Here is a 143,418-nt window from a genome sequence, read left to right as displayed (position 1 = left end):
GAAAGAGAGAGGCACAAAACGCACGGGAATGCTGCAGCGCTCGCTGGTTCGAAAGCAGCGATTGCAAAAGAAATATGGTTATTTAAGACTGGCCAGTGTTCTCGGCTCCTCTGAACCCGCGGGAAGGCCAAGGAGAAAGACAAGGGTCTAGTCAGCTGTGCCAAAGTGCCTTGTCTACAGCTCACTTTATTACCTTTCTGGCCATCGCATTTGTCCTGCAGAATAGAGCTGGCACAGAGGGGAAGTTGCTGTCACACCGGAGCCCAGGCTGGAAAGGAAAAGAATACTAGGCGTATGCTTTGTTCCTATAGTTGTTTTTATGTTTTCATGTGGGCTCCTAACTCAGCCGCTTTGCTCCTGGCTTGCAGGTGTATTTGTTTTTCCACGGAGAGGAAGGATTAGAGAATGGGATCGTATATTTTAAAAGCCTCAACTGTCGTTTTCTACATATACTTCAGAGGAAAAGAGGCAAGCTCGAGAAAGCGAATGAAGAAAATGGGGAAGGTGGAATCCTGAAATGATTGGGATAAATTGAGAGCAGAGGCGAGATGGCAAGTAGGTTTACCTCTGGCAGACGCTTAAATCTGAGCTATAGCTTAAGTCAGGTCTATTGTTACAGCAATCGCAGAGGAGTACATGAACGGGTATGTGTGTGCATGGGTGTGCGTGTGAATATTTATTTCTGCGATCGCTTTTTGTACAGGACTTTATACCTGTAATAATCAAGCCACAAAGCGACAACCGTCTCCCAGAGATTGGAAGGTTAGAGGACAGTTTTATCTCTCCTGTGTATAAGTGTATACACAGAATATTCTCATTATGTAGCAGACAAAATAAAATAGTATCATTATTGAAGTGACCGTGTCACTCTTAAATGCTGATGATGTTAACATGGTTAAATGGTAATTGGGAATAAAAAGATTTTCACTAAATCATTCCAAGATTATTTGATAAAATATAACAACCATGGAACAATATCGCATTGCTGGAAGCAAGAAGTTAAACAGTTTTGAATAGAAGCAGCCTCTATGTACTATGAAATACAACAATAGTGTAAGAGTGTTACATTGTTTGAGCCAGTGGGTAAAAACTGTAGTCCAGGGAATCAGACCTAGGAGAATCAGAGAAGCCAAGGAAAATGGATGGTTTCTTTGCAAACTGATAACAGATGAACTTTCTTTGCTATCATTTTACTCCGTGTCAGACTCATGGAGACTTAAAAAAAAAAAAGTCTGTTGCTTTCTGGCTGGCAAACTAGATTTAAACGCCTAAACATATAGTTTGCTTGTGTGATCCTATTTTAAAGTGTTCTGCCAAATTCTGAGATCCTTTGCTCAGTCCCTAGGCAAACTCCCGCTGACCTCACTGGAAATCAGGTCTTTAGGGTTTGACTTGTAATTCATAAAAAGGCAACTCTTCACAAAGTTGTTGGCAAAGTCATACGTTTGTTAGCTTCCCACCCGCTGCTTTTTAATTACTTGCGGGGTGAATGTGTCGGCGTGAGAAAGTCTGGGCAATAATAACTTGATTTGGAACAAACAGGGTTCGTTTTTTGCATAAAAGGGTGTGTGATTCTTCCCTAAAAACCTCGCTGCGCCCTGTAACTCAGAGAGATTTGCAGGCTGTGGAGGGCTGTGAGTCCATGGGGCCCATCCCTGAGACAAGCGCGCCACAGGGAAGCAACGGTGGGTTTGCTTTTGAGAGGCGAGTCTCTCCGAGGGAAAGGTAAGCTGGCCCGGGAGACCGCCAGAAAGTGTCTCAGCAAATCTGCTTCTTTTCCTGATGCTGGCTTCTGCCAGTCAGGATACACAAGGACACACAGCCCAGCCTGGAGACCTAGAGGCCTTCTCCTGCCTACCCCTATTCCTGCCAACGCTCCTTGCTCGCCTTAGGGACACAAGTGCACTGCCATTGTCCCCCATGACTCAAGATTCGGGGTCTGGGGAGGCTTTGAAGGAGGAAGGCCGGGTTTGACAGGGTCTGTCTCAAACCTGCGTGAGAATCCCCAGGGCAGGGCAGGGAGAGCGTGCGGAGTGCGCAAAGCCGGGGGCAGTCAAATGGGGCTCTGCAAGCCCAGGAGCCTTTCTTGGGTTTATTCCTCCCCTAGTTGGGAACGGAGCAGGGCCCTGAAGGCTCCCCTTCTATTGGCTAGAAGTGCGAACCAGCGCTCGGCCGGTTGTTTCCTGTTCAAGGGAATCAGGGCCATCTGGCTGATGAGGGATCCCTTCCCACCCCGGATCAGAGAGGGGAAGGGACCTCTCTGGGCGCCCCGCAGCCTCCTGCCATCACTACCCGGACTGGAACTAAGCAGAGAACGCAACAATCTCCTTTGAGCGGAATTTCAGAAGCACGAGAGAAAAACTCCCCGGCCCAGACGGCGGGTAACTAGCTTTAGGAAGAGGAGAGCTATTAAGGCAAAGTGGAAAACAATGCAAACTGTAAGTCTCCAAAGGGAGCTGACCCGCTTGCATCCCTCATTTGCCCCCTCTGTGCATGGCCCGCCTTGCAAAGTCAACTCTCCCACGTCAGCGCACTCAAAGCCGGCAGCTGCACGCTTTAAATGTGAATCGTTTCCCATAAAGTGCTGGGCTTGGGCTCTCACGCACACTGGCTCTCACATGACCTGCTGCACCCGGACAGCCATCCCTTGTTACCGAAATAGGATCCAGGTTGGACTAGAGAACTATTGCCCCGCTTTTCCAGGGTCTAAAGTCTAACGTTGCAGGGCATTTCAATGTGCGTTCAGCCAAAATAATAAATACAAGGGCGTTTTGTATGGGGGATCGAGGGGTGGGCACAGCTCTTGTGAACCAAACATTGAGTCTGGAAAGGCCTGTGCATTACCCAGCCCCACACTTGATGTATATTATGTTGTAAACATCACACTTTAGGTCTGACCCTAAAGCATAGCAGACTTCACTGCGACTATTCAAATAGGGAAGGGTTGCAGGATATAGCCATTACAATAATTTTTGTATAGCTACTATAAATGCAAGGCATGCTTGCAAAAGTCGTCGAATGGGTATTATGCTTTTATGTATTCCTAGTTATGTAAAACTCTTCCATTTAACCAAGTTAAGTTATTGAACAAATATAATTGAAGTTTGTGAGAGAAATCAGACTCCAGCATTTACAAAATTGCCACGATTAATTTCGATCGACCACCCATGCAAAGAATAATAATAAAATAAAATAATAATAATAAATAATAATAAATAATTAACGCATTACTACATTTTATTAATATATAACTGTTGTCCTCTTTGTACAGAGTTGGTGGATTTATTAGTTGTCAGGAATATTCACTGCACATTTAATCCTATTTCCTTTTTCTAAGGCACCTCTCCCGACTTCTAGGAATAGATTTGTTTATTTATAAAAACCGGCTATTGATTTTTCTCCCTATTTGGACGACTCAAACCTTTTAAAGAAGAAAACACTGATTGATGGGTCACACCTTCTGATACAAAAAGAAGGAGGAGTACTTGTGGCACCTTAGAAACTAACAAATTTATCTGGGCATACGCTTTCGTGGGCTAAAACTCACCTCATCAGATTCCTGGTGCTAGCCGGGACGTAGGGTTAAGCATTCTTAAAACTACAATACCCACCTGCTGAAGTGAAGAAACAGATTGACATAGCCAGAAGAATACCCAGAAGTCTACAGGACAGGCCCACCAAAGAAAATAACAGAAAACCACTAGCCTCACCTTCACCCCCCAACTAAAACCTCTCCAGCGCATCATCAAGGATCTACAACCTATCCTGAAGGAGGATCCCTCACTCTCACAGATCTTGGGAGACAGGCAGTCCTCACTTACAGACTGCCCCCCAACCTGAAGCAAATACTCACCAGCAACCACACACCACACAACAAAAACACTAATGCAGGCACCTATCTTTGCAACAAAGCCCATTGCCAACTCTGTCCACATATCTATCTATTCAAGGGACACCATCATAGGACCTAATCACATCAGCCACACCATCAGGGGTTCGTTCACCTGCACATCTACCAATGTGATATATGTCATCATGTGCCAGCAATGCCCCTCTGCCATGTACATTGGCCAAACCAGCCAGTCTCTGCGCAAAAGAATAAATGAACACAAATCAGACGTCAAGAATTATAACATTCAAAAACCAGTGGGAGAACACTTCAACCTCCCTGGACACTCAATTACAGACCTAAAAGTCTCAATTCTTCAACAAAAAAACTTCAAAAACAGACTCCAATGAGAAACTGCAGAACTGGAATTAATTTGCAAACTGGACACCATTAAATTAGGCCTGAATAAACACTGGGAGTGGATGGGTCATTACACAAACTAAAAACTATTTCCCCATGTTAATTTCCCCCTACTGTTATCACATCTTCCTATCAACTTTGAAATGGGCCATCCTGATTATCACTATAAAAGTTTTTTTCTCCTGCTAATAGCCCACCTTAATTGATTAGTCTTATTAGAGGTGGTATGGCAACCCCCATTTTTTCATGTTCTCTGTATATATATGTGTGTGTTCCTACTGTATTTTCCACTGCACACATCTGATGAAGTGGGTTTTAGCCCAGGAAAGCTTATGCCCAAATAAATTTGTTTGTCTCTAAGGTGCCACAAGTACTCCTTCTTTTTGCCAATACAGACTAACACTGATGCCACTCTGAAACCTTCTAATACAGAATTTCAGGCCAGTCACCTATACTAAAATTTCTAAAACTTTCTGCATTTCCGAACATTTTCAGGAATGTGAAAATTCACAGCCCCACTCAGCAGAGTAACCGGTTCTGGTTACTTTTCTTCCTGACTCGCTTCTTGTGTTATTTCACCTGTTCTGCTCCAGAAGGAGACTTTGATCTCAAAGATTTATCCTTAGGACTGAAGGAAGACAACTTCCCCATCCGGTCCTCAGCCTTAGTAGTGAAGAAGCAGACCCAAGACCCCGGAAGCTATGCGGACCATGTAGAAGGGAATTGATATGGCGCCCAGCAGTTTGGTATCTGAGGGCCGCCCTGCTCTGTATGGATTTAGCCTTGCCCCCACGCTGTGAGACAGGGACGTGTGGGAGATCAGAGCTTAGCCCAGTGTCAGGCAGAAAGCTCGTGTTAGAGCTCAGAGCTGAGGCGATCTCGGCAGTGGCAGTCTAATACCCGAACCGCAGACCCGGCAGGGGAAGACTGCAGCGCAGAAAGCCTGGCACTGGCCCGGAAACAAGTGAAATGGCTTGGCCGCTGGGCAGGGAGACAGTGATTAATTGCCCATCATTGTGAAGGGCTAGCAATCCCCAGGCTTGTAAATTGGTCCAGTGTCTGAGCGCCTAGAGCTCACACAGCTACAGAGGCAGGGACTTGACCAGAATTGGGAGATGCCACAGGCCCAGCCTGCGAGTCCGCGGCCACCTGGCCAGCTATTGACAGATGACATCCCTGAAGAGGAGCGAGCAAGCTCCCGGCCTGCTGGGTCCCGGGGACTGGGTCCATCAACGCGCTGCGTGGCTGACAGCTCTGCCCCCGCCTGGACGTGTTTCCACATGTGATGGGAAGGGCAGCAGAGTTCTGTTCTCCTCCCAGGCGCCTGTGTGCAGCTCAGTTGCCAGGGACCAGCCTTGGCAATGGGAAGGCTGGCAAGGACCCGGCTCTGGATTGGCCCGGCAGGCCAAAGGGGTCAATTGCCATAGGCAGGGAGATCAGACCATGAGGGGAGCTCGTGCAGGCAGCACTGGGGAGAAAAAGAAAATTGCTAGCGGCAAAAAGACACAGCAGAGTCTGCACCACTGTAGCTCGGGTTTAGTAAAGTGCCTGATAACCCAGCCAGAGACCGGGGGGCATCCCCTACAGGCAGCAAGCTAAGCAGCCCTTAGATAGGGAGCTCGGGTCTGTGCTCGGGGCAGAGGGTCGATGTTTCTCCATGTAGAACTAGCTGCTCTTTTGTGTGGTGGGCGGCGCCCAGCTAAAGAGGGGTTTGTTTCAGGCGATTCGTCCCTTTCCGATAACTAGACACAAGCTGTGTGCCGGGCGGCACTGGCTGATTGCAGAATTACTGCCTTTGGAAAAGACAAAGCCGGACACAATGGCAATCAAACGGCGTTTAGCTGGGCTCCCCATCAGAGCATAGACTTGCCCTTGCCTCTCGTCTAATCAGTGTGCCGGGCACCCTGGGGCTGTGCTTGCAAATGGCCCCCTATGAAAACCGATTCCACACTGGCAACTCTGCGCAGAAAACCTCGCCGTCGACTGAGACCTAAACCTCAGCCTGCGGTGCACCAGCCCGGGGGCGGGAGCGCGAGGGGCGGGGGTCTTTAGTTTAGTGGCAGGGAATGAATAATTTCTTACAGTAAAAATCGAAGCTTTCTTCTGGACAGAGGTGTTGCAACAGATCAGTCCATTTCTTACCAGCCTGATGTGCCAGAGCAACTCTGCTCTGCTGCATCTAGTCCTTATCGGCTGGTGTTGTTGCTCCTCCTGCTCTTCAGGATAAAATCTCTCTTTTCCTCCCTGACTATGAGGTTCAGGGGAATGTTGGCAAAAACTCCTCCTCTGCTGCTTTCATTCCCCTCTGATGGCAAATTCAGCGTCACGTGTGCACTTGCCCAACGCAAACAGTACATTAAAATGTATCCCGAGACATTTTGTTGTTGCTTTGCAATTCTTTGATGTGGTTTATAGGCACCAAATGTTGATGTCTCCCCATAACTCTTCCGTGTCCGCGTCTAACAATTTCTGTCGCTTTTTTCCCCCCTTCATTTTTTCTTTCGTCTTTTGAGGAGCCTGGTAAAATTTTTCTTCTCTACAACTTAATGTTGCCATTAGTCTATTTGTCTCTTCCTCATACCAACACGCAGGCAGACTCACACGTCTCTAGCTGAATTCTGATGCTATTTTATTTGTTAGTGAACGGAAATGTCACGCGGGCTCGTCCATGAGGATTTTGTGAATGATGAGTGCTCTAGTCTGTATGCCAGTGTGCGTGTGAAATGGGTCTCTGGTGTGGGAGACATTCACATTTTGGTTCCATATAGGTCTGCTCTGTACGTGCACACACAATCTTATTACAGTGTCTATTCCTGCCCTGAATCTGTTTTTATGGGGTTTACATTTGGTTAATATATTATACGTGGGTCCTATTCTGCAAAAGCTTTAGGAAGGAGAGATAAGAAGTCCCTTTGAAATCCTCACTCCTAATAAGGAGTAAGGACTACTCATATGAACAGGGGGCTTGCAGGATTGGGTCTGCAATTTGTATTAACCTGGCAATATGATATATAAAACCAAGACATCCTGCGCCAAGCAGCAACCTTCACTTTTTGTTGTTCAATTAATATATCCTTTTTGTGGCTGTTTTTGCCCTGTAATTTTTATTTAACCTCATTAATTAATGTGTATGCTTTGCTTTGCTTTGCGGACTGTAAGCAAGTGTACTGATTTCGTTTCTTTTATTTATTAGGGACAGTAGAAATAAACGCGAATAGAATATGTTCCATGCATTACGTAGGCGCTGGAGCCTTTCGAAAACACCCCAAAACACTCCATTACTGAAAAGGCTCTTAGCTACTCCGGATTAACTTCGTGTGTGGACACTCCTATTACGGAATAAGAGTGCCACGTTCCATTTACGTTTAATCCACTTCCACAGGGATAATCTTCAATTCGTAGGAAAACAGAATCTGTTGCTCCTGTGACGTCTAGTTCAGAGGACTAGATGGCTCTTGTGTAGCATCCTGCTTCCAATAAAGCCAATGGCAAAGAGGGCGGGCTAGGGTATAGCGAAAGAAAGAGAATATGAAGAAAGTGTATTTAATAATTCAGATAGATTTTTAAAATAATTATTGAATTACATCTTTGAAAGGCAAAGGGTTTTAATAATGAAATAAGTAAAATACGAATAGATTAATAACGTAAAAGAAATAAAACAGTAATTCTAATAAATAACGATCATAATAAATAACACCGCAATTACGTCCCCGCTAGCACCAGGAATCTGAACATTGTTAGTGGTGACGTGGAATTCACCGCATGTTTTTCCTTTTATATTAAAAGAACTCTGGGCACCGGATACTGCCTCTCGGATTCTCTTGTGTTTTACTTCTGGATTCGCTTTCCTCTCCCAAAGAGCAGCGAGCGGATTTTCATCACGTCTTGTTTCCTGCTCCAGTATGCCAGGGCCAGACACAAGTCCGGAGCGGGTTGGCTGATGAAGCCCCTGAAATGATCAGGGGCTCTGGACAGGTGGGAGGGGCCATCCACCGGCTCAGGGCTTTAGGGGAGTGTTAATGGGGACTCTGAACACCGCGCTTCAGGGGAAGCTGGGCCAGATCCCCTGATTACTCAGCTACAGGCCTCTGAAGGTGCCCAGGGTCTCTGCCTTGCAGCACGCCCCCTATACGGCCCAGAGACATTCATTCACTGTAGCCTGGGGGCTGTGGAAAGAGCGTGTGACTTTGTTGGAGCCAGATCCGGAGCCTCAGAAATGCAGGGCAACCAGAGCCCTTGCCCTCCTGGTGAGGGGTAGGAGGAATGCAGGTGGCCCCGGCTCTGGCTGACATGATCCTGCTCTTTCCCTAATCCCCAGCCGATCTGGGATTATGACACTAAACCTCTAGACACAAAACAAACCGCAGGAGCCGTCTCGTTTCACTCAGCCCCTTGCTAGGGGAGCGATTCAGGACTGCTGTGCCCTTTCCCAAAGCAAACCCGAAATCGCTTCTCCTGTCCTCTCTGGAAGGACGTGGGCCCCTTGCAAGTGGCTTTCCCGTATGTGTGGCTCCTGGCCCTCCAGCCCACTCAAATTCCCGCGTTATTTTTGTACGAACTTCCCCGGTTTTAAAAGATCCCAGGCTGTTTATAATCCCCAGGTGTGAACCACCTCCCACGCACCCTGCCCTAGTTCTCGCAGCCCGCGAATAGACCCGTGTACACATAAAGGGAAGCGCATCGCATACGGCAGCTACTCCCATATGCACTGGAGGAAAGTTTCCCCCTGTGTACAAGAATGACTGTAAAACAAGCCCGGTGCAGATGTTCCTGTAGAGCCCGTGGATAGAAAACCCTTCCCTGCATCTTCCTTCCTCAGCTCCATGAACTATCTGCCTCCGCCCCGCCCCATGACCTCACTCCCGGCATGGTTGCCATCATGCTCTCAGTCACCCAGCCATTTTTTGAAAAATTAAAAAATATAAAACGCGGCTTTGTGAGATCAAAGTCAGGAGTTGTGGTGCATCTGGAGACTGGCGGGGGGGAAACTGGAGCTGCAACAGTTGGACGACTTCAAAGTGTTTTCAACCATGATTTTTCTCCCTCTTCCTCCCCTCCCCATCCCAATCTTTCAAGCATCAGATAAAGACAATGGATTCGGTGGCTGGGCTCCAAAGACTTAACCTGCCTAAGAGCTGCACAAAACCTCAAGTCAGTAAACGCCTTACGCAGCTTTCTTCTGTCCATAAAACAGGAGAGACACAAGACTGGTCTTTCTCTCTGCCTTGCGCCATTTCTACAGCTGTTTGGCGGAATATGAAGGCTGCAGTTTAATAATACGCAGGAAAACGAGTTTCAGACCCAGACTGCGCCTTATGCTTTATTCTTTTATAGGAGGTTCTAAAAAGCAATCACATCCCTGCATGGTACAATAGCCTAACGTAACCCAAAAGCACACGGTGCAATGATACGGGGGGGACGACAGGATTAGTTTGTTTTAATAAGCCAGCTCCCAGCAGGGTATTCTCAGGTGTGCAGGACCAACGCAGTCAGGTCCTTAGGGGCTCCAGATAAATGTTTATTTCGTTGTATACCAAGAAATTAAACATACCCATCGTATAAAACTATCCATAACAGACAGGCATTTAGAGTTAGTCAGGAGGGAGGCAGGTGTACCTGCGTTTAGCCACTCTCCTTGCTTGGCTTCCACTCCCACGGATGTCATGGATTTTGTTCTAGCAATTCTCGCAGGATCGTGCCCAGGAACAATTTGTACAATGGGGGAACCAAATTGTAAATCCTGTATAGGATGGGAACCACTTCAAGCTGGGGGTGCGGTAGCGCCCCCAGCACCTCTAGTTCCAGCACCTATGTCCTGATCTCTGTGTCGAAAATATACAGTTATATAATCAACGTCATTATCGCCCCGTCTCGCCCCCTCTCGCAGTGCTAGTCTGTCAGAGGGTTTCCTGCAAAAGGGAAAGGGCCGGCTGGGGGGTCTGTACCTCTAGTTGGTAGCCGAGACCGGCCCTTTGCAAAGAATGATTGTGAAGTTTATAGAGCAGCACACACACTAGAAAGGGAGAAGGAATCGCCTGGCTGGGCTGCAGAGGAGAAATGACAGCGCCCAACTGACTGTGGAATAACGAGCCGCTTACAGTCCTTCCTCCAAACCATCAAAAGGCTGAGAGGGGACAGCAGAGAAGGCGGTGAGATTTCGGGGGAGAGGTCTGGGCTCCCTTCCGCAGGTCCCTGTTGTGAACGTTCCTTATCTAAATAATTGTCTCTACAGATTATTCCTCGTTAATATCTGAACGCCACAAATATCAGACTCTGGCTGCGATCTGGGTCTTTGTTCTTCCCCTTTGGGGGTAGCCCCCAGGCAGGAAGAGGAGATGGGAGCAGAGGGAGAAGGGTCACTAGAGCCCGCTGGTTGGACTACTAGTTTCATTCTGAGCTCTTGGCCCAGGCACGGATCTAAAAAGGGTTTTCGTTGCAAAATAAAGGCCCCACCCAGGCCTGTAGCCCCTCACTCGTGTGATCACGAGCCTACTTGATTGAGCAGATTTTGCAGGATTAATGCTGTGACCGGTACCTTGCGGGCTGGCGCAACAAATATCTGGCTGCGAAACAGAGACGACAAACCTGCCACGAATAATACGGATTAAATCCCTCTAAAGATAGTGTTGCGACTACACTTTGCAGTAGCAAGGATTCCCCCCTCGCCCCAAAGAAACAAACAGACACCCTTGGCACAGTTGTATGCCCTGGTCGCCCTTTTTTGCTGCCGTGTATGTATCCCGGGTGGCCGGTGTGGGTTCTCATGGTGATGCTCCCGCAGACATTCCCAGGTACAGAGCGCTAGAACAGATGGCGATCAAACCCATTGTCCTACCCATCACCTCGCCTTTACTTCCGCCCTAGCTGGGATGCTCTACTGACCCGCTTCGTTTACACTAAAGAGAAGAGCAGAAGGGACTCAACTGTTCTTCCACACAGCAGTGCAGAAAACAATGTCTGTCAAACCTGGCACCCGTCCTTTTCTTTCCCTTTCAAGCTCATATTCTTCTGCATAAACATACGACTAGACATGCAGGCTGGCACGCGCAAACCAGATTTTGCATATCCCTCCCTATGCCAGAGTTTGCGTTTCTCTTAGCAGCTTCCTTACTGTAGCTACCATATTTATCGCTCTTATTATTCTTTAAACACAAGGCTTAGCACAGTACTGACCACTTTATGCTACACGAGTCCTCCTTCTCTTCTACTTCAAGATTTTCAGGGTTACCTGTACCAGCTTCAGATTTCATAATTGGTCCCCTGAGGACTGTTAATTTTCAGGACTGCACAGCACTTAAAAAAACAAAACGAAACAAAACAAAAAAACCTTGGTTAAAAAGTTTCTTTACATTTTTGGGAGACCATTTGGCAAATTACTCCCCACAAGAGATTAAGAGAGAAATCGGCCACAGGTGGTAGAAGTACCTGAGGGAGGACACGTGAGCGATACAATATGGATCATAGGTAGTTGCTGCAAGATGCAAAATACTCCCCAAATGCAGCCATTTCGAATCCAAGACATTAAATCCGCTGGGTGTTTTTGTTTAAAGCCTTCCAAGGTCCCTAACCATAAATCTTGCAGTAACCGCCGGTTCCGCAGTTCCTCGGTGAGCTCTAGATCCTGCATCCTCACCACTCGGTGTATCTATTGGCTCGAGTAGGGAATAATTTTGACTTTTTAGATAGCAAAAGTTGCAGAATCGGGCCCTGTTTAGTTTCTAGAGCCAACGTTCCCTGTGATTCACAACGGTGTTCTGCTCATGTGTTCACGCTGGGGCTCACTTTTAATTATTTGCATAATTTCATTGCCATTTTCCAACAAATGTCCCCCTCTAGTAACAAAATTGGGTTATAGGCATTATTTCTTCACTTTTTCATCAGAAGGCAAGACTCCACCGTTGCTGATTCCCTTGTTTTCTAAAGAAGAGCAGTTAAAAAAATAGAAGGGCTGAAAATCTGAAAGGAAAATTATTAAGAAAATCAGAACTCGTTGGGTTTTTACATTTTAAAAATAATGTTTATTCTTGAAAAGTAGCAATAGACTGTGAGAGGCCTTTGATGAGAGCTGAATTGTATCTTTTTTTCTTGTTTTATGCATTGGCATAGTTTTGATGGCCTGCGAGTTTGTACGATTTTGCTATAGTCAAGTCAGATAAATACATTTCCTTCACAGAACTCTCAATCAAAGTCCCTTGCTTTTCTGGCTGGTGATGGTGGGGTTTTCTTTTAAACATCTTGAATTGTTTTGTTTGTTTTTGTTTTTGTTTTTTTAAATTCATTGCATAAGAACCAGACCAGCCAAGAAAAACTAGATACTAAAGTGAGGGGCACATTATCATTTATATCGAACCTAACCGATTGTATCGATTTGTCTAATTTATAATGTGCCCACCACGTAGCACGATTAGCAAATGATAGCTAGCTAGGTCGATCTGCAAGTTAGAAAAGGGGCAAGAGCTCACCTCCGAAAGGAAAGGCGACTTTAAGAGAATAGGTGTGATTTTTATGTATTTATTTGGGCGGGAGGCTCAACTGTATGGATCTCTTGAAATCATCACCTCCCACAAAACACAACGTTTCACCAACATCGTTCTGTTGCCTCACTACAAGTTCAGGACAGGGAGGAGAGCTGAGAATAAAGTGTTGCTGAAAAGTTGAAGATAAAAAAATACCCAGAGAGTGGATGGGTTAGGAGCGCAGATATTCCCAGATTCCAAGGCTAGCAGGACCACTGTGATCATCTAGTCTGACCCCCTATAGAACACAGGCCATAGAACTTCCCCAAAATAATTCCTAAAGCAGACCTGTTAGAAAAACACCTGAACTTGATGTAAAAATGGTCAGTGATGCAGAATCCACTGGGACCCTTGGAAAATTGTTCCAGAGGTTAATTACATTCACCCTTAAAAATGTACCCCTTATTCCCAGTCTGAATTTGTCTAGCTTCAACATCCAGCCATTGGATGGGGAATTGAAGCGGAGCTCTCTTATATTGAGAAGAGAAGGTCAGAGCCATGGGGCTGTGCCATTAATACTCAGGGACTCCAGCCTGCCCACAGGAGGGTGGGAAAGCCAGAGAGAAATCAGGGATACCCTTCAAATTTACAGAGCATAAAGTTCACTGAAACACTGGTAACACGCAGGCTAACACACACTCATGCACCAAACCACGCACAGAGCAAGTTGCTCCCCAGAGAGAGCATGAAGACAGGGTGACTGATTGCCACTGGATAGCATGTCCCAAGATATTAGACATCAAGAAACGTGCGACCGTCCAGGGTTTCAGAATATCTGCAGCGCCTGCACTCAAATCTGCAGCGCCTCCATATCTGCGGTGGCTAAGGGGGTCTTTGAAAAGCACCTTCCTTTCCGAGAGGGGTTTGGAGGAAGTCTCCAAAATATTTTGCAGCTAGTGAAAAGATCAATTTCGCGGGGCTTTCAACATTGCATTTCAAAACATTAAAGTTCTTACTTCATCGTGTGCACCCTGTTCCACAGCAAGATAAGAGGAAGCACCATGGGAGCAGAAGACCTGCACGAGACCTACAGAACCTTGGCTCCAGAGCCTGAAATAGTATTTATTTCAGAGAGTAATCTCAATGAATCCAGAGAGTTACCGTGTCGAGAAATTACTGCTTTGGTGAGGTAGAGGTACCTAAGGGCAGGCAGTATTTACAGCGAGAAAGAGAGAGAGAGAGAGAGAGAGTCACTTTCTGACAACCAGATTGCATGTATAGCTGTTACCCACTATATTATTCGTTTATGCTTTACACACCAAATCTCGCGTATGCAATTTGTCTCTGTGTACACCCATACAAAATGCATATTCCCACGGACTATGCACTCACATGCTATGCAGATTTCTATGCCTTAAATACAGATTCTCCTCCCTGAAATCCTCTTTCATGTGTGTTTGAATAGGACTGTATCCAAATGGATCTCCAAAGGCGCAATATACATTGTATTGTGCTAGAATGTGGAAACAGTCAGACACGTATAAATACTCATTTCATAATTCAAAGCTGACCAGCTCTCAAGAATTAAAGCGGGGGGGGGGGGGGGGAGGAACCTAACGCACACGTGTACAAGACCAAACACTGTATTGCACTATAAGATACAGAAATACACAGCGAGTAAATAAAAAAGAATCTGTCCATATTTTGAAGATAAATGTTTGTTCAGAAAAAAACGATAATTAAGGAAACTTGCAATATTCTTTGAAAGTATTTGGGACCCAGGATTTTTTTTTATTGAATCACTGATTTATTCCCTCCGGACCTCCTCCCCCCTCCAATATAAAAAGGATATCTTATGAAATTAAATGCTGAAATCCCAGAAATGTGTGGGGTCAGAGAGCTCCTTGCCCAGACTTCATAACAACGGGAAGACAGGCGAGGGAGCTAACTAGAACTGTATCCGCATTGAATGTTCGCTCTTGTACAATGTTCTAAACGCTGAATTCTAGTGTTCAAGTGAGAGTCTTTGGTGAAGTCCTCTTTAGCATGCATGGCTCTGTAAATCTTTACGGGGGGAGGGAGGAGGCATTAACAGAGAACTAAGGGACTCCGTGTACGGAATTTTGTCCGGAGCTTGGGATTTAATTTCTTTAAGGGAATCAGGTCTGTAATTGTTTTGTGCTTTTATGTTTCTTTTAAACCTTTTTTCCCTTCCTTGTGAAATCACTTTCATTCCCCACTCTGAGATGCATGAAAAACAAGGACTCTTGCACTTCAGACAAAAGTGTTTCTGCCTGCCAGCTCCAACGCTTGGTGCGTGTTTCCCCGATGCATTTTCATGTAAAGTTAAAGTTGACGTCGTGCTCTGCCAAAATGGTTCGAATGTGCCAGGGCTGGAAATGTTACATTTTGGGGGTATTTCGCAGCTTACAGGCTATTCTTTGTCTTCCGAAAACATATACACTTCGGTCGAACTAGGATCAGCCTGACGCAGGCTCACTTAAGCGAATTCTCCCCTAAAAGCCACTGGAATAGGGATGCAATTGGGATGGGTGCAACAATTCTGCATTTCCCACCTACACAGTCCTGATCTAGATCTGCAGCCCCAGCAGGACTTTATAGATGAAGGGTTACAGAAAATGCTCCCCCCTGAGGCTGCTCCCAGCCTCCGCCACCCTCATTCGCTCAATGGCAATTGTTTGGAGATGTGATTACTACTAGTGGCAGTGACTAAACGCGTCTCACCCTGCGGGTTGCAGAGCCCTTAGCAGCATGGAACAAGCAAGTGCAGAGCGGAAGAGCCCGCAGGTTAGGCGACTGCCTTTGCTATTCACTGAGGATCAGCGGTCTCTTTAGGAGGTGGAATATTTTTAGCCATCCTCTCATAACCACTGGTATATATCACGGCGAAGAACTGAATCCAAGACAAACCAAGAGCCGGGTAACGTACTTAAGTGACACATCCAAGTAACGGTCCTTTAGATATGGATGTATTGACTGGGTTTCCAACAGTGGTTAGCAAGATGCCTGGGGGAAATTCCTTAGCGGAATATTAAAAGTTTCCAGTGAAATAGACCGTGCGTCTCCCCCTACGTGCGATAGACATTCAGAGAGGCCCTACGGCCCAACCTGATCCTTGGCCCCTCTCGCGTTTTGTGTGTGTTTAGGAAAAGCAGAGGGGTTTGGTGCACAGATTTAATCTCATCTGTGCCTTAACGTCTCGTGCGCTAAAGAGCAACACGAGTCTCACCCTGTATTAAACTCACTTTTGCTTTAGGGCACAGGATCGCTTGACCGCCTTAGGTTGCCTGATCCAAGTGTCAAACCTCCTCCCTCCAAGGGAGCGGGATTGTCCCCTATACATCTCTGCTGTGAAATCTACAAGGTAAGGGGGCAGACCAAAGCGTGTAATATTTCAGTGCTGAAGGAAGGGACCCCCCCACCCCCAACACCCGGATCCTAACGTGTCCCTCGGGCACCAAGGAGCTGAAACTGGGCCCGATTCTGCACTCCTCGCTCCGGCGCTGGTCCCTCCGCGGCCATGGGGAGTTTCATGCAATTTGATCTCAAGCGACACCTGCCTTTATTGATCCGTGACCTTCCCAGCGGCGGTGGGACCCCGCCCGCCCGGGGGCCTCATAGAAAGCGGCGGAGGAGCCGGGTGGGACTGGGGACCCGTTCTCTGGCTGGCCAGGGTCAGACAGCTTTAGCGCGGGCTTCGCCCCAGCACAGACCAGGGGTGGTGCTGCTGAGACCCCCCCATTCCCGCTTCTGCCCCTGCTCCCCCCTTCCGCTAGGGCCACTTCGTGATTTGGCTCCAACGCGCTTTGGAAAGTTTCCCCCCAGCGCCGCGGGCCCCCAGGGAAAATCACCCACCACCGGCAAAGCCAGGCGGGGCTCCTCTGGGGAGCCGGAGCTGCGGTCTCTAGCCCGGTTGTCTTTCCGCCTCGGGCAGAGCAGCGGCATCGGGCATGAAGCAGCGCCGGGCTGGGGGGTGGGAGCGATCTGTGTCCCGAGACAGCGGACTCAGGGGAGCCCGGGCAGCGCTTTCCCCGCCCAATCCCGCCCCCCGGAGCTGCTGACCAGACTCACCGCGCGGCAGCTGCTTTCCGCCGGAGCCCCGAGACAAGTCACCACGCTGCCCCCTGCTGACCGTCCCGAGCTACTACTTGTCCCCCGGCCCTTTCTCTCCCTTTGAACTCCTGGCGTGTGCGGCTGCGGAGTGCTCCACTGGAGCGGTGTAATTCCCTGCAGAGAAGGGGAAGCCGCACTGGAGAAACTCCCATTCAATTTCTCCTGTCGGGTCCACCGCTATTAACGTTTATACTTTTTAAATCCAACTTTTTTTGTGTGCGGGCGTGTGTGTGAAAGCTGCAACAAGAGCCCAAACTGCAGCAGGCACCGATGAATGATAAAAGTGTGCAGGCATCCACTAGGGCCCAGCTAGCAAAGCGTTCAGGGGTTTTAAAGCTGTTTACTATTCAGGAAATTTGGTAATTATTTCCCCCCTCCATGTAATGGCATTACCCTTTCCCTTTTGATATTAGATCCTCAGTGGAGGCCCTCCCTTTCAAGCTGCCAGGAGAAAGGAAAGATGAAGGGGCTACAATAGTGCAGGGCCATGCGAGTTTCTTTCAAGCCAGCTGAGCCCTTGGAGCAGAGCAAGAAAACCAAGATAGGAAGGCCTCGCCTGTAGATTTCTGTAAGACACAAAGACTTAATGCTTTCATTGGCTTCCTTATTTATTATGCAGGATTGAAATGTCGGCCCCCTGGCATGTTTCATTGTTTGTCTATGCCATGCACTCCACTGGCAGTGTCTCAGGTTGAAATGCTATAACTCTAGGTTGACAAATAGTAGTTTACCTCTGTGAGGCAAGGAAGGCTTCTTAGCCTCATTTTACAACTGAGGAAACTGAGGCACAGAGGGCTAAAGTAACTTGCCCAAGGTCACACAGGAAACATATGCAAAGCCATGTCTCCAGACTCCTATTCCTGTGCTTTAACAAGATCAAGCTTCCTCCCTCCAGAATACAATCCAATTCAAAAAGAAGAACAGGAGGACTTGTGGCACCTTAGAGACTAACAAATTTATTAAGGAGCAGGGAACCATGGCAGGTAATAAAGAGCCATTATACACAATGGACAAAACTCTGCCCTTACACTAATGCAGTTGTTTTCTGTACAGTTGCAGGAGTGTATCCTGAAGGAAGAATTTGCTCTTTATTTACTACAATTTATCAGACTTATCTTTTGTTCCAGGCCCTATGGAGATTTTATTAAAAAACACATCAAATGTCCCAGTATCCATACAATCTCCCCAGCCCACTCAGAGTCCTATTGTGGCCAGGGCCGCCCAGAGGGTGGGAAGGGGGAAGGTGGGGCAATTTGCCCCAGGCCCCGCAGGGGCTCCGCGAGCCCTGGCCTGGCGGTGGTCCAGGTCTTCGGCGGCATTTTGGCGGCAGGTCCTTCAGCGTTGCCGAAGGCCCGGAGCGACTGAAGGGCCCCCCACCGCCGAAGACCCGGACCACCACCGCGTGAGTACAAGCGCCGCAGCTCCCCCGCCTTGCCCCAGGTCCCCTGAATCCTCTGGGCGGCCCTGATTGTGGTAGCCCACTCATCAGCCACTAAAACTTTCCCCTAAATCACAAAGACATTGCCACTTCAGTTAACCCCTTCCCTCAAAAGCAGCTTGAGAATAGTTAGGGTTAGGAGCCAAAGCTCAGCTAGGTTAAAAAAAATAAAATAAAAAGGTGGTTCTTTAACCATCAAACTTGACAGTGTGTGATACCAGCAAGATGTGTTACAAATGAGCACAATGTTGACTGCTATTGTATCTTGTGTGTTACACCATAATTGACAGATTATGATTTTTTTAACTATAAAGCCTATTTAAAGGATATTATTTCACTGTGTGAATTAAATAAATCATTAACAAACATACAAGCAAACAAACCAACCCACCCCAGAAAAACAAGCCCATCTTTTGTGAAACCACACCCCTCGCCCAAGAACAGAATCCGAATCCTGGACCTCTAAATCCCCATTACAGATTGGTGAGCTAGTTGAGCTACTGGGGAAATTGCTAGCCTTATGTAGACCAAATATTACAGGGAGATTTGACACACACTTTCCAGTGGGTTACACAACTGTTTGATGACAGCAGAAGCATACTGGAGATCAAGAATTCCAGGTTCTATCCTTAGTTGTGGGCAGGGAGTGTGAAGGAGTGGTTACAGATAGGATAACCACAGCATGTAGATTTGGTTCATGCAGTATGAAAGGAAGCATGGCTAACCTGATGAAATTTAGCTCTGCTGTATTAGACAGCAGGGGTTCAATTTTCAGTCAGCTTGAAATGAGATCATACAATTTTATTGCAAACCTATATGTAAAATAGAGAATGGACTAATATTTGACTGCCTTCTAGGGTTGGGGTATAAAGCTTTGCTCAGTGATAGGGGCTAGGAAGTATGCTGAAGTATAAATAGCAGTCACTAGAACTGAAACCACAACTCATGGCTCCCAGCTCAGTAAATCTTCCTTTATACATTACAGTTGTTAGATGAAAAGTCTCTCTTACAACAAGCAGCCTGATAGCTCCACTGTGGAACATTCTGCATAATCACAGAATCATAGAATATCAGGGTTGGAAGGGACCTCAGGTCATCTAGTCCAACCCCCTTCTCAAAGCAGGACCTAATCCCCAATTAAATCTGGTACAACCTGGTGTGTGTGTACTTTGATCAGCAGTGAAATAGTAAATAATGTTGAAAGTTAACCATTACGTTTCAGAGTAAACAACCTATTGAGATGAATGGGACAGTTCACACTTCTTTCCTGGTTATTTTTTTAATCCATGGGTGGACTCAGACAATAAAAAACTACTTTGATTATATCTGCTGCACATCTGGCCTATGCTAGGGTGAAAATCATACTTAATGATTTCTCTTTTGAACTTGGCTTGTGTGAAAGATAAAATACCTCCCTCCAGCCCCCTAAACAACCCCCCCTCCCCGATTTTTATCATACTTTTAGGTTGTATGTTCAGTAGAAGTAAATCTTTCCCAAAGAAAATAAAATGATCAACATGTTCTATAAAAATGTGGTAAAAGTGTAAAGTATGTTTAAGGGAAGAAAATTAAATAAAGAAATAAAAAGGAAAAATCAGTACTCTTAAATGCAAACAAAAGAAAAGAAAGCAGCAAATTTTCTGGAAACAGTGGTAAACCCTTAAACTTAATAAAGCCAAATTACATTAGAGAGAGATCTTCATAAGAACCACTCTCCCTGCCCCAAGCACATTTTTTGGCTTCTCAGAAAAATCTCAATGACACCTCTTGGAGAATGTTAGAAACATTCTGTTCACAATCCATTCTTCCAACATGCCAGGAGTTTCTCTCTCTTGTCCCCATCCTTCTTATTTTACTGGTATGAAATATTTCTACTTTAAGAGCATACTTGCTCCTGTTTCTTTGCTTAAAAGGGAGAAATGCTGAACCCCAAGCCCATATGGAGCTAAAACAAAATAATTCAAGAACATTCATAACACAATGCAGTGTGGCTACAGTCTGTACATGAAGTGCTGCAACACTAGTGCAGAATTTGTGTGCTCTGGTATCTCAGAGTTCTGAAATCTCTCTTAAAAAACAAACAACCTAAAGATTAAAACACAAAACCAAACCCTAGGAATATCAGGATTTGTCTTTTGCTGGAGGTCCCCTTTTAAAAGAGGAAGAAATGGATTAGGAGCCTCTAATCTTATCTGATGTGGTACAGTATAGAATTTTTAACAAATATATTTTACCAAAGTGTTTGTTAGGCATTTGAATTAAACAGGTGTCAACAGAAATCAAGAGAGTGTTTTAAACAGGCTGAATAAAAATTCCTTCCCCTACCAATTAATCAGGTTTATCTTCCTGGTATCTCTGATGTCATTTGTAACCATATGAGTTCTCCAGCCATCTATGTTGTCCCCTAGGAAAAATACAGCAGATGAGAGCTGAATTTCTAATGCAAAAAACAAGCAGGGAAAAACATTAAAAAAATACCTGTGGGCGTTCTGCATACATCGTTAAGAAACAAAAAGGATACAACATTTTTGTTTTCTTTTATAGGTCATTTTTAAGACTGGCCAGCTCATTTTGAACAATTCAGAGCCCATAAGTTATTTTGTACCAGTGAGAAACATCTCCATATGTGACTGCATGGCTATATCTGTGATAACTGAAGAACTGTAATGAGCCTAATCACAGTGTATAGTGATGGGCAGCTTGGTTAATCTAAACTGGTTCATTTAGTGGCAGGTCCAAGACCCTCCCATTGTTTTCCTGATTATTTTTCTGATAAAATTGGGTGGATTTGAACTGAATTGTTTCTGTGTAGAAACAGAAATAGATTTAAACTATGAGCCAATTGCTTCAGATAGTCCCAAACCAGAATTTTGTTGCACAGAATTCCCTCAGAAATACAGAAATTGCCATTCTGGATGAGACCAGTTGTCCATCTAAGTTAGGTATCCTGTCTCTAGCAGTAGTCAGCAGCAAATGCTTCAAGATGAAGGTACAAAAATCCTCACAATGAACAGTTATGGAATAATCAGCCCACAGTAGAAGTTTCTTCTTAAGCCTAATCTGTCAGTTGCTTATAGTCCATGTTTTATGCTTTGAAGCATATAGATTTATATTCTTTATTCATATATGTGCAAGTTTTTCTGAATCCTGCTAAATACTTGCACTTTAATATTTTGTGTGAATGAGTTCCAGAGGTTAGCCATACATTCTGTAAAACAATTAAAAAAAAATCAGTTTTAAATTTCATTGGACACTTCTTGTTCTGATATTCTAAGACAATATAAGCATGTAATCCACCTTCTCTTTATAATGTTTATTATATATACCTCTATCATGGCCCCCCTCGTTTTCCTTGTAAAGAAGACAGTCAATCTTTTCAATCTCTTTGCCTCTAATTTTTATTCCTTACCTTTTGACCATCTTCTATTTCTGCTATAACGTTTTTAACATGGTGTCAAGTATCAGAGGGGTAGCTGTGTTAGTCTGAATCTGTAAAAAGCAACAGAGGGTCCTGTGGCACCTTTGAGACTAACAGAAGTATTGGGAGCATAAGCTTTCGTGGGTAAGAACCTCAGATGCAAGGCATCTGAAGAAGTGAGGTTCTTACCCACGAAAGCTTATGCTCCCAATACTTCTGTTAGTCTCAAAGGTGCCACAGGACCCTCTGTTGTTTTTAACATGGAGCATCCAGAAATGAACAGTATGTCTTTATCTTGAGTATTAGAGTGGTGTTATGATATTTTCAGTAGTACTTTCTACCCTATTCTTCATGAAACCTAACAATTGCCTTCTGGTCCGCTGCTGGCCACTGAGCAGAGATTTTACAATGAGCTGTCCATGACACCCACGTCTTTCCCTGTGTGTTAATTTAGAAACCAGCTACGTGTATGAATAGATGCATTTAATCCTTCCAATGTTCATTACCTTGCACTTGTTTTCTAACTGACATCACTGTGTCCATTCATATACCTCCTCTAGTCTTGACTAGCTTTAGTAATTGTCTTACCTGAAAATTCTCATCTCATTCTTCTCTTTCTACAGATCCGTTATATATAAACCCAGGTCTTAGCTTGGATGGTAGGGACATCCAATTGTGAATTTCTTGCTTTGCAATACACAGGAGCTAAAGATTCTGAGTCAGTGAACACTCATCACTTCACTCCAACCAGTAAACAAATTCATCAGCTTTTTATTTGTCTGTATTACACAGAAAAAAGATCAGTTCATGTTGATTCAGGAGCATAAAGTTGCCCTAGTTTCTTGATATAACTTCCACCTTTTCCAACTCAGGAGAAAGAAACAGTGAAGACATGTTTCAGACACTTGCATTTTCCTCTTTGCAGTACCTGCCATGATTGTGGTACTATAAACTTAGTTTAAGTTTTAATACAGTGGTTTCAAATGTGAGGCATCAACGCACTGATGCAGTGAAATTCTCCACAACAGTACAATAATTGCTTTTGCACTGCTTTAAGCACTTCTCTACCCTCTCCATTCCATTCCCTTTAGAAGAGTTTATTCCTTTTTGCCAATTTCTCCCTTTCCTTCTGCTCCTCAGCAGCAGCTCACTCATTCCGGGCTCTCTCACTGGGGCTTGGGAGGAATAAGATCTGTGGTGGCTGAGTGCAGCTCTCATTACTAGGCCTATTCATTTTAAGAAAAATACTTTGATCATAACCATGGCTTTGTAGTCAGGTAGTCACTTACACAAGCAGTTTTTGTCAATTTTACAGCCAGTTCTCTGGTTTCCCAGCCTAAAGTCATTTCCCTGCAGGACAGAGATTCTAAAATGAATCCTGTAGTTGGTGCTGGACTGACAGTGCTCGAGCCTTTACTTCTCTACAGAATAGCTGCAGAATGGACAGCTGCAGAGCAAGTTTCCCAACACAGACAGTCCCCTGCCAATGGATCTGAATCCTGACCTACTAAGATGACCTAGAAGTGAGAGGGGAGTTCAGGGTAGAGAGTACAGGTTCCATTCACTCCATGAATTCTTTACTGAGACTGCCAAAAAGAAGCAGAGTTTCAACGGTCATGGTGGTTTCTGTAATATGGACATTTGTATATCAGGAAACGGACTAAGAGCCCAACTTATTTCATACAGACTAGCTGTCATTACCAAACTAGGCTGCATTTGAACTGGGGATTTAGAGGTGAAAGACTCTCTTTCCCATTACCAATGTCCTGGGCATTCCAGTCTCTAGTATGTATTTTTATTCTGGTTATCCAGAAGCACATTCTGCCATCACATTCAGCACAGTGTAACTGTCATTGGAGTTTATGAAACAGTTGTCTTTCTCTGTGGGGTTGTGTATGTAATAGGGGAGGATTTTATGAAGCTTGTGACTTCCTCTCCTGCTGGAGCAATCAGGAATGCAGCAACTCTGACATCCCAACGACCATGTCTTCTATTTCAACTTTTTATGTTGCTCTATGAAAACAGGCAGTTAATTTGGTCAGCTTCACTGTTCTGGTTTTGTGAGTTTCTTTGGAAATTGTGTGTCTGTGCCTTCCTTTGGCCATCCAGAATGGCTTGATGCTGGTCCCATTGGATGGTGTCATAATCACATGGAAAAATCATCTCTGATTGTTTTTGTCTGATTTTCCAGGACAAAGAAAATTCTCTCTCAGACTCTGAGATGGGAGATGATGAACAAGAGCTATCTCAGGAAATAAGATAATTTTAAACTATTCAGTAGGTTCTATTGAAACCCCACTAATCTCCTTATTTCTTGATACACAGGGGAAGCTAGTTCTTTGGCTTTCTCTGCTCCAGCCTGTAAAACCTTCTCCAAGTGGGATTTGTCCTCCTGGAGCCTCTTAATTTCATTCCTGATTGGTGCAAATTTCTGAATAACTGCCTCTGCCACTATCCCTTTGTAGTGAGCAGTGTCAAGACCAACACACTGGTGCACCACTTCCTTTATGCTGAGTCCTGTTACTGCAGCATGAATGGTCACTAGATTGGAGACACCAGGACGAGAGTCTGGGTCATAGGTCACCTCAGAGGTGAAGTCAGTCACAGCCTTGCGGAATTTCAGAACAATCTCCTCTGGACTGTCTGTGATGTTGAGTGTGCCTAACTTCTGAGGGTCTGACTTGGACATCTTGGCTGTTGGATCCCTGAGAGACTTTATCTTCTTTGTTGTACCTAAAAACACAAACAGATAATGGTTTTCTATTAATGCTTATTTGGCACTTTTCTTAGGTGAATACTACAACCTATAGCAGGTTGCCCTGGCTGTTTGCCCTGCTTTAACAATTACTTTCCCAAGCATTACAAAATACACTCATCCTTGATCTTCATTCTCTCCCACCAAAAGCACCCCAGCCATTCCCCTTTCCCCCCATAATCACCCAAAGAACCTGAACCTAGTTCCCCTTCTCCCCAGTTACCTACTGCTGCTGGGATGATTCCCTGCTATGGCTCTATGCTGATTTCCCTACCAATCCACCTCCTCCTTTAGGTATCTGGTATTGGCGAGGCGAGTAACCCAGGGAGCACAAACTAGAAGTGTGTGAGGGATCCCGTAACAATGGGGAGCTGGGTCAGATCAGACTCCAGAGGAGAGTCTCAAAATGACCAGCCTCCTCACCATGAGAAGCTGTCCCACACAAGAAGCCCCTGAAACTCTCCTAGAGCTCCTTAGAAATAGCTCCCTCCCAGGTGTTATCTACTCAAAAACTAGGCAGGGGGAAAACATTGCTTAACTTTTGGCAGGGTGATAGGTGCCTTAGAAATAACTGAGACACATGCATGCATGCACGACAGGATACCAGTATTATAAAGCACTTGGCAACATTCATCTATTTACACCACTCCATTAATTCACAGTCTCTTCCCATTATTATTATTATACACAAAATGCAGTATGAGCCATTGATCTAATTACTAGAATCGCATAGCACAGAATCACAGTTGCACAGACATCACAGTATTTGTTCTCAAACTGCTCACAAGACACCGCACCAAGGTTTGTAACACCCAATATTCTCATGGGTGACCTCTCATTTTTAACTGGGGCTTTAAAGTGAAAAGAGGGCTACTAACGATATCCTGGCAAAGTAATCTTTTCTAAGGGGAGAACTCCCTGCTCCTGGGGGCTGCACATTCCTCTAGATTATGAACTAATGCAAAGATACCACACTTTTTCTGTACTCAGCTGCTCACGTTTCCTGCCACATGTGCCATTTGCTCTACAGAAAGATTCAGAAATTTTTCATGGCCTCATAATGCAAAAAATGGCTGAACACATTTTCCTCAAAATCTCCTAAGCTTTAGGCTGTGACCAAGAATGGAAAGTTTAGCTCCAATGAAGAGCCTTCTTGAAATTTACAAGCATATGTCAAAGCACCTAATGAACTTTTGTGTGCTATGGTAATGAAGGTAATAAAATAGAAACTGCTTTGCAACTTCAATTACAGCATTTACTACAAGCAAACACTATAGCGTTATGCTGGTTGGTGGTCTCTTATTCAACACCTTAATGGGCATCACAAATTGCTCCTTAATTGGCACCATCGAACATATTCTCTCCTCATGAGAGGCCCATGCCTGCAAGAGCAGGGGCTGTAACCAAGCAGGATTGAAAGGCAGTAGCAGAGCATTGGGGGATGAGGGGCGGGGCAGGACTGGAATAGCAGATACTGTACACATTCCTTTCTGGGGGTTTTCAAAGCCCCATATTCATTATATTCTATTAATCAACTTTGCCATCAGTTTGCCCCCTTTTCCACAATTGCTCCCACATAGATTTACCTTACCTGTAAGTTAAACCTCAACCCTTAATAACACACTACAATCTAGTATTTAACCACACATCTCCCTACTCACTTAAAATGGCTTTGGGCACAGGAAAGAAGTTTCCATATTTCTTGTTAAAGTGTTGTGCTATATCTCGAGCCAGTTCCAGGTGCAGGACTTGATCTTCTCCAACAGGAACATGTGTTGACCTTTTAATAAAAGACAGATACAGGAAACTCAGCAACATTCTCTGGTTCTATTGAAACGTTACCTGAGACTGTCACAGCTCCTGCCATAGTTGAGGGCCAGACAGAGCCAAATGTTCAATCACAGCTAACTCACTCTCTTCTGGGTGAACAAGATTCCATACGGCTCCTGTCTAATACGGTTCTGCTGTGTCTGATGGGATGAAATGCAGATTCAGCAGCAAAAGAACAGCCTTTTACCAAAGTTTGAACGTAAATGGGAAATATACCAGAAAGAGTAACAATACTAGCATGTACACTTGCATTCTGCAAGCATCTCCCACTTTCCATAAGATTTCTACTACCCACTGTCTTCTATTCATTCGTGGATTTTAAGGACAGAAGGGACCGTTTGATCATCTAGTTTGATCTCTTGTATAACATAGGTCATACAAATTTATTCAATTACTGCTGTGTTGAAGCCCAATAACTTGTATTTGGCTAAAGCATATCTTCCATAATGATATTCAGTCTTGATTTGCAGACTTTAAGAGATGGAGAATCCATCACTTTCCCTGGTGTTATTTTCCAATGATTAATCGCCCTCACTGTTAATCTGTGATTTTTTAGATGAGATATAGACTTGAAATCATGTCCTCTTTTGTTTATTAAAGCTTCCACTGCACTTTCTAAAGAGTTGGTGTATGTTAAACCAAGTCCTGGCCAAATTCTAATTTACATTCTGCGTCTCTAAATACCCAGACAATTTCAATTCAATATGGTATTCTTTATTTATGATCCTAAACTACAGGGGGTCAATCTCTTCACCCCTCTACCCACCAAAGAGTAATCAGGACAAGCTAAAAACTGTTACAGTAGCCCATAGGAAATCACAGTGTCTTACAACACAGAAAAAACAGTTACCTTAATCAATACACTTAAGCAGCCCAAGAGGAACATTTCCATATGCCAAAATGGTTCCAGAATCACAAAGTTATCCCACTGACCTGAAAACATATTGTGTTTCTATAAATGCCTCTGCATGACTTTCTTTCTTTCTGATTTTCTTTTGTTAGTTTTCTTGCTGTCTTTGCTCCTGCTTCTCACATGCTATTTATTTACCTTCTATTAATTTACTTTTTTTTCCTTCTCCCTAATCCTCTTTTTCCTCCTAGGTCACGTCAGTTGGTTTTTGTTTCTCCCTCGCTTCCTCCCCCTACTTCATTTATTTTGTTTGTGGTATTTTATTTGCTGAATCTTTTCTGCCATTTTTATGTGTCCTTATTTCTGCAGTTAGTTTTGCTTTGTACCATTTCAGTGTCTGCTTTTCCTGCTCTTCCTTCTATGACTGCTGCTCCTTTCCTAATTATCCATTTTCTCTTGCCTCTTGTCCCATTTCCTATAATTTTGAATATAAAAGATCTCTCTTGATAAATATACATCTTTTAATATATGTGCTCTCTCTCTCACACCTCCTTATTTTGTCATCTATTTTCAGTCAGCCAGGACTTAACATGCAAAAATTGAGCTAAAATGAGCACTGATAATCAAAAGTACAGAATCTTACTACACAGAGATGGGAAAGATCTAGGTAGTTCAGTCCATCCCAGGGCCCAGTGCAGAATGGTTTCTGATAGTGAAGTTGCCAGTGTTTTGTCCAGTGTTTTGTTTATTAAAATTACTTTAGTTGATGGGGCTTCTATTATTCCTCTTGGGGAACTATTCAACTATCAAACAGATCTCAGTTAAGAAGTTTTTTCTAATATTCAAATTACATTTTCCCTTTACTTTTACCCCAATATTCCTAATTATGATACATATAAACTAGCAATATCATCCCTAAGTCTTTTGACATGACTGTTTTCCCTCCCATTGACTCTATGCTTTGGATTATTTTACCCGAGATGTATTTTTCAGGCAGAAGCCTTGTTATTCCTGCCTACTCTATATTCCCAAACCCTCCATGCCCTTTTGTATCATTTCTTTGTCCTCACAGGAGTTGACGAACCCACACAACTCAATATAATCTGCAAACATGATGCACTACTTACTCTCCCTTGGAGATTCATTAATTAAGATTTTACATATTACCCGACTTAACTATGCTTCATTCACAGATGCAACCTTCCTCCACATTACTAGCTCTTGATTTCAGTCTCATGAGTCAGCCTAGGAACTAAAATCTCAGCCGTGTATGGGGAGAATAGAGTGTAGAGTGGAACCATCAAGAAGCTGGAGTGAAGTGGTATAGGAGTCAGACTGCTAGCACTGGGTAGGTGGGCAGGGAGAGGAAGAGGGATTAGGTTTACAAGAGATGTGCGGGAAGAACCAGGAAAAAAAGAATGAGTAACTGAAAGAAGGATATTGTCTACATTTCCTCAGTACAGTAAACTTCTCCTCAGGGATGTAAAAAAGAGTTACAATGTGAAAAAAAAATGCTACTTCATAGTTTCCCAATTTGCAGAAGACTTCTTCAAATATTGTGCCATATGGCTACATGACATCCTGATGTAATGCCAGGCATTACACCTCATGTCAAAGCTGGGATCTCTGCTAATCTTACATCGAAGATAATTGACTAGTATAGAACTATGCTTCTGTAATGGGTCTCAACTTTCTCATGAAGGCAACACATGAGGTTTAGCTTCCCCTTTGTGCAGAGAACTCCTCCCCCACTGACACAGCATAATCTATGCCAGAACTTGAAAAAAATGTAAATGAATTTAATAGTGGTGTAAAGTGCCCAACTGAAAGGTCTGGACACTAAATCTCTCTAGCTTCATAACAGGTCCATCATGGGAAGTAACAACATGAATCAGCCCTGATCTTGAGGATCCACAACTAGTTTAGTCTCTGTGGCCCATTCAGTCAATCAATCCAACGCAACAGCTAAATGGGCCAATTGGTGTTAGTTTTATTGGTGATTTCAGGGACATGCACTAAATTGTTCTGAGGTGACCAACTCTTCTTAGACAATACCATCCAATGGCTTTCTAGTGGCCTGATATTTAACCACTATCAACATGAGCAAGATTTTAATCAGTGACTGAAAGACGAAAAGGTTTCATCCATTCCCAGTCCTCTCAGCTATTCACGCCCTTTGGTATTTAACATGTTGACCCAAAGAACTTTCATCTTACAGCAGTTGAACAGACGTTGCCTGTGGGCTCACATTCTGTCTCTTACTTGTACAGCAGAATATCTGCAGCTTGAAGCACAGGGTATGTAAACAGACCAACGGTTCCTTCATAATTCTGGCTGGCATTCTTTACCTGTTTGCAAAAGAAAGACATAGGGAAATCATCCATTTGGCTAATGATGTCAATGTCTGATTTTGATTTTTTTGGTTTTAAGTTTCAGTTAGTGAGTCTGCTTCGTTCACTGACTGTGTCATTCTAGCAAAGAAGCATTCCTAACAGAATTTGTGCTTTTTCAATGCTCAGTGCTACTTACTGCTCATGGATCCGTTATTTTCTAGAGATATTTATAGATCTCGTCTCATAATATTTGTTCTGTTATTTTACTAGGGAGATATATTAGATGTGTGGGATGGTAACAGCCAAACTCACTCCTTTTTTGTTTTTGTTTGTTGGAAGACTGGTATGCAGCACTTGTTTTTATACAAAGTCCTGGTACCCTCCAGATTAACCCACCTTTTTGTAAATAGTTATCAAAGGTTCAAAAGTTCAATACCTAATTCCTTTATCACCCTAGATGCATATCATCTGGACCAGCTGGTCTGTAGATGTTCAAGTATCTAGTTTCCTGCTTTTTGTTTTAACTGTAGCTACATTTAAAAAAAATCCTTAAAATCTGTCCAGACTTCCTCATATTTTCCTATATCTTTTCCCTCTCCCCGTCATCCAGATCATACTCTCCTGTCTCCATCTCCAGGCTCTTAAATACGGGGGACCTGATGCCAAGCACCTGCAGCTCCTATTTGTGGGTTTTAAAAGTCCAACCACTTATACTTAGATGCCTAAATACGGCTTTACAAGTCTAACTTGAGAAACTCAGGTTTGAAAAGCTTGGCTTTAATCTAAGTTTTGCATTAACACTATTTGTTGCATTTAAATTTGAATGAGTTTATTTAATTAAGAAGAAAAAACAGGAAGGGGGAAAAAACCACCCACAAACATCTGGAGGTATTTAGCCTGCTCCAGTTGTGAACTCTGTGAACTAAACTGCTCTGGATTCTTTTTTTCTTCTCATTGTTTGTCTCTCTCCTGATTCCTTGTAAAACAGACTTTCAGGTTCGGGGCCCCTTGCCACACCCCAATACAGGTAGCACCATAGGGTTGGCCCAATCTAGGCCCCAGCCTCTTAGCCTCACCTCACCCTTGCAGGCCTTCTTACTTGGTTTATGGGTGGGGAAAAGCAAAAGTTCAAACTCAACAGAGAAGCCCCTCCTGGCGTCAGGTCAGTGACACCACCTTACTTCAGGGGTGCCTAGAGAGCAGCTTTACTGGAGTTCTTCCAGCCAGGTAGCCCAATCACTCTCTTCCTGCCAGGCTTGCCTCTGGGGCTCATTGGACTCTTCCCAGAGAGGTAGTGATATCTAAACAGTCAAGTTAAGGCCTCTCTGACCCTCCTATAGTCCTGGGCTGCTGCCAAATCAAGTTCATGGCATTCAGTTTGAGCCGGTCCTGACAGATGGCACCAATAGCATGGCTCTGAGGACCATGCCACGGCAGATGCCACCTGCTCAAAAGTAGTGAAAAATCTCTTGAGGTCCCCTGGTGGTGCCCACCTTAGACAGCTTCACAGGGACGGGTGTTGAGTTGGGGGGCCCAGGATTAGTGGCCACCACAGCCCTGGGTGACCCTAGAGGTTGGAGAACTGACAGCATCTGTTGCTCCAGGTTCTGTTGTTGAGGTTAGCGTGTGGCTAATTCCCTTATCAGCTATTGCTGCTGCTGCCCCAGCTGTTGCTGGATTGCAAGCTGTTGAAGCAGCTGCTGCTGTTTTTGTTGTAGGTTGGCCTGACGCTGCTGGTTTTCTGTGACGCATTTTAACAGCCATTCCAGATCCATTACAAGGTTATTTCTGTCAGGATTTTCTCAACCTCAAACCTCTCCTCTCCTTTTCCCCACTCCCTGCCCCCTTTTCCCCTCCCTTTCAGCAGAGCTGACCAAGTGCCCGCATTCTCCACCACTTGTAAGAGATTCTTTCTGGGGTACTTCTCTAGCTGGGTCGGGGCCCCTTGCCATGCCTAGTTACCGCCACAGGGTCGGCCCAGTCAAGACCACAGCCTCTTAGCCCTTGCAGTGGGCCCCACCCTTGCAGACGTCTTACTTTGTTTATGGGTGAAGAAAAGCAAAAGTTCAAAGTCAACAAAGAAGCCCCTCCAGGGGTCAACAACAAAAAAAGGTCAGTGGCACCACCTTACTTCAGGGATGCCTGGGTAGCAGCTTTACTGGAGTCCTTTGGGCTTAGCCCAATCACGCTCTCCTTGCCAGGTTTGCTTCTGGGGCTCACTGGACTCTTCCCAGAGCTGGGGGTCTCGGGCATGGTGGAGGTTCCTCCTGCTGCTTCAGGAGACTCTCCAGCCGCTCCATTCTCAAGGCTTCCCCCTTGCTGACTGCAGCTTCCTCCTCTGAACACTTTCCGCCCTACCATGCATGGTTGGAAGGGCCAGAGAGGTGGGGCTACCTTGGCACTGAACCTCCCTAGCACCTTCCCTGTCAGTGTGGGGTTTATACACCCCAGCACACTTCTGATTTCTCTTCTTGTTAAATAAAGAAAACACAAAGAAATTAAATGCAAAAAATAGTGTTGATGCAATACTAAGAAATTAAGCACATATGTCATGAATGGCAAAAGGGAAGATTTTTCAGAACATCAACTCAGCCACAGTCATCTTTAGTAATGTTTATTTCGGTATCCCTTTTAAAATGTAAACCTTAATATATTCCATACCATACAACACACAGAATAGCTAACTAATGTTACAGAAGACTTACTTATGGAATTTCCTTACTTGTGACTGCTTGATTTTTTAGCCTTAATGTTCTGTTGTAGTTCTTGCATTTTATTATTTTACTAGGCTTGAAATAAGAACTTTAAGGATTTTGATAAATGATTAAAAATACCAGTCTATAACTGAAAACCTTCTTTAACTGCCTCTGTATTCTCTGCTTATACAGGTATGCTACTTTGTAACCTCCCACAGCAGCAGCCTCACAATATACAGTTATGTCTCCTATAGTAATAGCATTGTACGGGGTTGTTTTCTTTCCTCTTCCTGAAGTGACTCCATCACCTTTTAGTAAGGATGACTGGCCCAGTGTTTATGGTCCACAGGCAACAGAAATTTTTACAAGAAGGACAATACTGTTGTTATTAAATTTCCTTAAATATCCTTTTAGTTTAATATGCTGATCATACAAACCTTACCTTCCACTGTGGAAAGCTTTGTATACGTGGCATACTAGTTAAGCACCCAAGAATCCAACCGAGTTCTGTATGTTCAGGCACCTAAAAAAAAAAAAGCCGTAAGAAATCAGACTAGGTTGAATGTATTTTCACCTGCACACATCATTTCCAGAGAAAGTACAGACAGTAAAGGCTATCAAACCACAGAGTAGTAAGATTACTTTATTTTTGGCTATCATTTTTTCAGTGAGTTTAGTGCTGGTGAGAAGTAACAGAGAGCCCTGGTGGCTGAAGAACCTATATTGATTCATAGTACAAGTACAACTCCTGCAGCAGCAGTACAAGCTTCCCCACCCTACCTGGTCAGCCTGCCCTAACTGACCAAGAAAGAAAACCGTGGAGGTGAGACAGGTTTTTAATTTTCATGTTCATTCAGATCTTGGCCTTTATGCTGAGAATTCCAAGGGCTAGGGGCTAGGGATTACAGCACAGGACTGTTAGTCAGATCCCCTTGCTTCTAGTCCTAGCTCCAATATTAATTTGCTGTGGGAGTCAAACACATCTCTGTGCTTCAGTTGTCCTGTCTGTAAAATGGGGACAACCTAGACCTCTTAAGTATTCTGGATTTTGTGGCATGCTCTACATTTTGGGTTAATCAGCCTGCCTGTTCTGCAGCACCAAAGGCAGGAGATGTTTTGCAAATGAAAGAGGAAGACTGACTCAAAATATCGATTGACTAAGGGAAGGATGCATGGGGCAGAGAGCCAGGATGGCATATCTAATGTGGGACTACAACCACCAAAACGCCTTCAGGAAATGAAATGATGAACACATTTTAGCATCTGTAAGACTAGATTAGATGATTTTTAAATATATTTTAGATTTTTTTCTTTCCTAATGGTGTCACTCACTACAGGGCAGAGTTAAGGTTGTTTGGTGCCCTCACATTTCTATGTCTTAACGTGTTAAACTTTAACAGGAATCCTAACCTTAATTCTGAATTTCCTGGGTTTATAATGCATGTTTTGGAAATAATTACAACATTGCTGTATTAAACCCCCCCACCATGAATCATTGATGTGTATTTTTAATCTTAACTCCATTTTAACAGTTTTTGTCTGGACGTAATTTATGAGGTACAATGTGAGGTGCAACAAAACACAGGTGTTCCACTTCTGATCATTTGCCACACATTTCAGTTGCCTCTATCACATGCTGGCAGGTCTGAAGGTTGAGAGGTATGATAATAACTAGGACAGAGGGGTTGAGAAACATGCTTGTGTTTCGATCTAAGAGCTCAGATAAAAAGCATTAAAAAGTGCTTATTAACAAGTGGGACAATTACTAATATCATCTGCAGAAATCATTTTGGTGTTGTATGGAGACTTGGAAAAGGACCGATTCCATCACTGACTAAATTTAATATCCATCAAATAGCCCTAAGATTGTAATTACTTTTGGTCACTAATGTTATGGTCCAAGCTGAACTGATGAACTGAGGTGAATAGCTCAGGAACTGATTACAATGACATGAAGCCTCCCAGACCTTCTTTTTTTTTATTCCTTCATGTTCATTTGCCTGCCTGGCTTTAGTACACAAGGCAAAGGGTGACAAAATGGCAGCAAATGTGTCCTCTATGCAATATGCAATGTAAACTGAGCTGGATGGAACTGACTTAACCCATGCCTATTTCATTTAGGAGGAATCACCATCTGGTACAAAACAATTTATCGTTTCTTTCTTCTAGTCACAAAGAGGGGATGTTTTTCTGCTGCATTGGTGTTGACAAGGACTCTCTTCCAAAGCAACGGATTTCACTATATGCCTCTGTCATGCCTCCCTCCCACAACCAAGGCTGCATGTGCCTACTGTGCCAGTGGCTTTGACATCCCATGTGTTACCGGAACACTGAGCGATCAGCCATTCTGCAGCCCTGGCTCTAAGCAGTGAGTTACATTCACTTCTAGCCCCCAAAGCCACATGAAGCATGGTCCATTATTAATACAAAGTGGTAAGAATACATGCTAGTGTAAAGAAGAAAGGCTGGGGGGGAGGAGGGAGGAAGCGCAAAGAAGCATGGAAGAAACAAAGAAAAACAATCACACAGGGTAAAATAAATAAAAGGCTTGTTAACTCATTGTCCCAATACTGCTTAGTACGCTCAGCAGTGATGGATTACAAAGCGCCAGAGCTGCAATCAGTGAAGTCAAGTAGTATCCTTGGAGGAACTTGATTTGTATAAATGGAATTAAATTCATTTAAAATATTGCAGGAAGACTTCTCTATGCTACTAAACAAGGGACCATGGAGTTAATTCATATACAGGAACTCCTCACTTAAAGTCATCCCTGTTAACGTTGTTTCGATGTTAAGTTGCTGATCAATTAGGGAACATGCTCGTTTAAAGTTGTGAAATGCTCCCTTCTAACGTCATTTGGCAGCCGCCTGTTTTGTCCACTGCTTGCAGGAAGAGCAGCCCCTTGCAGCTAGCTGGTGGGGGGTTGGAACCAGGGTGGACCAGCCTTTTGTTTGGTGAAAAAAATTTCCCTGGAACCTAACCCCCTCATTTACATTAATTCTTATGGGGAAACTGGATTCGCTTAGCATCGTTTCGCTTAGACACATTTTCAGGAACATAAATACAACGTTAAGTGAGGAGTTCCTGTTATAGAAAGAAACAGTCAAAAGTAAAAAAGACATGCCCCATTGCTTTATCACTGTCAATTAATTTTCAGTAGCTTTGTATCAAATTTCATAACATTTATCATGCTAATATTAATGAAGAGCAAGACCTTCGATACACAAACAGCTCATTCCACAAAAGGCAATAGCTTCAAAAAACTCTTTGATGAAGGTCCTGTTCTTTCTGAAAGAAGTAACTGAAATGCTGAGGATCCTATCTAAAAACCTGGGAAACTAATACACAAAAACACAGTATTGTGTATCAGTTAAGGCTGTTCTATACATAAAATACTTCACATAAAATCTAGGGCTGTCAAGTGATTAAAAAAATTAATCACGATTAATCGCGCTGTTAATAATAGAATACCATTTATTTAAATATTTTTGGATGTTATCTACATTTTCAAATATATTGATTTCAATTACAACACAGATTGTACAGTGCTCACTTTATATTTATTTTTTATTATAAATATTTGCACTGTAAAAAACGAAATAGTATTTTTCAATTCACTTAATACAAGTACTGTAGTGCAATCTCTTTATCATGAAAGTTGAACTTACAAATGTAGAATTATGTACAAAAAATAATTGCATTCAAAATAAAACAATGTAAAACTTTAGAGCCTACAAGTCCATTCAGTCCTACTTCTTGTTCACCCAATTGCTCAGACAAACAAGTTTGTTTACATTTGCAGGAGATAATGCTGCCCACTTCTTGTTTACATCACCTGAAAATGAGAACAAGCGTTCGCATGGCACTGTTGTAGCTGGCATCGCAAGATATTTACTTGCCAGATGCGCTAAAGATTCATATGTCCCTTCATGCTTCAACCACCATTCCAGAGGACATGCGTCCATGCTGAAATGGGTTCTGCTCGATAACGATCCAAAGCAGTGCGGACCGACACATGTTCATTTTAATAATCTGAGTCAGATGCCACCATCAGAAGGTTGATTTTCTTTTTTGGTGGTTCAGGATCTGTAGTTTCCGCATTGGAGTGTTACTCTTTTAAGACTTCTGAAAGCATGCTCAACACCTCGTCCCTCTCAGATTTTGGACGGCACTTCAGATACTTAAACCTTAGGTCAAGTGCTGTAGCTATCTTTAGAAATCTCACATTGGTACCTTCTTTGCATTTTGTCAAATCTGCAGTGAAAGTGTTCTTAAAACAAACAACACATGCTGGGTCATCATCTGAGACTGCTAGAACATGAAATATATGGCAGAATGCAGGTAAAACAGAGCAGGAGACCTATACATTCTCCAAGGAGTTCAGTCACAAATTTAATTAACAATTTTTTTTTAACGAGCGTCATCACCATGAAAGCATGTCCTCTGGAATGGTGGCCGAAGCATGAAGGGGTATACGAATGTTTAGCATATCAGGCACGTAAATACCTTGCAATGCTGGCTACAGAAGTGCCATGTGAACGACTGTTCTCACTTTCAGATGACATTGTAAATAAGAAGCGGGCAGCGTTATTTCCCATAAATGTAAAGAAACCTGTTTGTCTTAGCGATTGGCTGAACAAGAAGTAGGACTGAGTGGATCTGTAGGTGCTAAAGTTTTACATTGTTTTGTTTTTGAATGCAGTTATGTAACAAAAAATAATCTACATCTGTAAATTGCACTTTCACGATAAAGAGATTGCACTACAGTACTTGTATGAGGTAAATTGAAAAATACGATTTCTTTTGTTTATCATTTTTACAGTGCAAATATTTGTAATAAAAATAATATAAAGTGAGCATTTTCTACTTTGTATTCTGTCTTGTAATTGAAATCAATATTCCTGAAAATGTAGTAAAACATCCAAAAATATTTAATACATTTCAATTGGTATTTTATTGTTTAACAGTGTGATTAAAACTATATTTAATCACAATTAATTTTTAAAATCGTGATTAATTTTTTCAGTTAATCGCATGAGTTAACTGTGATTAATCAACAACACTAATAAAATCTAAAAATAAAGTGACATGAAAAGTTAAGTCTATCATAACATACATAAGAACGGCCGTACTGGGTCAGACCAAAGGTCCATCTAGCCCAGTATCTTGTCTACCGACAGTGGCCAATGCCAGATGCCCCAGAGGGAGTGAACCTAACAGGTAATGATCAAGTGATATCTCTTCTGCCATCCATCTCCACCCTCTGACAAACAGAGGCAAGGGACACCATTCCTTACCCATCCTAGCTAATAGCCATTAATGGACTTAACCTCCATGAATTTATCCAGTTCTCTTTTAAACGCTGTTATAGTCCTAGGGTACGTCTACACTACCCGCCGGATCGGCGGGTAGTGATCGATCTATCGGGGATTGATTTATCGCGTGTAATGTAGACGCAATAAATCGATCCCCAATGCTCTCCCGTCGACTGCTGAACTCCAGCTTAGCAAGAGGCGGAAGCAAAGTCAACGGGGGAGCGGCGGCTGTCGATCCCGCGCCGTGAGGACGCAAAGTAAGTGATTCTAAGTCAATCTAAGATACGTCGACTTCAGCAACGCTATTCTCGTAGCTGAAGTTGCGTATCTTAGATAGATCCCCGCCCAGTGTAGACCAGGCCCTAGCCTTCACAACCTCCTCAGGCAAGAAGTTCCACAAGTTGACTGTGCGCTGTGTGAAGAAGAACTTCCTTTTATTTGTTTTAAACCTGCTGCCCATTAATTTCATTTGGTGGCCCCTAATTCTTGTATTATGGGAAGAAGTAAATAACTTTTCCTTATCCACTTTCTCCACATCACTCATGATTTTATATACCTCTATCATATCCCCCCTTAGTCTCCTCTTTTCCAAGCTGAAAAGTCCTAGCCTCTTTAATCTCTCCTCATATGGGACCCGTTCCAAACCCCTAAACATTTTAGATGCCCTTCTCTGAACCTTTTCTAATGCCAGTACATCTTTTTTGAGATGAGGAGACCACATCTGCATGCAGTATTCAAGATGTGGGCGTACCATCGATTTATATAAGGGCAATAAGATGCTCTCCGTCTTATTCTCTATCCCCTTTTTAATGATTTCTAACATCCTGTCTGCTTTTTTGACTGCCGCCGCACACTGCGTGGACATCTTCAGAGAACTATCCACGACGACTCCAAGATCTTTTTCCTGATTCGTTGTAGCTAAATTAGCCCCATCATATTGTATGTATAGTTGGGGTTATTTTTTCCACATTAAATTTCAGTTGCCATTTTGTTGCCCAATCACTTAGTTTTGTGAGATCTTTTTGAAGTTCTTCACAGTCTGCTTTGGTCTTAACTATCTTGAGCAGTTTAGTATCATCTGCAAACTTCGCCACCTCAGTTTTTCCCCTTTTCTCCAGATCATTTATGAATAAATTGAATAGGACTGGTCCTAGGACTGACCCTTGGGGAACATCACTAGTTACCCCTCTCCATTCTGAGAATTTACCATTTATTCCTACCCTTTGTTCACTGTCTTTTAACCAGTTCTCAATCCATGAAAAAACCTTCCCTTTTATCCCATGACAACTTAATTTACCTAAGAGCCTTTGGTGAGGGACCTTGTCAAAGGCTTTCTGGAAATTTAAGTACACTATGTCCACTGGATCCCCCTTGTCCTCATATTTGTTGACCCCTTCAAAGAACTCTAATAGATTAGTAAGACATGATTTCCCTTTACAGAAACCATGTTGATTTTTGCCCAACAATTTATGTTCTTCTATGTGTCTGACAAATTTATTCTTTACTATTGTTTCAACTAATTTGCCCGGTACTGACGTTAGACTTATTGGTCTGTAATTGCTGGGATAACTTCTAGAGCCCTTTTTAAATATTGGCGTTACATTAGCTATCTTCCAGTCATTGGGTACAGAAGCCGATTTAAAGGACAGGTTACAAACCATAGTTAATCATACAGCTTAAGAGAACGTACCACAACCTTAACTCTGCCCCAGCTCGGATGTCAGATTTCCAGCACTGCCTTCTCCAGACTCTTGAATGAATGCAACTTTACAGAACTGCAGAAAAGTGATGGTGTAGGGACTGAGGGAGTATGGCCTGTTTGTGGTGGAGATAAGATGGTGGAATTCGGGGAGGAGATGATGGAAGGTTGGCATCCCATTCTCTGTCACATCATCACCTGACCTGAGATACTGACAAGGCCCTGTCTATAACTGTAACAGTTAGACAATTTTAATTACAACCTAATTCTTCAAGTGTAAACTATGCATGAGTTAGTTTAACTTTTTCTAAATTTTAAGGAGACCTGGGTTCACATCCCAGCTCTGCCACTTTTATTCCTAGGTAATCTCAGGCAAGTCACTTCCTTCCCTGTGCCTCAGTTTTGCCATCTGCAAAATGGGGATAGTAATACTGACCTCCTTTGTAAAAGAGCTATGGACGAAGTACATTATATAAGAGCTAGGTACTATTATTATTTAAACTTTTTGGAACTCCTAAACCATTTGAAGTATTTCCCCACAATTCTAATTTTACTCTACAAATATGAATGATTATCTGTTTTGCTTTTTTAAAAAAACAGGCCCAGGGTTGTTTTTTATTTTTGAATAGCAGGCAGCTTGATATGCCCCTTCAACAGAGGAATGGGTCTCTACCTTAACTATGGCTCCATTATTTTGGTAGGATCTGAGAGCAGAGGTCTAGAATCCAGGCCTGCAGGAGCCCTGGAACTCTGACATTGCCTCATCATCACCAAGTGAGACAGCAAAGCACCATCTCCCTAAACTTGAAGATTTGGCCCCACAGAATATTTTATTGGAGCACCCAAGGCCTGCGGCCGCCTGAATGGCTCACATCTGCTACTTAAGCCAGGAAGTGATGCGGGTGGGCTGTCCAAGCAACTGTGTAGACTTTCTGCTGCTGCTACACTGGACCCTGCTCTCACCTACCTCCTGCAGTCATGATCCCACCAAGTTCCTGATTCATGCTCTGCTCCTGACCTAAGCCTCTCGCTCCTAACTCCTGCCTTGCTCTTGCTCCTTGCCTCTCTCTGGTTCCTGTCCTTTCACTTTGCTCCTGACCATCGGCTGTCAGTCCTGGCTCTGCCTTGCAGTTCTGACTTCTGACTCAAACTCTGGCTCAATCCTTTGCTCTGGCATTTGGTATCTAACCCCAGCTCCAATCCTCAGCTTTGACTCCTGGTCCTGACTTTGGCTCAGCCCCCAGGCTTTGGTACTTAGCAGTTGACCCCAACTCTCCCCCGCACTTCTGTTCCCTGACCTGGATACCTGCTCTGCCCACTAGACATGACTCCTGCTCTGACTGCTAGGCCAGACTGCCCACATTCTGGTTCCTGACATTTTACATACATGAAACCGACTGGAAAAGCATATGTCTCATCTGCCTCTAGGAGCCAGTCCACATAGAGGACAGCAGCCTAATACTGCTACCAGTTACTCCATCAGTTCAAAGTGATTCACATCTGTGCTGGTGATAGAGAGGTTCCTTACCAGTAACTGGCGTTCTTCAAATGTATTGCACCTGCATATTTGCTATGGAATCTTTCTAAAGAGTAGTGTGTATTGGGGTCAACTGCCTCTCTCTGCCCTTCCCTTGTGGAGGATCCAGAAGTTATTAAAGGGGCAACCAAAGACCCTAACCACAGAATCATAGAATATCAGAGTTGGAAGGGACCTCAGCAGGTCATCTAGTCCAACCCCCTGCTCAAAGCAAGACTAATCCCCAAACAGATTTTTACCCTAGCTCCCTAAATGGCCCCCTCAAGGATTGAACTCACAACCCTGGGTTTAACAGGTCAATGCTCAAACCACTGAGCTATCCCTTCCCCCCTTTCAGCTCTTTCCCCTAATTTTGGAATTATTTACCTTAGACTCTGAAGAAGTGAGGGTGGGGGGGAGGAGAGTGAATATAGAGAGGCAGTGCATTCAAAGACCAACAATTAATTGTAGGTAGCCTCTTTCCTTACAGTGGCTTCCACATATTTCCACCTGTTGGAGATTAATGAGCACTACCCTTCCCCCCATGACTCTGGAACACAGGCTGAGGAGTTCTAAGTGAACAAAGACTCAGAATTGCCAAAGTGAGCATCAGTTCTGGATGGCAAGTCAAGATATATCAGAAGGGACCACAGCTCTGTTCTCTCAGATCAGAATGCAAGGGACAATATTTTATTTAGTTTATTTTTTTGGTGCTTTAAGTACATATAGCGCTTCAAGTACAGTAACTCCTCACTTAACGTTGTAGTTATGTTCCTGAAAAATGCGACTTTAAGCGAAACGATGTTAAGCGAATCCAATTTCCCCATAAGAATTAATGTAAATGGGGGGGGGTTAAGTTCCAGGGAAATTTTTTTTTGCCAGACAAAAGGCATTATATACATTTTAAACAATTTTAAACAAGCAGTTTAATACAGGTATAAGTTTTAAACAATTTTAAAGAAACAATTTAATACTACAATCATCACTGCTGAGTATGAAGCTTGGTTGAGGTGTTGGAGTCAGAGAGTGGAAGAGGATGGATTGTCCGGCTGCTTCTCTTGCTGTTCTTGCAAGCACAGGCACTGACTTTGCTGGGGGCAGGGGGCTTAACCCTCGGCTCATCCACTCCACCTCTTCCCCCAAGCCCCCACCCTTGACCCGCCTCTTCTCCCCCCGCACCTCCTCCCCCTTTACTTCGCACGCTGCGTCCTCACTCCTCCCCCCTCCCTCCTGCCTGGGCAATTAGCTGGCTTGCAGCGTTTAGGAGGCAGGAGGGAGGGGGGAAGAGCGAGGACTTGGCATGCAGGCTCTCCCTCCCTCTTCTCCCTGCCTCCTGCCCGGGGCAATCAACTGGTTTGCGGTGTTCAGGAGACAGAGGAGGGAGGGGGAGCCTGCGTGCCGAGTCCTCGCTCCTCCCCCCGGGCAGGAGGCGGGGGGAGGAGGGGGAAGGCGCCGATCCACGGGGTCTGCCGGCGGGCGGAAGGTGCTGTGAGGACGGCAGGGGTGGGGGGGGCGCGGATAGGCGTAGGGAGGCTGCCAGCTGTGGAGAAAGCAGGCAGCCAAACAACATAAGAGTGGAGCATTGCACAACTTTAAATGAGCATGTTCCCTAATTGATCAGCAACATAACAACGAAATAACGTTAACCGGGACGACTTTAAGTGAGGAGTTACTGTAACAGCTTTTCAAATTCTATGACAACAGGGATCCTACGTGGATATTTCTTTGGATTAGTTGAATACTTTTTGATATATCCAGGTGAATAAACAGCTGACAAGTCTTAAGCATGGGTGTAAAAAAGATTGCAGAAACAGGCTGGTTAACAGAAACGGAGATGACTTGAGACTGGAAATGAGGAAGAGAACACCGATCATATCACACTTATCATATGGACTATTGTTTATAGAGGACTGGCCATTAGGCTGGTATCTCAAAGTCTAGCATGTAGCTACAACTATGAGGACTGTCTTCTTCCCTCCAACAAACTCAAACAAAGCAGACAAGAGCTTGGTGAAACAAGACTCCAAACCCAAATCAAAAGAAATATATGCACTAGAGAGAACACTCCTGGGGCAGCTAAGTGAATATGTCCCCCTTGTGGTATTCACAGCACAACCAAATGTGCTGCTGTAAAAGAAATCCTATAAAAAGATTCCTTGGACACAGGTGTGAAGGGCAAAGCAATTATCTCTAGAAATCTTAGTGGTACACAGGGCAGCCTTTCCACAAAGTACGGTGTTGCAAGGTGTGTGAGGACTACTGCCCTAAGCACGTGTGGGTGGAAGCTGGAATCATAACCCAGAAAACTTGATAGAACTCAAAACACAGTTCTGAATGTTCAAAGTGTAATAGACAGCAATGTTAAAAGCAAGAGACTTGTTTGGTCAAAGATTGCTGCTTTTTTATAAGAACCATTAAAATTCCAACAAACTCTCTCAAGCCTGTTGGCAATCCAGACGTCCAGATGTCAGCCTGAGAAGATGCAGGGGTAGAAGATCCAGTACATTGTTAAGTAATGCTAACAACAGATGGCAGATTTGTCTTCAAACATCCTACAAGACCTGGTTATGGCTACTGACAACATCTTGGCTCTATCCCAAATGATCTGCAGACAAATTTCCTGAACCTATGGAAATCAGAGGAAACGCACAGAATTCCCGATTCCAGTCCAAAAAAGGGGACTCTGCTAATGACAATGGGTCTCGCTCGACTCTGAAGCAGAACTGGAGATAACAGATGTTCACCCTGGTAATAAGGAGACCTGGTTGGGTCTCCACTTACATAACACATAATATCAGCCAGAGGTAAGACATTTATGCTGTTGTACGAAAATTGTGTTAAAAGAATTTTCCTGGGTATAGGTAAGTTCTGATCAAAAGAGAAAAAGATTCACTAGCTAAACAAACAGATTTCAACTCCAAACCCTTATGTGGAGCTTTTATCTCTTGCAGAATCCACAAACATCACAAGGGCTGGGAAACAAGGTGAACATCCTATCTAGAAATATTACTGTAGATTGTAAGAAAGGAGGAAGGGAATTCCTTAACAAGCACGTTATCTTCACCTTCAGTATTTTGAATGACTTGATACATAAATAGCTCTGGTATAATCAGTCTTATGGAGCTACAGGCATAGCCTGAGTAAATGTAGCACCCATTTACACGCTTATGGAACCTGTCTGTGGACCCAAATCTAGATGAATGCCCTGTTGACTGAGACAGATCAAGTCATGATAGCAGGGTTCTCTCTCTCTCGCTTTCATTTATGTGCTTAAAGGGAAAGCATTTAATAGATACTTTCAACGAGGTGGTCTGGTATAGCAGGCTCTGGTGTTTGTCCCATGAAGAGGTGATACAATGTCAATGTCACCTTATAAGTAGCAATTTTCATGTACTGTGTGGCCAAGGAATAGCACTAACAATTCTAAGCAAATTATGTTCTTAAACTCAGCTGAGAATCCCAGATTTATAAATTAAATTCTTTCCCACTGGGCATTGTTACTTACCTAAGCAGTCAGGTTCAGGTAAATTTTAAACAATGTAAGAACATTTCTGAGGCATATGCACCTGAAACAGATTGTTTGCTAAGCCCAAATGGAGAATGAAAGTCCAAGCTCTTCCTGGCACTGCAGTTAGAATAGGTTCCAGAACAAAAGCACTAGAGATCTGGCATTGGAGGGCCCAATCTGATGATAAAGACCTTCTGTGCCAAAGCAGGAGGGGATGCCAAGATTTCCTTTAAAAAATTCTTTAAAATAGTTATTCACTCAAAGACTTGGAAATGTCAATGTACACTTGCTTGTCAAGTTGGTCCAAACAAAGATATTACCTCAGCCACTTTGTCTCTCTAGTATCTGGGGACTGACAGGGCTATAACAACACTGCATACATAAAAAGACAAGCATACAGATCCAGTAATCCAACATTGGTAGATAAGGAGTGGACTCCAGGACTTAGAAACAAAGCACTGATACAGGTGTTGGGAACTGGATGTCTCCAAGTAATCACAGCCCTGGATGTTTTCAAAGTCATTTTCAGAGCCCATATGTGGCACTGAATGGAGACTCAGGTACTGAAGCTACCTCAACCCAGGCCTGGGAACAGGTTTCCAAGGTTTCAGTGCTGAGGGTGTCTTAGCACTCAAGGGAGCCTCAGATAGGGAATCCAGCTGAAGGGTTTAGGAGCCAATGAAGGCCATTTCAGGTTGTATGCAGAACCCCAGCATGTTATGTGAACAGTTAGACTGGTTTCCCCTGGAAGGACTCCCACAAAGGAATTCCTACAGTTTCAGCTTGCAAGCTCTGGGTGTAATGCCTACTTGAGACTAAGGATCTGGCTATGGAAAGACTATGATAATAGATCCAAATTTATGGGTGTCGACGCAGTAGGGCTCAAAGGATCAGGAGACTATGCTGCCACCTAGATCAACAGAGTCAATTTCACTCAGCACCAGACTCAGTCTACTGAGATAAGTTTGGGGGCTTGTGAGCCACTTATGCTAAATATAGAACATCACAGTATGTGATTCACCCTGAACCTGTGGTTCTGGATCCTCACCACTGATCTGCTAAACAGTATTGATGGAATCAAAAAAGTCAAAGGTGCGGGACCTTTGGCATCACACGCAGCTGTACTTGACAAATCAGGAACCTTGGTGACACTGACATACAATCTAATACTCTCCTAATAAATGTCACTTCAGAGACTTTTAGCATTGGACCCAGTTGACCTGAGCAAACCCATGGTCCTGAGTATTGCAGATATGGGACAAACAACAACTTTGACTGGTGCCTTATCCAAGCTAATGGTGCTGAATCTTTGCCAACTATGTTGGTTCAGATGGATCCATGGATCCTATTGTCACCTGAGCTGGGTACAGAACCACTTCAACTAAGGTCGACCTTAGTGCCACTTACTGTGACCCATCAATTGGAACCAGGCCACTTCATTAAGTAGGTCACCAGGTCATGATTTTAAATCCTAAGCACTGAACTCAGTCAGCTTGGATGGATCCAGGGAAGTCTACAGTGTGGGAACCTCAGGAACACACCAGGTCAACCCATAAGGATCCAAGGACCTTTGTGCTGGGAAGTCAGTGCCCAATTAGGTCAAAACAGAGGGATCCAGGGACCTTGACATTGCATTGATGGTGCCAGGCTCACCCAGATAAGACCAGGGAGGCAAACACTGCTTAAGCTGGGCACGGTCACTTAGGCTAGCAATGTCCAGACGAAGTTGATACTGGATTTAGATACTGCCAGATTTAGTTGACTGGGCCTGAGACACACATGCCATGGGTAGGGGTGAGGAAGCCCTCTTGGTCCTGAAGGTGATTCAGATGATACCTGTGCCCAAGAGGTACCATTTTGAATGTGTTCTTCTAATATAAGAAAAACTGCACTAAGAGAAACAAAGAAACTGATGAGCAAAGTGTCATAGGCACTGCTCGATATCTGAGCTTGCTGTACCTTTGGTGGTTAAAAAAGGAAGTGAAGTATAGTTAGGGCACTCCCCCTTTACAGCCTCTGAATCCTCTTCGAACCAAGCGGAAGGAGGGGTAAAGTGGCCCCAATGGACAATGCTCTCTAGAAAGATTTCACAGCTCAACGCCAGGAGGTGATAATCCCAGAAGTCAGAACACACAGGAGCCACTCAGAGAACTAAAAGTTCCAACCTTGCTGATGACCCATGTGGGGGTCAGTAAAATTCCACATGGTGAATTTTTGTCAGTTTTCTCTTCTAAAATGTAAAGTTACATTTACACACACACACGCACACACACACACACACACTCGCTTGCAGTTATGTAAGAGATAAGTTAAGGTTGTAAAATCAAACACTCAAAGCTTAGGAAATGCTAGAATTAAGATTGCATACACGGAATGGGCCCAAATGAAGGCTACAGGGGCAACCTTAATTCTGGCATTTCCTATCCAGAAAATGAAGGAACATGCAATAAGTGGCCACTTGTGAAAAGTCTGGTCTAAGTGACTTGCCCAGCATCACACAGGAACTCTGTGGCAGAGGTGGGGACAGAATCCAATTCTCCAAGGTGGCATTCAACTGCCTTAATCATGAAACCATCCTTTCTCTCCCTGGAATTCCCTGCCCCATCCAATACACACCTACCAACTTCTTCAACAGATAAGAACATAAGAACGGCCGTACCAAAGGTCCATCTAGCCCAGTATCCTGTCTACCGACAGTGGCCAATGCCAGGTGCCCCAGAGGGAGTGGACCAACAGGCAATGATCAAGTGATCTCTCTCCTGCCATCCATCTCCATCCTCTGACAAACAGAGGCTAGGGACACCATTCCTTACCCATCCTGGCTAATAGCCATTAATGGACTTAACCACCATGAATTTATCCAGTTCTCTTTTAAACGCTGTTATAGTCCTAGCCTTCACAACCTCCACAAGTTGACTGTGCGCTGCGTGAAGAAGAACTTCCTTGTATTTGTTTTAAACCTGCTGCCTATTAATTTCACTTGGTGACCCCTAGTTCTTGTATTATGGGAATAAGTAAATAACTTTTCCTTATCCACTTTCTCCACATCACTGATGATTTTATATACCTCTATCAGATCCCCCCTTAGTCTCCTCTTTTCCAAGCTGAAGAGGCTTAGCCTCTTTAATCTCTCCTCATATGGGACCCGTTCCAAACCCCTAATCATTTTAGTTGCCCTTTTCTGAACCTTTTCTAGTGCCAGTATATCTATGAAGTAGGGGGTCCCATAGATGCTAGCTTTACTAACTACACAGTTCTGATTCATTCCCCAAGCACCATCCATCCTGTGCACAGAATCATGCAGGTGTGCTGCAGGCAAAATAGTAATTTAAAGACTATCATAATGCATATGCACAAAGGGGCTGAATTAATGTTGCACAGGCAACCTTAAAATTGGTATTTCCTAACTTCTGAGTGCTTAACTTTGCAATGTTAACTTTTTAAAATGTAGTTTTGTATGAAGTTTCTCAATTAAAAAAAAAAGCAAATTTAAAAACAGAAATTCCATCATGTAGAACTATACTGACTCCCATGTCTATTGACTGGCAGTGTTGCAATCTTTAGGTAAAGTCTACACTTTGAGCTGGGAGTGTGAAGCCCGGCTCAAGGAGACATATTTGGGCTAGCTCAATCAGATCAAGCCTGCTAAAAACAGAGTAGTCATGACCATGTGACTGGCGGGAGGGGCTAGCTGCCCTGAGTACATGTCTAAGGTCTTGAACAGGTACATAGCTGGAGTGGTTAGTCCCTCCTGCCGGTCATGCCGCTGCAGCTACACTCTATTTTTAGCATTCTAGCTGGATGTGCAGGTATGTTTCCTTGAGCTGGGCATCATACCACCAGATTGAAGTTTAGACATACCCTCAGATTCACATCACAGACCTCTACCACTCAAGCTAATTCATAGAGTTTAAGGCCATAAGGGACAATTACACCATCTAGTCTGACCCTCCTGTATATCATAGGCCAACAAACTTCACCTACTTAGCCCAATAACTTTTATTTGATGAAAATATAACTTGTATTTGACTAAAGCATATCTTTCAGAAAGGCATCCTGTCTTGATGTGAAGATATCAGGATATGAGAATCTACCACTTCCCTTGGTAGTTTGTTCCAGTGGCTAATCACTAGCACAGTTAAAAAATTATACTTCATTTCTAATTTGAATTTGTCTGGCTTCAGTTTCCAGCTATTGGTTTTTCTTATCTTGCCTTTTTCTGCTAGATGAAGAACCATTTTCTATAACAGAGTAACTGATAGCAGTTGTAGGCTGTTAACTACTATGGGGACCAGCTGGTTTCACAGCTATTTGCTGGACAAGAGAGGAAACATTGGGGCTCTGGAATCCTAAATTCTATTCCAGGTTGTGGAGAGGAGTGTGCTCTAGTGATTCTATCCCCACAGATAGAACTGCATGAAGGAGCAGTCAGCAGATGTGTCTGTTGGATGGAGATGAAGAAAAACCAGAAAAAGTCCATACATGGAGCAAAGCAAATGAACATCTTCCAACTCCCAAAGCAGCGCTCAAGGATTTCTTCTGCAATGAGCAAAACCGCAATTTAGGAGATGTCACTGACTGCATGTCAAGTCAACCTACTAGAACATCACTATTAGAAACCCTGACTAGCAGCTATCTAATCTAATCCATTAAATCCTGCATGTCAGCTCCAGCTGCTTTTGTGTCCTGAAGGATATAAATATCAAAAAATATTTCCTGCAGCTTGGCTCAAGAATTTTGAAGACTATCAGTCTTACAAATCCCCTATTTATTGTTTCCCTTAGGAAACTAGCTATCTCTCATTTAGTTGTTTTCACTAAAAAACTAACCACATCCACATGATGAATCCCTCTATTTGGCCACCAAGACCACGCCTTTGCTAAATACATCAAGTTTGTGCTGTCGATCTGTTCTGTACGTCTCTGTGCTCAAGTTCAAGTCTTCCCGTTTCTCTTCTCCCACTCCCACATCTTTCCAAATCTTTCACAAGCCAAAAAAACTTCTTAACACCTCTCAGCAGGTTGAGACTGTCGCCTCCCCACTCCTAACAGTGATGTAGAGGTTTCATGTCCCCTCACCTTCAATCTTCATTGCATCAAATCAGCACAGCAACACAAGAGTATTTCCTGCTGATTGCTGATAAAAATTATTTCCAGTGCAAACTATTGGACCCTTTCCCTGTGGGGCTCACATTTGGTCTATGTTTAACCTGTTTTCAGACTTTTAAAAACTTCAGTGACATTTACAGCAAACATGGTTACATGTGGATGATCCACGCACTTCCCTGGAAGTTCAGCATATGTTTCCCTTCTTTCATTCAAAGGAAACCTGTTCTGGTTTGCTGCCCAGTTTGTCCCTCCGTAAAGACAAATGGCTTTTCAGTTGTTTACTCTTCTTTCTACACCTTAGGATTCTGTGATCATTTGCAATTCCCATGCTGCTCTAATAAAGTCACAATACTATATAGGGCCAATTTCACCCTCTTCTTGACATTTGACTTTATTAATAAACTAACAACACTAACAAATTGAGACCCAAAGCTTGACTGTTTCTAGAGCTTCTCCTGTGCGACAACTTCTCTCCTAGACTCTAGCTCTCTTCTACCAGCTGACTGCTGCACTCCTCTGATCACTACCCTTGTGGTTTCAGTGGAATGTATGATTTTGTCAGTTAAACCTGGCCAGTTGGAAAATATCTGCCACCTGTGGTGTTGCAGAAGGGCCAACGTCTCCTGCTTTTGGATGGGTTTCAAACCCTCCCATATATCAAGGCTCTCCAGAGGGATTTCTTTCTTACTCTCCCAAATCAATTAAAGGGGCACTTAACGTTCCCTCATCAGCACAACAAATCATATTCACTCCCTTCTCCCTTTTATGGTAAGCCTTCATTCTAGCAACATGTACTGTTTGCACAGCTCCCCTGCCACGGGGGTTCCTTACATCGTAAGTGACCTCATTCACTCTATCAACTCAAAAGGTTCTTCCCAACAATCCTGCATTTTGTTCCTCCTCACTAGAATCAACACCAATACCAAATCACCTATGTCAAAAGATCTCTCTTCAGCATGCCTGCCATACCGAGCTTTTTGATTCACCTGATTTCTTTCAAGGTTTTGCTGCACTAAATCCATCATAGCCTTTAAATTCTCTTTAAAATGATTGACATACTCCCCTACAGGCTGTCTTGTCTCCTTTGTTCTACCCTCCCAAGAGCCTCAAATCATCCCCTCACATGTCTTCCATAAAGGAGATCAAAGGGGGCAAAGCCAGTAGATTCTTGAGGTACACTTCCGTGTGCAAATAACACATAAGAAAGTAACAAATCCCAGTCTCTCGCTTGCCTGATAACATACATCTTCAGCATAGCTTTCAAAGTCCCATTAACTCTTTCCATCAGACCATTCATTTCTGGATGATGAGAGCAGCCTTTATGAGTCTTACTTCACACAATTTCCATAACTTAAAATTTGCACTGTGGTCTGATAAAATATCTCTGGGAAAACTTACTCTGCTAAAATGCTGAATAGGACAGTGACCATGGTCTCAGCTTCTATATTAGATAGAGCTGTGGCTTCAGGGTACCTGGTGGCAGAATCCACCACAACAAGAATATATTTCTTTCCAATCCTGGATGCTTTGGACATAGGCCACACAATATCCAGAGACACTCTGGCAAACACCACGTTAATGATGGGCAATGGCTGCAAAGGTGCCTTGCAAAGTCCTTTTAACGTCTCATGCTGTTGACATAAGTCACAGCTCTTACAGTAATTTTTTACTGTCTCACACATGTGAGGCCAATAGAAATTCTGTTTAAGTCTCTCACGGGTTCCTTTTACTCCTAAATGTCCAGCTTAAAAAAAATCATGGCTTAACTGCAGAAATTCTGTCCTGTATTTATCAGGTACAAGCACCTGCTTGCAAACAGCACACCTCTTTTTTCCTATGGAATCCTCTTGGTACAACAAAACTCCTTAAAGAAAAAAATCTATCCTTTCCTTCCTCACCTGGCGTATTATTCTGAGTCGCAACCCTCTCCTGGTCCAGGGAAGGATCAGTCTGTTATGCCTCAATAAAGTCCTTTGGAGTCTCCCTTAAACTCACAGCAGACTCTGGCAAAGCAGTGGAATTTTCAAATTTCTCCTCTGAAGACAAACTGCTACTCTCAGCTGACGAAGGACTGAGGGCATTTCCCTCCTGCTCCCAGCCCCTCCTGCTGTCCACAGACAAACCAGTGTGGTAGAGCTATACTGTTTCTAGCTGCGAGTTATAACATCAACCTGCTTAGACATGGCTAAAATGTTATTACCTATTAAAATATCAGCAGGGAGCAGATTTCTAATACCCACAATATCATCACCCTTAAAATCCTCCCACTCAAGGTGGACCTTAGCCAGAGGCACAGCTACAGAGCATTCAGCCAAAGCTAATATATTTGAACTCTTACCAGAGTGTTTGTCTTTCTCCCTTACCAAACTTTCCTCGACCAAAGTGACTTGTGATGCTGTGTCCCTCCAGCCCTTATAATCTATGCTATTTACCTTAGCATCCCTAATAAATCTTCACTGCCTTCCCAAGACTCAGTCCTTACATAGTTCACTGGGTCCTGCACCTTCTCTACTGCTGTCTCTGGTACCATTGTAGAGGCATCACAATTGGAGTTGTGAATCATAGGGTTACCTTGAGTTTTGGGCACGTTGATTTTATATGGTCAGGAGCCCCACAGTGATGGCAGACTACCTGCCTTCCCTTAGGGTAGGGGGTTTTAAAACCTGGGCTCCTCTGGGGTTTCTTATCAACATTGGGTTTAGGTTTACTTCCAATCCCCTCCTCCCTCTTAACTGGGGTGACAGGGAATTTGCCTTCCCCTGGGATTTGCATCCCCCATGGACCCTTGATTCAATATATGCATCAGGAATTTCTATAGTCTATGGAAGGTTTTTTGTCACAGATGGCTGCCTTTACCTCATCTGTAACTACCCATAACAGCTGTTCTTGGGCCATCAGATCGAACAGTTTTTCATAATCACCTTCAGCCCTTACTCCCATTATCCATTTTCTCATAAAATTACACATTTTGTGTATATATTCAACATGAGTGATACTGTCAAACATTTTTAAGATTTCTATACTTCAGTCAATAGATCTCAGGGGTGATCTTTAATTTTTTCAATACATTTTCTTTAAAATTCTTACACATCATAGCATCCTCTTCCTCCATATAATTAAAAACTTGTCTCACTAGCCCAGTTAATCTGGTGAAGAGGATAGGCATCCACTTATCCTCTGGGATCTTGTGGATTCCACACAGTCTCTCAGAGGTAAACAGGAACTCTTCTAGAGCGACAACGTAGGTCAGGTAGTATCTTTTATTGGTCCAACTTCTGTTGGTGAGAGAGAAAAGCTTTCAAGCTACACAGAGCTGTTCTTCAGGTGTGGGAAAGGTACTCAGAGTGTCACAGCTAAATACAAGATCAAACAGATAGTTCAGCATAAGTAGTTAACAATGGCCCCTTAGAATATGTGCTAACACCCCAGTAGTCATAGGACAAAAAGGGGGGACGGTGAGTTACAGATTGTTGTAATAAGCCATAAATCCAGTGTTTTAATTAGGTGCATGATTTTTAGTGTCTAGCAGTTACAAATTTAAGTTCCCAAGCTTGTCTTTTGAAAGTGTTGTGCAGGCTTACTTTGCAGATGAGGACTGATTGTTCAGATATAGAGTGATCACTTTGTGAAAAGCGTTCTCCCACAGGTGAAATGTTGTTTTTGTCTCATCATTTTCCTGTGAGTTCATTCAAGAGCATAGCGATTGTTTGGTTTCATGCATATAGCTGTTATTTGGGCACTTAGGCCTTGTCTACACTACGAGAGTAGTTCGATTTTACTTGCATCGAATTTTTGTAATCGATATTGCAAAGTCGAACGTGTGTGTCCACACTAAGGACAGTAATTCGACTTTGTGCGTCCACACTAACGGTGATAGCGTCGACATTCGAAGCGGTGCACTGTGGTCAGCTATCCCACAGTTCCCGCAGTCCCCTCTGCCCATTGGAATTCTGGGTGTAGCCGGCAATGCCTTCTGGGTAACAAAATGAGTCGAGGGTGCTTTTGGGAAACTGTCGTCATCCGTCCATCACTCCCGCCCTCCCTCCCTGAAAGCGCCGGCGGGAAAACAGTTCGCGCGCTTTTCCAGTCATTGACAGCGTGGACGCCACTGTACTCCGAGCATGGAGCCCGCTGCGACCATCGCTGCAGTTGTGGCCGCTCTCAACGTCTCGCAGCTTATCATAAAGGTTTCCCTGAGGCAGATGCAGAAAAGTCAGGCGAGGAGGCTACGGCACCGCGGTGATGTCCTGAAGTCTGAGAGTAGCACAGACCTGTCAGAAAGCAGGCGACCCAGCGCCGAGGACATCACAGTGGCAATGGGTCATGTTGATGCCGTGGAACGGCGATTCTGGGCACGGGAAACAAGCACTGAGTGGTGGGACCGCATAGTGCTGCAGGTCTGGGATGAATCCCAGTGGCTGCGAAACTTTCGCATGCGGAAGGGAACTTTCCTGGAACTTTGTGAGTTGCTGTCCCCTGCCCTGAAGCGCAGTGACACCCGGTTGCGAGCTGCACTGAGTGTACAGAAGCGAGTGGCCATAGCCCTGTGGAAGCTTGCAACGCCAGACAGCTACCGGTCAGTCGCGAACCAGTTTGGGGTGGGCAAATCTACCGTGGGGGTTGTTGTGATGCAAGTAGCGAAGGCAATCGTTGATGTACTGCTGCCAAAGGTAGTGACCGTGGGAAACGTGGAGGCGATCATAGATGGCTTCGCAGCGATGGGATTCCCAAACTGCGGTGGGGCCATAGATGGAACTCACATCCCTATCCTGGCACCGGACCACCAGGCCACCCAGTACATTAACCGAAAGGGATACTTTTCCATGGTGCTGCAAGCACTGGTGGACCACAGGGGACGTTTTACCAACATCTACGTGGGATGGCCGGGCAAGGTTCATGACGCTCGTGTTTTCAGGAACTCTGGTCTGTTTAGACGGCTGCAACAAGGTATTTACTTCCCGGACCACAAAATAACTGTTGGGGATGTGGAGATGCCTATAGTCATCCTCGGGGACCCAGCCTACCCGCTAATGCCCTGGCTCATGAAGCCCTATACTGGCGCCCTGGACACTGAAAAAGAACTCTTCAACTACCGGCTGAGCAAGTGCAGAATGGTGGTGGAGTGTGCTTTTGGCCGTCTCAAGGGGAGATGGAGAAGCTTACTGACTCGCTGTGATCTCAGCGAAACCAATATCCCCATTGTTATAGCAGCTTGCTGTGTGCTCCACAATCTCTGTGAGAGCAAGGGGGAGACCTTTATGGCGGGGTGGGAGGTTGAGGAAAATAGCCTGGCTGGTGATTACTCACAGCCAGACAGCCGGGCGATTAGAAGAGACCAGCGGGAAGCGCTGTGCATCCGGGAGGCTTTGAAAGCAAAGTTCCTGAGTGAGCAGGGTAACCTGTGACTTTATAGTTTGTGTACTGAGAAGCTAAACCTGCCCCCGTTTCTTTACCCAGGTAATGTTGACTATCCTATCCAGTTACATACCCCCTTCACCCCCCCTCCAACACACGTGTCGAAATAAAAATAGTTCTACTTTGTTAAAGCACACCGTTTTCTTTAATACTGTTTTCGCGGGAATTTTTTAAAACTGGGACGCAGACTGTGGTGCGGGGCGGGTGTAGTGTTGTGACGCGAATGCAGCTTCTAAACTCAAGGATTGACAGGCTCCGCTGTGGTGGGATGCTTGTTTCAACGGAGCCTGTCAACCCTCCTGATCGGGACTGTGTGTATGGGGGGTCTATTTGACTTTGTGGCAGGGGGAGGACGGTTACAGATCCCATGCTGTGTGGCTCTGTGATCCTGCCTAAGGACCGGCGCTTAAGATCTGTAACTGCCCTCCCCCGCCACAAAGTCACAGAGCAACCCACCCCCCCCCCAACATTACATCAAAACAACTTCCCAGACTAACCGGGACAACTAGTCACTGCATCACTGCACTGTGTATGTGCCCTGCTGCTGTGCCTGCCCCCGACTATGTACCCTGCCAAAGGAGACTGTCCTGTCCAATTACCAACCCCCTTTCCCCTCCTCCTCCAAAAGAACATGATTGAAACAGTAGTTAACAGAAACGAATTTTTTATTATCAACTACACATGGCATTGGGAGGTGAAACTTGGACGGGGGCTTGTGTCAGGCGGGAAGGAAAGAACTTTTCAAATTTTGGGAAATGAGAGCCTTCTGCTACTAGAGCTCTCTGCAGGGGTGGAGTGAGACTTAGCAGGGACTCTGCCGCCTCTCCTTCTTTGCACTTTGGGTGAGGTGGGTATGGGACTTGGTGGCGGGGGAGGGCGGTTAGAGATGGACTGCAGCGGGGCTCTGTCCTCCTGCCTCCGTTCCTGCAGAACATCCACAAGGCGCCGGAGCGTGTCCGTTTGCTCCCTCAGTAGTCCAAGCAGCGTTTGAGTCGCCTGCTGGTCTTCCTGCCGCCACCTCTCCTCCCGATCCATGTTGGCTTGGTGCATTCGGGTCAAGTTCTCCCGCCACTGGGTCTGCTGTGCTGCCTGGGCTTGGGAAGAGGCCATAAGCTCAGAGAACATGTCCTCCCGTGTCCTCTTCTTCCTACGCCTAATCCGCGCTAGCCTCTGGGAGTGTGATTCCAGGCTAGGTTGTGAGACAGTCGCAGACGGGGCTGTGGAAATGGGAAAAAGGGAGTGAATTCCTCAGAAAGATAAATGTAGTTGTGAACAAAGAACATAGTCTTTCTCTGTGAACAAGACCATGCACAGCACCTTTCACATGCGCACTCAGCACAAGGTCGAATTCTCGGCCTTCGCATTCAGTGCCTGGGGTCTTGAACAGCACATTTGAGAAGCGAGGCAGCACAACGGAATTTCTGTTGCAGGCAGACATGGTAAGCCGTACACTTGTGGCAGTTTAAAACTTTTATATTACCACTGGCCTCATTTCACATTTAAATCAATGTCAGTCCCTGCTGCCAGCAATCCGGCAAGCGGGAACTCTGCCCCTGTCCCACCCCCTCGCGGCTGTCCCCGGGAACGATCCCTTTCGGCTGCCCCTCTCCCGCCTCCACCGCGTGGCTGCAAACCAGCGGTTACAGTTCTGTAAAGGAACGGGAAAGCAGTCCCAACACTAACATTCCCCTACCTAATTTAAAGCAGGTCACCATGGCCGACATCACCCTGATGAGGATCTCCGAGAGCGACAAAGAGAGAATGCTCCGGGAAAGCCTCCAAAGACCAGGGCCGTATGCCACCCTGCTGTGCAGAGCAATGATCCCCGAGTACTTGATAATCTCGTGGCGCGGCAACGTGTCGTACTTCGGAGGACCCAATAAGGCCGCTCTCCCCAAGAACCTCATGCAACGGCTTTCAAGTTACCTCCAGGAGAGCTTCATCGAGATGTCCCAGGAGGATTACTGCTCTATCCCCGGACACATAGACCGCATTTTACTGTAGCTGCAGTAGCAGGGAATAAACAGTAGAGCGGCTTGTGCAGGACAATCACTGAAAACCGGACATTGCTAGATTTCTTTTCAAAACTTGCACTGCCCCTTACTAAACCGTTAAGCGCCTAGGGCACACTAATCATGAACAACCCATTCTTTTAATTGTTAATATTCCTGTTTTGTTAAAAATAAATGTTTAGATGTTTACAACACTTACTGGCTGATCCTTCACCAGCTTCTGTGTCCGGGGTAACGGCTGGGGACGCTTCGTAGGGGATCTCTGTAAGGGTGATGAAGAGATCCTGGCTGTCGGGGAAATCAGCGTTGTGAGAGCTGCCGACTGCCTCGCCCTCCTCATCTCCTTCCTCATCTTCCCCGTCCCCTAACATGTCCGAGGAACCGGCCGTGGACAGTATCCCATCCTCAGAGTCCACGGTCACTGGTGGGGTAGTGGTGGCGGCAGCACCGAGGATGGAATGCAGTGCCTCGTAGAAACGGGATGTCTGGGGATGGGATCCGGAGCGTCCGTTTGCCTCTTTGGTCTTCTGGTAGCCTTGTCTCAGCTCCTTGATTTTCACGCGGCACTGCGTTGCATCCCGGCTGTATCCTCTCTCTGCCATGTCTTTAGAGATCTTCTCGTAGATCTTTGCATTCCTTCTTTTGGATCGCAGCTCGGAAAGCACGGACTCATCGCCCCACACAGCGATGAGATCCAAGACTTCACGATCAGTCCATGCTGGGGCTCTCTTTCTATTCCCAGACTGCACGGCCATCACTGCTGGAGAGCTCTGCATCGTTGCCAGTGCTGCTGTGCTCGCCACGATGTCCAGACAGGAAATGAGATTCAAACTGGCCAGATAGGAAAAGGAATTCAAATTCAAATTTTCCCGGGGCTTTTCCTGTGTGGCTGGTCAGAGCATCCGAGCTCGCACTGCTGTCCAGAGCGTCAACAGAGTGGTGCACTGTGGGATAGCTCCCGGAGCTATTAGCGTCGATTTCCATCCACACCTAGCCTAATTCGACATGGCCATGTCGAATTTAGCGCTACTCCCCTCGTCGGGGAGGAGTACAGAAGTCGAATTAAAGAGACCTCTATGTCGAACTAAATAGCGTCGCAGTGTGGACGGGTGCAGGGTTAATTCGATTTAACGGCGCTAACTTCGACATAAACGCCTAGTGTAGACCAGGCCTTCGTGTAGTGGATTGAGGTATACCAAATATTGCGATAGGCACATGTTGGACCTATAGCTCTTGAAAGGTGTGTTGTGGGGGGGTGTTGATCATTGCAGGTCAGGGGTTGTTTGAAGGCCAGAAGTGCAGGTTCAGGGAAGATGTCTTTCAGGATGGGGTCCCCAATGAGTATGAGTTGTAGTTAACATAAGAACGACCATACTGGGTCAGACCAAAGGTCCATCTAGCCTAGTATCCTGTCTTCCAACAGTGGCCAATGCCAGGTGCTTCAGGGGGAATGAACAGAACAGGTAATCATCAAGTGATCCATCCCATTCCCGACTTCTGGCAAACAGAGGCTAGGGACACCATCGCTGCCCATCCTGGCTAATAGCCATTGATGGATCTATCCTCCATGAATTTATTTGATGATACCCCATATGGATTCTAGTGTGGATGTCAGGGTGATAACTAGGGGTGTGTGGTCAGAGACTGTTTTATTTCTGTATTGAAGCAGATTCTCTCTGGGCATTTGGGTGTCTAGTTCCAGGATGCAATCTACTTTTCTGGTGGAGTGTCATAGGAACTCTTCTATGCAGTTAGTCTCTTTGCTACTGTGGAGGAGGGAGAGGGTGTAATCACTGGCTGAGGGAATTCTTTTTGCTGCTCCAGTACTTTGATCTGCAATGTATGAGCTTCCATCTGTTTCTGGTATGCCCTCTCCTCGGCTTCTAGCTGTTCCACATGTCTTCAGTGGGCTTTCTACTTGATCTGTTTGTTAGCTATGTATCATTGGTGGGCTCTCTCCTCAACCTTCTCACTGGCTTTGACTGATGCTTGGATTGCCTCAGTCTCCCTGATCCGCAACTCTGCCATCATTCTCTCGTGTTTACATTCTTCCTGGGCTGCCAAATACTACAATCAGACCAGTTCCCCAATAGTGTCTGGAGCAGCAGGGTCCTTGGATGCCTGGTCAAAACTTATGAGCAAAGCTCTCAGTTCCAGATTTGGGGTTTTCCTTTTAAAAGATATTCCCCTCTCCATGCATGTTCAAGGTCTTTTGTGACAAGACTATCATATAACAGAGGCCCACTTACTGTGTCTATTCTTTAATCCTTAAAACTCTCAATACCAAGCTTAAACTTTTAACAGCACTGGGTTATGATCTATAAATCCAACTGACCAGTGGCATGTGAATTGGGCCAAGATTACACCAATGTCACACTGTCTGGAGTGGCTCATGAGCGAGAATACCAATCTCAGGGCAGACTGTTAAGAAGCAAGCACAAACCCCAAACTTGTTGTGGGTTCTATACATAGATTTCACCAACCAAGTAACAAGTGTAAACTCGTCAGGCACTACACAGCTGTAGCATGGTGTCAGAGTCCTCCCTTGGGTATTCCAATCTATCTTGCCACTCAGAGAAACTTGACTCTGATAGATGGTCACTTAACATCAAAGATCACAAAATAAAATGTGTCTGTGTGGGCAGTCTGGGGTATTTAGAGGTTGGGGTTGTGTAACTGAAGAGATACAAATAAAGTTTCAAAAAAGGGAAAGATTCGAGGATTTATACATATTTCAGGAGCACCTGCCAGTGCTCCCAATACCCTCAAAAAATTCAAGAGACCTGTAAGAGTGTTTTCCATTTTTAGGCTGAACTACAAAGAGGTGTAAGGTTCTGTCAAAGCCTAAAGCCTGAGGCAACATTGACAAGGTTGCTGATAATGCACCTCCATATAATAAACAAATAGAAGAGAAAAATCACTAGTGTATAAAGAAGAACAGAACCATGAACAATAAGCAGCAAGTCAGATTGCTTCTTTTTATTAATTCACAAAAGTTACTGGGTGAGAGGGAACCAATAGTAGTACTATCTGGATTTCAGGAAATTTGATATGGTATCTCAAATTCTTGCTCTTGAAATTAATACAAGTTGGCTTGAATAAGATCATTGTTAGATGGACAGTAGACTAGCTGAAGGACCAAAAATAAAGAGCAATGAACTAAGTTGGGGAAGATGGCTTGTGGATTGCTACAGGGATTACTTGTTATTACTTAGAAGAGGAAAGAGAAAAATATTTGCCTAACTTTATAATTTATGTTCACCTAATATTTAGGAGAAACTTGTAGCATTTAAACAAGTGAAAGATCAGAATAATCAGGTGCAGGTGGTGTTTTTTTCTCTCTCCTCTTTTATAAAAATGCAATAGAATATTTAAAGGAGAACAGAAAGTTACTCACCCTGTGCAGTAACTGAGGTTCTTTGAGATGGGTGTTCCTGTGGGTGCTTCACTTCAGGTGATGGCGCATCCTGTGTCTTTGATTGGAGAATTTCAGCAGCAGTGCCCATTTGGTCGTGCATGCGCTGTCCCCCTCTCGGGGATACACCATCACCTGAAGTGGAGCACCCACAAGGACATTCCTCGAAGAAAAACTATGAAATTACTCCAAACTGGAATGGCATTTGAATTAATATTGCAATGTGCCCAGGAAATTTGGGGGAGGGGGGAAGGGAGCTGGACTGACAGACATGGATAATAAGAGAAAAAAATCCCTCTCCAATTTAACCACGACTTTCAGTTCCACCGTGTGGTATAAACTTCTGTGAATATCCTAGGGACAGACAATTATCCGAATTAAAATAACTATTCGCATATTTCTTCTTATTAAATATAGTCTTTCTTGGTCCATGCCAGTTGAGTATATTTTAATGGATTTAGAAGTTACAAGTTATGTTTCTGAAAATGATCAGTAGTGAAGTAGTTGGTGCTAACATTTAAACTGTCATCTTCTGGCTTCAGAACTGAGACCCCACTGAGATGAATGGGTAAATTCTCACCTTCAGAGTTCTGCATAAATCTACCTGTGGATTGCAGTTGCTGGGAGCTGGTCTATCACAACCAGAAGGGCTAGAAAATTAATTCTCTTTAGAAACTGAAGATTTAATTCTGCAGAAACTGATGGAGCTCTCAGAGAAGTGGTGCTACGTCACCACTACCTGCTGAATCCAACCTTTGGATAAAAGTTTTGATTGCTCTTTAGACATCAACCATGCATCCACTTTGACAGCTGAGTAGACAGATCTTTCAGTAGGATATCCTGAGATCTCCGAACAATATTTGGCTTGGGAACAAAGGCAAAAAAATCATATTGTTTTTACTGTAAGTGCAACAATGGGACTACGTCTAGAGTCACTAGTTTTGAAATTCTTCTAACAAGTGATCACTGTGCAAAAAGGCTGCTTTAATGGAAAAAGAAAATAAGGAAATTGAGGTCAGGTGTCCAAATGATGAAAGGGTTAGGGCTGCAAGGGCAGAGTTAAGGCTCCAGACTTTGAACAAGTTATGAACTGCAGAGATGCTGCCTTTGACAATTTTCTTACAGGGGGAATAGAAAGATATGCCCTGATCTGTCTCATCCAATTATACTGGCAATTACTGAGACAAAGCCCTTCAAGAAACTAGGTTTTATCCCTAATAATCAATTTTGAATACATTATAATAAGTTATTATATTATAATCTGCTAATTTGAACCCCAATGTATTAATTTTAGTAAAAAGAAGAACAGGAGGACTTGTGGCACCTTAGAGACTAACAAATTTATTAGAGCATAAGCTTTCGTGGACTACAGCCCACTTCTTCGGATGCATATAGAATGGAACATATATTGAGGAGATATATATACACACATACAGAGAGCATAAACAGGTGGGAGTTGTCTTACCACCTCTGAGAGGCCAATTAATTAAGAGAAAAAAAACTTTTGAAGTGATAATCAAGCTAGCCCAGTACAGACAGACAGTTAGATAACAAGTGTGAGAATACTTACAAGGGGAGACAGATTCAATGTCTGTAATGGCTCAGCCATTCCCAGTCCTTATTCAAACCGGAGTTGATTGTGTCTAGTTTGCATATCAATTCTAGCTCAGCAGTTTCTCGTTGGAGTCTGTTTTTGAAGTTTTTCTGTTGTAATATAGCCACCCGCAGGTCTGTCACTGAATGACCAGACAGGTTAAAGTGTTCTCCCACTGGTTTTTGAGTATTTTGATTCCTGATGTCAGATTTGTGTCCATTAATTCTTTTGCGTAGAGACTGTCCGGTTTGGCCAATGTACATGGCAGAGGGGCATTGCTGGCACATGATGGCATATATCACATTGGTAGATGTGCAGGTGAACGAGCCCCTGATGGTATATACCACATGTACATTGGCCAAACCAGACAGTCTCTACGCAAAAGAATTAATGGACACAAATCTGACATCAGGAATCAAAATACTCAAAAACCAGTGGGAGAACACTTTAACCTGTCTGGTCATTCAGTGACAGACCTGCGGGTGGCTATATTACAACAGAAAAACTTCAAAAACAGACTCCAACGAGAAACTGCTGAGCTAGAATTGATATGCAAACTAGACACAATCAACTCCGGTTTGAATAAGGACTGGGAATGGCTGAGCCATTACAGACATTGAATCTGTCTCCCCTTGTAAGTATTCTCACACTTGTTATCTAACTGTCTGTCTGTACTGGGCTAGCTTGATTATCACTTCAAAAGTTTTTTTTCTCTTAATTAATTGGCCTCTCAGAGGTGGTAAGACAACTCCCACCTGTTTATGCTCTCTGTATGTGTGTATATATATCTCCTCAATATATGTTCCATTCTATATGCATCCGAAGAAGTGGGCTGTAGTCCACGAAAGCTTATGCTCTAATAAATTTGTTAGTCTCTAAGGTGCCACAAGTCCTCCTGTTCTTCTTTTTGCGGATACAGACTAACACGGCTGCTACTCTGAAACCTTTAATTTTAGTAGTAATTTTAGTAGCCTGGTGTCACGGAGTATTGGGGGACTCAGGGCCCTGCACCCCCGGCCTCCTGCGATTCACCATGACTCTCAGCCAGCCAGTAAAGCAGAAGGTTTATTTGGATGACAGGAATACAGTCCAGGACAGGTCTTGCAGGCACAAACAACAGGGACCCCCTCAGTTAGGTCCATCTTGGGGTCCCAGGGCATCCCAGCCCCCCTTGGGAGGTCAGAGCAATCTCTGCCTCCCCACCATCTCACCACCCAGCTTCCCAGACTCTGCCTTCAGCGACCCCTCCCACAGCCTTTGTTCAGTTTCCCGGGCCAAGGTGTCACCTGGCCTCTAACCCCTCCCTGGGTTCTCATGTTACACGCCCAGGTATTCGCCCTCGGGCAGACTATCCTCGCCACACTCCCCTGTCAGCATTCACAGACCACAGTAAGAACAGTCCCAGTTCGTCACATCTCCCCCCTTCGAGACCGAACTGAGCAGGGTCACTTTAGCCAGTGACCTGGGGAAGTTCGAACCTACCCCCGTTCCCATGGATGCCCCCGCATCCCTCCCATTCCTTGGTGAGAATTACACCAGGCCCCTCCAGTTTCACGCCCCCCCTTAGGTCGGGGGTGCTTGATGGCACTCGCAGTTCGCATGTGGGAAGGTTTATGCGGCCTGTGCCCTTTTCCCACCCCCATACCTCTGGGGTTCCAACTGGGCTGTGGTCTTCTCCCAGCGCTCCAGTCTGGAGGTCTGTGCTTTGGGCTCTCTTGGTTTAGAGCCGCCCTTTTAACCTTGGCCACCCTCCGGAAAGGATCCTTTATGCTGGGCAAGGGTCCTAAAGCTGTTTTCCCCTTGTCCCAGGCCTTCCTCCCCCTCTGACAGGGGTCACAGGATCCGCAGTACTGTCGGACAGTAACAAAGACCCCAGGCCAGTAAAAGCTCCGTAGCAGCCTCTGCTGGGTACGCCAGGTTCCCTGGTGCCCTGAGAGAGGAATGTCATGGGCCCGGCACAGCAGCTGGCGGCGATACTTCTGGGGTACCACCAGCTGCCTCCTGATCCCCCCTGACTCCATTTTCCCTGGGGGAGCCCATTCTCGGTACAGGAACCCCTTCTCCCACAGGAACCTTTTCCGGCCACCTCGTCCCATGGTCTGTACCGCATTGAGGTCGGCCAGGTCCCTTATCTTCCGCAAGGAGGGATCTCTCTGCAACTCGGCCTGGAACTCAGCAGCTGGGACAGGGATGGCCACCTGCTCTTTCTCGCCCGCTGGGTCTGAAGCTGCAGCCTCCCTGAGCCGTGTCCCTGGGCGTTCCCTCCCCACCAGGTTAGGGTCCTGCGCCTCAGGCAAGGCACCCCCCCCAAGGCCAGGGCGCAGTGCCCCTCGCCGGCTCTGACTGCGGGTCACAACCAGTGTCCTTTGGGGGTTGCTTGGCCAGTTCTCCAGGTCCCCCCCCATCAATACCTCAGTGGGCAAATACGGGTGTACCCCCACATCCTTGGGGCCCTCCTTGGCCCCCCACTTCAGGTGTACCCTTGCCACGGGCACTTTGACTGGTGTTCCGCCCACCCCCGTCAGGGTCAGGTAGGTGTTGGGCACCACCTGATCTGGGGCCACCACCTCGGGCCGGGCCAGCGTCACCTCTGCGCCCGTATCCCAGTATCCATTGACCTTCCTCCCATCCACCTCCAGGGGAACAAGGTACTCTCTCCGGAGGGACAGCCCCGCGCCTACCGTATAAACCAAAAACCCTGAGTCTGGAGCATCCAGCCCCCTAGAGGAGCTGGCCTGGAGCTCTCCTCCCTCCTTAGCAGGTGGTACTCTGCCAGCCCCCCTTCCCTGGGAATGCTGCCTCTCGCCGGGCTGGGTCTCTACCCAGTCAACCCTCTGTGGGTTCGGTCTGCTCAGCCTGTCCCTGAGCCTGGGGCACTGGGCCCGTATGTGGCCTTTTTGGCCACAGTGGTAGCAGCCCATGTCCCATGGGTCCCCTTGAGTGGGTTGGATGGTCCTGACGCCGGATGTTCCCCTCTGATGAGGTTTTTCTGTATTTTCCCACGGGGAGGTCCCATGGTGACTCTCTCTCTGCGTGGTGGTGGGACTGTTCCTTTGGGACTCCTCCCTTTTTCTCCTGACCGGCTCTTTACAAACTCATCAGCCAGCCGGCCTGCATGTCGCGGGTTCTCTGGCTTTCTGTCCACCAACCACAGCCTCAGGTCGGATGGGCACCGCTCATACAGTTGCTCCAGTACCAGCAGTTTGACCAGGTCCTCCTTCGTCTGGGCCCCATCAGCCCACTTGCTGGCGTATCCTTCCATGCGGACGGCTAGTTGCAGATATGAGATCTCAGGGGTTTTATCCTGACTCCGGAACCTTTCCCGGTACATCTCAGGAGTCAGCCCAAACTCTCGTAGCAGGGCCTTTTTGAATAGTTCGTAGTCCCCTTTCTCTGCCTCTTCCAGTTGGCGGTACAATGCCACGGCTTTGGGGTCCAGTAAGGGGGTAAGGACCCGGAGTCTGTCCGCGGGATCAACCCGGTGCAGCTCGCAGGCCGTCTCAAAGGCCTCCAGGAAGTCATCCATGTCCTCCCCCTCCTTACGTGGGGCCAGGATGCACTTATCAAAGCTCCGTGCAGTCCTGGGTCCCCCCTCACTCACCGCAGCCGGGGGTTCGCTGCCCCTCAGTCTCGCCAGTTCCAGTTCATGCTGTCTCTGTCTCTCATTCTCCTCCCGTTCATGCTGACGCTGTCTCTCTTCATGCTGTCTCCGTTTCTCTTTCTCCTCCCGTTCATGCTGACGCTGTCTCTCTTCATGCTGATGCTGTCTCTCTTCATGCTGTCTCTGTTGTTCATGATCCTCCAGCTCTCTCAGTTTTAGCTCTTTCTCCCATTCCAGCCAATTCCGCTCCACGGATGCCGAACGTCGCCGGGAGGATCCCCTGCTGGCCGGGGGGGTCACGGCGCCCTCGGTATTTGCTGGGCTCCTCCCCACCCTTCCCCTAGGCATAGGAAGGAGGGGTCTCGGGCAGCCCTCAGCAGCCGGCTGACCACTCCCAGCTGGGACAGACACTGGTGCCTGCGCTGCATTTGCCAGGCTGCTTCCCTGAGACACAGGGATCAGTTCATTCGCGCAATCTTCCGCCTCCAGCCGGGCAATGAGCTGTTCTTTGGTGAGCCTCCCAATGCGCAGCCCCCTCTGCTTGCACAGCTCCACCAGGTCGCTCTTAAGCCGCTTGGCATACATCTTCCTGCTGGCCACTCACCGGCCTGTGTGCTCACAGCTCCCCACAGTTCCCAGGGGGTCCCCTAGTGTGCCAGCCCTTCTCGAGGTCACCACCTCTCTGCCAGGGTCGAGCTGCAGACTCCTCCGCCCCTGGGACCACTCGCTGCGATCCCCCTGGGGGACCCTGTTACCGCAAAAGTCCTTCTCGCTGGTCACACACTCCCAGGGGTAATAACCGTCTCTCTCTCACTCTTCAGCACGCCTGGTCCCCGTCAATCCCCCTTCGTTTTACTGCTCCCCAGTCACTTACTGCAGGAAGCGCCGTCCACGGGGTGCAGTAGATCCCGCCGCTGCCACCAGTTGTCACGGAGTACTGGGGGACTCAGGGCCCTGCACCCCCGGCCTCCTGCGATTCACCATGACTCTCAGCCAGCCAGTAAAGCAGAAGGTTTATTTGGATGAGAGGAATACAGTCCAGGACAGGTCTTGCAGGCACAGACAACAGGGACCCCCTCAGTTAGGTCCATCTTGGGGTCCCAGGGCATCCCAGCCCCCCTTGGGAGGTCAGAGCAATCTCTGCCTCCCCACCATCTCACCACCCAGCTTCCCAGACTCTGCCTTCAGCGACCCCTCCCACAGCCTTTGTTCAGTTTCCCGGGCCAAGGTGTCACCTGGCCTCTAACCCCTCCCTGGGTTCTCATGTTACACGCCCAGGTATTCGCCCTCGGGCAGACTATCCTCGCCACACTCCCCTGTCAGCATTCACAGACCACAGTAAGAACAGTCCCAGTTCGTCACACCTGGAAAGTAATATATTAGTTGAGTCCTCTTTGGGTGCCATAGCAGTTTCAAATGGACATTTTGGAGTACCCTTGCTAGGTCAGTCTTCTCTCTTTAAGCTTTCAAACTGCTAGACATGTCTTCCTGGTTCACGGAGAAAGATCAGATGCTGGATAAATAAGTCTGATCTTATTAAATTCCCATTAGTTCTGATGTTCGGACAATAAGGTTTGAAAAAACCGGGGTTCCTTGACTTGTGAGGTGCAATGAGAAGTATATTGGCTTCTTCCTTGATTTTCCAGACTACCATGTTTTGACAAAGCTGAGACATAGCTTTCCCTGGACCACCCTGTCCAACCTTGTGTCTCTCAGCTGGATTCGACAGAACATTTGTAATTTTGTTCCCCACTTCATTATTTACATAGCCCATGATGTTGTGTCATCTGACTAGAATGTGACAGGTTAATTGTGTCATCTCACTGGAATATAACAGGTTAATTGGGAATTCTGCATTTTAATGCAAACTAGGACAATGGCCATGAGTTCAAGGCAATTCATACTCATGATTCACTTGAGGGGCAATCATTGTTCTTGTGTAACTGGAGATGAAATGCAGACACAGCCCGGTCTGAGATGCTTGTTCTCATCCAAATAATTGGGAACAGTTTTGTTGTTCTGATTATCTGGACCTCAAATTTCAGTGCTGAGCAACAACCTCAACTTTGTAAGTCAATAAAATAAGTCTGAACAAATTCCATGCTCATGATTACATTAGACTGGTTGTAAAATAGGTAGAATTTTTCATTAAAATTCTCAAAAAACTGTCTAATCAAAATTCAAACTTCTGATGAAAAATTTCATATAAATTGTGAATTCATAAGTATTTAACCAACTCTATGTGGCACTAAGGAGGGCGTTAGAGTGAGCAGTTGATCTCACATCCTATAGAACAGGAATTCTCAAACTTTTTCATAATGTGGACAACATTTTAACAGAGAGATTGTGAATATGGGGAGAGGTGGTCTGCACAGCCACAAAAAAACATTTGAGCAAGTGTTGATATGGGAAAGTATTTAATATATTTTTAGCTTCTTTAATGCAGTTTAGCAGCTGGAAATAAGGACCAGGCAGCACCACACAATCGGTCACCTTTCTACGCAAGTGCTCTGTGGATCACAGTTTGGAAACCTGCACTACAGATCTGTAAAGGAGGGATTAGGAAACTAATCTTCATTGGCACTAACTTTTCTTGTTCCCCAAAGACAAATGAAGCCAGCTTAGCATTTTTGGTAGAATACCGGACTCTAAAGATTGTGGTAAAATCGCTGTCTGAAGAGCAAAAGAAGTGATGGAGCGGGGTAGACAGGGCAGCACAAAGCTGCAGGAAGGAAGCTGCAGTGGCAGCAGCCTGAAGTAACTGATGTCTTCTCTGAGCTCATCCAGACATCTGAATCCATTTCCTGGTGGGATTCAAAGCCATCCAGAGGAAGACGCTCACTTGCACAGAGTCTTTCAGATTAGGCCAAAGAGAATAAGGGCCTGTGAAGAATCCCGGCACAGCCTGTCACAACTGGTAAGGAATCCACATTCCAAGAGGCAGTGATGGATTCTGTCCTGGCTTATCAAGAAAGGGCAAAACTGTCCCAGAACAGTCACTTGCTTAGATAGGGATAAATGTGAAAACATTTCTTATCAAAATTTGGCAGCCACCTCCATGCAGACTTGGGGCTGAGATGAGATTAAAGGGATAGGTCATCCTATCAGCAGCGAGTTAAACACACCATGAACATGAGATTAGGTGTGTACTGGGGAGGAATCTAATGGTATGTGAAGATGGACCTCAGGAACTGAACACAGGAAATCTACCTGCAAAGAAGTGCAGTTTTCTAGGCAGAATCATACTCTCTGAACAGCCTGGGCATCAGCTGTCAAAGTTTGAGTGGAACCTTTCCTAACAGTTTCCCAGACAAGGAACCAATGGGCGCAGAAGTTGTCTGATGAATGAAAAAAATGACCTGCTTATTAGTGATTCAGACATTTGCAGGTCTAGGATCTATCCTCTGTCAGAGGAGAAGCTAAAACAGAGGCTAGGTCTATACTACCCGCCTGAATCGGCAGGTAGAAATCGACCTCTCGGGGACAATCGATCCCCGAATCGGCGCTCTTACTCCACCAGCGGAGGTGGGAGTAAGCGCCGCCGACAGAAAGCCGCAGAAGTCGATTTTGCCGCCATCCTCACAGCGGGGTAAGTCGGCTGCGATACGTCGAATTCAGCTACGCTATTCACGTAGCTGAATTTGCGTATCTTAAATCGACTCCCCCCTGTAGTGTAGATGTACCCAGAGCGGGACAAGGATGAGAACAGAATTCTATACAACAAACTTAGCTTCTACCCTAGTAAATTGAGGAATTGATCTAGCTCTCTGCAAAAAGTTATAATGGAGAAAGGAGGTGAGGAAAAAAGAGCAGAGACAGGGCTGATATTTTTCAAAAAGTATATGTCAATGGCCAAGAACTTATACTAGGAAAAAATGTTGACCTGAATGTTCCTGTTTGGGCTGGGCTGCCCAAGATGGAGTCCATTCTCTAGAAGAGGAGACAGAGGAAAAGGAAGATATGGAAAAGCTTCTTCTGGAGAAGAATCGGGGCAGGGTTTTACAGCTGATTCGGTTGTTATGAGAGAGGGCATTTCTAGGAGTTAGAATTGCTTTACCCCTTAGGCCTGGTCTACACTACGACTTTAATTCAGATTTAGCAGCGTTAATTCGAATTAACCCTGCACCCATCCACACAACGACGCCATTTAATTCGAAATAAAGGGCTCTTTAAATCGATTTCTGTACTCCACCCCGACGAGCGGAGTAGCGCCAAAATCTATTTTAGCATTTCGAATTAGGGTTAGTGTGGCCGCAATTCGATGGTATTGGCCTCCGGGAGCTATCCCACAGTGCACCATTGTGACCGCTCTGGACAGCAATCTGAACTCGGATGCACTGGCCAGGTAGACAGGAAAAGCCCCGCTAACATTTGAATTTCATTTCCTGTTTGCCCAGCGTGGAGAGCACAGGTGACCACAGATAGCTCATGAGCACAGGTAACCATGCAGGCTGATAATCGAAAAAGAGCACCAGCATGGACCGTACGGGAGGTACTGGATCTGATCGCTATATGGGGAGAGGATTCAGTGCTAGCAGAACTTCGTTCTAAAAGACGAAATGCCAAAACTTTTGAAAAAATCTCCAAGGGCATGATGGAGAGAGGCCACAACAGGGACTCAGATCAGTGCCGCGTGAAAGTCAAGGAGCTCAGACAAGCCTATCAAAAAACAAAGGAGGCAAACGGTCGCTCCGGGTCAGAGCCGCGGACATGCCGTTTCTACGCCGAGCTGCATGCAATTCTAGGGGGGGCCGCCACCACTACCCCACCTGTGACCGTGGATTCCGGGTCGGGGATAGTCTCATCAGCTACACCTGAGGATTCTGCGGATGGGGAAGAGGAGGAGGAGGAGGACAAGCTTGCAGAGAGCACCCAGCACTCCGTTCTCCCCAACAGCCAGGATCTTTTTCTCAGCCTGACTGAAGTACCCTCCCAACCCAGTATCCAAGACCATGACCCCATGGAAGGGACCTCAGGTGAGTTTACCTTTTAAAATATAAAACTTGTTTTAAAAGCAAGCATTTTTTAATGATTACTTTGCCCTCAGGACTTGGGATGCATTCGCGGCCAGTACAGCTACTGGAAAAGTCTGTTAACGTGTCTGGGGATGGAGCGGAAATCCTCCAAGGACATCTCCATGAAGCTCTCCTGGAGATACTCCAAAAGCCTTGCCACAAGGTTTCTGGGCAGTGCAGCCTTATTCCGTCCTCCATGGCAGGACACTTGACCACGCCATGCTTGCAGCAAGTAATCTGGTATCATTGCCTGACAAAGCCTGGCAGCGTACGGTCCCGGTGTTTGGTGGCATTCAAGCAACATCCATTCTTTATCTTGCTGTGTTCCTCAGGAGAGTGATATCGCTCATGGTAACCTGGTTGAAATACGGGAACTTAATTAAGTGGACAGAGGTGGCCGTTCCTACTGGGCTGTTTGCCTGTGGCTGAAAAGAAATCCTTCCCTGCAGTTAGCCAAGCGCAGGGGGGGGAATTGGCCCTGAGCTTTTCGCGTTTGGCTAGCAGGGATCTTCCCTGTTACCAGCCACACGGTGGGGGGAGGGGTACAGCGATCATCCCAGAGAATTCATGGTAGGGGGAGGTGGGGGGGTTAGTTTGGTTCCTCCAGGGATCTTCCCTGATACCAGCCACGCGGTGGGGGGAGGGATAAAGCGATCATCCAGAGAATTGGATGGGGGGGGGTGGTTAGTTTGTTTTCTGCTGCTGCTGAATGTTAACAGGAAAACCGCAGCACTCAACAGGCTTTGCTTGGTATGTGGGAAAGGAGGGCGCAGAAGCCGAAAGACAATGGCTTACCATGGCTGCATGCAAGCCGAATTCTGTTGCCTGGACCTGTGATCTCTAGCAGCAAAGCCACAGGCACTCAATATTAAGAGGCAAAATACGACCTTGCACAGAAATCACATGTGCTATGTAATGTGAATAGTGTTGGTCACCGTGAAAGAGTATAAGCATTGTTCTGCAAAATGAATCTTTTTAAAAAATTCTCTCTTTTTTTCCCTCCCTACAGCAGCTGCAAATTCTTCAAGCCTCCCTCCTCCGTCCCGAAGGCTATCACAGATAAGGCGTCGGAAAAAGAAGACGCGAGACGAGATGTTTGCAGAAATCATGGAATCCACCCGCAGTGACAGAGCTCATCTGAATGAGTGGAAGGACACAGTTTCAAAGTATAAGAAAGAAGCCAGTGAACGTGAGGACAGGAGGGACCAACGTGAGGACAGGAGGGACCAACGTGAGGAGAGGAGAGACACTCGAGATGAGAGGTGGCGGCAGGAAGATCAGATGAGGCAGGATGCAACGCTGGGGCTGCTGCATGAGCAAACAGACATGCTCCGGCATCTGGTGGAGCTTCAGGAACGGCAGCAGGAAAACAGAGTGCCACTACAGCCCCTGTATAACCCCCCTCCCCATGTTCCATATCCTCCTCACCCAGACGTGTAAGAACGCGGGGGGTGGGGGGGGGAGGCTCCGTACACCTTCCTATTCCACCCCAGTGGACAGCCCAAGCAAAAGGCTGTCATTTTTTTAACCTTTTTTTAGTGGCCTTTTCCTTCCCACCGATCCTCCTCCCAAACCCCACCCGGGTTCCCTCCCTCTTTTTATAATCTATTAATAAAGAATAAATGATTTTTAAACGATAGTGACTTTATTTGGTTTGAAAGCAAGCTGGGGGAAGGGGGAGGGTGGGTTCCTTACAGAGAATGAGTCAATAAAGGGGGCGGGTTTTCATGAAGGAGAAACAAACAGATATTTCACATTGTAGCCTGGCCAGTCATGAAACTGGTTTTCAAAGCTTCTCTGATGCACAGCGCTTCCTGGTGTGCTCTTCTAATCGCCCTGGTGTCTGGCTGCGCGTAATCAACAGCCAGGCGATTTGCCTCAGCCTCCCACCCCGCCATAAAGGTATCGCCCTTACTTTCACAGAGATTGTGGAGCACACAGCAAGCAGAAATAACAATGGGGAGATTGGTTTGGCTGAGGTCAGAGCGAGTCAGTAACGATCGCCAGCGACCTTTTAAACGGCCAAATGCACATTCTACCACCATTCTGCACTTGCTCAGCCTGTAGTTGAACAGCTCCTGACTCCTGTCCAGGCTGCCTGTGTATGGCTTCATGAGCCATGGCATTAAAGGGTAGGCTGGATCCCCAAAAATAACTATTGGCATTTCAACATCCCCAACGGTTATTTTCTGGTCCGGAAAGTATGTCCCTTGCTGCAGCCCTTTAAACAGAGTAGTGTTCCTGAAGACGCGAGCATCATGAACCCTTCCCGGCCAGCCCATGTTGATGGTGAAACGTCCCTTGTGATCCACAAGTGCTTGCAGCACCATTGAAAAGTACCCCTTGCGGTTTATGTACTGAGTACCCTGGTGCTCCGGTGCCAAGATAGGGATATGGGTTCCATCTATCGCCCCACCACAGTTAGGGAATCCCATTGCAGCAAAGCCATCCACTATGACCTGCACATTTCCCAGAGTCACTACCTTTCGTAGCAGCACCTGAGGGATTGCTCTGGCTACTTGCATCACAGCAGCCCCCATAGTAGATTTGCCCACTCCAAATTGATTCCTGACTGACCGGTAGCTGTCTGGCGTTGCAAGCTTTCACAGGGCTATCGCCACGCGCTTTTCAACTGTGAGGACTGCTCTCATCTTGGTATTCTGGCGTTTCAGGGCAGGGGACAGCAAGTCACAAAGTTCCATGAAAGTGCCCTTACGCATGCGAAAGTTCCGCAGCCACTGGGAATCATCCCACACCTGCAACACTATGTGGTCCCACCAGTCTGTGCTTGTTTCCCTTGCCCAGAATCGGCGTTCCATGGATAGAACCTGCCCCATTAACAACATGATCTCCAAAGCACCGGGGCCTGCGGTTTGACAGAATTCTGTGTCCGTGTTCGTGTCCGTGTCCATGTCCATGTCCTCATCACGCTTGTCACTGCGCTGCCGCCACCGCTGCCTCCTCGCCTCGTTTTTCTGGTCCTGGCTCAGCATAAACTCCACGAGAACGCGCGAGGTGTTTACAATGTTCATGACTGCTGTCTTGAGCTGAGCGGGCTCCATGCTTGCCGTGGTATGGAGTCTGCAGTGTTCACCCAGGAAAAAAGGCGCGAAATGGTTGTCTGCCGTCCGTTGCTTTCATGCAGGGAGGGAGGGGTGAGGCTGTACCCAGAACCACCTGCGACAATGTTTTTTGTCCCATCAGGCACTGGGATCTCAACCCAGAATTCCAATGGGCGCGGGAGACTGTGGGAACTATGGGATAGCTATGGGATAGCTACCCACAGTGCAACGCTCCAGAAATCGACGCTAGCCCCGGTACTTGGACGCACACCGCTGAATAAATGTGCTTAGTGTGGCCGCATACATTCGACTTTATACAATCTGTTTCCCAAATCCGAATTATATAAATTCGGATTAATCCTGTATTGTAGACATACCCTTAGACAGCTTCTCACTTTTATGAGGAGGGCAGAAATTTTTGTCCCATTAATGGTCTGGATATTCCAAAATCATAGCGAAAGGTAGCAATGCCCCAAGGTGGAAATGTCTATAGCCCTAGTCACCAAGAATGCCCATCACAAAAAGGCACAGAGAAAGCAGGCTCCATCCTTACAAACCGAAGGAGAAACTAGTCCTACAAAGAGCAAAGCGACGGACAGCCTCTTACTTCCCAATTCCTAGTGATAGTTATCTTCTTCCACTTTTATTCTAATGCAGAAAGAGGGGACAGTTGTCTTTCATTTCATGTATACCTCTCACTGGAAGCCCTCACAAAGTTATCAATGACAAAAAATCCATTTTCCGAAATTATATTTAATTTCATCTTTCTTATGGCACTTCCATCATATGTGGTATGCATCATTACTACATTACATATCTTTTAGCCTAACAGGAGAAGAATGTTACTGAAAGCATATTTTGAGATGATTTGGTTTTAGGGTAAACAGCACATGACATATTGACACTAAAAGCACATACCAGGGACAACACCATCCTATCCCATATCTCAGACAATGATTCACTGTAATCTAGGGAAGTCATCCAGCCATTAATTTACATCTAGACTCCATGTCAAGACTTATTAACTTGTGAAAATTCTGAAATAAGCACTTTTGTTTTACAGGAATATTTATTACTCCTCTGTGACCTGTTGTTTTCTTATTAAATCCCTTAACTTGGCCAGGCTGTAATTCATAGTACTTGGTTTGTAAATAATGGTGGGACTTTTACTTCTTTCCTTCAGACTCTATTCTAGTGTCTAACAGATTTTATACTAGGAAGTTTTTCTAGATAGTTATCTTAAAAATTTCCTTTGCTTGATTTCAATCTATCACAGCTAGTTATACCGAACCCCCTTGCACCACCCTAAATAATTATTTGGGATCCTAGATAATTATACATTTAAAATACTTGTAGACTGTCATTATGGCTCCTTTTAAGTCACCACTTAGTCAGCTTACATAGATTTTGTTTTTATATAGCAATACCTATATTGGTATTAGGCATACTACCTAACATTCTTACATGCATAAAACCTAATATTTAAGTGTCTCAACCCAGCCTCCATTTGTACCCATGTCATTGACACACTATCACTTAAACAACAAGGAGTCTGGTGACACCTTAAAGACTAACAGATTTATTTGGGCATAAGCTTTCGTGGGTAAAGCTATCACTTGTACATGCAAATGATAGAATCTTCATGCACAAAACCTGTTTTCACCAAATCTATCCTTGATTTTCATGTGCAAATGAACTGTGTGTGTGTGTGCTACATAAATTAGTAGCATGGCCATTTATGTGCACAAATGGAGCCCACATTTGTAGACCTTAATTTCCTCAAATTAAGCAACATATTCGCCTTAATTTCTTTATAAAAAATCTGTTCACTGCTACTGCACTGACATATTTGTTAATTTTACCCATTCTTGAATTTTATTTCTTCCTTGCTGAGTGAATTTAGTAGTTCAAGTTATCAGATTGAGAACACTAGAATCTGCACAGGTACAGAACAGGCTGTAATGATAATCTTGTCAGTACTATGAATTCCCCTTGTCTTTTTTTGTGACACACTTGTAGTACATCTTGTAACATACACAAAGGTATGACACTAGATTTACATGACTGCCAAATGCCATTTGTTTTCAGCAAGTCTAAATATTGTTTCAGTTTAAACAATTTAGTGCCAATCTGGATAGCACAAACAACTCAAATACTCTTTCTCTTACTGTCCGTCAGTGTTCCGATCGCATTTTAAAATCTCCCAGAATCCACTGCTTCTGAGAGCTGTGCTGGCAACTGTGGAATAGGTACTTCTCAAAGAGCACTGCAATCGAAACAGTTTTGAACATTAGTAGCATGGCCATAGGCAAAACTGCAATGGTTCAGAATGTGATTCAGCACGTCCAGATACAGCAAATTGTTTGTGCTTCAACTGTCTGTCCCTCTATTTCCGTTAGGAATTACTGAGATCACTAGCATAGACAAGCCCTAGATAACAGTGCATTGGTAACTTTGAACATTTTTCCATCAATGGATAATTGGAGCATAATAATACCAAAGGTCAAAGGTACCAGAGTCAATTTAATTGAGGCCAGTCTACCCACTGCATAATGTGAAGAGTCATCGCTGGCAGTAACTTTATGTTTGAGAATGCTTCCTTGTTAATGTTATATGTTCTTGAAATCCAGAGGTTCCTATTAAGATGCTGACTCTGTACCATGGCTCTGTAATAACAATTAGAATTTTCTTGAATTTGATACCCCAAAATGGATGCAAGCTGTTGTGTGACATTTATAATTTGGTTTAATGATAAATGAAATATAATGGATAGTTTGTAGTGTATAATCTCTATAGTTACTAAGAGAACTCTAAATACTAAGGGCCTGATCTTGCAAGGTACGGAGCATCCTAAACCCATAAGGATGGCAAAGGGAGCTCAGGATATTCAGTGTCTCACAGACTGTATTAAGAAATTGCCTTCTCAAGGGACTTTGAAAGAATCAACTTCTGTATTGCTTATGCTGTGCAAGACGCATAAAGCCTTCCACCATCAGCTAGAGACTAGGAGCTTTATTCAGACACTCGCTGAAGTCAAGGGAATCTTTCCATTACATTCTAAGGCTTGGTTCACATTAGCTCAGACTGGACCACATTAGCTCAGCTTTCAAACTTCTGTGATGTCATCAACCCAATCCTCAAGTTGCTGCCCATGTCTTCTAATAAAATGTTAAAAGACAGGAGACAATATTCATTTTTTAATGTAAATAATACAAACAACCCAAAAAACATTATGAAGTCATCTTTATTATAAAGGAGAAATAAGATAAAAAATGTATCGGTTTAAAATTTTACCTTTATAGCTCTGTAGCTAACATTCTTACACCTGTTTCCAAATTTGGGAGTACGACATGGAGATTCATGTCAAAAATTCATACAATAAAAATGTTAAGGGGAACGTTTTGCAAACAAAATCCCAGTTGCTTTACATTTGAGATCAAGAGAACACTGAACCGGCTTCAAGTTTACACCTAAAGACTGAGAAAAAAGAATGTAAACTGGTGTAGCTTTACTGGCATAGGGTTATTCCTGGGTCACCTACTTATGTCAAGCCTCCTTTGGCCAGAGGCCTCGTATGGCTAAATTGAAATCTTACAGATCTTAACCTGTAGGCCTTGCATTACAGCCTTACCTTGCTTATATTCCTAATACACACTCATCACTCAAAAATACTTGTCAATACATTGAATTGATAGTTGAATTCATAGTTCTGTGTTAAACCACAGTGTCCCCAGTGAGTGAGTCTGGTTCCTGTGTTGCTACAGTTTTAAAATCAAACAGGGTGAAAACCACCCTTAGCAATTCTTTTAAGTTGGGGCACCCTAGGAGTACACGAAGAACGAATACAGTGACCACAAACATGAGGGCGAAAGGAGTCCAGGAGAGCTGGCTGTATTTTAAAGAATACTTATTGAGGTTGCAGGAACAAACCACACCAATGTGTACAAAGAATAGTAAATATGGCAGGCGACCTGCTTGGCTTAACAGTGAAATCCTCGCTGATCTTAAACACAAAAAAGAAGCTTACAAGAAGTGGAAGATTGGACAAATGACCAGGGAGGAGTATAAAAATATTGCTCAGGCATGCAGGAGTGAAATCAGGAAGGCCAAATCACACTTGGCGTTGCAGCTAGCAAGAGATGTTAAGAGTAACAAGAAGGGTTTCTTCAGGTATGTTAGCAACAAGAAGAAAGTCGAGGAAAGTGTGGGCCCCTTACTGAATGAGGGAGGCAACCTAGTGACAGAGGATGTGGAAAAAGCTAATGTACTCAGTGCTTTTTTTGCCTCTGTCTTCACAAACAAGGTCAGCTCCCAGACTACTGCACTGGGCAGCACAGCATGGGGAGGAGGTGACCAGTCATCTGTCGAGAAAGAAGTGGTTCAGGACTATTTAGAAAAGTTGGACGAGCACAAGTCCATGGGACCGGATGCAATTCATCCGAGGGTGCTAAGGAGTTGGCGGATATGATTGCAGAGCCAGTGGCCATTATCTTTGAAAACTCCTGGCGATCGGGGGGAGGTCCCAGATGACTGGAAAAAGGCTAATGTAGTGCCCATCTTTAAAAAAGGGAAGGAAGAGGATCCAGGGAACTACAGGCCAGTCAGCCTCACCTCAGTCCCTGGAAAAATCGTGGATCAGGTCCTCAAGGAATCAATTCTGAAGCACTCAGAGGAGAGGAAAGTGATCAGGAACAGTCAGCCTGACTAATCTAATCGCCTTCTATGAAGAGATAACTGGTTCTGTGGATGAGGGGAAAGCAGTGGACGTGTTGTTCCTTGACTTTAGCAAAGCTTTTGATACGGTCTCCCACAGTATTCTTGCCAGCAAGTTAAAGAAGTATGGGCTGGATGAATGGACTATAAGGTGGATAGAAAGCTGGCTAGATTGTCAGGCTCAACAAGTAGTGATCAATGGCTCCATGTCTAGCTGGCAGCCGGTATCAAGCGGAGTGCACCAAGAGTCGGTCCTGGGGCCGGTTTTGTTCAATATCTTCTTTAATGATTTGGAGGATGGTGTGGATTGCACCCTCAGCAAGTTTGCAGATGACACTAAATTGGGAGGAGTGGTAGATACTCTGGAGGGTGGGGATAGTATACAGAGGGGCCTAGACAAATTAGAGGACTGGGCCAAAAGAAATCTGATGAGGTTCAACAAGGACAAGTGCAGAGTCCTGCACTTAGGACGGAAGAATCCCATGCACTGCTAGAGACCAGGGACCAAATGGCTAGTAAGCAGTTCTGCAGAAAAGGACCTAGGGGTTACAGTGGACGAGAAGCTGGATATGAGTCAACAGTGTGCCCTTGTTCCCAAGAAGGCTAACGGCATTTGGGGCTGTATAAGTAGGAGCATTGCCAGCAGATCGAGGGATGTGATCATTCCCCTCTATTCAGCATTGGTGAGGTCTCATCTGGAGTACTGTGTCCAGTTTTGGGCCACACACTACAAGAAAGATGTGGAAAAATTGGAAAGAGTCCAGCGGAGGGCAACAAAAATGATTAGGGTCTGGAGCACATGATTTATGAAGGGAGGCTGAGGGAACTGGGATTATTTAGTCTGCAGAAGAGAAGAATGAAGGGGGATTTGGTAGTTGCTTTCAATTACCTGAAAGGGGGTTCCGAAGAGGATGGATCTGGACTGTTCTCAGTGGTACCAGATGACAGAACAAGGAGTAACGGTCTCAAGTTGCAGTGGGGGAGGTTTAGGTTGGATATTAGGAAAAACTTTTTCACTAGGAGGGTAGTGAAGCACTGGAATTGGAACCTAGGGAGGTGGTGGAATCTCCTTCCTTAGAGGTTTTTAAGGTAAGGCTTGACAAAGCGCTGGCTGGGATGATTTAGTTAGGGACTGGTCCTGCTTTGAGCAGGGGGTTGGACTAAATGACCTCCTGATATTCTATGGTTCTATGAAACACAGTTACAATTAAGAAATCTTGTTTGTATTATAAGTTATAAAACTCTAGCTACACAGGAGCTGGAATCACTCACTAGGGACACTGGGGTTTAACACAGAACTATCAATTCAATTTAATAAGCGGCTACACTGGCTTCTAAAAAGAACTCAGCTATGATGCATACAATCACTTGGGCGAAATGAAGGCTTGTGACAGACTGGTTTCTGGTCTGTCAATAATTGAAATTTCCTATAAAGGAGAAATACTGGTAAAAAGGAATTATGGGCAAAACATAATACCTGCCTCAAAAAAAGACAATGAGATATCTCTTGGTCAACACCTATGGTCAGGGACAGAAAACATCTGAAGCTATTTAGCATCCCAAACTTATTTCTGATAACAGTCATTCACCCAGGATAGGTCTACACTGGAGGAAATTTTAAACTTGATTTAATTGGCAAACATATACGTACATACTAATGACATTCCACAAAACTGCCTGTGGACTTATCCAGACTAGCATGTACAAATGTGTTAGCTAACTTGAGCTAGTTAATAGTTAATTAATGAAAGTTAAAAAATGTGTGTAGACAAATTTCCAGAGGATGGTATGCTGTAAATGCGGGTTAAAAAGTTAACTAATACAAAATAAACACACCAGTAAGAAGAAAAAAAGGAACCTCTGAACTGGTTTACCAAAAGAGGGTAACTAGAGCAGTGGTTCTCAACCAGAGTCCTGGAGGGCTGCGAGCAGGTTTCAGGGGATCGACTGAGCAGGGCCAGCCCCACTGCATGGGTCTGAAGCCTGGGGCCTTGAGCCCTGCCACCCAGGGCTGAAGCTGAAGCCTGAGCAATGTAGCTTCGCGGGGACCCCTGTGGCATGGGGCCCCAGGCAACTGCCCTGCTTGCTACCCCCTAACGCTGGCCCTGGCTTTTACATGCAGAAAATAAGTTATTGTGGCACAGGTGGGCCGTGGAGTTTTTATAGCTTGTTGGGGGGAGAGGAAGTAAGGGAGGGTCTCAGAAAGAAAAAGGTTGAGAATCTCTGAACAAGAGAATGACTAACACACAATGGACATTTAATACATAGACAATAGTCTCTCTAGGGAGGTGGTATCTGCATAAATACCTTTGTGAGGGATGCCAGATATTATAAACAGGCAGGCTAGCATGTTTAGGATCAAAAGAACCACAGTTTACCCATATCTATATTAGAAAAGTTGCATTACCAATTTAAATCAATCTAGTTAACTTGGTGCCAGCCCCACTGCATTTAAGCCAGGGTTCAGCCAGTTTAAACCATGAGATAATTTCTCAAATAGAAATAAATAGGTTTAGTCAAAAGTTGAACTGGTTTAAGTGCATCTACATTAGAAGTCTTCACTGGGTTAACTAGACGGATTTAAAATCCATTTAGTTAAGCCAGTGGAATTTTCTAATATAGAGCAGGCCTTAGTAGACATAGTAGTACTAGTGAAGGAACGTTATATGAAATCTATCCTACTTGAGAATCTCACTCAAAAGGGCAGGGAATTAAGGAATCCTCTAAGGTTTGTCTTCTGCAGCACTTCAGTTTGACAGATGCACAGGAAACTCCACACAAACCATGGACAAAAACCAAGTTCAAGGAGGAGGATAATGAAAACTAGGACTTGTCTACAACTAGTAAAATTCAGACCCTCTATTCAGCACCTCTGTAGCTCCACTTGTGGTTGCAAGAGTGGACTCTGCCCTTCTACACTACAAGCTTTCACTATTGCTACCAAGACTCACTGTTTTTTAATAAATTTGACTTAAGATCCACAAAGTCCTAAACTGTTTGGGAAATATATGTATCCCAGGATGGACTTAGTGAACAAATCTTTGACCTTTGCAGAGAGTTAGTGAAGGCAGGAGTTTGGAATCTAACACCACTAAGAATTTCTAGGACAGTCAGTACAAAAGAATAAAGGACTTGCACATTGCTATGTGTGCTCAGCAAGGTGCATAGGGAACACCAGATAGCCATGTCTGAGAATCAAGTTTTAAATAACTGGGACACTGACCTGTGACTGCAGAAAAAGGAGGCACTTCTCTGGATTGATACCACAGGCAAGGAGAGTGGCAGTGGTATCCAAGATGCTCTGACGGAAGACTGCTGGCTCCCGTGGTACTGTGAGAGCGTGCAGATCTACAATGCTGTATAACACAGAGTTGTACTCTTCCTGAAGCCTCACCCAGTTCTGGATGGCTCCAAAGTAGTTGCCAAGGTGGAGCTTCCCAGTTGGCTGAATACCAGAGAAAATTCGATCCATGCCGCTATTCTGTAATGAAAACATTTAATAATTTATACCATCATTGCTTTTTCACAGCTTCTTTCACTTGTGGCTGTCACTGTTTTTCAGACATTGGTTATGCCTCACCTACTCCCCATTTCCTTCTACTCTTTATTTTACAGTGTTTCCTGTCAAACTGGAAGAATGTATGTGATGGAGACCTGCACGGATCTGTCCTGGGTCTGGTATTATTAAATATTTTCATCACTGACTTCAATAATGGCAGTGGAGAGAACACTTATAAAATTTGCGGATGATCCCTAGCTGGGAGGAGTTGCAAGCACTTTGGAGGACAGGATCAGAATTCAAAATGATCTTGAGAAATTGTTTAGTTGATCTGAAATCACCAAGATAAAATTCAATAAAGACAATAAGGTACTACACTTATGAAGGAAAAAAATCAAATGCACAAATACAAAATAGGAAAAAAGCACTAGTACTGCTGAAAAGCATCATTGTAGATCACAAATTGAAGACAAGTGAACAGTGTGATGCAACTGAGAAAAAGACACATAGTTCTGGAACTATAATAAGACTGTCATATGTAAGACATGGGAGGTAACTGTTCTGCTGTAACTGGCATTAGTCCAGTTTTGGGCACCACACTTTAAGAAAGACATGGATATTAAGCATTGGAATAGTTTATCGAGGGAGGTTGTGGAATCCCCATCATTGTAGGTTTTTAAGAACAAGTTAAACAAACACCTGTCAGGGATGGCCTAGATATACTTGGTACTGCTCAGTGCAGGGGGCTAGCAGGAATAGATAAGGTCTTGAGGTATATTTCCAGCCCTAGATGTCTATGATTCTATGATTTCCTCCTGCAAGGTAAGTATAATTGTTACATAAAAAAAAGATATCCTGGCTCATGATTGTCCAGAAAGAGTTATTGTGATCAGTCATTAAAACTTCCTATTGTTTACCTTAAATAAATATTGAAATCTAGAATAATTTTAACCAGTCAAATTACATGTAAAAACAAATGCACTGGCTGAAATTGAATTCTGAAATGACTACTTTTCAACAGAGGCAAGGGATTACATTTTTGCTCTGGATCTGTAACTTAATTTTTTCTTTTCGCATGTTAATCATATTGATACAGAAGCTCAGGATGACAGTGAAGGGAATTTCAGACATTTCTCCTCAAAATGTTCAAAGTATCAAAAGAAATTGACTTCTCATTCCAGTGAACATAAAAGGTTTATCCCTATTGATGGGAAAATATTGACAGAGGTGTTCTAATAGAAAGATTAAAAAGAGTTAATATATACAGTTTGGTTAAATGACAACTAACATTTTTGGAAAGTTCATTTTCCTCTGACCCGGCTCTCAGGCAGATCATTCGCTCGGACACATCTACACTGCAAAAAACTTCCAGTGGCAGCAAGTCTTAGAGCCCAGGTCTACAGAGATGTTCCCACCCACCCCCATTACTGAGTTTCAGAGACTGAATTCCTGCCCAAGCAGAAACATCCACAGTACTATTTTTAGTGCTGTAATGCAAGTCCAAATCTGTAGTCCTGGGCTCTGTAACTTGCTACCACATTTTTTTTCTTTTGCACTATTATAGATGTACCCTCAGAAACTTAAGCTGGCAGGGTTCGATCAATTACCTCCAAACTTACCAGAAAAATTCCTGTGTACTTTGAAAATAATTAAACAATGTTATGTGAAAATACTTTTTGTAAAGTTAAGGGTGTGCAAGTGTAACCCTGCTTTCAATCTTAACTATGGAACCACTACAAAGATTAGTCATAACATAGGAAATTTACATGTTAAAAGGACATCAACTTAAAAAAAATCTTTCAAATAGAAGTGTGATTATCTACTACTGTTACAAGTAACATCTAAGATTCCTATAACTAAGATAAGAAAAAAATTCTCCCAGTTTTACTTTGAGGATTTGATGGCATTTTGTTTATAACCGTTTTCATTGTTTCCCCTTCATGACTAGTTAGATGGTGAGCTTCCATTTATGGGAGGTCTTTTTTTTTTTTTTAAATAGGAAAAAAAATGTGATTGTAAAACCACAAAAAATAACGGGGACACTCTTGGGCAAGTGTAAAAACTGCAGGCTCCTCCGCGACTTGTGCCTGCAGGGATCAGGTGTCACCGACCATGTAGCTGTGCAGGGAGCCCTCTACAGCCCTGCTGTTACAGCCCCACTCGCTCACTCCCATGACAACAGGGCTGCAGAGGGCTCCCTGCATGGCCACAGGGCCAGTGACACCTGCAAGGTGCGAGGGGCAGGCTTCATTCGGAACAACTATTACCAATGGGTTTTGTTGTTGTTGATTTCAGTGTGTCATCTGATAATGACATTTACTGACACCTATCGATTTAAATTGAATCCTGCCAAGTCTAATCATAACTAAAACGTCTGTGCTTACCTTATTGCTAGGGCCTTACCAAATTCACAGCCATGAAAAATGCAGCACGGACCGTGAAATCTGTTCTCCCCCATTAAATCTGGTGTGGCGTGTGCTTTTACCCTATACTATACAGATTTCATAGGGGGAGACCAGCGTTTCTCAAACTGGGCGTCCTGACCAAAAAGGGAGTAGCAGAGGGGACACAAGACTATTTTAGGGGGGTTGCGGTACTACCACCCTTACTTCTGCGTTGCCTTCAGAGTTGAGTGGCCTGAGAGCGGCAGCTGTTGGCCAGGCACCTAGCTCTGAAGGCAGCCCCCCGTCAGCAGTAGCACAGAAGTACCATACCCTGCCACCCTTACTTCTGTGCTACTGCCTTCAGAGCTGGGCAGCCAGAAAGTGGCAGCTGCTGACAGAAGACCCAGCTCTGCAGGCAGCAGCACAGTAGCAAGGGTGGCAATACCATGCCATGCCATCCTTCCTTCTGCGCTGCTGCCTTTAGAGCTGGGTGCCTGGAGAGTGGCAGCTGCTGACTGAGGACCCATAGCATACCATGACATCCTTCCTTCTGCGCTGCTGCTGGCAGCAGCTCTGCCTTCAGAGCTGGGCTCCTGGCCAGCAGCTGCCACTCTCCAGCTACCCAGCTCTAGAGGTAGCACCACAGCCAGCAGTGGTGCTACCTCCCCCACAACTTCCCCCCACAACTCTTTTTTGGGTCAGGACCCCTACAATTATAACACTGTGACATTTCAGATTTAAATAGCTGAAATCATGAAATTTACAATTTTTAAATCCTCTGACTGTGAAATTGACCAAGATGGACTGTGAATTTGGTAGGGCCCTTATTGCAGGACAACCAAAGTATGGCCCACACCAAATTCTACCGTTTGACTTGTTTTTAGAGTGTTCTTTAGAGACCACCGGCCCCTGCATGTTGCCTTCTTTTTGGCATCAAGATAGAGAACTGCATGTTTCAAGTGGAGTGCCCCAAGGATCGGTCCTGGGGCCGGTTTTGTTTAATATCTTTATTAATGATTTGGAGGATGGTGTGGACTGCACTCTCAGCAAGTTTGCAGATGACACTCAACTGGGAGGCGTGGTAGATACACTAGAGGGTAGGGATCGGATATAGAGGGACCTAGACAAATTAGAGGATTGGGCCAAAAAAAACCTGATGAGGTTCAACAAGGACAAGTGCAGAGTCCTGCACTTAGGACGGAAGAATCCCATGCACTGCTACAGACTAGGGACCGAATGGCTAGGTAGCAGTTCTGAAGAAAAGGACCTAGGGGTCACAGTGGACGAGAAGCTGGATATGAGTCAACAGTGTGCTCTTGTTGCCAAGAAGGCTAACGGCATTTTGGCCTGTATAAATAGGGGCATTGCCAGCAGATTGAGGAACATGATCGTTCCCCTTTATTTGACATTGGTGAGGCCTCATCTGGAATACTGTGTCCAGTTTTGGGCCCCACACTACAAGGAGGATGTGGAAAAATTGGAAAGAGTCCACCGGAGGGCAACAAACATGATTAGGGGTCTGGAGCACATGACTTATGAGGAGAGGCTGAGGGAACTGGGATTGTTTAGTCTCCAGAAGAGAAGAATGAAGGGGGATTTGATAGCTGCTTTCAACTACCTGAAGGGAGGTTCCAAAGAGGATGGAGCTCGGCTGTTCTCAGTGGTGAGAGATGACAGAACAAGGAGTAATGGTCTCAAGTTGCAGTGGGGGAGGTCTAGGTTGGATATTAGGAAACATTATTTCACTAGGAGGGTGGTGAAGCACTGGAATGCGTTACCTAGGGAGGTGGTGGAATCTCCTTCCTTGGAGGTTTTTAAGGCCCGGGTTGACAAAGCCCTGGCTGGGATGATTTAATTGGGAATTGGTCCTGCTTTGAGCAGGGGGTAGGACTAGATGACCTCCTGAGGTCCCTTCCAACCCTGATATTCTATGATTCTATGTAGAGACCCAGCTTCTCAAGCGGCTACACCTCCATATTAGAGATGAGGATGCATACAATATCTGGACCTCCTCCTCAGCTACCAAACTTGGTTTCCATAAGAAATCCATCTGTTGAAACTGGAGAATATAGTGTAATTGCTGGATATAAGGAAAGAAAATCTGTCTATTGCCATAAACTGCGTTTTTTAAACCACAATGGCACTAGCAGTTTGCTTATACTGCTCATTTAGAAGGGTACATTTATATTTACTTCTGCTGGGAGTGTATAAACACACACACACACTATATAGATTCTTCATACCATTATCAAGCTGATTTTGAACACCCACTGCACACCAGGCACTTCAAAGGGCCACTTAGTCTGCCTGAACATTTGCAAACAGAGCCCTCTGCCAGAAAAAAAAAATTCTGAAAAGGTTGAAGCAAATAAGGCAAGACATTTCCAAAATTCGGGAGTGACGAAAATGAATGGAGTGTTTGACTATGAAAAATTTCCTCATTTGTTTTTGTCCCTTCACAGATCAAAAGTGGTTTGACCTAGGAAATGGCCAGCCAGCCCCCACCCACTCCCCGTATGTTTTCCTGAGCTGTCCTTAGACAACAAGGAAGAGGGCCTTTTGCTATTTCCAAGGAGTATGGAGATGGTTTATCTATTATAGGGACTAAAACAATTATTTCAAGATAAGGCATGCTCCCCACGTGCCACTCATAATGCACATGAAGAAACTTCCAAGCTCTTGACCAGTGTGGCTGCCTGAAATCTTCATCTAAGTGGCTATGCCATTCAAACTTTAGGATGCTGGCAGACATATGTGCTATGTTCCATGTTCTCTCTAATGCTCCATGCACCATTCAAAGTAGCGTGTCATATGCTCCATTAGACGTAAACAGCTGCAGCCAAAGTTTCACAATGAAGTTTCTCTATTGCATTCTATGACTTGTAACTAACTCAAGTTTATTTCAGCAAACTGAAGAAGAGCCCTGTGTAAGCTTGAAAGCTTGTCTCTTTCACCAACAGAAGTTGGTCCAATAAAGAATATTATCTCACCCATCTTGTCTCTCTAATATCTTGGGACTAAAAAGGCTACAACAACACTGCAAACAAGTTTATTTTGTTAATGTCTCTCCAAACTGTACAGATGTCCAAATTAGTATACACAACTTTTAGACATCCCTAACAGATGTCTAAGTGACAGAAACTGCAATAAAATGCATTCAAAAACTAAGAAAACTCTCAGGCAAAAACTTTAATCTTTAAATAAGTTTGTAAATATCTATCTTGTAAGGAAAAGGCTTGACAACATTGTAGTTTTCTCAAATTACAGAAACATTATTAATTTGGAACTTCCGAGTTCAGGTTCCATAAAAAACCCCAAAAAGCAAACAACAGAAAGCACAGCCATGAAAAGCTAACCCTAACTCTGACCTGTATCTCAACCCAGAGAACAACTGAAAGGCAGTAGATAATCCCATCTTCAAAAGCACATTTAATCATTGTCAGTGACTAAAGTTACTGTACTATTGTTGATTAACTGAGCACTACTGCTGTAGCATATAAACCAAAGTACACCTGTCTTTACATCACTACAGCAAAATACTTCTGCCTTCTTTAAGGCCATGAGCAGTCAGTCACTGGAAAAAAAAATACAGATTTAAATCTTTTGACCAGAGGTGAACACTTTTTAGGAATTGTTCTGAATGATATTCTATGTAATTTCAAATATAAGTGCTGTCATACTGCAAAAGTTAGCATAGACACATGGACCAGAGATTTTCAAAGGTGACTATTGATTTGGGGTGCCTCAGTTTGTATGTGCTCATTAAGACACCTTTTCGGGATCTGATTTTCAGCAACTGCTGTGGATACACCTTCTGACAAATATCAGGCCAATTCATGCACCTTCAATGAGCACCCACAAATCGAGGGACCCAAAAATCACTACTCACCTTCGCAAAATTTTGACCATGGCTACCATATTTAGGGTTATGAACTTCATAAAGGCGAACCCCAAATGAAGTAGTTTTACACATCGAGATCATAGGGGGATCACATGTATCAAACATGTATTACTGTTCCTCTGCTCCTCAGACAACTTAAGCTATGCACATAAAGTGGATTTAAAGCTCAGTTCCTATCAAAAACCCTCCAGAAGTCTATAAGAATATCACCATTATACACTCAACAGAAGGGTGGCAGCAGATAAGAGCAGAGTTAGGGTTATCTGGATGCTCTTAACTGGACATTTCCATTCTTTCCCAATATTTTGTTGTTTTTAGCAAAATCTTAGCTTTGAACAGACGGGCCAACACCTGCTGGGGTTTTGTAAAAACTACCAACGTTCCCGTAGGAGTTTTCTTCTTAAATAATTGAGAAGCATATTGCTTACAACCTTAACTCTACCAAGGCCATAAACAATTTTTTTTTGTCTAGAAAGTTTATTTATATACAAGCTTGTAGCCCAGTGGGCCATCTTACCTCTATTATATTCACTGCTTTGCATTATATTCTGCTTTTTATAGTCAACAATAATGCAAGGAACCTACAGGCTTGTGTCCTGTAAGTCATTGGCTTTAGCAGTTAGCATGAGGCTTGAGGCCTATGAACTTTGGCATAGATAAACTTAGGTAACTCATAAGTTTTGGGGAACTGGAAGTAGAGTGTAGGGGGGAATTTTGTCTATAAGGACATCAGCCAAGCACAGCATATGAACTCACACCAGCTTCTGGAAGGTTTTGGACGGAACATCTGACTGCAAGAGTGCCATGGTAATGAACTGACATATATGTTAATGAGGTGAAATCATAAATACACTAACCCGTAGAAGAAGGACATCTTAACATTGGTAAGGGGAGGAAATACATATAAGGAAGAGGGGGAAAACCCCTACTGAATATGCATTAGACATGATAACGTCAGTGTAACATATTACAAAAGTGGCATCCCAGGGCAGTAGGGGGGAGAGATGTAGCCCTTGAGAGGGGCCAGAATGATGGCCACTGGTGAAGATAAGGAGGGTGACGGTGATGAGGAAGATAATGGCTAACATTTCAGGTTGTCCTGGAAGGGATGGTGTGAGTGTGGATGTTCAGATGTACTTCTGTATTATCTCTATCTATCTTACTGAGTTAAAGTGTGGGAGACTTTGCTAAATGTATTATTAAATTATTTATTTGTAAATATAAAAGAGTTCCTACATTGTGAGTGTTGTATCTGTGCACATCGGGGTTTTCAACTATACAATAATTTTAAAAATACTGGGCCTGATCTTTGGACAAGAACCTGTCAACCCTCAAAGTGATAGCTGGGAATTTTATTCATAATCTAGATCAGGCTACAAACTACATGACAGTGAGAATAAAGGTTTTACTTGGCCATATTATTCGACAGAGACAAACTGATGAGATTATGGAGTAGAACCTGGAGGCTCCAAGTTATTAGTAGCCAAAAGAGGAGGGGATGGGACTTCTAATTTTCAAAACACCTACTAGTGAGATGCAGATATCAAGACCAAGCCCCAAACAGGGTACAAAAGCTTTCTGATAAAAACCCTCCCAGCAGCTGAGCATAAAGACTGGTCTTCTAACCCAACTACTGCCTGTGGACTTATTTTGCAGGCTGCCTCCAACCCTCATCCATTCACCTGCTATATCTGCCTCTAGCTAGTTTAGTCCTCTCACGAGAAAGTGCATAGTATATATTTCAATCCCTGCAAATAATACAAATGGCTAACTACAGTTTTTTAAAACTCTCCCAAAAGTTCATCATTGGGCTGAAGTGAAAGCAAGCAGAGTTTCAGCCCTAAGAATGAATGTTACAGAAAATGGAGAGAGTCACAACAGATTGTTATAAGGGAAATTATTTTACAATCCAAACTCAAGTGGTCACTACTCACAAATACTATAGCAGTATGACAATTTGCTATCTTCTCGGAGCAGATCAGGTAAGGATGAGAGTGAGATTAGTAGAATCAGAGCTAATTCTAAACACAGGTGGTGAGCAAGACAGAGAGAACAGGAAGTGGAGAGGGGAATCACTGTTGGCATGTGGTGACGGGAAAGATTGATGGCTTCCCTCTCTAGTTTTCCCCACTGTGTAGGCACGCAGGGGGTGGGGGAAAGGGACTGAGGAGCTGCTGTGCTGGCGACATAACACACCACACAGCCTCCACAGCACTAGCACTGATTAATGGGGCTGGAATGACTCAGGAAACAGAGAAGAATCACTCACAGACTTTTCTCCTTTTTATCGTTATTTTATCCAAGGCAGTTCACATAGCCCTAGTTGTTTCCAACTGAAACATCTTGAAATTTGTCAAAAGAAGAGAAACACATAAGACTGAAAACCAGAGTGTCAGAAGGAAGAAAGAACAATACATAAGTGAATACAGTCAAAAGAAAAGTGCCTGACATTGTAAGTGTCTGATCAAACATAAGTAAGATCTTCCCGAGGGGGTTGGAGAAGAAAACAAAACAAAACAAAAACTTGCCTCATCTTCAGGGACAGGAGAAATTCTCTGTCTGTAAATATGAACTCTGGTATCTTCAGGGGCTGCACATAATTTTTACTTCCCTTATTAATATTTTGCAAATAAAAAGCATTTGTTTTCTAAATGATATGCTAGCCTGTTAACCTAGACTTACAACAAAAAAAAAGTCTGAAGCAGTAAGAAAGGTAGGAACTTACCCTACCTCATTAAACCCCTGCAACTGAGGTATACATTTTAAAGCCTAACTGGGACCACTGACGTGCTATCATCATCAGGTATAGGCATTTCTTTCACTTTCTTTTTAAAAGAAACAGGGAAACCAAGGGCTGGTTTAGACATCAATTTTTTGTGCTGATGTAATTAAATCAATTTAATTACATCAGTGTACACTCCTAATGTAAATATACTTAAACTGGTTTAGCTTAATCTGGTAATCAAAATAAGATAAACTGGTATAAATGCAGTTTAAATGATTTAAGTGCATTTAGAGTTAGGGGTTTGCATTGATGTAATTAAATTAAAGACTTATTCCATGCAAGTTTTTGAATATAGACATGCACTAAGAAACTATATTAATGCACTGTCCAAAAACTTAGTTAATGTAGAGGTAAGGTTGTCCAGCAGTGCCTCGTACCCTTCCAAAATGCCATATGCACCTATACTTGAAACTCTGAAAACCTGGAAAGAAAGATTTAAGATACACAACAGCCCCGCCCCAAACCTGGAGCTGGCAAGTACTGAATGTATGAAGTAAATGGGCCATTTTAAGTGATGTGCTGCGTCACACAGAACTCTACATTTCCTGGTTTTCAGAGGTTTAAATATAGGTTCATTTGACATTCTGGAGGGGTACGATGCGCTGCTGGTCAAACTTAACTCTGCACTAAGTTTTTAGTCAGTGAATTCCTCTTGTGTTTTGAGGAAGTGGTGGCAATGAGGGGGATAGAAGGTGGAGTCCTGGGAACATCTCACTGCCACTCAGCTACTGCTCCTAGTCCCTCCAGAGGCCAGGATGAAGGTGGTAACCAATGGGCTTTGAGGAACACATCCACTAACTGAAGACAGAAAGGCAGAGTCAGGGGGAGCCATAATACACTTCAAATACTACAGCAGGGAAATTTTTCCCTTTCCATACGGGAATAATTATACTGATATAAAGCACTTTTACACTAGTATAACTATGTCCACACTATAGGGTTGTACTGTTTTAAACTATACCAATCAATTGAAAACTGCAACTTTCCAGTGTAGACAAAGCCAAAAACAAACAAACAAACAAAAAAGCATTGCTGTGCAAGAAATGAGAATGAGGCTCAATAGATCATGTGATCCGATCCTGTCTTATTCTAACAAGTTTTGGGGAAGAGATTATAAAAACCCATTATAGATAAGAATTGAACACTGACAATTCTGCAACCATTCTGTGTTCTACCTAGACAGAGATGTTCTGGAAGGACATGTGGCTTAGTATTTAGTACTTACACCCTTGTGTGTACTATCGTTCAGAAATAGAAGAAACCTCCATTTATTTGCACCAGATAAGACTGCTGGAAAGAAGTCTGATTTGTTTCCAAAAAGAAAAGTGATTTTAGAAATGAGGAGTAAGCAATACAGAGGCAAGACTTATTTTCAGAATATGAAAAGACAGTATGTATTTATTACCTTTTAAGAATAATGACCATTGGACATACAAAGGGCAAGTAGCTAATTTATTGGACGCCTCCTTTTTCTAATCTCTGAATTATGTCAAAAATTGTTTCATTTATTTGTAAGAAGACTTCCCAGTCTCTTTTTAGGAGAGGGCAACCAAATTCCCAACTGCCTGCTTCCCTCTCAGTGAACTAGCTAGCTAAGTTTTTATATTGCAATCAACACAGTAATATCTAAGTGCCTTACAAACATACAATCTCAATGTCTCCTTCTCTGACCTTCAGATGAAGGGGACGTTTTTTATTTTATAGCACTTTTGGTTCAAGTGTGCAGTTGTATGCTAGCAAGACTGGCCCAAAGGAACACAAACAAGGACAAACAGTATCAAGTCACATTTAGAGTGGCTTTTTAAAAACATGTTTTGTGTTTTAACTATTCAATTGTTCATAATACATCTTAAAAACAGAAAATAATTTTTTCTACTGGTTATTTTGTTTGGCAATTGCCTGAAGGCTGGAAAGGTTAGCTACTTTTTATATGGCGCCAAAATTAACACAGCTGTTTAAAAACTTTCACTTTGTGGTCTCTGGCTCAAATCTAGCTCAGGTGGAAATGAAAGTTTACACCATCTGATGGCACTCTGAAGTCTGTGTGAGTTGGGAGTCTCAGTGCATTCCTTAGTGGGCAAATGTGCACATCACAAAAAACACAATTGGCATTTCTTTTCCATATTAGAAAAGTTATACCAATTTAAATGGATTTAGAATGGAACTAATTAAATCAGTGTGAATCCCTCACATAGACATATTTAAACTGTTTTAACCTTTATTTAATCAACATAGTTTGTGTTGCAACATTACTGAACTAAGATTTAAAAATCTCTTCTAAAGTTGACCAGGCCTAAATATCAACAAACACACCAAATACACAAGTTGCATTTCCCCCTCAAGAAGCTCAATCTAGGTTGGGGTTGAAGCTCCCTAGTGGAGATCAGGCAGATAGGAGGCTTTCACCTTCATTTTCTGTGTTGGACCTATTCTTCAAATAGACAATTCTTCAATCTCTACTTCTGTATATCCAAGAATTTTCACTAATGCTGCATTCACTTAAAACATGGTAAGAAACTACCAATTCAACCGAGCACCCTCTCACATCTAGACACTTAATGTATCAGCATATTTAACAGACACCAACACAACTAACAGTTGGTTTTATGGCTGCTGCAAAAGTGGATGCCATATTTTCCTTAATGTTGCAGTGACTAAGGGTAGACTTAAAAGAAAACTATTAGTTTACAGGTGAAAATGTGAATTCAATCCTTACCGAGTGCCAGGGTATTTAGCAGTGTGCCACTTAATAGAGTTCTAAGATATTTAAAATCCAGAGGACTCTTCCCATAAGACTAGGGTGGCCAAAGTGCCTCTCATGAAAGTCACAGTCTTATTTGTTATTTATCTTAAGCCAAGCAGCATCACATGATTGGGTCTGTAGTCTTCATGAACCATTCTTCTGCAAGAAAGATGAGAGGCCATTTGAGATCTGCCCTGTTTTATGTAAGTCTGGTGTGGATGGCCTGTAGCAGTGGTGGGCAACCTGCGGCCCGTCAGGATAATCCGCTGGCGGGCCACGAGACAGTTTGTTTACACTGACCATCCGCAGGCACGGCCGCCTGCAGCTCTCGGTGGCCGCGGTTCGCCGCTCCTGGTCAATGGGAGCTGCGGGAAGCGGCAGCCAGCACGTCCCTGCGGCCCATGCTGCTTCCTGCAGCTCCCACTGGCCGGGAGCTGGAGTGCGGAGCAGCTCCGGAGCAGGGGAGCTGCAGGTTTTTGCCTGGAGCTGGAGTGGAGCCAGAGCACAGCTCCAAAGCCCTGCTGCGAACAATGCAAACAAACTGTCAAGCAGCCCACCAGTGGATTACCCTGACGGGCCACAGGTGGCCCGCAGGCTGCCCACCACTGGCCTATAGGTTCATTACAAATTACCAACACAATACTCAGTATGGCAAAGTTTGGGCATCCATCATTAGACTATACCAAGTTTAAGGCCCCAGAGATATTCACAGCCTTCTGTTTAAATGCATGGTGCACTGCAGGAGTCAGGGGATGGCAGAAGTAGAAGGACAGGAGGGGGAGTGAGAGGAGGTACTAAGACTTGGCAGGCATGGAGGTGGCCCCAAGTTGGGAAGGAGGGTCCCAGGGTTTTCTACCTGCCCCTGGTCCCATTCTAGCCCCTCCATTTCCCGCTCCCTGCAATGATCCCAGGCCCTAGAGCAGCTGGTCCCGCTCTCACCTCTGGTCCCCACCCCCACCCCTTGCTGTGCATGAGTTTACAAGGAGACAAAGCTGACCCCCCATCCCTCTTGGTTCTGCTACCCAGGCAGGAGTGATCTCATTTAGAGAGACAATGAGGTTTAACTCCAAGATACGCTTGAATGCGTAAGTGAATATTTAGGGGTGGCAAAAGAGAAAAATCATAAATTTTGGCAACTCTGATCTCATTCCAGGATGTCTCATAACCATGTTTTAAAAAAAAGTCAATCCCAAAGGGTAGGCACCACTTCTGATCTAGCTCTTTGATGCCCAAGACATGTTATTTTCTGGATAGTATCCAGTAAGCCAATGCAAAAATATCATCCATTCTACTGTATCCAGATGGTAAAAGAGCAAATTCATCAGTTCAAGGTCTACACTTGACTGATGTGAAATGCTGGCTTCTCAGACAATTCTCGGGGTTGGGCAACAAGCAAAATCCTTTGAACAGGTCAAGAAATCACTTTAAACTTTTTTCTTCTTAACTGAACATGGTAATCAGCTTGTTTAAATCAGTCCTCAGAGGGGATGCAAAACTGAGAATCTGACCACACTGGGTTATTAAAGAGCCTATGGCACTTTTTGTATGGGACATTAACAACAGCATCCTGGTGAAATTTCAACTCATATTACATCCTGCCTCACTAAATTCCCCCTGCAGTTTCAGCTGGATTCAAAATTCTGCTTCTCTTCATGTCCTAAACTGTTGCACAGTTTTGCTGTGCACTAAAAATTGATGCCCAATTACATCTCAAGCATGGCAATGATGTTTATGTAGAATAATTACAGGAAGATGCTCAGGCCCCACAGTGATAGACACACCTTTTCAATAGCATCTTAAGGACTACAAGTCCCATTGAAAGTCAGTGGGACTATGGGCTGGTCCGCACAACTTTTGTACAACTATAACAACATGAGTTTAGAAAACAATAAAGCAATGCAACCCCCTAGTTTGGACAGTTACACCAGCAGAAAGGTGCTTTAAGCTTCGTTGTGTAGGCCAGGCCCTAGTTCCATTGACTTTCAATGAGAGTTAGGTTCCTAAGTGACTATGTCACTTTTGAAAATGGGACTTGGGGACTTTTGAAAATTTAAAGTCTAAGAATCTAAGCAGTACATTACAGTTTAAGGTCACAAGGTGCTTTTGGAATTCTTCAGGTTAAAAGGAGCTACACAGAAATATAGGATATTACACAGGAAATCCTCATTTCCTGAATACAGCCTCTCTAGCATGAATTGCTGCATATAAGCAAGATCTCTTCATTAAAACAGATGTCCCCTGAACTGCTAACTTTCCAGTAATGCATCCTTGAGACAGGCTGATAGAGTAGTGGCAAAGGTGTATCCCAAATGCCAGCTGTAATTTTCTCTAACTTCCTGGAGGAAAAGACAATGCAACACAGCAATGTGACATGTTCTCCTGGATTCAAGAAAGCATCTTAAAAAACCCCCAAATAATAAATGTTCCAAAATTTTCACTTTCTCCTGATTATTAAGTATCTTATAGCCACACTTTTATCCTGAAGAATCCCAAGGTTATCTACAAGCTTAATGTTATACACAAAATATACACAGGAATCACTATGATTTAGCAACCTCTGAAGTGAAACATGGCAGCAGTTTAACTGCTTGGGAAGTAAGTGAACACCAAATCCATATAAGGACCTAAGTTTTGTCTTATTTAGTAGATAGCACCTCCAGCAGCACAGTGTCCTTCCTTCCCCAGTATCACTCCAGCATTGGCTCAATATTGACTCACAAAGTAAGATGGTACTTATCATAAATACCATATGAGGCAGGACATACATATTCTCTGGACTTCTCCAATCCAAGTGCTGACCCATCCCAACAAAGCACATCTTGAAATATGTGATTGGAGCATGGCTTGAGGTGGAGGTACAGCTGCTTATACAGAGTCGCATGTTAAAAGGAGTTACAATGAACTGCATTAGCTCTGGGACAGTCATACGTTAGAAGCTGAAAGTAAGAGTTTCCAGATAATTTGAACTGGAAAATGTGGCAGATTTTGGAGTGCAGACAGACAAGTGCACTAGCTTCTGGAGAGGAGAGTTCAAATCCTATATTAGGCCTGGCGCTCTCCCCTTAGATCTTACTGGACAATGGTCCACATCGCAAAAGACACTACACTCTCAGAAACCTCCCAGTGCAAATCCTTATGTATGCCAGAATGCATTTGCTGGAACAAGAGGTGTGTACATGGGAAGGGTGCTGAGTATGACAATTATAGATCTTAGTGTCAATTCTAAAATAGTGGGATCTCTGTTTTACGAGGGACACTAAGTGCTACCATTGGACCAGATTAGGCTTGGCAAGCCAGTCAATTGACTGTCCAGTTGAGCATCTATTATTTGACCACAGCCAAATATTGTCAAATACTCCATCAAGAATATCCTGATATAAGCAGTTGCCTCCCTTTTTGATTGCATCATTCTTTCATTTTTTAATCTTAATTTCATTGTGTTACACATTTTTCTGTGTTAAAATAACTCTGTTTCATAAATGTTTTTTGTTACTAGGCATAAGTACACAAGGCTAATCCTACTGGAGACCATAAAGTCTCACTCTTTTTTTGTTACTGTCGTTATTTTCTAATAAATTAATGCTTTAAAATATTTGACCATTTTTGACATTATTTGACCAATATGTGATTGGTCAAATGACTAGCTATTTTTGGACTGGTCAAATACCCAAACCTAGATAGTAGGAGACTCTTCGGGGTGGCAGAAAAAGCCCAGTGTGAAGATTGCATAAAAAGCAAAATCATTACCCTCAGTGTGTGAAAACTCCACTTCTGCAAACTGTATAGCCTTTATAGTCTAAACACAAAATGTTGTAACTGATGTAGTTCTACCTCTGCTGCTAATCACCAGGTGCAACAGCATGAAAACTGACCAGAGTACTGTAAGCTGTCACTGCTTGCTAGTCCTGTGGGGATCAGTGAAACTAGTAAGAATCTGGTCAACTTCATTCTTCTGCTTAGAAAAGCTCAGAGAAACAGCAGCAAGCCTTCAAAGAACTCACAGAAATAGAAGCTGGGAGCTAAAAATAACAGAGAATCCCCCTCCCCCACCCTTGTGGCAGCCAGTCGGTAATAGTGTGGGACTGGTCAAAGACAGAAAATATTCCTTCTTGCAGCAGAGATTGGGGAGCACTTTCAAGCTAGACACCTGTGGTGAATCAAGTATTGTTTGTTCTGGCTAACAGGCATTAGGTAGATCTTTTAAACCCAACAGAAACAAGTGAGGCTCCTGAAGGCTGTTCATTGGCCTGTCTGAATAGAGGGGAAAGGTGTCAGCCCATTTCCTAGCGAACAGATGCTCAAGTCACTAAAAACCACCATGATCAGCCCTCTTATATGCAACTTCAGCTGAGGTCAAGGGCTAAATGGTCCAATGAGACTTAACTGACCTCAATCTTCAGGTTTGTCTGAACTTGAGTTACAATAGGAGAACAAAGTCAATTCCACAAGTGTTTGTTCATCTAACCTTGGAGTCCGAGGGTAAACCAACAATTTTGGTGTCCTGCAACAAAGAACTGTGGAGTGTCTCAACTTGCATTTATAATCATATTTTAGTTAACTAAATTGTCAATTAAATTTAGTGAATACAGGACTACACACTCTACTCTTGACATACCCCAAGAGGTGGCTCTCTGAGGGCAGGCCAGTTTGGAGGAAGTTTTCCACTGCCCCATTGTATTTGTCACAGGTCTGGACAAGCTCCCCCTACGGCAGACTTGCCAGAAAGCTGTGAGAGGATCTAAACGCTGAAGCCACATAACATGGGCTCAGCTCCGGCAAGATGAGTTTAGGCACTGTCCCTGCCTTTGGGCCTCTATGCATGCATTCCAGGTGCAGACCTTGCATCTGACACCACTCTTGGCAATGAGGACCCCACAGTCCAGTTGTTAGGTCCTGAAACTAGTGTCATCTTCCCCAAGGCTCCCCAGCAGCTCTTGCACGTTCCCCAGAATACCTTGTGAGCCTTCCGGTTGCGGGAAGCAAATAGCAAAACGCAGTCTTTCTAACTCAGTCACTCTTTACTAAAGAGAAAGCACAATTCATTTAGAAAACAAGCATCCTGAATGAAACGCCCCTTACTCCAGCTCACCCAGCCCTTGAGTGTCTCTCTGTTCAGACAGCCAGGTCTCCCCCCTGCCTCATCAAGGCTCCTGCAGCAGCAGCTCTCTTCAGCTTGGTCTGGTGAAAATAGCTGGAGATGCAGAATACAGCAGCTCCTGCCCTTTTATAACCTTCCAGTCTCCTGTTGTGTGATGACTCCCCCACCCACACACACCGATCAGCTTCAACAGATGACCACAGACCTTTACCAGGTGACTTTATTGTCAGGCAACCTCCCCCTGATAAACTAGTTCTCCTGGGTAGCAGCCAGTCTTTTGTGTAGAGTACTTCTATTTGAATAGAAGACCATCAAGGTTTAACCATCCTCCATTGACAGCCTGGGCAACTATCCCTTGAATTCCAGCCCAAGATGGAAGTAAAAGGACAACAGAGAAGGCAAACAAGTTGCACATTCGAAATGGAGTTTGCAGTTTGATAAAGATACATACAGAGAGTTCATAATCTCACACACATCACTCTGATAGATATTGCAACCCCAGGCAGTATCTCTGGGGACCAGTGTTCTAAATGTATGCATGGTTTATGTATGACTACATACTACTCCATGGGGAGGGTTACCACAGCGCCTTCAGCAACTAAAAACGGTGGGGGGGGGGGGGAGGGAAGGAGGTGACTAAGGTGAGTCACTGAGACTAAACTACTCCACAGCAGTATCACCCCCTGGAGAGGTTTGCATATATTGGTTCACACTCTGTTTTCCAGAGACTCAAAACAAATAAAGGGCTTTTGGTATAAACAGGCTGAGTTTATACCAAAAGCCTGGGACACAGGGCCTTCTTTCTGACCCAGTAAACAGACAGGACCCTCTGTCCAAGGAGGAGGATCCCCAATCCTTGCGGAAGGGTTGGAAGGACTGTGGCTTACTAGGATTCCGTAAGATTAATGGGATGAACTTTTAGCATGCGTATAGGAACTTCTATTGTTGTTTTATATGTTTTCTCCATAATACTTTTATTCTAAGAATGAATGTATTTGGCTTTGTGAAGGCTGCTTGGTAACTGGTATACACTGCTGTAGCCCCTGGAGAAAGGTTAACGCCAGGTGCTGGAACCCGGTCACATCTGCTGAGAAAATCACAGTGAGGTGCAGAGGGACTGCAAATCTAACTTCCCAATCTGGAGGGAAAGAGACACAGGTCTCTGTCCATGAGAGGTGACTACTGGAAGCCTGAAACTTTAAATGGATGTCCTCAAGGATGACGGGGTGGGGGGAATCAGAAGGAGCAGTTAACCCTTGAAATGGTGACAATCACAACCTGCTCTGGGGATATTTACAGAGAAATTCAGCATGCGGGACTGTCAGTTTAACATCAGGCTCAACAAAGAGATTCAATTATGGGCTAGAGAGGGAACGAGTGGTAGGACTCTAACCAAGCCCTGCCAAGACACCAGAATGAAGGGTTTCAGAGTAGCAGCCGTGTTAGTCTGTATCCGCAAAACCACTAACCCAGGAACCTATCCTTGTAACAACCCCGATGTCAACTCTGTCCACATATCTATTCCAGTGACATCATCATAGGACCTAATCACATCAGCCATACCATCAGGGGCTCGTTCACCTGCACATCTACCAATGTGATATATGCCATCATGTGCCAGCAATGCCCCTCTGCCATGTACATTGGCCAAACCGGACAGTCTCTACGCAAAAGAATTAATGGACACAAATCTGACATCAGGAATCAAAATACTCAAAAACCAGTGGGAGAACACTTTAACCTGTCTGGTCATTCAGTGACAGACCTGCGGGTGGCTATATTACAACAGAAAAACTTCAAAAACAGACTCCAACGAGAAACTGCTGAGCTAGAATTGATATGCAAACTAGACACAATCAACTCCGGTTTGAATAAGGACTGGGAATGGCTGAGCCATTACAGACATTGAATCTGTCTCCCCTTGTAAGTATTCTCACACTTGTTATCTAACTGTCTGTCTGTACTAGGCTAGCTTGATTATCACTTCAAAAGTTTTTTTCTCTTAATTAATTGGCCTCTCAGAGGTGGTAAGACAACTCCCACCTGTTTATGCTCTCTGTATGTGTGTATATATATCTCCTCAATATATGTTCCATTCTATATGCATCCGAAGAAGTGGGCTGTAGTCCACGAAAGCTTATGCTCTAATAAATTTGTTAGTCTCTAAGGTGCCACAAGTCCTCCTGTTCTTCTTTTTGCAGAATGAAGGGGTGTTTCCTATTAAAATGATCACTAGAGAAGTTAACACTGATCATATGTCATTCTTCATTGTTAACATGCCACTGAGATGAACAGGGTTAGTACATACCTCAAAGACCTTTCATTTCTATGATTCTATAATTTCTGTCTGAAAAACAAGGCTAGTTCTTGTAACTTACTATTATATGAAAGCTTAAATGCCACAAAACTCAATGAGACTCTCAGGAGTGTACATTGTACTGCTACATACTGGCTCACTCTGACCTCTGAAAGTGAGAAAAGAGCAGATGCTTAATTCTAGGCTAGACAATGTCCCTAATGCAGTGGTGGACAACCTGCGGCCCATCAGGGTAATCCGCTGGCAACCCGCCAGTTTGTTTACATTTGCACAGCTGCCCATAGCGCCCATTGGCCGGGAACGGCGAACCGCGGCCACTGGGAGCTGCGGGTGGCTGTGCAAATGTAAACAAACTGTTTTGTGGCCCCCCAGCAGATTACACTGATGGGCCGCGGGCAGTCCACGGGCCGCAGGCTGCCCACCATTGTCTGAAGGGATATCTGAAAGGGATATTCAATCCTTAGAGCAAATGACTGTGAAGCTATCCAATACGCTATATCAGAACAGAAGACTGGTAAGAGAGGCCTAGGAGCAAACCCAACACTAACAGTTCAAAGGCATAAAATTAGGAGAAGGATAATAGTAATAAAAACGAAAACTGAGGTAGAATATCATGTACAAGCTCTTCTGTGTACAGTCTTTTAAGGAAGCAATGGAAGTCACATTTCAAGTAATTTAAAACTGGACTAGAAAAAAAACATGACAATTACACTGTACTAAACAATCCTGCACTGGCCCCCATGGGATGGTCTGGGATCAAATAAATCTTTGCCACTTCCAACTTCCACCTCACCCAGAAACACTGCATTATCCTCATGTCTCTGCACTCTCAAGAAGAATGAGATAGGCCCCAGTGTAGCATCCACTACAAAACAGGGCATGCAAACAACCTTAACTCCACCTTATCACATTCTTCAAACTTTCCATATAATTAAAACTCAGTGCAGTCCTAGGTATAGGCTACATTTTTATTTTTATTTATTTTTAGGATTAGTGGCCTTTTATCTAACATTATTCCTTAGAGGTGAAAAATTCTTGTTCAGCAAGAATCACCCTCTACCGACATAATGCAAATCCACATGGTTTTGATTAAGACATGTTAACATCAATTCTATTGTTACCAATCTATTTAGCACTGTCACATAACCATGCTCAATGAAGGTCTGACAGTGTTAACAATCCCAGCAGCAGCCACTGACCCATCTACACTAGGGTTCTCAATTTTGCGAATACAAACAGAGCTAAACCAGTATTAGCAATTGTTATAACTATAAAGGGAAGGGTAACAGCCCTCCTGTGTACAATACAATAAAATCCCTCCTGGCCAAAGACACCAAAATCCTTTTACCTGTAAAGGGTTAAGAAGCTCAGGTAACCTGGCTGACACCTGACCCAAAGAACCAATAAGGGGACAAGATACTTTCAAATCTTGGTGGGGGGAAGGCTTTTGTTTGTGCTCTTTGTTTTGGGGGTTGTTTGCTCTTGCAACTAAGAGGGACCAGACATCAATCCATGCTCTCCAAATCTTTCTGAACAAGTCTCTCATATTTCAAACTTGTAACAGCCAGGCAAGGCGTGTTAGGTTTATCTTTGTTTTCTCAACTTGTAAATGTTCCTTTTGCTAGAGCGTTTATCTCTGTTTGCTGTAACTTTGAACTTAAGGCTAGAGGGGATTCCTCTGGGCTCTTTGAATTTGATTATCCTGTAAAGTTATTTTCCATCCTGATTTTTACCTTTCTTTCTTTAATTAAAAGCCTTCTCTTTAAAAACCTGATTGAGTTTTTCCTTGTTTTAAGATCCAAGGGGGTTGGATCTGGACTCACCAGGAATTGGTGGGTGGAAAGGAGGGGGAATGGTTAATTTCTCCTTGTTTTAAGATCCAAGGATTTGGATCGGTGTTCACCAGGCAACTGGTGAAGAAGTCTCTCAAGGCTACCCAGGGAAGGGAGTTAGCACTTGGGAGTGGTGGTAGCAAAACCAGATCTAAGCTGGTAATTCAGTTTAGAAGTTCTCATGCAGGTCCCCCACATCTGTACCCTAAAGTTCAGAGTGGGGAAGGAACCTTGACATGGTGGTAGAGGTGGGATTTTAAAGGAACCAAAAGCCAGTAAGATTTTTTTTCTCCTGTGTAGCTGCTTAGAACGCAGAGCTGGGAAGGTAGATACATATCTTATCTCTTAGCTGAAGGCAGAGGTGTTAAGTTTTTTTTAACAAGGGTCTTTGTTAAGAGAAGGTTTCAAGCTGTGAGCAAGCAGCCCGCAAAAGGAATTTACAAGCTGAATTGGTTTTTTTTTTCTTTCTACCTCTTGGGTATAGCTAGTTAGAAAGTCTCTGTTAACTAAGCAGCCCTGAGCTGAATGCACTCCAGTTTCAGTGAACTGCAGAGGGGGTGTGACCCAGCACAGGGAAGCAGGAAAATGACTACCAGTGAGGCTGCAACTAAACTAGAGCTGGCCAGACCAGAAGCAGAAGAAAATGAAAAGAAAAATCAGAGACTGCTCAAATTAAAAAAACTCGAGAAAGAAGCTGCTGAGAGAGCTATGGAGCAGAAAGAAAAAGAGATGAAGGAGAGGGAAAGAGAAAGAAAGCATGAACTGGAGTTGGTAAGGGCTAGGCAGGAAATACCAGCCAACCCTAGCAACCCCTCTCCAGGTACCGCTTCCCATCCCAGAAAATTCCCCACCTACAAGGCAGGCGATGATACTGAGGCCTTCTTAAAAATTTTTGAAAGGGCCTGCCTTGGGTACAGCATCTCTACAGACCAGTACATGGGAGAGCTGAGGCCGCAGCTCAGTGGACCCTTAGCAGAGGTGGCGGCTGAAATGCCTAAAGAACACATGAACAGTTATGAACTTTTTAAAAATAAGACCAGAATCAGAATAAGGCTAACACCCGAGCATGCCCGTCGGCGGTTCAGAGCCCTAAGGTGGAAAACAGACGTGTCATTTACCCGACCTGCCTACGACATTGGGAAAAATTGGGATGCCTGGATATCAGGAGCAAGTGTTAAATCTACAGAAGAGTTGTCCTTCCTAATGCAAATGGAGCAGTTTTTAGAGGGTGTTCCTGAGGAAATAAAAAGGTACATCCTAGATGGGAAGCCCAAAACTGTAACCGAGGCAGGGGAGATTGGAGCCAAATAGGTGGAGGTGGCAGAAAAGAAAAAAACTAGTAGCAGTTGGAGCAAATATCAGAAGGGGCAACCCGAAACAAAACCCTATCACCTGGGGCAACCCAAGGCCCCACCTACATCCCAAGAAAAATCCCAAACGCCTTCTCACCCCACCACACCTGCCTACACCAACCAACCTCGCCCTGGTAATACCTTAGCAGGGCGATGTTTTAAATGTAATGAACTGGAATATATAAAGGCCCACTGCCCCAAGAACCCCAACCGATTACAGTTCATTACATCACAATCACAACAAAGATCCCCAGGCCCAGATGCCTCTCAAATATCCTCGGAGCAAAGGGAAACCTTGAGAGTGGGCGGAAAGCAGGTTATTGCGTGGAGGGACACTGGGACACAAGTGTCGACTATCCACCAATCCCTAGTGGACCCCAAACTCATCAACCCAGAGGCTCCGGTTACAATTCAACCCTTCATGTCACACTCTTTAACCTTGCCTACAGCCAAGTTGCCTGTCCTGTACAAGGGCTGGTCAGGAAAGTGGACTTTTGCAGTCTATGACAATTATCCCATCCACATGCTACTGGGGGAAGACTTGGCCAACCATGTGAAGCTAGCCAAGAGGGTGGGAATGGTCACCCGCAGCCAGGCTAAGCAAGCTTTTACACCCATCCCTGTTCCTGAGCCGTCCACCAGGGCCCCGTCTGTGTTACCAGAGACCCAGACAGAGGTGGTGGAACCGGATCCCCTGCCAATGACTGCAACAGCCGTAGTGGATCAAATCCCAGAAACCCAGCCAAAGCCAGTCCCAGAACCAGAACTGGCAAAGCAACCAGCACCAGAACCATTGCCAGCACTGAGTCCAGCGCTTGCAACCCCATCTACAATTCCAACGCCAGAGGGCACCAGCGAACCTAAACTGGCAAAAACAGCAGATAATCCTACCCAAGAGGCTCAGCCAGAGCTTGAAATACCCATAGTGCACCAGCGGAGAGCGGTTCACAGTCGACAGAAACGACCCCAGCACCTGCATCGCTTCCAGAGGGACAAAGTCCAAGTCCACAATCCAAGGAGGAACTGATGTCTCCAGCATCAAGGAAACAGTTCCAGGCCGAGCAGGAAGCAGATGACAGCCTTCAGAAAGCTTGGGTGGCGGCATGGAGCACCCCACTGCCTCTCAGCTCTTCTAATCGATCCCGGTTGTGATGTAGAACAAGGACTTTTATACAAGGAAACTCTTTCTGGTGGACACCAGGAAGACTGGCATCCTCAAAAACAGTTGGTAGTTCAACTAAATACCGGGTAAAGCTCTTGAGCTAAGCCCATGATCATCCCGGTGGCCATTCTGGGGTGAAGAGAACCAAAGACAAGTTGGGGAAGTCCTTCCATTGGGAGGGAATGGGCAAGGATGTTGATAATTATGTCCGGTCTTGTGAGGTGTGCCAACAAGTGGGAAAGCCCCAAGACCAGGTCAAAGCCGCTCTCCAGCCACTCCCCATGATTGAAGTCCCATTTCAGCGAGTAGCTGTGGATATTCTAGGTCCTTTCCCAAAGGAAAGCAGTACATACTGACTTCCATGGATTTTGCTACCCGATGGCCGGAAGCAGTAGCTCTAAGCAACACCAGGGCTAAAAGTGTGTGCCAGGCATTAGCAGACATTTTTGCCAGGGTAGGTTGGCCCTCCGACATCCTTACAGATTCAGGAACTAATTTCCTGGCAGGGACCATGAAAAACCTGTGGGAAGCTCATGGGGTGAATCACTTGGTTGCCACCCCTTACCACCATCAAACCAATGGCCTGGTGGAGAGGTTTAATGGAACTTTGGGGGCCATGATACGTAAATTTGTAAATAAACACTCCAATGATTGGGACCTAGTGTTGCAGCAGTTGCTTTTTGCCTACAGGGCTGTACCACATCCCAGTTTAGGGTTTTCACCATTTGAACTTGTGTATGGCCGCGAGGTTAAGGGGCCATTACAGTTGGTGAAGCAGCAATGGGAGGGGTTTACGCCTTCTCCAGGAACTAATATTCTAGACTTTGTAAGCAACCTACAAAGCACCCTCCGACACTCTTTAGCCCTTGCTAAAGAAAACCTAAAGGATGCTCAGGAAGAGCAAAAGGCCTGGTATGATAAACATTCCAGAGAACGGGCCTTCAAAGGAGGAGACTAAGTCATAGTCTTAAAGGCGCTCCAGGCCCATAAAATGAAAGCGTCATGGAAAGGACCATTCACGGTCCAGGAGCACCTAGAAGCTGCTAACTATCTCATAGCATCCCCCACCTCCAACATATAGTCTAAGGTATACTATGTTAATTCTCTTAAGCCCTTTTATTCCAGAGAATTCAAAGGTTTCCCAGTTTACAGCCCAGGGAACAGATGACGCGAAGTGGCCTAAAGGTGTCTACTATGAAGAAAAAAGTGATGGTGGCGTGAAAGAGGTGAACCTCTCCGCGACCCTTGGACGTCTGCAGCAACAGCAGATCAAGGAGCTGTACACTAGCTTTGCGCCAATGTTCTCAGCCACCCCAGGATGGACCGAACAGGCATACCACTCCATTGACACAGGTAATGCTCACCCAATTAGAACCCCACCCTACCGGGAGTCACCTCATGCCCAAACTGCTATAAAACGGGAGATCCAGGACATGCTACAGATGGGTATAATCCACCCCTCTAAGAGTGCATGGGCATCTCCAGTGGTTCTAGTTCCCAAACCAGATGGGGAAATACGCTTTTGTGTGGACTACCGTAAACTAAATGCTGTAACTCGTCCTGACAACTATCCAATGCCACACACAGATGAGCTATTGGATAAATTGGGACATGCCCAATTCATCTCTACCTTAGACTTAACCAAGGGGTACTGGCAAGTACCACTAGATAAACCCGCCAAAAAAAGGTCAGGCTTCGTCACCCAGGCAGGGGTGTATGAATTTAATGTGCTCCCTTTCGGGCTGCAAAATGCACCTGCCACCTTCCAAAGACTTGTAGATCGTCTCCTAGCAGGACTGGGAGAATCTGTAGTTGCCTACCTCGATGATGTGGCCATTTTTTCTGATTCATGGGCAGAACGCCTGGAGCACCTAAGAAAAGTCTTTGAGCGCATAAGGCAGGCAGGACTAACTCTTAAGGGAAAAAAGTGTCAAATAGGCCTAAACAAAGTGACTTACCTTGGACACCAGGTGGGTCAAGAAACTATCAACCCCCTACAGGCCAAAGTGGATGCTATCCAAAAGTGGCCTGTCCCAAAGTCAAAGAAACAGGTCCAATCCTTCTTAGGTTTGGCCGAATATTATAGGCGATTTGTACCACACTATAGCCAAATCGCCGCCCCACTGACAGACCTAACCAAAAAGAAACAGTCAAATGCAGTTCAGTGGACTGATGAGTGTCAAAAGGCCTTTAACCAACTTAAGGCGACACTCATGTCTGACCCTGTGCTAAGGGCCCCAGACTTTGATCAACCGTTCCTAGTAACCACAGATGCGTCCGAGCGTGATGTGGGAGCAGTTTTAATGCAGGAAGGACCGGATCAAAAATTCCATCCTGTCGTGTTTCTCAGCAAGAAACTGTCTGAGAGGGAAAGCCACTGGTCAATCAGCAAAAGGGAATGCTACGCCATTGTGTACATGCTGGAAAAGCTACGCCCATACATTTGGGGACGGCGTTTCCAACTACAAACCAACCATGCTGCACTACAGTGGCTTCATACCGCCAAGGGGAATAACAAAAAACTTCTTCGGTGAAGTTTAGCTCTCCAAAATTTTGATTTTGAAATACAACACATTTCAGGAGCTTCTAACAAAGTGGCTAATGCACTCTCCCATGAAAGTTTCCCAAAATCAACTGGTTAAAAATTGTTCTTGGAATGTGGGATATATTGTTAGTTTTTATATAATCAGTAATATGTCTAAAGGTGCATGTGTCTTATTAACTCTGTTTTCTCCTAGAGCTCCAGGAAGAAATCACAGCTAGTGTGGAACTGGCTGTCCAACACTATCTGTGATTTGGGGGGCGTGTCATGATTGATTTTTCCTTGTTTTAAGATCCAAGGCGGTTGGATCTGGACTCACCAGGAATTGGTGGGGGGAAAGGAGGGGGAATGGTTAATTTCTCCTTGTTTTAAGATCCAAGGATTTGGATCGGTGTTCACCAGGCAATTGGTGAAGAAGTCTCTCAAGGCTACCCAGGGAAGGGAGTTAGCACTTGGGAGTGGTGGCAGCAAAACCAGATCTAAGCTGGTAATTCACTTTAGAGGTTATCATGCAGGTCCCCCACATCTGTACCCTAAAGTTCAGAGTGGGGAAGGAACCTTGACAGCAATGGTTGAAATTTTCTAAAAATGTTCCCTAATGTAGAGATATATGCAGTGTAGTTGTAGTGTGTCTGTCCCAGGATATTAGAGAGACAAAGTGGGTGAGGAAATATCTTTTATTGGACCGACTTCTGTTGGTGAGAGAGACAAGCTTTTGAGTTTACACAGAACTGTTCTTCAGGTATGGGAAACTTATTCAGGTCTGGTCTACACTACAGACCTATACCTTAAAACTGGGGTTTAGGTCAGAATAACTATGTTGTGAAAAATGCACACCCCTGACCAACATAGTTATACCAGCCTAACCCACCATGTATACAGCGCTCTATCAGTGGGAGAAAGGTATCGCATCTTAGGGAGGTGGATTAACTATGTTGACAGAAGAGTGCTCTCCCATCAGTGTAGGAGCGTCTTCGCTTAAGCCAGCGGTCCCCAAACTTTTGAGGGTCATGCCCCCCTTACCTCTGTCTGCACTCCCTCTGCTCCCCCAGAGCAGGAAGCAGGGCTGCAGCTTGAAGGTGTGGGAGGAGAAAGCAGCTGGGGGTGGCACTGGGAGCAGGGCCGTGGCCAGAGGCCAAGGCTGGGGGCAGGAGCAGAGCCAGAGCCAGGCTGAGGTGGGACCAGAGCAAACCTGGGGGCAGGGAGGGGCTGGGTGGCACTCCCTCCCCCCCGTCCCTAGGCCGGCTGTGCCCTCCGCATGTTCCTCTCCCCACTTTGGGGACCTCTCACTTAAGCGCTACAGTAATACAGCTGCGCTGATGCATTTTAAGTGTAGACCTTCCGTCGGAGTGTCTCAGCTAAATACAAGATGTAATAGAGTGTTTAGCATAAGTAGGGCTCAGTGTTTGTCACAGAGGTTGCGGAAGTTACGGATTCCCTGACTTCCTGTGACCTCCGTGACTTCTGCAGCAGCCAGTGTGGCTGATCCCAGGGCTGCCCAAGCAGCTGGCACTGGGACCAGCTGCTCAGGCAGCCCTGGGGACAGCCACACCGATCGGCTGATGCGGCTGGCCCCCCCCTATTTCTTCATAACATTTGTAAGCTCTGTCCTGCACAAGATTTCTTCTACAAGAGGAAGACTGGTAAAACCTTTTAATATTCGTTAAAAAAACCCTTTTATTACACTACATACTTCTGGATAAACTGAATTATTCCCATCCACCCTGATTCACATAACTTTGATGTAAACAGTTGACCATTTTTCCAACTATTCCACATCTGGGCTGAGAAGAGGGTTGATAAATTTCAGCCCAAAGGGTTTGCTTTGAAAAGTTCTAAAACTCACATATAAACACAGCAAACTATGGAAAAAAGGTTAGAAAGTCAGGCTCTGGCTCCCCATCACTCTGAGAAAAACTATTACCAAATACTGTCTAGACTAGGATTTCATGGAGTGATGTTAGTGAACATATTTTAAGAGTTTCATTGAGACAAAGTAGTCTTCCTTTAATGTGCTAAATTGGACTAGCTCTCCCTAGTCCAGACAAGGCCAAAGGCTTTGTCTTGACTAGGGACAGTGGATGAGTGTAAAGTAGGGCTTAGCTCACACATGTGCCAGCTAAACCTAACTTAAATTTGACTTTTTTTTTTCTTACAGTAAATACAAGGCAACATGACCGTACAGTCGTGCACTGTTGCAGCACAGCAGGGAGGTGGTGATCTGGTAAAGTGGTGCAGGCAGGAGATTCAGAGCAAGGATGCAGTGCAGAGGGCGGGGTAGAGATGTGGCACAATGCTGCAGAAAGGTAGGCAATACACAAGGGAGGTGCGCGGATGTGGTGCAGAGCAAACAGCAGGGCCGCAATGTGGTGCAGAGGATGGGGCAGTGCAGGGTGGGAACGTAGTGCAGCAGGGCAGACTACAGCGCGGTGTTGGGCAGAAGGAGGGACAGGGATGTGGGGCAGAGAGCGGGGCGATGTGCTGCAGAGCTGGGCAGGGATGTGGTGCTACGCAGAGGGCTGGTGATGCAGGGCAGAGGGGCGGCGTGGGGCAGAAGGCTGGCGCGGCGATGCAGTGCAGGGGGCAGAGCTGTGATGAGGGGCTGAGGAAGGACGAGGGGGAGTGATGCAGGGCGGGGCGGTGATGCGGTGGGGGCGGAGCCCGGGGCCAGAGGAGGGGTGATGCGCGGCAGAGAGCGGCGTTGCAGGGCCGAGCCGGGAAACGCACCGGCGCCCCTGACTCCGGCTCCCCGCTCGGGGCGGCTCCAGGGCAGGGAGAGGCCGGGGCACAGCGTGGGGCCGGTGCCCGGGTGGGGTCCCCAGGGCGGGGCGGGGGACGCGCGGGCCCCGCCCAGGAGGGTCAGGGGAGGGGCCCCGGCCCATTACCTGGGTGAGGGTCCCGCGGTGCAGGGCCCGGATCACGCCGCGCGGCGCCGCCATGGCTGGGGGGAGGGGAATAGCGAGCCGGGGAGCCTGCGCCTGCGCACGTGGCCTGGCTGACTGCTAGCGCCTGCGCGCCTGGCACCCGCTTCAAGGGGCGGGGCCCAAATATAATCTACCGCCCTGCCCGGGGGCGGGGCCGGGGCCGGCAGCTTCGTCAGAGCCCCCCCACCTTCCACTGGTGCTGCCGCCGGCGCGTGTTGCCTCCTGTCCCATTTCGTTATCCCAACGTCCCCCAGCCAGGCCCTTCACGCCCCTGCCAGCGCCTCTCCCCGCAGCGCCCGAGCTCCCCAGGGCATCTGCCCACCCCGCCGCGTGCACAGCTCCCCCCGTCCCGTCCCACACAGACTCCTGCACGGGCCATGTCCCTGCACAGAGATGCCGGCTCTCCTCGCGGCCCCAGCCCAAGGGTCAGACCCGCCTGCACAGAGCACCGCCAGAAGCCTGTCACTTCTCCCCCAGCCCCACTGAGAAGGCCACCACCTCTCCCTAACCATCCAGCATGATCTTGCACCCCACTCCCCTCGCGATGCTCAGGATAACAGAACCAAGAGCAATAAACATCACTGGGGTTATAAATAATAGGTGACTTGTTCCCTGATACCTTTGTGATCAGCTAGCTCAAGATTAATAGATTCTAGGACTGGAAGGGACCTCAAGAGGTCATCAAGTCCAGTCCCCTGCCCTCATGGCAGGACCAAATACTGTCTAGACCATCCCTGATAGACATTTATCTAACCTACTCTTAAATATCTCCAGAGATGGAGATTCCACCTCCCTAGTCAATTTATTCCATTGTTTAACCACCCTGACAGGAACTTTTTCCTAATGTCCAACCTAAACCTCCCTTGCTGCAGTTTAAGCCCATTGCTTCTTGTTCTATCCTTAGAGACTAAGGTGAACAAGTTTTCTCCCTCCTCTTTATGACACCCTTTTAGATACCTGAAAACTGCTATCATGTCTTCTCGGTCTTCTCTTTTCCAAATTAAACAAACCCAATTCTTTCAGCCTTCCTTCACAGGTCATGTTCTCAAGACATTTAATCATTCTTGTCGCTCTTCTCTGGACCCTCTACAATTTCTCCACATCTTTCTTGAAATGCAGTGCCCAGAACTGGACACAATATTCCAGTTGAGGCCTAACCAGCGCAGAGTAGAGCGGAAGAATGACTTCTCGTGTCTTGCTCACAACACACCTGTTAATATATCCCAGAATCATGTTTGCTTTTTTTGCAACAGCATCACACTGTTGACTCATATTTAGTTTGTGGTCCACTATAACCCCTAGATCCCTTTCTGCCGTACTCCTTCCTAGACAGTCTCTTCCCATTCTGTATGTGTGAAACTGATTTTTCCTTCCTAAGTGGAGCACTTTGCATTTGTCTTTGTTAAACTTCATCCTGTTTACCTCAGACCATTTCTCCAATTTGTCCAGATCACTTTGAATTATGACCCTGTCCTCCAAAGGAGTTGCAATCCCTCCCAGTTTGGTATCATCTGCAAACTTAATAAGCATACTTTCTGTGCCAATATCTAAGTCATTAATGAAGATATTGAACAGAGCCGGTCCCAAAACAGACCCCTGCGGAACCCCACTTGTTATGCCTTTCCAGCAGGATTGGGAACCATTAATAACAACTCTCTGAGTAGGGTTATCCAGCCAGTTATGCACCCACCTTATAGTAGCCCCATCTAAATTGTATTTGCCTAGTTTATCGATAATAATATCATGTAAGACCGTATCAAATGCCTTACTAAAGTCTAGGTATACCACATCCACAGCTTCTCCCTTATCCACAAGACTCATTATCCTATCAAAGAAAGCTATCAGATTGGTTTGACACGATTTGTTCTTTACAAATCCATGCTGACTATTCCCTATCACCTTACCACCTTCCAAGTGTTTGCAGATGATTTCCTTAATTACTTGCTCCATTATCTTCCCTGGCACAGAAGTTAAATTAACTGGTCTGTAGTTTCCTGGGTTGTTTTTATTTCCCTTTTTATAGATGGGCACTATATTTGCCCTTTTCCAGTCTTCTGGAATCTCTCCCATCTCCCATGATTTTCCAAAGATAATAGCTAGAGGCTCTGATAACTCCTCTATTAGCTCCTTGAGTATTCTAGGATGCATTTCATCAGGCCCTGGTGACTTGCAGGCATCTAACTTTTCTAAGTGATTTTTAATTTGTTCTTTTTTTATTTTATGTTCTAATCCTACCCCCTTCCCATTAGCATTCACTATGTTAGGCATTCCTTCAGACTTCTCGGTGAAGACCAAAACAAAGAAGTCATTAAGCATCTCTGCCATTTCCAAGTTTCCTGTTACTGTTTCTCCCTCTTCACTGAGCAGTGGGCCTACCCTTTCTTTGGTCTTCCTCTTGCTTCTAATGTATTGATAAAAAGTCTTCTTGTTTCCCTTTATTCCCGTAGATAGTTTGAGCTCATTTTGTGCCTTTGCCTTTCTAATCTTGCCCCTGCATTCCTGTGTTGTTTGCCTATATTCATCCTTTGTAATCTGTCCTAGTTTCCATTTTTTATATGACTCCTTTTTATTTTTTAGATCATGCAAGATCTCATGGTTAAGCCAAGGTGGTCTTTTGCCACATTTTCTATCTTTCCTAACCAGCGCAATAGCTTGCTTTTGGGCCCTTAACAGTGTCCCTTTGAAAAACTGCCAACTCTCCTCAGTTGTTTTTCCCCTCAGTCTTGATTTCCATGGGACCTTATCTATCAGCTCTCTGAGTTTACCAAAATCTGCCTTCCTGAAATCCATTGTCTCTATTTTGCTCTACTCCCTTCTACCCTTCCTTAGAATTGCAAACTCTATGATTTCATGATCACTTTCACCCAAGCTGCCTTCTACTTTCAAATTCTCAATGAGTTCCTCCCTATTTGTTAAAATCAAGTCTAGAACAGCTTCCCCCCAGTAGCTTTTTCAACCTTCTGAAATAAAAAGTTGTCTGCAATGCAGTCCAAGAATTTGTTGGATAGTCTGTGCCCCACTGTGTTATTTTCCCAACATATATCTGGATAGTTGAAGTCCCCCATCACCACCAAATCTTGGGCTTTGGATGATTTTGTTAGTTGTTTAAAAAAAGCCTCATCCACCTCTTCCACCTGGTTAGGTGGCCTGTAGTAGACTCCTAGCATGACATCACCCTTGTTTTTTACCCCTTTTAGCCTAACCCAGAGACTCTCAACACTTCCGTCTCCTATGTCCATCTCCACCTCAGTCCAAGCGTGTACATTTTTAATATAATAAGGCAACATCTCCTCCCTTTTTCCCCGTCTATCCTTCCTGAGCAAGCTGTACCCATCCACACCAACATTCCAATCATGTGTATTATCCCACCAAGTTTCAGTGATGCCAACAATGTCATAGTTGTATTTATTTATTAGCACTTCCAGTTCTTCCTGATGAACAGAGATGGGCAGGCTCAGATCCAGGATTGGGAGCCTGCACGGTGCTAAAAGCAGGGGTGGATTATTGCAGGATTTGTGTAATTCAGGCCCAACAATTAGGAAGAGCCAGATGCAACAGTGGCTCAATGGCAGAGCAGAAGATGACAGTGTGTAGCACACAGGTGATTCTTCCAGCTGCCTGTCAATTTTTGAGCAAGAAGACCAGTCTACGAGGGTCTCCCAGCATTTTGGTGGCTCCAGCTACTGTTTAGTCCACTTCTGGCTGCAGGAAGTGAGTGGCATCACTAATTCAGGAGGGGCCACTCTTCTCTGAGTCAGTACTAGCCCCAACGTCCTACTGCAGTACGGTGGGTAATATATTCCAGGCTGTACTAGTATGGGTGGCAGTGGGGGCCTTTGTCAATCCATAAGATGCTCCCACAGATGCGAAATATGAGGCATTTCTGCCATTTGATGGAGTTTATAAAGAAACATTAGGTGGAAGCTCAGCTCTTATTTTCAGCCTCAGGTCATCTGCACACATTATGTTTTAGTGCAGGTTAGATCAGATTAGTAGCCTGACCTTAGAACAGAGACATTCAACACACATACAATACTGCTTAAAAGTTAATTTTCACAGAAATACTTCAATTTAGTGTCAAATTGTTGAAAAAATTAATAAATCCTTATGCAGTCTACTTAATTAAAACATTCATGTAATGAAGAGAACAGGACACTGATACAGAGTACTCTGGATCACTTGGTAAACTAGGCACAAGCAAATAATATGTGTTTTAATACAGCTAAATGTATACACCTAGGAACAAAGAATGTAGGCTGTATTTACTGCATGGGGGACTCTGGCCTGAGAAGCAGTGACTGAAAAAAAAATGGGGGCATTGGTAACTGAATGTCAGCTCCCGGTGTGATGCTGTGGCCAAAATGGTTATTGCAATCCTTGGATACATAGACAAGGGAATTTCAAGGAGTAGAGAGGTTATTTTACTTGGTATTTGGCAATGCTACCACCGTTGCAAGGAATACTGTGTGCAGTTCTGGTGTCTACAGTTAAAAAAAAATGTTGATAAATTGGAGAGGGTTCAAAGAAGAGACACGGGAATGGTTAAAGGATTAAAAAACATGCCTTCTAGTGAAAGACTTGAGTTCAAGCTATTTAGCTTAACAAATAGAAGGTTAAGGGGTGACATGATTACATTCTGTAAGTACCTAAATGGGGAACAAATATTTAATAATGGGCTCTTCAATCTAGCTGAGAACAATATAACATGATCCAATAGCTTGAAGTTGAAGCTAAACAGCTTCAGGCTGGAAATAAGGTGTATATTTTAAAACAGGGACAATAATTAACCATTGGGCTGGCTGGGTAGCCCCACTGGCCCCACACCGCCCAGCTGAAGCAGGGCCAGCCGCACTGCCCGGCCAGAGCAGCCCTGGCTAAAGCAACCCCAGCCATGCCAGCTGGCCGGCAGGATCAGCCTCAGCTGCTTAATTGGTTAACCATTTAAAATAAATATTTTTAATTGTTTAAACAGTTAACTTTTTAAACAGTATTTACATGCCTAATTTGAATAGGGATCTGCCACCTCTGAAATGAGTGCTCTTAGAGTCACTCATTCTTTCTCTGCCCAAATTAATATTTAATTATTCTTATAAAGTGGAACAACTTCAGTAGGAGATTTGAAAGCACCTATGCTGATGTGGTTGTCCGACTCTGTGGGTTCACCAGTTATCCGTGGCTCACAATCAAGCTGGAAGGGCATATTGAGTGGGGTCCTGCAGGGATCAGTTCTGGGTCCGGTTCTGTTCAATATCTTCATCAGTGATTTAGATAATGGCATAGAGAGTATGCTTATAAATTTTGTGGATGATACCAAGCTGGGAGGGATTGCAATTGCTTTGGTGAATAGGATTAAAATTCAAAATGATCTGGAGAAATGATCTAAAGTCCCAGCTCGACATATAAAATGATGGAGTCTAAATTAGCTGTTGCCACTCAAAAAAGAGATCTTGGAGTCATTGTGGATAGTTCTCTGAAAACATCCATTCAGTGTGCAGCTGCAGTCAAAAAAGCTATCAGAATGTTGGGAATCATTAAGAAAGGGATAGATAATAAGACAGAAAATATAATTTTGCCTCTATATAAATCCATGGTATGCCCACTTCTTGAATACTGCGTGCAGATGTGGTTGCCCCATCTCAAAAAAGGTATATTGGAATTGGAAAAGGTTCAGAAAAGGGCAACAAAAATGATTAGGGGTATGGAACGTCTGCCATATGAGGAGAGATTAATAAGACTGGGACTTTTCAACTTGGAAAAGAGACAACTAAGGGGGAATATGCTAGAGGTCTATAAAATCATGAATAGTGTGGAGAAAGTAAATAAGGAAGTGTTATTTACTCCTTCTCATAACACAAAAACGAGGGGTCACCAAATGAAATTAATAGGGAGCAAGTTTAAAACAAACAAAAGGAAGTATTTTTTTCATACAATGCACAATCAACCTGTGGAACTCCTTGCCAGAACATGTTGTGAAGGCCAAGACTATAGCAGGGTTCTAAAAAGAACTAGATAAATTCATGGAGGATAATGTGACGGGTTGGATCACAGAACCCCCCTTGGGAGCTGCCACCCAATGTGGCAAGACTACCTCTACCCCTGCTTTCCTTGCCATCTCGGGACCCCAGCACCCTGTCTTGCTGAGCCAGACACTCAGTCTGCTCCAACAAAGACCCAGGGTCTGAATTACTCGCCCCAACGCTGCAGGTTTACCTGAAAGCAGCTAACAGAAGTGTTCTTGTCTTTAACACTCAGATGCCCAACTCCCAATGGGGTCTAAACCCAAATAAATCTGTTTTACCCTGTATAAAGCTTATACAGGGTAAACTCATAAATTGTTCGCCCTCTATAACACTGATAGAGAGATATGCACAGTTGTTTGCTCCCCCAGGTATTAATACATACTCTGAATTAATTAATAAGTAAAAAGTGATTTTATTAAATACAGAAAGTAGGATTTAAGTGGTTCCATGGCGAAACAGACAGTAAATCACCAAGCAAAATAAAATAAAATATTCAAATCTATGTCTAATCAAACTGAATACAGATAATCTCACCCTCAGAGATGCTTCAGTAAGTTTTTTCCTCAGACTGGACACCTTCCAGGCACAATTCTTTCCCCTAGTACAGCTCTTGTTCCAGCTCAGGTGGTAGCTAGGGGATTGTTCATGATGGCTCCTCTCTCTCCTTTGTTCTCTTCCACCCCTTTATATATCTTTTGCATAAGGCGGGAATCCTTTGTCCCTCTCTGGGTTTCCACCCCCTCCTTTTCAATGGAAAGACACCAGGTTAAAGATGGATTCCAGTTCAGGTGACATGATCACATGTCACTGCAAAACTTCATTGCCCACTTGCCAGCACACATGTATACAGGAAGATTTACAGGTAAAACACACCCATCTGCAGACAATTGTCCTGGTTAATGGGAGTCATCAAGATTCCAAACCACCATTAATGGCCCACACTTTGCATAATTACAATAGGGTCTCAGACTTATATTTCATATTTCTAGTTTCAGATACAAGAGTGGTACATTTATACAAATGGGATGATCACACTCAGTAGATTATAAGCTTTGTAATGATACCTTACAAGAGACCTTTTGCATGAAACATATTCCAGTTACATTATATTCACTCATTAGCATATTTTTATAAAACCATATAGACTGCAACGTCACAGATAGGTCCATCAATGGCTATTAGCCAGGATGGGCAGGGATGGTGTCCCTAGCCTCTGTTTCCCAGAAGCTGGGAATGGGCAACAGGGGATGGATCACTTGATGATTACCTGTTCTGTTCATTCCCTCTGGGGCACTTGGCATTGACTACTGTTGGGAGACAGAATACTGGGCTAGATGGACCTTTGGTCTGACCCAATATGGCCTTTCTGATGTTCTTCTTAAGTAAATAGAATGAAATTCAATAAGGACAAATGCAAAGTAACAAGGAGTCTGGTGGCACCTTAAAGACTAGCAAATTTATTTGGGCATAAGCTTTTGTGGGTAAAAAAACACTTCTTCAAATGCAAAGTACTTCTCTTAGGAAGGAACAATTAGTTGCACACATATAAAATGGGAAATGACTGCCTCGGGAGGAGTACTGCGGAAAGGGATCTGGGATTTATAGTGAATCACAAGCTAAATATGAGTCAGCAGCGTAACACTGTTGCAAAAAAATGAACATCATTCTGAGATGTATCAGTGGGAGTGTTGTGAGCAAGACATGAGAAGTAATTCTTCCGCTTTACTCCGCGCTGATATGGCCTCAGCTGGAGCATTATGTCCAGTTCTGGGTGCCATATTCAGGAAAGATGTGGACAAACTGGAGAAAGTCCAGAGGACAGCAACAAAAAATGATTAAAGGTCTAGAAAACATGACCTATGAGGGAAGTTTGAAAAAATTGGGTTTGTTTGGTCTGGAGAAGAGAAGACTGAGGGGGGACATGATAACAGTTTTCAAGTACATAAAAGGTGGTTACAAGCAGGAGGGTGAAAAATAGTTCACCTTAACCTCTGAGGATAGGACAAGAAGCAATGGACTTAATTGCAGCAAGGGAGATTTAGGTAAGACATTAGGGAAAACTTCCTGTCAGGATAGTTAAGCACTGGAATAAATTGCCTAGGAAGGTTGTGGAATCTCCATCATTGGAGGTTTTTAAGAACAGTTTAGACAAACATCTGTCAGAAATGGTCTAGTCTAGTTATTACTTAGTCTTGCCTTGAGTGCAGGGGACTGGACTAGATGACCTATTAAGTCCCTTCCAGTCTACACTTCTATTATCTTTGTACATGTGAATGTTTGAATATGTATTTGAGAGGTATATGTTTGCATGTCTTTGGGGGTACAAAGCTTGGGAGCAGGCCTGACCTAAGGAGTTAGAGCAGGGCTGGAGACTGGCTGAGGAGCTAGGGAGTGGATCAAATAATCATATCTGTTCCATTAAAAACTTTACACACATAAGAAGAGGAAGCTTTAACAACTGACATTTCTGTTTTGTTCTCAGATGAGAACATGTTTTCACATGAAGCAATTTAGTGGTTTGAAAAGAGCTGAGTATCTGACAGAGACAGTAAATGTGTATTGTGCACAGAAACCAGAGATATTTGCACAGTACTATATGGCACAGTTTGGTAAGGATTATTTTCTCTGAAGTACATGAAAAACAATTGCATTGATAACATAGCAGATATACATACACCTAAAATCTACTGGAATTTTCTCTCTCTACTATTTTGGGGGAAGGAGATCTTTCCTATAAGTTCTTTTGTATTATCACCCGTTGTGGTGACTCTGTTCTTACATTCATTTTGAATCTGTGTTTCCTGTCATGGGTAGATTAAAAACAGAGGAGTGCAGGGTGAAAGTTTTCTATTGCAAACATCTGTGTCTGAAAAAGGATTGTGTTTCCACGTCCTGGAACATCAAGGGGAAAAGCTCTCCCTCCCCAGACACACACCTTAAGTTTGCAGCAATAAGGAGTTTCTAGACCAGGTTGCTTTACTATGGTAAATAAAAAAGCTGAAGTCTGCTATTATTTCCAGTAGTTTGTCCAGTCTGAATGTCTGAAGACAGCTCCAATCATATTCAGGGCAGGGCCATGTCTTATTCCATGTCTGCAAAGTGCCTAGCACATTTTTAGTGCCACATAAATAATAATTAATAATTACATTTTCATTTCTCTGGCTTCCCAAATTCAGTTTGTAGCAGTATTGCTATTTAGATGTTGATAATATGAATTAGTAATAAGGGGGACCGTGGAAATATCTATCCACTTAAAAATTACATGAAATCCCCAGGCTGAAAGAAAAGGATGCATCAATATCCAAATCAGACAACATGAAGAAAAGTTTTAGTGCTGATCTGATACCTACTTTTATATGCATTTCCAGAATACAAGAGAGGGATGGGAAGGGAAGAAGAGTGTGTGTGTATGAGAGAGAACTATCGGGAGGGGAAGCAGATATATACAGTATTTCCTCATGTTATACAGCAGTCTTACAAGAACATGACCCAGAAGTGAAGGGGGGGGGGAATTGAATGGCTGGGATATCAACTCAACTGCTCTCCTCCTCCCTCCCACACACTTCTTCCTTTTAAAACTTCCAGGTACCAATGTAGCTTAACAAATACAAATATTATCCAAAATAGTTTTCACCAGAGTCACAGTCTCCTTCCCACACTGATCCACCGAGATCAAGCAGGCTTTATAATAAATCATTACAGTTCTGACAGCAGACATTTAAACATCATCCTCTCCACATGATCCCCAGTCATCATTCTCTTCTTGGGTGCTGAGAAGGTTCTGTCATGTGGAATGACAATTTCTTTTCTATATGTGCAAAACATCTGCAATGGGCCCTATATTATTTTCTTGGATTAAATTAATATACTCTGCACCATCTGCTTAAATAACTATTCATGGAGTAGAGTTGAAGGATTTTACTCTGAAGAGAGTTACTAGTCCTTATCTCCTTTGCTGTTCCTCTTATCTATGGAACCTGTCTCGAGTGCGTCCAAACTGACAGTGATATTCCCAAACAAAAAATATGCTAAAATAGTGCTAAGATTGTAATATATATTTATAACGTAAGAGAAAAATATCTGTCTAAGGTAGTTAGATGAACCCATAGGTGCTGGAATTAGGAGTGCTGGTGGAGGCCTGCTGCACCCCCCTGGCTTGAGGTGGTTTCCACCATATACAGGGTTTATTACAGTTTGGTTCAATGGCTCTCAGCACCCCCACTATAAAAATTGTTCCAGCACCCCTGGGTGAAGCCCCGCCCCCCCCAACGTGAATGAATAACTTACTCTCACAACACACCTGGGAGGTGGAGAAGTATTATCCCCATTTTACAGATGTGAGATTGAGGCACAGAGATATTAAGTGATTTATTCAGTGTCACACAGGAGTTTGTGATGGGCCCAAGAATTCAACCCAGATCTCTTTACTCCCAGTACAGTGCCCTTACCACACAGCCATCTGTCCTCCCTGGAGTATGTTCCATCAATGTGATCATAGACTATTCTCAGATTCATCCTTCATTGACAAGACAGCAACATCTCACCATATACACACCAACAACGTATCCAACACCCATCCTATCTTCCCCATATATTTCCCTCACACCAGCTATTGGACATTTTACAACCATTTTAACCTTGAGTCTGGCTCCCTAAACTGAGGACATCTTAAATCCTGTGTATGCTCATGGTTTGGCTATGTTCAGCCTACTATGAAACATATTGAGGATGTTATTGAATACATCCATATATGTGTGAACATGTAGTCATAGATTTTAGCCCAGAAGTAACCATTATGATCCTCTAGACTGACCCCTATATAGCACAGATCACCAAACCGGACAGTCTCTATGTAAAAGAATAAATGAACACAAATCAGATGTCAAGAATTATAACATTCAAAAACCAGTTGGAGAACACTTCAATCTCCCTGGCCACTCAATTACAGACCTAAAAGTTGCAATATTACAACAAAAAAACTTCAAAAACAGACTTCAACAAGAGACTGCTGAATTGGAATTAATTTGCAAATTGGACACCATTATATTAGGCTTCAATAAAGACTGGGAGTGGATGGGCCATTACACAAAGTAAAACTATTTCCCCATGCTTATTCCTCCCCCCGCCCCCAGTTCCTCATATCTCCTTGTCAATTGCTGGAAATGGGCCATTTTCATTACCACTACAAACAGTTCTTTTTCTCTCCTGCTAATAAAAGCTCACCTTAACTAATCACTCTCCTTATAGTGTGTATGGTAACACCCATTGTTTCATGTTCTCTGTATATATATATATATCTTCCTACTGTATTTTCCACTACATGCATCCGATGAAGTGGGCTATAGCCCACGAAAGCTTATGCTCAAATAAATGTATTAGTCTCTAAGGTGCCACAAGTACTCCTGTTCTTTTTGCAGATACAGACTAACACGGCTGCTACTCTGAAAAGAATTCACCCAATAATTCCTGCTAGCGCCCATAACTTCTGGTTGAGCTACAGGATATCTTTTAGAAAGATATTCAGTCTTGATTTAAATACTTCAAGTGATAGAGAATCCTCCCCACCCCACCCTTTTGGCAAATTATTCCAGTTATTCTCACTGTTAAAAATTGTGCCTCGTTTCCAGTCTGAACTAGTCTCACTCCAACGTCGAGCCATTGTATCTTATTAAGCCATTGTCCAATAGACTAAGGAATCATAGAATCATAGAAGATTAGGATTGGAAGAGACGTCAGCAGGTCATCTAGTCTAACCCCCTGATCAAAGCAGGACCAACCCCAACTAAATCATCTCAGCAAGAGCCCTCTGTTCTCAGAAATCTTCTCTCCAAATAATAAAATAAGTTCTTTATCTTGTCTTTGATAAACAAATAGATTTTTCTTATGTCTCTCACTCTAAATCAGGATTTTCAGACCTTAAATAATTCTTGTAGCTCTTTTCTGAACATTTTCTAATTTTTCAACATCCTTTTTGAAGCAGGGACCCCAGGACTGGGCAGAGTATTCCAGTAACAGTCTCACTTAATGCAACCTGCTTATTCAATATTCCTCTGTTTATACATCCAAGTATAGCATTAGCCACCATATAGCAGTGGGAGATCATGTTCAATTGCTTATTCACCATGATCTCCTAAATTATTTTCAGTCACTGCTTTCCAAGATACAGTGTTCCATCCTGTAAGTATGACACACATTCTTTGTTCCTAGATGTATGACCTTGCATTTATTTGTATTAAAAGACATGTTGTTTGACTGAGTCTTTCTTACCAAGCAATCCTGATCACTTGGTATAACAGTCTGGTCCTCAACATTATTTACTAATCCACCAACCTTAGTCATCTGCAAACTCTACCAGCAATAATTTTCTTCCAGATTGTTGATAAAGACATTCAAGAGCATTAGAGCAAGATCAGATCTCTAAAGAAAATCCATAAAAAACACCCTTATCTGATGACTCCCCAATCACAATTATTTGTGGAAATCTGTCAGTTTTTAATCTATTTAATATATGCTTCATTGATTTTATATGTACAAAATACATTACAGGTATATTGTAATTATCTAAAAGCCAAGTATTGAGGTCCCAGGAAATTCAGTTAAAATTAAATTTTAAAGAAGTCCAAACCTGTTAAAGTAAGGAAATGCACAGTTAGGACACCCAAATAACCTTAACTCAATCCTGTAGTAAACTATGAGGAGAAAATAATGAAGAAAATCTAATGAGTTTTAAAAAAGAATTTAATCTAATCTGGGACTACAAATACTAAAATGCCTTAATCATAATCATAAATCATCTGGTTTTGTCCTACAGGGAAGAGTTAAGATATTTACAGATCAAGAAACTTTTAGGTATGAAGACTTGTGGGGGAAAATGACTGTTAATTCTAAAGGAATATATATTCAAATGTAGCCTATGAATAAAATTTCACTGAGTTCTAACTATATGAGAAATTTTGAAGAGTCTGTGACAAGGCAGATTTAAGATTGTTTCAGTGCCCTAGTTTGTGTCTCTCCATATCTTAACATGCTTGGATTTCTTTTCATCTTAAACTTAACTGTGAAGTTCCTCAGATTACAAGAGTTTGGGTTTTTTTGTTTTTTGTTTTTGTTTATTTGATATATAATTACAACATGGATTTTACCTTAAATACTGAAATCTATTCTAACCTTTAAAACCATTTTAACATAGTTATTGTCTGGGAATTTCCTTTCTTTTTTAAATGAAAATTTAATAGAAGAACACTAAATAAGAAACTCTAAGAGAATGTTGCATTTGATACTTTTAACGATTTGAAGATATGTAGTATCAGCCTTAAATCTGTTTTTTTTATTTTAACTTTTACGACCAGATTCACTGGTACATTCTGGCTGCTTTACCCCACTCTGGAGCAGCACAAAGCAGCCAGAGTTTATGGGTCATATAAACTGGATTTATGACTGCTTTGTTTCAGAGCCCTGCCTTCCATACTCCAAATTTCCCCTGCCTCTTGTATCTCCCAGCATTATCCTTGGCAAAGAACCACAGCCAACGGGAGCTTCAGGGGCGGCGCGTAGCAGCCGGAGGGGGAACATGTCACTGTTTCCAGGAGCCACTTGAGGTAAGCACTGCCCGGACCCTGCACCACAAGCCACTCCCCTGTGCCCCAACCACAATTTTATGAGTATTCATGGCCCGCCATACAATTTCTATACCCAGATGTGGCCCTCAGTCCAAAAAGTTTGCCCACCCCTGATCTGAACAATGATTCTAAACAAAAACAAAACTGAAATATAGTATATGCATAAGATTTCAGTGATTTTTAACTATGTGGGAAGTTTGAAGAGTCTGTTATTCTGCTACTGAGATTATTAGAGGCAAAAACGAGATATGACAGTGGATGATATATTTCTTAAAGGACCTATTTTTCATTAATTTTTATTCCTAAACTAATTAACTAATGCATTACAAATTCTCAGAAAATTCATTCTATACTTAAAAAGTAAAGTGTTGCAATTTTGGGGAGGACGATGTATTTTTTTCATACATTACAAAGAGGTTGAATCCCCTGCTTAAAGTGCAGAACTCAACTCAGCCTTAACTATGGAATTTCTAACAATGCCTCCATAGTCTATATTCCCAGACAAATATACTTCAAAATTAAGTTTAGGCTGAGAGCTCACATCAACTGTAATTTAGGGTAAACTACATCTAAGGTAATTATCTTGAAACCAAGCATTACAAATCCAGGAAATTTAAAGTTAAGTTAAAAGAAATCCTAACATATTAAGGTATACAAATGCACAGTTAGGGCTGCCAAACAACTTTAATTCTGCCCTGTCACGGACTTGTCAAACTTCCCATATAGTTAAAACTCAGTGAACTCTCATCGATAGGCTACACTTGCATATTTTTCTATGATTAACAGTAATTTTTCCCATTATTCTTCATAACTGCACATTTTTTTCCTTCATCAAAATCCTTAATTCTGCCCTAGAATGACACCATTCGAAAACCATACAGTTATGATTAAGGCACTTTAGTGTTTGTGGACCCAAATTAGATTAAACTGATGTTTAAAGACTCATTAGATTTTTCTCCTCATGGAGTCAGGGCAGGGAATGCCTCTTACCATGTTTGTACAGCGTCTAAAACAATAGAGCTGTATTCTCAATTGAGGCTCTAGGCGCGACTGTAATACTAATAACAACAGCAATAATAGAACAATGAGAAGGACATAGAGATTATAGAAAAAAATAAATGGAAAAATTCAACAAGAAATTAAAATAGTAGAAAATGGGTCTGAGGAAAAGTACAGACAATGAAAAAGAATTAAGTAAAGACAGATTCTTCAGCATCATGTCACTTGTGAGGTGTTGGGGGCTCTGCAAAAGAACAATCCCAAAACGGAACCCATATATGTAGCATTGACAAGAGAGAAACCCCCATCCTTACAGTACTATTGCCATTTGAGAAATGTAGCCCTTTTGTAACATGCAGCAAGGCACCAAGAAGGAGAGTTAAAATCCAAATGGGCAGCAGCTTCATGTAACACACTCCAGCTCTTTTCACATCTGCAGAACATTTAGCTGCTTGCATCTGGTTGTGTTTGTGCAAATATAATTCCATATTCACTAATAATTCCCGAGGCTAAAGGCCCCTCTTCTGTAACCTTGTTAATATTCTCACAAGGCCTGGTGTGAACGCCTCACAGCATTTGGATTAGAATTCAATCTGGTGGATTTTTTTCCTCCTGTCTCTTACACTTTCTTTCTCTCTCGTACTTTTCTGGCCTCCAATTTCCTGGCCACCCACATGAGGAGACACTTTCCCTCCCGCTCTCTCTCCATTCTCAGTTTCAAGGAATTTCCTTTTGTCAAAGGCAAAGTGTGATTGACATATTTTCCCCTTCTTAAGTGCAGTCTTCTTAATATTTGATTTAACTATGTCCTTATGGGGCTCATATAATCATTACCTAGGTGAGAAACAGACCCCCTGCTCACTCTCCACCATCAATCCCTGGGCTCCAAACTATCAATCGCTGGCTACTTAGCACTTTTAACATGTTTTTTATTCACTTTTTAAAGACATTTTTATTAATTTGGTTCTCGTGAAAGGTTTCAGATTGACAGCCTTAGAAACTGAAGTCCTTTATTGTTCCACAAAACAGGTACAGCCTGGGCACAGCTACTGAGCTTCCTCACCAAAGCACCTCACCCATGCCCTAGGCACACCCCCATCCCCCTTCTGAGGAGAGGAGAATTCAGTTTCCATGGTCTAGACAGTCCTCAGGTTCTCTGCTGAGAGTCTGAGACTGACAATTAGTACTGATTTTGATCACAGAAAAATAAGACAGAGAATTGGGACAAGGCAGAATTGTTCTCTGCAATGTATTATCTAGTACTTTGTCCAGTCCAGTTTTAAAGATTACAAATACTGGGGCTTCTACCACTTCTCCAAGGAGAGAGTTCCAGTAGCTATTTGATCTTTACTGTCAAGATATTTTTCCCACATTTCCATCCCATTATTCCATGAACAACTTTAAACAATTCTTCATATTGCTTGGTGTTTACTTAGTTCAAATTGAAGACAATTATCAAGTTCCTCCTTAGTCAACACTTAACTAGGGATGGATTTGGCCCATTTAGTTAATTTAAAAAATGATCAATTTTTCTTGCAAGTTTTGAAGTTTTCTCTCTTCTCATGTATTCATATGACTTATCTATTGCCTGAGTCCTCCCCTGCATTGTCAGACTATTAATGTGGCAATTTCCTAGCAACCTGATAATTGTTATTTTTATTTTTCCTGAACACTTACATTTTCATTCATTCTGTTTTGTAATTAGCTGTAGTGTTTAGATGGCCTTTTGTATTTCATTGATGTGTTCCTTTAATGAGCCTTGGCACTTCACTAAGTCAACTAATTGCTTGGATGAGGTAGCTCCATTCCTCATGGTGGTCAAATGCCTTTTTGACATTGAAAGACAGTGATGCTGCCCACACAGTAATGAGCCCACTGACTTACTGTAGGAATGAAATTGAACAGGTTCGTCACACTATCTGAGCCAAACATTTTTCTTAAATCTATTTGATAAAAAGAGAAAGTAAAAATGGGTTTTTAACAATTGCTTGGCTAAACTTTTTGCAAGATTTTAGAACCAAGGTTAATACATACAATTGGCCTGTAATTACTATAATTAAGAAAAACTCTGCTACATTTAATCACCAAATTATTACTGAGTTGATTAAAATAATATGCAGAGCAGCTTTGTTTTTCACTTAATCAAAAAGAATTTTAAGTTTTTATTAAGTGAGATCGGTATTATAGGCAGTACAGGTAGCTACACCTACAGTTAAGCTTGGCCAATGCTATTATAAGACCCTGTTTTCAGTTAATTATAACTTTGCCAACTTTAACCATTTGGGCTGAAATTTCCCATGCCAGATGTCTGCCTCAGGCTGAACAAAAACCAAAAAAAAGAAAGAAAGAAAAGTCAGCAAAAATAGTTCTGCTATTTCTCAGAATGAGGCTAAAAGGAAAATGGTTGTCTTGTTCATGTTAAAAAAAATCTTACAACTGTTTTGTTGAGAAAGTCTAGTGTCTCCTTGCTTTGGACCTGAAATTTGGCAGGCTTCACATCCTGGTTTCATGCCTTCTCCTACCCCTATCAACATCCACCCAAATTTGGCTACATTATGAACCTCTGAACATTTCAGTTCACACATGCTCAATATAGACTTTTTATAGTTTTGCAGTTAAATTCCCTGAAGATTCTGTCTGCACTGGGCATGCTCCAGCTCAGGACTGTAGGGGCCTGTCAGGCCTCTCCCTGAAATTGGTGTGCTTGGCTACACGAGGCCACTAATAGTTGCTCCACACACAGGAACTGAGAACAGAGAGACTGTTTCACTACACTCTGCTGACAATCAGGGCAGCTCTACACTACTGCTGTGATTGAAGCTATGAGATTGATCCACCAGCGGTCGATTTAGCGGGTCTAGTAAAGACCCTCCAAATTGACTGCAGATCACTCTCCAGTCGACCTTTGTACTCTACCCCTGACAAGAAGAGTAAGGTAAGTCGATGTGAGATTTTCTCCTGTCGACCCCTCCTCCCACCGCGGTGTGGACCCCGTGGTGACTCGACCTAAGGTACGTCAACTCCAGCGATGTTATTCACGTCGCTGGAGTTGCGTAGTGTAGGTCGACTTACCATGGTAGTGAAGACATAACCTCAGGTATCATGGAGTAGCAGGAGTAAGCTTTGTGATTGGAATGCAGAGGGTTGAGGATCAGGTATCATGAGTGGAAAGGCTGAAACAAAGAGGGAGCATGTGGGGTTGAGGAGCCATGACAAATTGCCAGGGAAGAAGGCCCAGGATGAGGAGCCAAGGCAGAGTGGGGGACAGGGACATAGAGCCAGGGAGTATGGAGGATTGGGATTGGGACATAGAACTGAGTGGGAGGGGTGCTAGGGTGGGCAGGGAGTCTGAGACAAGGAGCCAAGATTTGGTGGAGTGGAGACTGGGACTGGGATATAGGGGAATGGCTGGGATAGACATGGCCTGGCTTGTGAGGGAGAGGGGCAGAACAGGTTCTAACACCACTAGAGTCCACTCCCTTGAGAGCCTGGAATATAATCCAGGATTCCTGAGTCTCTAGATTCCCTTGTTGTCAGCAAATACCTGTGAAGCCAACTGACAAAAAGAGTGCCTCATCTCCTTCTAGTGCTGGTCCACACAGAGGATGACAACCTACTACTGCTAGCAGTTACTCCATTTACCTCAAGTGGCAGAGATCTGTGCTACGGATTTAAAGATTCTAACCATGCTGATGAACCATGTTGGAGTTGAAATGATTCCACAAGATGGGATTTCTATTTTTTCAGTTTCCTTTTTTTAAAACACCTAGAAAATTACACACAAAAACCTACAATAAAGGAACATTAAAGTTGCAAAGTCAAGGACTCAAAAGTTAGGAAATTCCAGAATTAAGGTTGCATGTGCAATGAGAGTTGTGTTCAAATAAAGTTATTTGAAACATTGGCCCATAGACATCTCAAACTGAGCACCCAAAATTTGCAGACACTTTTGACATCAATATCTCTATGCCTCATTCATCCATCTGTAAAATGGGAATAATAATATCACCTTATCTCAGAGTGGTGTTGTGAAGATAAATGCATTGATGTTTGAGAAGCACTTGACCCTACTGTGATAAGTGCCAAAGAAAATTAACAATTATGTCTTCAGATCAGGGATTGAATAGTGTGCAGTAAATAAAGCATGAGACCACACTCACACTAACAGAACCCTTTGCTGATCTGGGTGAGGAAAACTAGGCACAACCATAAGGTGATGTGAGTCATTGTTCCCCTGGAACGAGGGAGACTCTGGATGGTAAGAGGTCTGATTTCAAGCCTGCACGGGTAATGGACCAGATGTGAGCAGTCCCAGCATCAAAGGAATGTTGAGTTACCAGTCTGCCTAAAGCCAGAGACAATGGAAGTTATATTTGCATCTGAGTCAACAGGAAAAGCAAATTGAGAGAAAGGTGAGGAAGACAGCATGGCATCAGCTCACTGGGGCACAAAACAGCAGTGGAAGAGAACTTTATTGGGGATACACTTCAAAAGAATGCATGTCAAAGGTTTACTGGACTATAAGAAGAAGGTGAGAGAATGCCTTAGTTATATATCACTGAGGAACTAAGAGGGCAGTGTTCTTTGTATCTATGAATGGTGGATACCCAACTACACAGGTTGATGACACTAAAGTGGCTGTAGGGAGAAAACCACTTTAGACAAGGATAATAACCTTCTCGGTTAAGTTTTAGTCTCTAAGAAGCATGATAATACTATTGTTTTATTTGTAACCATTTCTGTCCCTATTATTATTGCTTAGTATTGGAACATCATGGTGCAGACACATAGTTTAGCAGCAGCAAATCTCTCTCTCACTGAGGCAGAGGAATAACAAGGTGACTTACACTTCTGGATGCCCTGAGAAAGCATCACATTGATCATGTAAATTAAGACTGTATCATAATGCATACACAAAGGGGGACTGAATTAAGGATGCATGAGCATTTCTCAATTTTGAGTACTTTCCAACCTTAACATTCACTTAATGTATAGTACATATATAGGGCCAGATCCTCTGCTGGTATAAATTGATGTAGCTCCATGGACTTCAGTTGATTCATGAGTAGCTCATTGACTTCAATGGAGATACAATACTTTACACCAGCTAAGGACCTGAGTCATAGGATTCAATAGGGCATCCTTCTATAAGCAGGGGCCTGTGTACTCCATGGTGCAGTGGGGCCAAGTACTTCAGCAACAACCACTTCATTGTGTGGCAACAATTGATGTGATCACTAGGAAATACCCTTTATTTCTGTCTCCCTACCCCTACACAAACACACATATATCTGTGGCCTGTAGTTGAAAACACTCGGATGTAACATTTGTTGACTATTTTCAACAACTATTATTTTTGAGAAAAATTCCTTTCACAATGCTTGCCAAACAACTCAGATCCATTCCCAGGGCCTCAAATCCAGCAATGTAGTCCAAGTAGCCCAGCTCAGGGCTTTCTTCCCCTCATGTGGCAGGGAAGGAAGGAACTTGTACCGAGCTTCAGAAGCGCATCTCCCTAGTATCATCCTGGGTCTTAGCTGCTATACTGTTCTTCAGACTGCCTAGCTCACCAGCTTATACCAACTTCCCCATCTTCCTCTCTGCAAGCTGACTGAAATAAAAAATGTCAGGAGCCTGCTGCAGCAAAATGGTGAATGGTAAAAGTGCTGAATTCAGTCGTATCAGGGATCCCATGGTAGCAGAGTCATGGAGTCCATGAGGCCCTGATTGAGATGAATGGAACAGTTCACATCTCTCAGAGGTATTGTTTTTCGGCACACTGTAGACTCAGACAAATATCACTGCATTTATTTATTCTTGGTTCATGTTCTCTGCAGCTCTAATGACTAGAAACATTCTTTTAAATGAAAGCTCAGATTTGGGGGCATGATTTTGCAGCAAGTGGTGAATTCCACAGTTATGGAATTGTGGGAAACATGGAGCCCTGATTACAAGATCTGATAAACATCTTTATGTACTCCAGCATTATATTCATTATGCATCACCCTGGCATCCTCAATGGCTGCTCTACTTCCCCATGCCTCTGAGAGGTCACCGCTGTACGCTCTCTCCTGCTCCCTTGTCGTAGGTCTCTGTGAGATGATTGCTTCACTCTTGCATCTTGTGACACTGCTCATCCACCCCAGGCCATTCTCTCACCCTCACACCAGCCTAACCTCGGACTTTTGGCATGAGATTCAGGCTTTTAGGAGATTCCTCAGGCCTGCAGGACTTCTTTCAAAAATCTCAGGACATTTGGCATAGATACAGCATTCAGGTCCACAAGTGACATGGATGGAGTAGCCACAGCCACAAAGGTAGCCTCAAATAGATGGGAGGAATAGTGAGATAGATCCTGCCAAGACAGAGAAAACAACTCTGGAATTCTTCAATCTCTCTTTTGTCAGAATTGACTCAACGTCAGTGATAGACTATTCTTCTGTTTTTAAAACAAACAAGCAAACATCCCAAATACACCTTCACAAATTAAAATGTTTACAAGTCATTAATTTAACCTGGATGTATGTGTAGGGGGAGTGTGTGTAGAGAGAAGGGATTTGGATGGAGAGCAGGAGGAAAATCTCAAGCCTTTTAATTTTCCATCATAGGTAGGTGTGCTCATTCCCTGTATTTTGTGGAGCAGCCCCGGCCTTGCTCCCTATGTGCTGTAGGGCAACTTACCAGTGAACACATGCAGATAAATGTTGGTGTCATAGTTGTTGAGAAGACACATAATGATCTACTATTTCTTTTTATTTATATGACAACCAAACTGTACTAGATGCTTTAGAGACAGGGTAAAAGAGGAATCTGCCCCAAAATGCTTATAATCTAAATGGACAACATACAGAAAAAGGAGTGTGGGATGGAAGCAAATGACAGGCAAAATGGGGAAAAGAGGAAGGAAGGAAGAAATATAGAGATGATCCTGTGTGTCTACTTCGATGGCACCATGCACAGCAGGTTAGTTCCTTGATTTTATTTTTGAATAATTTCTTATTAAAATTTATAGGGAATTAGAGAATCTTTGCGAGATTGTTGGAAAAGGTGGGTTTTGAGGAGGGATTTTCAGGAAGACAGGGAGATGGCATATTACACAGAACTAGACATGACATTCCAGTCATTGGACAGCATGGAAAAATTGTGCAGAGGCACCTACAGGAGAAGGGAACAAAAGTAACACGAAAAAGGAAGAATTGTTAGATTGCATAGTCCAATCAGGAGAGTGGTGGGTGACCAGTGATAATTTGTAGGAATGGGCAGATCCTTGATAATGAGGCCAAAGAGTTTGATATTGATGCAGAAGGAGATGTGAGCTAGTGAAGGGGCCCAGAAGGGGGTATGATGCGGTCAGAGTGGCAGGTGAGGAAGATTAATTTGTTGGTAGCATTTTGTTAAACTGGAAGAGAGCTAGGTGGGTATCAGAAAGGGCAGAGAGAAGCAGTCATTAGTGTTGGGAAGGTGACGGAAGCAATGCAAGTGAATGAGTTCTCCCAGGGAAAAGGTGTAGAAGGAAAAGAGGTGGAAGCTAGGAAGAGGTAATTAGTGACTTTAATGAGAGCAGCCTGAGTGGAGTGATGCCAGAGTGCAAAGGGTCAAGGAATGAATTAGTAAGGAGCAAGAGTAAACTGCAAGGTCTAGGGGCTTGGACATGAAAGGGAGGATGGAGATGGTGCTGTAGCTGGGGAATCAGAAAAGGTTTGTAGGGAAATAGGAGAAGCAGGTACTTTCTTGGAGGCTGAGGGAAAAGAGCCAGATGAAAAAAATTGAGAATGAGTACAATGGAAGGGGTCATGGAGTAGGGGGATGGAAGGGAGATCAGGAGATGTGAAAGCTTGGGGTCAAGTATTGGATCGTAAGAACAGCCATATTGTATCAGATCAATGGTCCATCTAGTCCAATATCTTGTCTTCCAGCAGTGCTCAGAGGGAATGAACAGAACAGGGTAATTTATCAAGTGTGACATCCCCTGTCATCCAGTCCCAGATTCTAGCAGTCAGAGGTTTAGGGATAATCCAGAGCATGAGGCTGCATCCCTGACCTTCTTGGCTAATTGCCATTGATGGACCTATCCTCCAAGAACATATCTAATTTATACTTTTGGCCTTCACAACAACCCCTGGCAATGAGTTCCACAGGTTGACTATGCACTGCATGAAGACTTCCTTATATTTGTTTTAAGCCTACTGCCTATTAATTTCATTGGGTGACCCCTGGTTCTTGTGCTGGGTGAAGGGTAAATAGCACTTCCTTATTCATTTACTCCACACCATTCATGACCTTATAGACCTCTAGACTATTCCCATTTGATCATCTGTTTTCTAAACTGAGAAATCCCAGTTTTTCCCCATCTCTTCTCATATGGAAGGTGATCCATACCCCTAATCATTTTTATTGCCTTTTCTGTCTTTTTTCAGTTTTAATACACCTTTACCCCAATATAACGCGACCTGATATAACACGAATTCGGATATAACGCGGTAAAGCAGTGCTCTGGGGGGGGGCTAGGCACTCTGGCAGATCAAAGCAAGTTTGCTATAACGTGGTTTCACCTATAACACGGTAAGATTTTTTGGCTCCCAAGGACAGCGTTATATCGGGGTAGAGGTGTATATCTTTTTTTGAGATGGGACAACCACAACAGCATGCAATATTCAAGATGTGGGCATACCATGGATTTATATAGTGGCATTATGAAACTTTCTATCTTTTTATCTATCTCTTTCCTAATGATTCCTAACATTTTGTTAGTTTTTTTGACTACCACTTGCGCAGATATTTTCAGAGAACTATCCATGATGGCTCCAAAATTTATTTCTTGAGTGCTAGCAGCTAATTTAGACCCCATAATTTTGGAAAACATAATTCCAACTCTACATACAATATGCATTACTTTGCACTCATGAACATTGAATTTCATCTGCCATTTTGTTGCCCAGTCACCCAGTTTTGTGAGATCCCTTTGTAACTCTTTGCAGTCACTTTGGACTTAACTATCTTGAGTAATTTTGTATTACCTGCAAACTTTGTCACCTGTTTACCCCCTTTCTCCACTGTGAAAAATGACCATTTATTCCTACCCTTTGTTGCTATCTTTTAACCAGTTACTGATGCAGGAGAGGACCTTCCTTCTTATCCCATGACTGCCTACTTTGCTGGAACCTTTGGTGAGGGACCTTGTCAGAGGCTTTCTGAAAGTCCAAGTGAACTATATCAACTGAATCACCCTTGTCCATATGTTTGTTGACCCTCTCGAAGAATGCTAATTGATTGGTGAGGCATGATTTCCCTTTACAAAAAAGTTGTGTTGGCTCTTCTCCGACATGTCGAGTTCATCTATGTGTCTGATAATTGTTCTTTGCTATAGTTTCAACCAATTTGCCTGGTACTGAAGTTAGGCTCATCAGCCTGTAATTGCCAGGTTTGCCTCTGGAGCCGTTTAAAAAATAAAATAAAAAAAATTACTTTAGCTATCTGCCTAATCAGCCTCTGTACCAGATGATGAAGCGATAGGTTACACACCACAGTTAGTTCTGCAATTTCACATCTGAGTTTCTTCAGGACTCTCAGGTGAATACAGTCTGGTCCTGATGACTTATTACTGTCTAATTTATTAATGTGTTTCAAAACTTCCTCTATTGATATCTGAATCTGGGACAGTTCTTTAGATATGTTACCTAAAAAGAATGGCTCAGATATGCAAATCTCTTTCATATCTGCTGCAGTGAAGAATGATGCAAAAAATTTATTTAGCTTCTCCCCAACAACGTTATCTTCCTTGAGTGCTCATTTTGCACCTCAGCTGTCCAGTGGTCATACTGATTCTTTGGCAGGCTTCCTGCTTCTCGTGTACTTAAAAATATTTTTGCTGTTAATTTTTGAGTCTTTTGCTAGATGCTCTTCCAATTCTTTTTTGGCCTGCCTAATTGTTACCCATCTTAGTATTTTGACTTTCATTTGTATACAAGCACTTATAAAATTGGACAATATTCAGTTTCTGCCTTCATATGATGTAACTGAATGGGACTCTTTTGTTTGATTGTCTATCTTCAGTTCCTACATATACTTTATCAACTTCTATCCTCTCCTCTTTACTAAGATATAGAAAATCCCCTTTAATAAATTCTCTCCTGTCTGAAATGTGTTCTGCTCTGCACCTGTTGGCCAGTGGTGCAAGTAGAATTCATTTCTTACAGGTACACTGCACCAGCTGGGGGAGGGGGGGAAGGGGGCACACATGACCTCCTCACATGACCCCACCACTCTCCCCCACCCCTCCCCATGATCCATCCCACGTTACCTGGGGGTGGGGGGAGGGGAGCGCTCCCAGTGGGTGGACACAGCACAGCTGCTGTGTGGGCTGCTAAGAGAAGAGGAGGGCTTGTTCTCTGGAATAATAGCCTGTTCGCAGTCACACCTGCTTTGGGAATTGTTAGCAGAAGAGCTTCAAAACAGCTCCCTCTGACAGCAGAGAATTTTTTTTCAGATACACCGGCAACTGAGCCCCATGCCAGCAGCTCCTCTGGCACGGCTGTACCACCCCCAGTCCCACCCACAGGGCTCTCCCGGGAAGGGCAGTGCCGAAAGGAGCAGAATGTGAGACCACCGGGTGGCCTCACACCGGCAGCTCCTCTGGCGCAGCTGTATCACTCCCAGACCTGCCCCCAGCCCTGTCCTCCGACGGGGCTGCTGTACAGACCCCGGACAGAAGACGCAGGCATGCAGCTGTGTGGCAGGGTTGGGGGCAGTACAGCTCCTCCTGTGCCTTTCCAGTATGACATACCGGCTATAAATAGCTTACTGGTACGGTGTACCATACCGTACAGCCCTTCTTGCACCACTGCTGTTGTCTTTCCCCCAGCCCTTAGTTTAAAAACTCCTTTATAATCGTTTTCATTTTACATGCCAGCAACCTGGTTGTGTTTTGATTTAAGTGGAGACCATCTATTCGTATCAGCTCCTCCTTTCCAAAAAGGTTGCCCAGTTCCTAATAAACCTAAATCCCTCCTCTGAACACCATAGATTCATCTATACGTTGAGACCCTACAGTTTTGCTTGTCTAACTGGCCCTGCGCATGGAACTGGAAGCATTTCAGAGAATGCTACCATGGAGGTTCTGGACTTTAATCTCTTACCTAGTAGCCTAAATTTGGCCTCAAGGATCTCTCTCCTTCCTTTCCATATATCATTCGTACTTCCAAGGGAAGAGAAGAGAAGGGACTTCTCAGCATGTAGGAGCATGTGGGACGGGAGATGTTGGAGCAAATGGGATAAGGGGAGAAGTTGGTGTCAGTCCTTCAGGAAACTGGCAAGAGTGCAGGCCAAGAGGGAGGAGAGAGTTTGAGGACACAGTTGAAGGAGAAGAGGGAATGAAATTTGTGAACATGGAGAAATTCAAGGAGAAGAAACAAAGCAAGATACATAGCAGAACTCAAACAAGATAAATTTATAGGTGGAAGTCAGCATGGTGGTTGGATTTTTTCCAAGATGCTTGGTAGTACAGGGGAAGGAATAGAGGGAGCAGATGCAGGGCACAGCCAAATTTGAGGACTGGAAGGAAAGTTGGAAAGAGGCTGTGACAGAGAACACTCACCTTTGAGTGCCTTCTATCAGCTGGATGTAGTACTGTAGTTTTTTTTCTGCTCCTGGCACCCCCTGTAGGTTGCCAACCTCACTAGGTATTTCTTCAGTGGTTCAGCCTTCTGGCCAAGTCACACAGTCACAAATGAACCCCTTCCTGGGTAGCAAAGAGTTCAACAAACTGTCTGCCCCCACCAGGGTCTTCAGCCCTGTTCCTGGGCCCTTTAAAATCAGCCCTTCACTCAGGCTTCTAAAGGAGACTTGTCCCCTTCTCAGGGCTTAGGCCACTTTGCCAGTGGCTAGTGGAGGAACCCAGGCCTGCCTCATAACAACATAAGAATGGCCATACTGGGTCAAACCAATGGCCCATCTAGTCCAGTATCCTGTCTTCTGACAGGGGCCAGTGCCAGGTGCTTCAGAGGGAATGAACAGAACAGGCAATCATCAAGCAATCCGTCCTCTGTCATCCACTCTCAGCTTCTGGCAAACAAAGGCTAGGGACGCTCAGACATGGTGTTGCATCCCTGCCCATCCTGGCTAATAGCCATTGATTAACCTATCCTACAGGAACTTATCTATTTCTTTTTTGACCCCTATTATTGTTTTGACCTTCACAACGTCCCCTGGCAAGGAGTTCCACAGGTTGACTGTCCATTGTATGAAGAAACACTTCCTTTTGTTTGTTTTAAACCTGTTGCCTATTAATTTCATTGGGTGACCCCTCATTCTTGTGTTATGTGAAGAAGTAAATAACATTTCTGTATTCACTTTCTCAACACCAGTCAAGATTTTATAGACCTCTATCATATCCCCCCTTAGTCATCACTTTTCCAAACTGAAAAGTCCCAGTCTTTTTAATCTCCTAATACAGAAGCTTTTCCGTATAAACAGCAGCTACGCACTGCTCCCTTTTATTAGTTACTGCTACTTCCCTGGGCCTCTTCCCACCGGGTCTCTTTACTTGTTCCTGTTACCTTAGGATTAAAGTTCTCAGGTCTCTTTGCCCCCAGGATTGCAGCTCACCAAGCTCCATTGCCCAGAGCAGAGTCCCCTTCTCTGCCCCACTGACCCCAGTCAGGAAGTGACCTGCTCAGCCCCTGCAGTGCCTTTTATCTGGGCCTGCTGAACTCTGATTGGCTGCTTCCATAAGTCCTCTCTAGTTAGGCCTGGAAGACCCAACTTAGCTGCTCCTTCCTAGGGTAGGGTGTAGTAGGGCCGTAGGGTCTCCAGCAAGGGTGGGTGTCCCATCACAGAGGCACAGTGGAGTTAAATATGGAGAGGAGGATGGAAATGACAGTCAATGGATGGAGATATGTAACTAACTCTATACAACAATTTTACTGTGAACAATTAATTATAATAATCACAATTGGTTGTGCAAAGATCTAGAATAAAAGACGTTCCTTTACCATTAGGGGCAATGTCCTGTCCCCTGCGTGACCTGAGACAGAATGTTTTGTTGTCAGGAAATAGCAAGCAGTCTGTAATAGTAGTGTAGCTGTTTTTGAAAAGTGCCATGGGGCCCAAGTGGTCAAAGCCTCATTACCATATCCCTTTGAAAGGACGCACCTCCATCAGCACTGGGTTCTCTAGCATTATGCTGGGGAGACATTGGTTCAGTTCTGATTCAGAGGAAGAGTGCCACCTACAGAATGACTAAAACTTCTTGCCATGTTGGATGCTTGGGATGGAGAGTCGCAATGTGCTGGTAACTTCAGCTAACACTGAGAGGATTTACATGTTAGATCAAACTCCCAGCCCATCCTGACTCCTCGACATCTATGAGAGAGTGCTCCTTTGTTGGATTTGGAAACAGTAAAGAACCTTTCATTTTGTGGTGAAAGGAGCATCTCATAATAACTGGGGAGTCCCTCCAAGTTCCTGGAACTACCAGACTAATGTTACCGAGTGCTTTTGGCTGAAAACTTCAAATACAAATACAATGGAAGCTCTGAAGAAGGCAGAACTGCTCAGCACCCAAGATCCCTGTTTATTTTCTCCAGAGACAGAGAGGGGACTGTGGGTCAGCGGGAATTGTGCATTTTGACTTGTATTTATTGACTCAGAACTCCATGCTGACAGACAGATAGGCAAGCAGACAAGGTTCCTGTTACAGTCATGCAATTCCCTTCCCTCTTTTGCCCCTGAGGCTCTGACACCTCTGACACTCTTTACACATAGTCCTGGTTTCTCCAGCTGCTGCTGGGGAGAATGGCAGCTGCCTTTCACTTCACTGATCCTGGAAAATTGTCTGCCAACATGGAATGCCACCACCAGCCTTGCAGAGAGGAAAATATTGCAGTGCATCTACCGATATGTTATAATAACATAGAGCTTCAGTGTTAGGCATTCCCACTGAGATCTGGTGAAGAATGGATGTTTGAGTCAGATATTAAACATTTCACACTGTACAACCATTGATGGTTGGCACCTAAAATCTGCGATGAAAGAGAGTATAGTGCCCATCCCCATTTCTATCTGTCTTCCTTTCCTGCCAACTGATAATCATGTCTCAATCTAACACATTCTACTCTCTGTTATTAAGGAGATGCTATTTTCTTACATAACTGCAGTTGAGGCAGTTATTATAAGCCTGATTCGAACACCACTTCTAATTTGGCAAACCAAAGCTGACATTTCACAGGTAGGGTTGTAGATTGGAGTAGAACGTTCCTGCAATGTTTAAGGCATAGTAGATGAAGTATTTTGGAGATATGTGGATTCACAAAAAGGAGGTTCTCACTTTTTGAACTTTAACCTTTTTATGAATGTCATAAAAAATCAGGAGAGCGAATCACAATAAATAATACATTAGATGATTTTATTTTAGCGATATTGCAGGATCCCAAATGGGAGGGTGGTTGTCCCAAACAGTTTTATTAACATGTGGTCTATGCAAATATATGAAAGCTCTGCATTAGATCTAACGCAGGGCTTTCATACATTTGCATAGACCTCTTGCAGGCCAATGGAAGATTATTCCCTACAGTACATTTTCTTATTTTTGTCTTGTGCTTCAGTTCTGCTATATACCTTGCTTTCGTGGCAACTTATAGGGGATGCCAGGAGAAGAAAAAAGATTGCAGACCCAGCCACTAGAAGGCACTTGTGGCACTCCCTCTTATCCCACGACTGCTTACTTTGCTTAAGAGCTTTTGGTGAGGGTGCATGTCAAAGACTTTCTGAAAGTCCAAGTACACTATATCCACTGGCTCACCCTTGTCCATATGTTTGTTGACTGTCTCAAAGAATTTTAATTGATTGGTGAGGCATGATTTCCCTTTACAAAAGCCATGTTGACTCTTCCCCAACATATTATGTTAATCTATGTATCTGATAATTCTGTTCTTTACTATAGTTTCAGCCAACTTCCAGGTACTGAAGTTAGGCTTACTGACCTGCAATTGCCAGGATCACCCCTGGAGCCTTTTTAAAAAATTGGCGTGACATTAGCTATCTGCCAGTCATTTGGTACAGAGGCTGATTTAAGCACTAGGTTACATACCACAGTAGTAGTTCTGCAATTGCATATATGAATTTCTTCAGAACTCTTGGATGAAAACCATCTGGTCCTGGTTATTACTGTTCAATTTACCAATTTGTTCCAAAACCTCCTCTATTGATGCCTCATTCTGAGACAGTTCTTCAGATTTGTCACTTAAAAAAAGAATGGCTCAAGTGTGGGAATTTCCCTTACATCCTCTGCAGTGAAGACACTGACACTATAGAGAGCCATCTATGGGGCCAAGAGCAGGGGAGACAGTGACATAAAATATTTAATCTATCCCTTAGAAGGTCAGGGAAGATGCAGACATAGAATATCCCCTCCAGCTGGGGTTTGGAGGGAAACAATCTGGGCTCTGGTTATTTCAGGTCATTAATAGTAGCTTGATTGGCAGGGACCATTAGACATTGCACCTGTCAGCATGCAATTCTGTTTTGTTTACAATTTTAGGTCTTCACATTTTTCCTATACCTAATCAAATAACTAATCCTCTCTTAGTACTAGCCATTTCCCATGTATTCTAAGTCATTTTAGAATCAGCGGTCAGAATATTCGGAGGGAAAAGGTCTGAATAATTTAAAGAGCATCACATTATTTTTCATTTCATTCATCTACCCACTTTCCTAACTTGAAAATAGCTGCATAGATTTTTTTAAAAATCTTTACAACAAATAGGATCTATTCCCCTGTGGCTAAGACAAAAGCTTTTCACTCAAGATTTTTGAAGAAAGTAATTACATCTTAAAAGGTGACATTTTAGAATGAATTGTCCTTTGTACTCTTGACTACAGAATCATTACTGTAATGCTGTATGTCATGGTTACAGGACAGTGCTTTTCACACATTTTAGTCCCTCTCTATTGCACCTCTTTGGGGACAAGTTTTGCTACCCTCACCCTTCTCTGGGTAGAAGACCTACCATGATTAGATTGGATCTCTGGACTGCAGCCCCCCTATTAACCAACTGCATTAACCTGACAGGCCCAGCTGTGTTTGGCACCTGTAAACCCTTTTCCTCCAGGAGCCTGTGACCCAGGATTGCCACCTCTGAGGTAGAAAAAAAGGGACATCCTGGATGAGCCTCAGACCATAAAACTAGACAGCTGGCAGAGTATGCTGAGCACCATTACAGATTTCCCAGGACTGTTACTTCAAAAAAGGGACAATCCTGGGAAAACCGGACAGATGGCAACCCAACTGTGACCAAAACCAACTTACTGAAAATAAGCATTTAGTTATTCATTCACCCATATGTACATACCAGTCAGAAACAAGAGTTAAAACGAAGGCCTGTATAGATATTTCTCCTTACCTAAATCTTAACTTTTCCTGGCTAGTTTTGGTAAGTGCATTCAGTCCAGTTACCATCTCAGGGCAGGGGAAGCAGACTGCCCTGCTGCATTGTCTTCCTCCTTCCATGTGTCACTCTCAGCATCTCCCCCTGGCAGCTGCTGACCATCCACTCAACCCAACTCTCCTGCCTAGGCCCAGGATCCTTTAATGGTTGAATATCTCCTTTGATCCTAGACTTGGGCCTGGAAAGAGTAAACCTTGCTAGCCTGGTTGGAGCCAGGCAGCGGCATTCCTTGGTTAATAGTTCCCTCCATTGTTCCCTTAAGGATCCTTAGCTCTGCCATTGTTTTGTTTCCTGCTTGTTTGCCCCCTAACAACCTCCTTTGATTTAAATTTATGCAGGCAGGCAGGCAAATATCAAACAAGTAAGCTGAGGTGCATATGATATTAATCAAAATAATACACTTAACTCCCTTATTCTCCACACTATAATACAGCCATGATTCACTGGGTTTATTACATTGTATACTTTCATACATACAAGATGTATTGTACAGCATAAGGTTAAAGTGCAGTTCTACACTGGAAGGTAACTGTAAAAATATCATTGTCGGACTTCAGGTTTATTGTCTTTCATGAGTCCAGAGCAAATTAGTTTAGTCTACAAGTAAAACATTATTTTTTCTAACTGCTGGCTCCACAAACTTAACCTGAGACCAGAGACAGAAGCTGGCTTCTTTCTGGTTCAAGCATCACCAGCAAAGATTCTGGTCCTCATTCTCCATTCTCGGTGAGCTGAGATCAGCCCTGGAACTGCAGAAATGAGGAGAAAAGTGACTTTATGCCACCTTTGCACTTCATGGATTCTGAGACTGCTCTAACTTTTCTCCCAGAACCCAAAGGTTGCTCTAACTTAGACCATGTGTCAACATTATAAATTTTGGTCAATGCAAGCTATGTCAGCGTATAGCTGCTGAAGTTTCTATATAATTTGGGCACATGCATGCTTGCCTGCTTCTGTCAGTGCTGCACATACTCACCAGGAGTACTTGTGTCAATGTCAAGTGCAATGCACCATGGGTAAGTATCCCAGTGTGCCATCCACTACCATCTAGCACAATGACTTCTGGGATATTTTTGCAATGTTTTGTGGGATAGTAATGACTTGCCCAGGGATTTCTGGGCACTATGGGTCAAGTTCCCAGCATGCAACTTTCTCCATCTCATGCCATCCATATCCCATAATTTTCACACCACTTTTTAAAAATCCCACAAACCCGTGTAACACTTTTTGGTTTCTGTCATCTCTGACAGAAGCATGGAGCTTGCAGAGCTCTGCAGTATTCCAATGAACGTTGCAAATACAGGATGTATGCTTCTTCTTTGTGTACAGACTTTCAGGAAGTACCGCAACAATGCGGGACATAAGGATTTCTTTGAGATGAGTTTGCTGAGGAACACAGCAAAAAACAATTCAAGTTTCTTGGTGGTGTACAGGGAGCAACTGCAGATGGCAAAGAGCTGCTTCTGGGCCCGAGAAATGAGCACTGACTGGTGGGATCATATCATAATGCAGGTTTGGGATGAGGAGCAGCTGCTGCAGAACTTTATCTGTGTGCTGAGCTTGCATCAGCCCTCCAGTGTATGGACACCAGAATGAGAGCTTCACTGACAGCTGAGAAATGAGTGGTGAACACACTCTGGAAAATTGCAACATGAGATTGCTACCAG

At 44.0% G+C, this 143,418-nt stretch overlaps 3 protein-coding genes across 3 annotated transcripts; 1 reads left to right on the top strand and 2 right to left on the bottom strand.

Moving 5' to 3' along the window:
* Positions 1 to 22,450: 22,450 nt before the first annotated feature.
* On the bottom strand, positions 22,451 to 110,780 carry WARS2 (tryptophanyl tRNA synthetase 2, mitochondrial). The gene is made up of 6 exons (XM_008170855.4): positions 110,633 to 110,780; positions 81,356 to 81,613; positions 32,602 to 32,682; positions 29,393 to 29,478; positions 26,112 to 26,230; positions 22,451 to 24,428 (listed from the first exon to the last, which is right to left on the bottom strand). The coding sequence occupies exons 1-6, from the start codon at positions 110,684 to 110,686 to the stop codon at positions 23,980 to 23,982; spliced, it is 1,047 nt and encodes a 348-aa protein (XP_008169077.2). The 5' UTR covers positions 110,687 to 110,780; the 3' UTR covers positions 22,451 to 23,979.
* Positions 55,324 to 57,655, bottom strand: LOC135981864 (uncharacterized). Its single transcript, XM_065586404.1, has 2 exons — positions 56,932 to 57,655; positions 55,324 to 55,937 (listed from the first exon to the last, which is right to left on the bottom strand). Exons 1-2 carry the CDS (start codon positions 57,506 to 57,508, stop codon positions 55,462 to 55,464), a joined length of 1,053 nt encoding a protein of 350 aa, XP_065442476.1. The 5' UTR covers positions 57,509 to 57,655; the 3' UTR covers positions 55,324 to 55,461.
* LOC135981867 (uncharacterized) lies at positions 69,659 to 71,991 on the top strand. The gene is made up of 2 exons (XM_065586416.1): positions 69,659 to 70,318; positions 71,367 to 71,991. The coding sequence occupies exons 1-2, from the start codon at positions 69,787 to 69,789 to the stop codon at positions 71,795 to 71,797; spliced, it is 963 nt and encodes a 320-aa protein (XP_065442488.1). The 5' UTR covers positions 69,659 to 69,786; the 3' UTR covers positions 71,798 to 71,991.
* Positions 110,781 to 143,418: the final 32,638 nt, after the last annotated feature.

This window comes from Chrysemys picta, chromosome 1 (genome assembly GCF_011386835.1).
Source record: "Chrysemys picta bellii isolate R12L10 chromosome 1, ASM1138683v2, whole genome shotgun sequence".
Lineage (NCBI taxonomy): Eukaryota > Metazoa > Chordata > Testudines > Emydidae > Chrysemys > Chrysemys picta.
The sequence above is the reverse complement of the archived record's forward strand: the minus strand, read 5'-3'. Positions and strand labels throughout refer to the sequence as shown.

What these genes read in the sequence shown, in the direction of transcription:
- LOC135981867 (XM_065586416.1), top strand. Translation starts at nt 69,787, where the DNA reads ATGCAGGCTGATAATCGAAAAAGAGCACCAGCATGGACCGTACGGGAG. An exon ending in CCCCATGGAAGGGACCTCAG is followed by an intron (nt 70,319 to 71,366) that starts GTGAGTTTACCT and finishes CCCTCCCTACAG; the next exon opens with CAGCTGCAAATTCTTCAAGC.
- LOC135981864 (XM_065586404.1), bottom strand. Translation starts at nt 57,508, where the DNA reads ATGCAGAGCTCTCCAGCAGTGATGGCCGTGCAGTCTGGGAATAGAAAG. An exon ending in AGCTGGTGAAGGATCAGCCA is followed by an intron (nt 55,938 to 56,931) that starts GTAAGTGTTGTA and finishes CCATTTCCACAG; the next exon opens with CCCCGTCTGCGACTGTCTCA.
- WARS2 (XM_008170855.4), bottom strand. Translation starts at nt 110,686, where the DNA reads ATGGCGGCGCCGCGCGGCGTGATCCGGGCCCTGCACCGCGGGACCCTC. An exon ending in AAAGCTTTCCACAGTGGAAG is followed by an intron (nt 29,479 to 32,601) that starts GTAAGGTTTGTA and finishes TTTTGCAAACAG; the next exon opens with GTAAAGAATGCCAGCCAGAA. An exon ending in GCAGATATTCTGCTGTACAA is followed by an intron (nt 26,231 to 29,392) that starts GTAAGAGACAGA and finishes TTTTATTAAAAG; the next exon opens with GTCAACACATGTTCCTGTTG.